Source organism: Chelonia mydas, chromosome 25 (assembly GCF_015237465.2).
Source record: "Chelonia mydas isolate rCheMyd1 chromosome 25, rCheMyd1.pri.v2, whole genome shotgun sequence".
In the NCBI taxonomy this organism is placed as follows: domain Eukaryota; kingdom Metazoa; phylum Chordata; order Testudines; family Cheloniidae; genus Chelonia; species Chelonia mydas.
In genome coordinates, this window is record NC_057858.1 from 10,247,207 (window position 1) to 10,385,645 (window position 138,439).

Below are 138,439 nucleotides of genomic sequence, written 5' to 3' on the forward strand. Positions count from 1 at the left end.
TCTAAGCGATCACACTTTTAGGTGCTTATTCATCTCCAACATATCCCACTAACCCTCTTCGTTACTCCTTCCCAAACTGATTTGGATTACACAGATGGAGGCAGAATAACCCTGGCAGAGGCAGGCCTATTGTGAAGCAATTAATCCCTTTTAAAAAAGGAAAAAAAAAAACCTCTCTCAAGCATCAGATCACAGCATCCCTAGAAGTCGAAAGGTCCGTGCTGCTCAGACCCAGCAGTAATTGGTGTAAGACAGAGGCTTTCTTTCCAGCGGTAACAGAAGAAAGTGCGTCTCTAGCAGCCTTTTCATGCCTCTGCTATAGAGGGACGATGCAATTATCTCCGCAGACGCATTACAATACTGCAAAAAATAGAACCCAAGATGGAAACGGCTCGTCCCCGCTTGTATTCAGCGATCGATGGAAAATGACCTGTTCGTTAGTTTATTCATCGACTCTTATAACGTCTAGCTCTGCTGAGCACCGGACGCTTCCCCAAAGGGTGTTTTATTGACTCAGCGCCCCCGGCCTGGGGGAGTCCCTCCTCTCCCCACCCATGGTAAAACAAAGCGAGGGATTTCTTCAGCAGCAGCTTGCGATTCTGCATTCAGGTAGCTATTGTTGTTATTATTATATTTTTTTATTAAAGGGAGTATTATTAACCCCCTTTGATCACTGAGGCACAGAGAGAGAAAGTGGCATGGCCAAGGCCTTAAAGGGGGTCAGTAGCAGAGCCAAGCATAGAACTCAGCTCTCCTGAGCCTTCGCTAAGTCCATCCTTCCTCTCATCAGCTAATTGGCCTGGTGCTCCAAATGCTGCCTGCAGTTTGCAATGAACTAGACTCATGAGACTGGGAGCCGGATCAAAACCTTTGAAAATCAGGGCCTAAAAGTTCATCTGGAAGGTGCAACAGATGAGGTGGAGTGGAGGGAGGGGGATTCAGACATACTCACGTGGCTTTGGAAGCGCACACACACACCCCTCCCAATTTCCCTGAACAACAGCCACCTGGCACTACCCGCTTTTAGGAGCGTTGGGCTGTGCAAGATCCACTGGGCTTTTTCTGCTTCTGTTCCTTTGAGCTACGCTCCTTTTGTGGGGTCATTCTGCTTAGCAAAGAGCCTCAAGTCGGGCACACCTGCTGGTTTTTCATTCCCATTTGAATGTGAGTGTTCGTTAACTAGTGATGGATGGTAGCTCGGAGCCTGCAAAAACAGCACATGGCTGCTCAGACGCCAGGCGCAACACAATGAGAGGGAGAGAGACCCGGTCTAGGAAGCACCATTCACTTGTGTCCAAGCCCCACCTTTGGGCTACACCCGGGTGGCAGATCTTGAACCCAGATCCTGGTAGTTCTCCCCTCTCCCGTTCCCCCCCCTTCCCCCCCCCCCCCGGCAAGAAGGCAGCAGGAATAAAAATAAAAGAGCCGTAACATGCTGGAGGAGGAAGAAAGTAATCGGCTGAGGCGGCTTAGTGAGGGAACATCCAGATTTCCCCCCACCCAGCCAGGGGCTGTGCCCGCAACTGGCAAAGAACAGCTGCAGACAACAGGTGAAACCCAGCTAATTGGAGTCGCCTCCCATTGGCTTTGGATCAGGCCCTTAATTTCCAACGATTCAGCCAAAGTCAGGGAAGTGCAACCCTGGAGGAGGTGAGGGCAGCCCCTTGAGAGGCTCCACCTTGACCCCTCTGAGATCAACAGGATGGGCCCAGTACAGGGAATGGTAGTGCAATCTTCCCCTTCCTGCCCATGGATCCCGCCCCCCAATCCCGGGGCAAGAGGGTGGATTGCTCTCTATGGCTTAGCCAATCTCTGGGTGCCTCGCCGAGGCTGCCCTGGCACCCCAGGAGTGCCAGTAGCAATGTGGGGCGTGGGCAGGTGGACGCAGCTGTAATAATGGTGCTGTGTGTTCGGCAGCAGAGGCATCTCCCAAGGGGAGGAGTAGAAGCCCCGGGAACTGAGTCATTTAAATCTAGACCAGCTCTAGAGACTGGATAATATATAGCGGGGACCAATCCTGCCTGCAAGCTCTGTGGGGCAGGAATTGTCTTATTGTTTGTACAGCGCCTAGCGCAACGGGATCCCGCTCCAGGCCCGGGGCTACCACAATACAAAGATTAGCAAATGCATGTGACGTGACCAAGCTCCCATGTCCCTGAGCTAACTCCCTCCATCTTGGATCCAAACACTCCTACGTTGTCAATGGGGGTGTGTGTCTGAGAATCTGAGCCCGGGTTGGGGTCTGAAATCCACAGCGCCTCCCCATTCTCTGTCCTGGGCTGAGCTCAAACCCTGGCTCCAGCTGCAGATGTCACAGCTGAGCTCTCTCTAATGGGTCCGAACCCCCTCCATAGGTCTAGGCAACCCCAGCTCCAGTGAGAATTCAGAATCCAAACCTGGATTCCAATTTGAGGGGAGGGTTGGGGGGGGCTCCCTCTTAATGTCAGCGATGCCCAGTGTGGATCGCAGGATGCAGTGGGGACACATCAAGCAGGCGAGGACAGGTGCTGGGCTCAATCTGCCGGAAGCCCCTTTGGAAATCAGGTGTTTGGGAGCATGTAGGGGGATGCGGTGGGGGAGCAGAATTCTGGGGGGCACTAGAAATGGAGTGTCTGCTTGGCTAGGTTGTCTGGAGGACGTAGCACGTGAAACCCGTGGGTTGTGCGTACCCCTCGGTGCCTGATCTGCAGTGGATATGATTCTCTTACAGCCCCCGCTGGGGCAGCTTGGCTCGTTAGTTCAAGCTGTAGCTACTCATGCCTTTAGTTCTGGAGGACCCCAGTTCAATCCCTGGTACGGCAGCCTTCAGGGATGCGCCTCGCAACCCCCTGTTGGCAAGGAGGCCAAGGACAGAATGGGCCAAAGGGACCAACCACTCGGGAGCTTACGCTGCCAATAGGTAACTTCAGTGTCTGGACCAGATGGAGGCTCATGGGACAGTATGTGAAAGCTGCCCCACGGGAGCCAGGGGTGGACCTGTCATGGCCTGCTTTCACCTGAGCGGCTCTTTGCAAGGAGCAGCAGCTGTCCTACGCCAGAGCAGAGGCAGATGGCTCTGTTCATCTCTTTCCCCCAGGGCACAGGCTGCACTGGGGCCTGCCAAGCGGCGTCAAGAACACGTTCAGGCCGTTTGATCATTTCCACATTTAATTAGAAACGTATTCAAACCAGCGAACCCCTCGCTGCGTGTCAGACGCTTCCCCGAACGCCGGCGCGTTGGCAAGGCAATCGCTGGATGGCGTTTAAAAGGCTGCCACCGTTCAGTGGAATTCTCACCGTGGGTCCCAGCTGATGGATGCTCAGCGCCGGGTAGCCTGTAAAATCCCGCTACAATGTGACACGGACCCGGGTGCCTGAGAGGAGCAAGTCCCACCTTGCTGGACAAAGTACCTTTCCATTGTCCTCTCTTGTAATGCCAGCTGGGGTGGGCCTGGAGGAGGTGGGAGCTTCCAAAGAGCAGGGACCCCTGCTGGAAGATGACACCTCTTGGGAGCAGCTGGGCTTGGAGGAGCTGTGAGCATCGCATAGCAGGTGCTTGGTGAGCCTCCAAAGCTTAGGCTCTGGGGAAGGTCTCATCTTCCACCATCCAAAGGAAGCAGGCACCTGGGCTACCCCACCCAGAGTGGAAGGGCAGTGCCGCGACCCAGGCTTGGTACTAGAAGCCTGGCTGAGGCTCTGAAGCGGGGCAGAAGCCGAGTGGACACCAAGTCACCTCCTGGGCAGCTGTGCAGGAGGAGAGATGCGTCCCAGCGGTGGGTCGGCCACACCCTCGCTTGTGTCGCTCTTTGTCCTCTCTCCCAAGGTCCAAAAAGCCTGTCTTCAGGTCCTGATTCAATAAGCAGAGTGCTGATAAGATCTGAAGTCGTTTTCCTAATGATGGGCCATCTCGGCCAGATAACGTAATTACAAGATTGTCCCCTCACGGCTGCAAAGTGGAGTCTAAGCAGCTATTACGGTAATGGGTTGGCTTGGGAGGTTTCGGGAGATGGGGAAGAGGCTCCTGTTCCCTTTGCAGATGGGACTGGGGCCTTGTGCTTCTGACACCTCCTGCCGCATCCAATTATACCTCCAAAGGGGGTTCCCTACCCCTCTGATGGTCTCTAGCAGCGACTAAACCTAACAGCTACGCTGGATGCTATTTAGCCCTCAGAAGGCCATACCAGCTTTAGCTAACTCCTCTCCACAGCACCCCCTGCGAGGTAGGTAGGTCAACATCATCCTCCCCATTTTACAGATGGGGAAAACTGAGGCACAGAGCGGCAAAGCAACTTGCCCAAGGTCACCCAGCAAGTCAGCAGCAGAGGTGAAGGCAAAGAACGCTGGTGTCCTGGCCCCCAGCGCTGCGCTTAGGCCACTAGACCACAGTCCGTGCCCAGCCGTGGCTACAAGCGGCTCTCCGAGCAAGGCTCCCTGCTCGCAATTCGTTTGTTTTAATTAACTACTAGTCTAAGAAGCCGGGGCAGGTTTGATCTGTTGTGTGTGTGCTCCTGGTGGGATGTACGCGGCACAGAGCTGAGCTCCGTTTGTGTCCTCCAGGCTCCGCGGCGGGTAGGTGGGGGAGAGCCATGCTAACACTCCAGGTGGAGTTTTGTCAGCACAGGTAGAATAAATACGTCCCAGGATAGAAGGAAGAATGAAAAAGTCGGCGTGGATTGTGGCAGCAGCTAGGAGGGAAAGAGAGCATGGAGCAACAGTCTGTAGGGGAGAGAGAGAGAGAAGGAAGATGGCACAAGGCTGGGGGGGGGGACGTGACAGCAGTCCGCCGGCGGAGGTGGGAGAGAGAACATGAATGGGCAGGGGTCCACTGAAGAGACACCAATGGCCGCCTGTAGGCGTGGAGACAGCAGCAGCAACCTGTAGGCGAGTGACAGCCATCCATAGGCAAGAGGGAAGGGGGCGCGAGCCCAGAGGAGGGGGAAAGAAGGGGGGAGCGTGGCCGCAAGTGGAGGGGAGAGGGAAAGAGGCAGCTGTTTGGGGAGGGGAGGGAAAACAGTCCCCTGGGGAAAGAGAAAGGGTGACTGTGGGCACTGGGTGGTGGAGGAGGAGCAGAAGGGGATGTGGGTGCTGCTTAGGGAAGTGGGGAGGGGGGTTTCTGTCTGTGGCATCCCCTTGTCTTTTTCACCTGGCTCCCCTCTCCTCCGTGGGCAGGTGCTCCGAGCACAGAGCCAGCCCCCCGGAGGGCTCTGGGCCAGAGAGAAAGGAGATTGCTGTCAGGGGTCAGAGAGGCAGGGACCCAGCACGCTCAGGGGGCGTCTCGCTCCCAGCGACCCCCGTTAGCCCAGCCCAAGAGGCAGTGGGTACCGGCCTGACCCCGCCGGGGCGCCCGCACAGAGGAGAGAGGGTGCGGGCCAATTCCCCACTGCCCCGCTGCTCTGACTGGGGCGAATGCAGGAGAGAATCAGGCCCCCTGGTCTCCTGCCCGCCCCCTGCCGAGGGGACGCACCCAGCCATCACTGCTTCCTCTTCACCACCTGCCTCAGGTGCAGCTCGCTCTCCGCCGCCACAATGGGCTGCTCGTTCTGCAGGTGATAGTTAATCAGGTGGCTGATGCTCTCGAACCGGATGTCCTTGGTCCTCACCTGGAGCAACAGAACGGGGAGGGGGGTGGGCGTGAGGCGGGGAGCGGGCAGGTCACGCTCCACCCAGAGAGGAGGCTGATGGGGCTAAGCGGGGCGGGGGGGCCCGTCAAGGACATGCGGGCTGAGTTCGGGGAGCCCGGCCCGCTCCTTACCACACCCTCAGGATCCACCAGCAGCAGATGCTTGGGCTGCCCGCCGTTCATGCCCGTCAGGACGTACTGCCCGGGGTTGGTGATGCTGTCCCTCACCAGGAAGTCCCCGTCCATCTGCAGCAGCTTCTCCGCCTCTCGCCGGCTCATCTTCCCGTGGTACCAGGGCTCCCGCTTCAGCTGCTCTTCCGTGGGGGCGATGGGAGCCTTCCGGGTGGGCGGGCTGGGCCACTGGTCCTCTAGGGGCGGGCTGGCCCCGCCAACCACCGTGGATTCATGCAGCTTTAGGGCGTCTTCGAAAGGCCCTGCAAGAAGCCAAGACTATAAAGCAAGGAGGGGACAGGCCCTGGCAGCTACCCTAGCCAGGATCACACCACAGGGCTCCCAGTCCCCAGGCCTCCTGCCAGCCAGGTTTGGGAAGAATTCTCCCGTTGCTGGACCTTGGGCTGGCTCTTTTAAAGGCCTTGAGCCAAAGACCAAAAGCAACTCCCACTATTCTGTTCTAGTGAGGTTCCTTCACTCCAAGAGCCGCTGTCTTACTCATGTCAAAGAGATCCTTGGGGGGGCTCTCCTCGTGCTCCCAGCCGTCCAGGCACTGCGTGTTGACGTACATGTGCTCTTCGTAGTCGCGGCATCCCAGGGGCTGGCTGTCTGCCTGGAGGTAGCCATCGCAGGACTGGCCTGGAAGACACAGTGAGGGACAGTGAGCGCCGGCAGGCTCTGCGCAAAGGAACCACAGGAGCTGGGCCTGCCACACCGGGATCCATGGGTGGCGCGAGAACTGTCGGCTGAGGGAGGCTAGCCCCCCACCCCTTCTGCCTGAGGCCCTGCCTCTTCTGTGACCCCCTGGCGGAGCCCAAAGCCGCCGTCACTGCGGCCACTGGCCTCCACCCCAGGCTAGCCTCCCGGAGCAGCAGGAAGGTGGGCGGCATGGCCCCAGCCTCACCCAGGGCCAGAACTGGGGGACTGGAGCCGCACGCAGAATGGAAAGTAGGAGGGGAGAGCTGGGGGCGAAGCACGAGTGGGGCCATGCCTGGATGTTTTGGGGAGGCACAGCCTCCCCCAGCCTATGATACCCGCCGCCCATGCTAGGATCGCTCCCTATGATCTACCCTCTGGGGTTTTGTCCAGTTCAGTTGTACCAATGGGGGCCCCCACCGCTTCCCTGGGGAGGTGATTTCCACCTACCCTCCTCCCTGCTAGGAAGTTCTCCTGCTCCATGCAGCCTGAACTTCCCTCTGCTGAGTTTCACCCCATTGCTCCTCCCTTTAGGATTGTCCTCTCCTTGGCCACACACTCCTACACTGATCTCATCTTCCCCTGGGTCCTTTCCCCTCCCCCTATTTGGCCCTTTCACCCTGACTCGCTAGGAGAGGAGCAGGAGACCAAGCTTCTTAAATTCATCTCTGATGGGAGCAGCTGCTGTAACATCCAGGGGAGACTCGGGGACAAGCTCATTGGTGGCCAGAAACACCCCCACCCCTGACAGTTCCCCCTGGAGTCCATGGGGTGATGGTGCGGAAGGATCAGCTGACGTGCCAGGCTGTGTGACTCATGCCAAAGAATTGGGTTTGCAAAAGGGGCATCACTCCAAGCAGCTGCCCTGTGCATTGTTCTCAGCTAGTTTTCTCGTAGCCGGGCAGCTAGGGACAGTGATGCCCATCTCCGAGGGTTCTACCACAGGAATTTGCGAGTCCTGGGCCATGCATTCCCGTGCCCACAGGGACGTGAGTCCCTGGGTTAAATGACGCCTTCGAGCTGCAGCACGTACCAGGAGCGTCGCCGTCCCAGTGGGAGCCCGGGTGGCTGTTCTGGTCTCTTATGGCAGGAAATCCAACCTGTGAAGCAGAAGAATCAGAACTCGGTCCATGCAGCCAGCACACATGATGCAGGAGGTTTGTTTCCCCTCCACACGTGGCGAAGGGGTGGGCATGTGATATGGAGACCCAGGCAGTGGACAGGGAGATGCGTTAGGTGGAGGCGGAAAAGGACCTAGGGGTGACAGTGGACGAGAAGCTGGATATGAGTCAGCAGTGTGCCCTTGTTGCCAAGAAGGCCAATGGCATTTTGGGATGTATAAGTAGGGGCATAACGAGCAGATCGAGGGACGTGATCGTTCCCCTCTATTCGACATTGGTGAGGCCTCATCTGGAGTACTGTGTCCAGTTTCGGGCCCCACACTACAAGAAGGATGTGGATAAATTGGAGAGAGTCCAGCGAAGGGCAACAAAAATGATTAGGGGTCTGGAACACATGGCTTATGAGGAGAGGCTGGGGGAACTGGGATTGTTTAGTCTGCAGAAGAGAAGAATGAGGGGGGATTTGATAGCTACTTTCAACTACCTGAGAGGTGGTTCCAGAGAGGATGGTTCTAGACTATTCTCAGTGGTAGAAGAGGACAGGACAAGGAGTAATGGTCTCAAGTTGCAGTGGGGGAGGTTTAGGTTGGATATTAGGAAAAACTTTTTCACCAAGAGGGTGGTGAAACACTGGAATGTGTTACCTAGGGAGGTGGTAGAATCTCCTTCCTTAGAAGTTTTTAAGGTCAGGCTTGACAAAGCCCTAGCTGGGATGATTTAATTGGGGATTGGTCCTGCTTTGAGCAGGGGGTTGGACTAGATGACCTCCTGAGGTCCCTTCCAACCCTGATATTCTGTGATATTCTATGAGGCGTGAGGACAGCTCAATACCCCGGCTTTGCTCGCTGCCTCCTCAGGGCCTCCATCCCTTTCTGGCAAATGGAAACGGGTGCTAGGCCCAGAAACACAGCCTGGAGGTCACAGCTCGTGGTCACATGGAAGTGTGCAGCAGGTCCCCCCCATGACCCCCAGGAGCTCCTTCACCCCTGCACGCTTCAGCTCCCTCCTCTGTATAATGGGGTGATGCGGCCCGTGTAGGGTGACACAGCCTGTGAGAGATCGAGGGGGTTAGTGACTGCCAGTGCAGGGACCGTGGGATTGGCGCGCCTCCGTCCCTCCTGTTCTTTGCCTGTTGCACACCATTGCTTTGTCTCCTGACGGCTGTAACAGGTTCATCTGGGGTTTAGTGTCCTGTGATGTGCAGAGGATCGAACGCTCCCTTCTGGCCTTAAACGCGATGAACCGATGACTCGAGGGCTAGAGCTTTTGGTAAAATCCCACGCAGCCTTCAGAGGCTGTGACAGTCTTTACTGCTGGACAACAGACCCCTCAAGCCACAGAGGAGGCCATAGAGCTGTTTGGGGCTCTCCCTGATGGACCCACCTCCATCCCTGACCCCAGAAGCTATTCCAGAGACACTCCAGGCCTGACCCCGCACCAGGCACTCACTGGGGGAGTCCTCGATGGGGACAAGAACGAGGTTTGGTTTCCAGCTTTCAGCATCAGGGGAAAAGGCTCAGTTCAACACAGGAGGTTCTGGGTGCAACCGTGGGGTGGGGAGGTTGTGAGGCTGGGGGGAATCGGGGAAGCTGCACAGCCAAGCGTGCTGACTGCAGGATTCACCTGGCTGAAGTGACCGGCACAGGAGGGCTGGGAGTGCGCGTGGCCCAGCAACGTTCCATGCCTGAGCCGAGAGTCGACGAGTCCCCCCAGGGGAGGCTCCTTCCCCGGGATGCTGTTGTAGTAATCGTGTTCAGCCATCTCCTCTTCGTCGCCCCACGCGGATTCCTCAGTCCCCATTACCCTGCGCAACAGAGAACACGGGAGTTAGGGAATGTGGTTAGTTTCCAGAGCTGGAGCATCAGAGCACCCAGAGACTGGCAACCCACCACCCAGGCCCAGAGCATCCCCAGATCTAACACCCAGGGCATCAAGAGCCAGTGCATCTCATGATCTAGCACCCAGGGCATGGTAGCACCTAGTACTGAGAGCACCCTGGACCTAGCACCCCTAGCTGTGACAAAACCCACAGACAGGGTCACCGTCGTATGGAGCATGCTGCAGGGCCCTGTATCTTGTGATGCAGAGAATGGTAACACCCCAATGCACCGGGCAGAGGACGGTCCCGTTCTTCCACCAACAGCCCTGCTGGGGGCTTGAAGTAGCTCAGGTCCTGCTCAGGTGGTGACTGCAAAGCAGTTCCATGAAGGCTTGGCAGTGTGAACGCCACCTTGTCCCCGAGTCTGGAGAGCACCTGGTGGGGCCGGTAGGAAGTGGCTGGGATGCCAGGTCACTTGCCAGCGTAAGGGATGGATGAACGTGGGGGTAGAAGGCTGCAAGGCCTCATTCACCTGGACCAGCTTTGGGAATATGCCTCGGAATTGCTGCCCAGGATAAGGTGAGAAGGTGCAGACCTGCATAAAAGCAGGCCCAGTCTGGCCAGGGCGACCCCAGAGCAGGGATCTGGGTTCCCAGCAGCACCAGCAGGCCCCGTGTCTCTCACCCCCCCTACCTGTCCGGCGGCACCACCACCTTGGGGGGGCTGTGCAGATACTGCTTGAAGCGCAGCTCGAAGGCCTGTCCCACCGTGTTGATGATGCTCTGAGCCAGCCCGTCACAGCACTCCAGGATGTGGCATGCTGCCCGGCAGGGAGGGAGACACAGACACATCAGGCGGGGCATCTGGGACCTTTATCCCATGGCAGGACTGGGCACGAGGCCCCCCGGGTGACATATGGCATGGGACACCCATCGCTTTAAGGTGAAATGGGGCCAGTCTTGCCTGGGTCATAGTTAACTGCCCCCTTGCCTTGCCTGAGGAGGTGGGACTAATGGGGTCAGGTGTCTGCATGGCGAACACCTGGGCCTCACCAAAAGGCTTGAGAGAGAAGGGGTGGGGAAGGAAGCTGTAGACCAGGCTGCTGTTGGAAGCAGGGATGTCCCTGAGAGAAGCGGTAGCAGATCCAGGGGAAAGGAGCCTCCAGAGTGGAAGAATCCCTGCAAGGCCACGTGCTGGCAGGAGGGGCGCTCCGGTGGTGAGTTCCTCAGTTACACTCCGCACAATAAATGCACAAGAGGTCGTGCGGGGAGCCCTTCTCCATACTTTTGGCCAACATGGGTCTCCTGGTTAGCCTTGATCCTTCCTTGCTTATCACCCTTCTTTGTTACCCCCCTGTGTCCTCTCACCCCTGCCCTGCTCACCTCTTTGGTTAATGGGATCCTTTGCCACATAGGCCACATAGTCTGTCATGTCCTGGAGAGAAAGGGAGAGTCAGGGAAGGAAGGGTTTTGTGGCTATCGTTCCTGGGGCCCGGGATCTGGCCTGCAGGCTAAGGGTCGGAGGGGCTTGAGGCAGGGCTATGAATCTGGGTGTGAAGGGGAATGAGCCACAATCCTCCGGCTGGCAGATCCCCCTTCCCCAGGCAACGTGGGTGTAGGTCCCTGCTCTGATACACTCCCTCCTTGGCTGGTGAGGGCCAGGGAGTGCTGCAGAGACAGCGAGGGTTACCCGGTGCTGGGCCTCACCCCATTGCCCCAGGGCAATCTGCCCTCCGTAGTGCCCACTGGGCGGCCTGTGCTGTAATGAACCAGCTCCCTGGGGCTGACTGAGGGAGGACTGCCCTCTCGTGGCTGCAGCCCAAAGAGGAGATAAAGGACATACTACCCCTGGTAGCTGCAGGAGCTTATGTAGGGGATGGCTAGGCTTTAGGGGTGAAAGAAGCAGGGGTCCAGGCCTCAATCCTTGAAGGAGGGAGAGAGGGACGGGGGGAGCAAATTGCCTGTTGCCTGCAGGGATGGAATCTCATTGCACTGTCAGGCTCTGCGAAGGGGGTTTGCTCTGGCGGACAAGTGCGCTCGGGGCATGGGGGCCAGGAAGCGGCGTGTGTCCCTCTGCAGCGCCCCCCTCTGGTCAGTGCAAGTATGGCATGGCAGGTCACTGCTTTGTGGATAGGGGTAGACACTCCTCTGTGGGAGAGCCCTGGACCAACCAACCGGCCCGACAGGCGTTTCTCTGGCTATCCTGGCCTTTCCCTGCTTCTTTGTTGTCTCCTCAGGGCTTAGGAACTGTTACAAGGCCCAGCTGGAGAGGGAGAGAGGCCAGGCAGGACCCCTGAGCTCTCAGAGTAGGAAACAAGTTGAGGAGGAGGGGACTTGCCTTCCCCCCATCCCGGGTTACCACCGTTGAAATCAAAATACTGGCAACCCCCCCATCCACAAAGCAGGCCTGTCACAACCCCAGCCACAAGGCAACTCCACAGCGCCCCCCCCCCCCCCCAACAGCCACTGATAGTATCTAGAGAGAGGACACCTGTAGACAAGACCGATAATCATCGCGGGTCTCCTCACTGTCCCATCACTCAAACCCTGTCTCACACACCCATGCGCAGGGCGGACGGCTGCTGTATTTACAACGGTTTTGCTCTGTTGTCACTTACACCATGGAAGTGGGAACACGGCAGCATCTTTCGCTGGCCGCAGACACTTTGAACATGAGCTGTCCCAGCGTCGTGCGAGAATACTGCAAAGCTTTAGACCCATGTTTAAAAAAAAAAAAAAAAAAAACCCACAAAAAATCTGGCCGTTTAAATTATTTTTCTGGCAAAACCATAAAAAAACCCAGAGAGGCCGGTCAAATACCAGCCAGCTGGGAGCCCTCCCGCACCCAGCCGTCGGTGCCCAGGACTGAGGCTGCAGCAGGCAGAAGCTGGTCCACTGGCAGTGTGATTGTTGCTGCCCGTTGATCACCGCCAGAGGCAAAAGAAACTGAGGCAGGGGGAAGAGAAGAGAGGGATGCAAAGGGGGCGAGGAAGAAGGAGGGGGAGGAGGAGATGCAGAAGGGAGCGGGGCCGTGAGGAGCTGGTGACTCCTCTAATCTCCACGCACCGAGGGCGGCCCTTACCGTGTCTCCTCCCGAGGCGAAGGAGATGGACTGCATGTGGTGGTTGGCAATGATCTGCAGGGGACAGAGGCAGGTGTTAAAGATCTTTGGAAAGGTCGCTGGGAGGCTCTGGAATCGCTCAGCGCAGCGGCTCGGTAGAGCGGGGGGAGGGTGGGGATGGACCCGCCGCCAGCCCATGCCGAAAGTCGATGCTCTGGGAACCGTCCTGGCTTTCCTCTGCCGCTGGGGGGAGGCGGGAGCTAGGCCGGCTGTATCCACCCCACCCGGCCTAGGGCATGTAGGCTGTGGCTCATCGAATGGACACGCCTGCCTCCTGCTGGCGAGCGTGGTTGGTTCTGAAACGCCAGCTTCCCCTCCCTGCTCGGATCGCAGCCGGGAATCCCCCTCTCCCATCATATCGCCACCCTGTGGAGCCTCACCGGCTTGCCTGACTGTTTAAAGGGGATAAAACAACATGGGGGCTTGCAAGAGCAAAGGGTGGCCTAGTGGTTGGAGCACAGGACGGGCAGCTGGGCCCACCTGAGTTCTAATCCCTGCCATGACGCTAGCTCCCCATCCTGTGTAACCCTGAGTTGTTCTATCCTTGTGCTCTGAGGATAAGCAAGGTGCTGCTCACCTGCCCTCTAGAGCTAGAGACGCTGATCCCCAAATTGGGTGGGGCCCAGCTCCGGGGGTTGGGCTCACCCCTTATAGGGACAGGTGTTCGGGTGCCTCTCTGTCACCCCGGAGTGGATCCTTTGCATTGGGCGAATGATGCTGGATTTACAGCGGTGAAGCTGAGAGCAGAATTTAGCCCCAGATCTGAATGTTGGAGCTGGCCTCTCACTTTCCCAGTGTCTGGGGGTTCACCATGGAGGGGGTGGAGTTGCAGAGGACGCTCAGAGGGGGAATACCCAGGAATGACGAGATGAAATTGAGCAAAAGGAAGTGTAAATGGAGGCTGAATGGCCAAAGGATGTTCCTAGCAGTCGGCGTGGAATCATCTCTGCCAGGGGGCACCCCATCGCTTGGGATACGGAAAGCTCGACTGGCCAGAGCACTAGAGAAGGACCCTATACGGGGTGGGGTGGACTTGGCAATTCTGTGCCTGTGCAAAGCCCCAGAAGCAGTGGCACAACTTAGAGCAGCCTCAAGGCTGCTCTAACCTGCGCTAGGGGCTGCACAAGTCCCACTGGATAGGGGAGGTGCAAGCAGCCTCCCCTCTGTCCCTGCCCCAACTGGTCCTAGATCTCCATGCCCCAGGGGAGCGATCGGAGCACTTGGGTGGGCACTAACCTGCCGGGTGGTGGGGATCATGAGGTTGAGCCCGTCGATGGAGATGTTGACAGTGATGCTCATCCCAGCAAAGTGCAGATTGTTCTTGCCCAGGATGGAGAAGAGGGCTTTGTTAGGCGCCTGGGGAGGGAGACAAGGGCTGGAGGGTCATCGCCTCATCCGGGGTAACACTGGGTGCTGCGCTCAGCTAACCAGACAGGGCGATGGCGGGGGGACAGTGCAGGAAGCTTCTGCAACTCTGCTGAGCTGAACCAGCCCCGGCGCAGTCAGCGAAGTGTCCAGCTTCCTGCCTGCAGACAACCGCTCTGCGCAGGCCAACAGTGCTGGGAAGGGGATCCCAGGGGAGAGTGCTCCGAGGATGCTGGGGGAGAGATCCCAGAACCTGAACCTGCCTTAATAACCCTTAACCACGTCCACCCAGGGTCTGCAAAGCCAAGTCGGCATCATCAGCCCTGTTTTACAGATGGGGAAACTGAGGCACGGTTACCCACCTTCTTCTTCCAGGCCCCTTTGACCCCAGGCACTGCCTCGTACAGTCTGTTGATGGCTTCCCTGCAAGCAAAGAATCAAGCAGTCTGCGGTTAATCCTCCAGCCCCCGTGGCGAGACTGGGTCACTGGGACCTGACCTAGCCCACCCCACCCCTGCTGCTAAAATGCTACCATCTGCATTGTCTGGAGGGGTGCACCGGGGACCCTTGCAATGACTGTTGGGGCGGGGACAGCTGGTCCACGTCACCTGTGGCTGGGGGCACTTCCCCAGGCGTCCTTTGTTAGCGAGCTGGGAGAGAGCCCCCCCCCCCCGCCTCAGGCTGGGATCCTTCCCTCCAGGATCCCAGCCCCCGGACCATGGGGAAGCTGTGCTCGGGCAGCTTTCAAGGGGCCCAGTTCAGCCTCGGTCAGCGCCTGCAGCGTTTGTCCTGCTTGCCGGACACCCGGCCCCGATGTGGGGTAAATATGGAGGTCTCCCCACATGCAGAAGCTACATGGAGCCAGCGGGTCCCTGAGTCCCAGCTAGCAGCTCGGCCTGCTCCCCAAGCCCACGGAGTCCACGCGCCCGAGGGAGACGTCTCCCAGGGACCTCGTCCCCATCCCCAGGACTTGGATGGAGGCTGCCTCCATGCGTGTCCCCCGGCGCCTTCACCCTCCGCCTGCTCCGTGCTCCTGCTGCTCCCACGGCGCTGGGGGACAGGACCATCAATACGCCGTGGCTGGCAATCTGCTCTGGAGGCTCCTTCCCTCTCCCCCGCCTCCTGTCGATCCACCTGGGGCTGCCCAACGCTGCATCGGCAGGCAGGAGACTCTGCCGTTCTGCGCCCCCCCCCCCTCCACCCCGAGCTTCTCTTGCTACCTGTCTGGTTTGCAGACGGAGCTGCTGCAGCAGAACCTGCCCCCCATGTCCCTTCCCTGCGCCCTCCGGGCCGGTGGCTTTATTTGAAATGCACATGGGGATTTCTCAGCTGGGCTGTTTGGGGTGGAGCTGAGGGGTGGGGAAGGGGAGCCAACCCTGAAGACTGGAGGCCTGCGATCTCCCCCAGACCAGGACAACAGAGTCAGTTTCCACGCCCGCCCCACCTTCCATGGTGTCTGGCACCCATAACCCACCCCTGCCCACGCTGTGTGCCATGGCATGGTGTGGATGCCAGGAGTCAGCCAGGGGGGCCCTTAGGGCCCGCGCTGTGTGTCATGGCATGGTGTGGACGCCAGGAGTCAGACAGAGGGTCTCTTAGGGCCCGTGCTGTGTGCCATGGCATGGTGTGGGTGCCAGGTGTCAGCCAGGGGGTCCCTTAGGGCCCGCGCTGTGTGCCATGGCATGGTGTGGATGCCAGGAGTCAGACAGAGGGTCCCTTAGGGCCCGCGCTGTGTGCCATGGCATGGTGTAGACGCCAGGAGTCAGCCAGGGGGTCCCTTAGGGCCCGCGCTGTGTGCCATGGCATGGTATGGTTGCCAGGAGTCAGCCAGGGGGTCCCTTAGGGCCCGCGCTGTGTGCCATGGCATGGTGTGGACGCCAGGAGTCAGCCAGGGGGTCCCTTAGGGCCCGCACTGTGTGCCATGGCATGGTGTGGACGCCAGGAGTCAGACAGAGGGTCTCTTAGGGCCCGTGCTGTGTGCCATGGCATGGTGTGGGTGCCAGGTGTCAGCCAGGGGGTCCCTTAGGGCCCGCGCTGTGTGCCATGGCATGGTGTGGGTGCCAGGAGTCAGCCAGGGGGTCCCTTAGGGCCCGCGCTGTGTGCCATGGCATGGTGTGGACGCCAGGAGTCAGCCAGGGGGTCCCTTAGGGCCCGCACTGTGTGCCATGGCATGATGTGGACGCCAGGAGTCAGACAGAGGGTCTCTTAGGGCCCGTGCTGTGTGCCATGGCATGGTGTGGGTGCCAGGTGTCAGCCAGGGGGTCCCTTAGGGCCCGCGCTGTGTGCCATGGCATGGTGTGGATGCCAGGAGTCAGACAGAGGATCCCTTAGGGCCCGCGCTGTGTGCCATGGCATGATGTGGACGCCAGGAGTCAGCCAGGGGGTCCCTTAGGGTCCGCGCTGTGTGCCATGGCATGGTGTGGACGCCAGGAGTCAGACAGAGGGTCCCTTAGGGCCCGCGCTGTGTGCCATGGCATGGTGTGGATGCCTGGGGTCAGACAGGGGGTCCCTTAGGGCCCACGCTGTGTGCCATGGCATGGTGTGGGTGCCAGGAGTCAGCCAGGGGGTCCCTTAGGGCCCGCGCTGTGTGCCATGGCATAGTGTGGATGCCTGGGGTCAGACAGGGGGTCCCTTAGGGCCCGCGCTGTGTGCCATGGCATGGTGTGGGTGCCAGGGGTCAGCCAGGCAGGTTGGTTGGACTGCAAGCTCTATGGAGCACCTGCAGTGCTAGGTGGAGACGAACCCGTCCCACAGGCTTTCTCAGCCCTGAATCTCCGGAAAGCTGGTGCATTCATTTGGAAGTAGGGGAAAGCCCGGGGCAGGGGGCCCGGAGGGGCTTACCTGGTAACCTGCGTCCGGGTGTTAAAGTCAAGAGATCTCATGGAGCGCAGCACTTCAATGCAGCCCATGTACTGGAAGAGAAAGGGGTTGAAATCAGCCAGGCTGCAGTGCCCTGCTCAGATCCCCAGCTCACGAGAGGGCAACAGGAGACCCAGCCAGGCGGGAGCAACAGGTTAGGGGGGAGCAGGAGCTAGCACACCCCAAAGAGCTTACGGAATTCACACACCCAGTTCAATGGACTCGGGCTGACAGGCTAAAAATAGCAGGGCAGACAGTCGGGCTTGGGCTGGAGCCCGGGCTCTGGAATCCAGCGAGGGGTGCAAAGAGAGGGCATCCCCGAGGCTTTATCTGTGAGCACATTTCATGTACTGACTCCCACCCTTTTGCCCTGTTGGGGGGCACATCAGAACTCTCCTTGGGAGGCCAGAAAAGCAGCCCCTGGCTGGCATCAAGCGGAGCAAGGGTAAGCCACACCCGCTCAGTGCCCCGTGCTGCCCCCCACTAGCGTTGGCTGGGCACTGTTCTAGAGTCCAAGAGCCTCCTGCAGCCTTGGCTAACAGAGCTGGGGTGTAACCGGGCAGGTGACCTGCCCCTTTGAAGGCCAGGAGGCCGGGGCCGCTCACCCCTATCCTGCTACCCATGTGCAGGTGTCGTCCTTCAGGGCAGGAAAGCCCAGCAGATGACAGCTGGCTGGGGAGTAGAAGCTGCTCCTACGTGGAACCAAAGAGCCTGACTGGGGACCGGGGGTTGGCAAAGGACTGTGGCTGGCTGGGCCAGAGGGTTGGGTTGGCCATAGCCCGGTACCCACCGGCGGGCATCAGGAGAGGCTGTTGCAGCTGGGGCCAGCCTGGGAGGAAGGAGGTGGGATGCTGAGCCTGGCTGGTGCAAAGGTCTCTTTGTTTTGTGCTTTCCTGGACTTTGTCTACGGGACTCCATTCCTGGGCAGGGCTGGGCAGGGCTGACCTGTCTAGTGACGTGGCTGGGAGGGGCAGGTCATACCGGCGACTGGACTAGGCCGAAGAGTGCGGCGGGGGGAAGCTGAGCCAGAACAAGTGAGAGGCCACGCTACCCCGAGTCCGGCCTGGTACGCTGCTAATCCTGCCCCGCCTCGGCAGGCCGCGCTCATAACTCACGCTCCTGATCGAGCGGGCCCCTCGAATGGTTTGAGGATGTCGGTGCCAGGGTGAAGGGGGCCAGGCTGACAGCTCTGCAGCCTGGAGCCTTCTGTCTGCACCGAGCAGGGACAGAGCAGACAGCGTGTGGGCAAACTGCCCACGCACCACCCACTTGGCAGGCCTCAGCCCCGAGCTGGAAGGGAGCCTGTCTCCAAGAGCAAGCTCCGTCTCCATTGCTGTCAGGCCGTGGCTTCTCCGCTGAGGCGGCTAGCAAGGGGGCCAATTAGTGCCAGTTGCCATGGGGCTTTGTGCAGCGTCAACACCTTCCCTCTGGGCACCGGACTGATATCCACGAAATTCGTCTCTCGCCAGCTGCTAAACAGCCACCGTGTAGCCATGATTTCCAGCTCCATCTGTCTGCATGCGGGGCCAACCCCACGTCGCTGTGCCCCCCTCCCAGCCCCTACCCCTCTTCAGTGGTGCATTAGCTGCCTTTCCAGCAGGCACTGCCAACGAGGTCAGTTTAATGGGTTTGGCAGGGCTCCAGGAGAAAAGGCTGGAGGCGAAATGCATGGCGGCTGATTAGGGCCACAGCAAGCTTAGGGCTGGAAAGAAATTCACTTGGATCATCCCTCCAGGTGCTCGCCTCCTGCAGCGCTCACCTGCTTATCCCTTGCTAGCAGTGATTAAAATGTACAACCTCTCCTGAGGGGGAAAAGGAGGGGGGGGAGCCTAAGAGGTTCTGAGCAACCCCAGCGCTCCTTGGTCTCAGGATCAGGACCTTTATCCTGGCCTCTCTCTGAGGGGTGGATACCTAGGGCCAGATCCTCAGCTGGCGTAAACTGGGAGAGCTGCCTTGACCTGTGCTGATTTGCCCCTTAGACCGGGGGCAGTCTTTGCCAACTCTAGTTACTTTCATTTCAAGGGCCAAGCAGCAGCTTGCTCCCCATCAAAGTCCTGCCTTATGGGGAGGTTGGGGAAGGGGGGAGACAGGATAGTGCCCTACTGATGGTCCTGCCTTCTGCCGTGCAGCTACTGTAAGCTCTGGGGGGTGGGACCGATGCAGGAGGATACACCAATGTTTTTGTGCTGGGGATAATGGGACTTTGCCCTTGGATGGCTCCCTCCAGCACAGGACCCCCCCAAAGCCTTTTCAGATAAGTCTGAGTCTCCCAAGGCCCCTGTAAATAAGTGTCTTTATCCCCATTTTGCAGAAGAGGGAAGCTGAGGCAAAGAGACAGTGTCCTAAGTGACTTGCCTTAGGTTGCCTGGCAAGGCAGTGGCAGAGCGAGCACTGCCAGCTGAATTATGGTCCAGGGGCAGGTGTTCCGGCCTGTGTTAGACAGGAGTCAGGCGCGATTATCCTGATTTCAAGGCCGGTGCTTTACCCACTGGACCATGCCCCCTTCTTTCCTCCCCTGAGCTTTGACTCCTGCCCTGTGCTCTCCCCGACTGGCATTCCAGCTGCTGCGGAGATGGAAATCTGCTGCCAGCCTACAGCCTCCCCTGCAGCCTCAAGCCTTCACTTTATTGGGAGTTCGGGGTATCCCCTTTCGACTTCTTTGCTCCCTGTTCTACACTGCAGTGTAGTGGCTAAATTCCACCCCAGCAATGGCTGCATTTCAGTGCTGGGCAAAGAGAGCTGTACAGCAAGTTGCTTTGGGATCCTTTGGTAAGGAAAGACGCTGTTATCAATGCACCTCTTCTCTCTCTGTCCCCAACACCATGCCCCTCTCTCTGCCTTCTGCCAGCCTCCTCCTATGGCTCCTGTAGAAACAGCCCGCACTGAAGGAGTTAACCTCTGCGCATTTCCTTTTAAATCAGGTTAGCTCTCAACCACTGTCCCACACGTCAAACATCTGATGATCTATGATGGGGCAGGGGGAGGAGAGAGACAGAGGCTAACCGGAGACATGCTGCCCTGCTCCTCCATCTCGCCTGCAGTTGTAAATTACCACAAGTTAATTGAGAGTAAGACAAGGAGCCAAATGCCATCAGCAAATTCAATTACAAGTGTCTCACCCTTTCAGTCCCAAAAGCAGCAACCCTGGAGCTCATAGCACTGTGGTTGAGACTGACCTCCATAGCACCTTGCACCCCCAGAATCTCAGAGGGCTTTCACCAGTGAACCCTCACAACTCCTTTGGGAAGCAGGTACTTGTTATTACTATCCCCATTTTGCAGATGGGGAAACTGAGGCACATTGATGTGATTTTTTTCCCCCCCAACATCAGGCAGCAAATCAGGGGTAGAGATCTGAATTGAACCCCAGAGTCCTGGCTCCACGTCCTGTGCTGTGACCACTAGACCCCACTCCCCTCCCAGAACTGGGGCTAGAACCCAGGAGTCCTACCTCCCATCTTCATGCACTAACCCCTGGAGCATCTGGAGAGCTGGGCCACACTAAACCCACTCCACAAAATGTCCCACTAGGCTAGGGTGTGTGTGTAACCCTGGAGATAGGCCTAAACCAAAGCCCTAGATCCAAACTTCACAGCTGGCCCTATTTCTACGATGGGCCCAGATTCATCCCCTGTGAAGCCTGGGGGATTTGAACTCAGATCCTAATCTCAGTGCTGGAGCAGAGGCCCCATTGTGAAGGAGTTTGTTAAACTTCCCCCTCCTTTATTGTCTCTTGCTATTCAGCTACCTCTGGGGTAAGGGGCGAGACTGCACTGGTGGGTCCAGGCCAGCTGCAGGGCCAGTCAGTATCCCCAGAGGCACTGGGAAACAGGAGGGTCTTCTGAACCTTCCCCATCCTGTTTAGGACCCTCATCTGCCACAAGGCCTTTTCAGGAAGACCCCTCCAGTGCCGTGGCAGCAGACTCTCCCCTGCTGGAAACCAGCCTTTCCAGCCCCCGGCTTTCTGGTGTATCAATGCGTCTACACGGTCTAGCTATTCCAGCCCCGATCCTGCATGCTTAGCTGTGTGGACGGACCAGAGATCAGGACCTTGGGCCCAGGTTCTCAGAGGTATTTAGGCACCTAACTCCCATGGGGTTTGTGTGCACTTCAGCTGGGCACGAGCGGACAGAAGCACACGAGCTCTGTGTGGAAGCTCGGGCGGAGACTTCGGCTGGCCACGGGAGCTCAGGTGAGGGGGGCTCAAGAGCCCGAGCTGCCTAAATACCTTTGAGAGTCTGGGCCGGGGTTCGTAAACCCCTGGGTCGAGGAGCACGAGCCTGCTTCGAAGCTGCGTCTTTCTGGGCGTGCTGCGGGCCCGGGGCTGTGGGAGGCCTTTGGGGAATAGACACGCCGAGGGAGGGAGGCAAGCAAGGCTGGACGGAGAGTGAATGGGGCCCAGCCAGAATGTGCCACGGCCACCTCGCACCCTGCTGGGGAGGCTGGCTCATGCTTTTCTGGGAGCGGGGAGGTAAATCTCTCTCCTTTCTCAACTAACCCCTAGGGGCTGATTCTCCCTGACCTTGTGTCAGCAGTTACACCCGTGCAAAGCAGCGGGGAGAGCTGGCTACTCGCCCAGCCAGCACACGTGGGCCCAAGGGGGCCTCCTATGGCCTGCAGGCTGGGTAGGTTTCCTCTGGTGGCTCTCAGAGCCCAGGGGCAACGAAATCAGTGGAGTTGTGTTGGGTCCAGACCACAGCAGCAGGCCCAGCGGCATTTGCATGGGAGACAAAGACTGGGACACACGCACCCCCAGCAAAGCCATTTCCATGGTCAAGCGTAAGCCCCAGCTTTAAGAATTGGAGTCGGGGGGGGTGGGGGGGGGAATCTTGCTGTTGTGTCCACGCCACGGTGGCTTCCTCTGGGGGGAGCGGGCAGGGGGTTGTATGTTAGAGTGCACAGTGCACCAGGCCCAACCGAGCCCTTTGGAAACCAAAGCTCAAACCAGCCCATCACCAGAGTAACTGAGCCCCTCCCAACCTTTGATGCATTTATCCTCACCCCCTGCGAGGTGGGGCAGGACTATTATCCCCAATGTATAGACAGGGAAACTGAGGCAAAGCTTAGACTAAGTAACTCACCCAAGGAGTCTATAGCAGAGCAGGGAATTTAACCCAATTTTCCCAAGTCCTAGCCTAGCACCCTAACCACTGGGCCCTCCTTCCTCAGCCCAGCTGTACACAGAAACTTAGGGGATGTTTAAGGGGTGGCTTAAGCAGGGCTGAGTCTGCCCTCACTGACACTGGCACAAGTCAGGAGTAACTCCACCGAAGTCAATGACAGTGGTGTCAAACGGGGGTAAAGGAGAGCAGTAGGCCATGGGTCTTTGGTGGTGCTCTTAGGGTTGACACACTGAGCTGGGAGTCAGGAGAGCTGGATTCTGCTCCTTGCTTCACCACAGAGTCACCGTGTGACTGTCCCCACTTTGTGCCTCAGTTTCCCATTTCTGGTATGGGGGAGGAGTAACAATACCCCCCGCCATCCCAGGGCTCAGGTCATCAACAAGTGGCCGGAGATCCTTGCCCAGTGAAGGACGAGGTCTCAGTGCAGCTGGCAGCTGAGTACAGGTTTCACGCTGGCTAAGCAGCAGTGGGCTTGTTTTAAACCATGTGCAATTGCCCGGGCAAGGCCAGGTTGCCCCAAAGGGCCCAAGTCATAATTAAGTCCCAGCTACCGTGGTGTGATGGTGACAGCCTTTGGCTTTGCAACACCAACCCCTCCCAGGGCAGGGTGACACCTGGGCTTTGAGGCCTTGAACAGACGGAACTTGAATGAGGAAGCCTTGAAAACTGGGGAATTTGGGTGGTGTCGGGGGAGAACCATCCCAAACTTCCCTCTACCCATGGCTGGGGGCTCCCCTTCCCGGCTGCCAGCCCCGAATGACAGAGGAGCCCAGGGATCCGAGTGCCAAGGCAGTGGACTCCCAATTCAATCCCAGCTGCGGAGATGCAGTCAGCATGGGAGTTCGTTCAGCCCTGGACAGGGGTGGGCAGCGAGGGGAGGGGAGGCCAGAGAAACGGGCTTACCCTGACAATGTAGGAGACCCCTGGTCCCAGGACCCGTTCGTCCGGATGGAGCCAGCCCTGCGCCGGTTTATTGATGAAGCTACCTTTCCGGTTCCATTCCTCGCCGGCCAGTTTGACTCCCTCGACCCGAGCCGCCTTCCTCCCTCCCACTCCTCGGAACCGGTTCATCACCTGCAGGGAACAAGGAGAGTGGCAGACAGGCTCGCAGGCGCTCAGGACAGCAGCCAGGCCGGAGGAGGAACCTCCTGCCTCTCCGGGGCCCCCGGGCTTGGCCGGGGACGACAGGTCCTTGCTGGCGCTGGAAGGGCTGCGGCTCAGGAAGCCGGAGGGGCTGGAGAACTTCCACTGGGGAATCTTGGGGATCAGCATGCAGAAGGTGGTCACGGCCTCCTGCTCCTCCGGCAAGCGGGCTTCGCCCAGCGCGGGGCACGGGTGGGCCAGGGAGGCGGGCGGCGAGGGGGCCGGGGTGGCTGCCGCGACCTTGCTGCTCATGGCTGGGTCCTCCGAGGGCGTCACTGAGCCATTGCGAAAGCGACCATACTTGGGTTCTGTTAGCATGCCCTGCCGCTGCGTGTCTGGCTAAGTGCTTTTAGAGTGCTCGCCGGGCACGCTCTGCGCTCCTCTCTCCCGCTCGCCGGCCCCCCACCCCCCGCTCCTCTCTGGGGAGGCTCAGCTCACACAATGATGTCATGGTGTTATTGCTCATCCGCCAGGAGCCTGGCTGCCGCAGACCTGGCCTGCACTGCTCCACAGCCACAAAAACAGCCGTCTGCCAGCACTGGACAGAGGCAGAGAGATGAGTCCGGCCGTGGGCCTGCTCACCCCAGTGCAAGGGGCAAGGGAGGCCCTGGTCCACACAGCACCTCTTGGGGTGGGTTTGCCTAGCGCAGCAAGCCCCGGGGTGAAAGGCCAGCGGGGGGAGTTGGCTGATTTTCCACCTTCCTGCTTTCCGCCCGCACAAAGCCAGCTGGGGCTGGGCCTGAAGGGCCATGGGCACTAGGAAAGTAGGCTGATCGCTTTCACGTGCCCTCGCTGCCGCTCTCCTGCTCCTTGTCTCTGCCAAGCAATGGTGCCAGACTCCCTGAGATGGGGGGGGAAGGAATAGGGGACCCTTACACGGGGATTATAGATCCGTGGATTATAAAATCCATTTTGGGACCATTATGATCGTCGACTCTAATCTGACCCCCTACAGATCACTGGGCAGAGGAGTTCACCTGGTGATTCGTGCGTCAAGCCCAACAGCTTGTGGGTGAGCTAGAGAGCACATCACCAACCAGTGGGGATTGGACCGGGGCTGGCTCACCAACCATCCCGGGCTTGGTTATGGAATGGATCACCAACCAGCCAGGGACTTGGATAGAAACTGGATCACCAGCCAACCTAAGACTTGATTAGGGACTGGTTCACCAACAATCCGGAACTTGGATAGGGACTGGAACATCTAGCAATCCGGGGCTTGTTTAGGGACTGGAAAACCAATTAGTCAGAGACTTGGATAGGGACCACCAACCAGTCCAGACCTGAATGGGGACTGGTTCACCAACCAAGGAGAGAACTGAATAGAGATTGCATCATCCTGAAGCACCCTGCCATGTTCCTGATGCTTCCTTTCCACTGATGTCATTTTGTAGCAATTGACTATATAATGTGTGGGCCAGATTCTGCCCTCAGTTACATCCTATGCAACCGAAACACAGTGGCTGAATGAGTCACATCACCTTATAGAATCTAGTCCACATAGAGGATAAGAGTCCACTACTCCTGCCAGCTAATGGATTAATCCTTTGGCTCAAGTGGCAGAGGCCTGGATTCTGGCCTGAAGGATGACCTGTAGCTGGAGATCATGATACAGGTCCCTCCTGCCAGGGCCTATGTGCACCACGCAGTATTGTCAGTGGGGCATCCCTGGAGAATTCAGCCCTGCACATCTCCCTTTAAAACGACTCTTCCCCACGGGAGCCTTAAACCCTATGGGTTGATTCGCACTAGAATGAAGACGGCCACCTCATCTGTGTGGCATCATGTAGACATGCCCTTTGCACGCTGCTCCTATCCAGCCATTGCAGGGTTAATGGGCTGTAAGTGGCAGGCACACAGGCGAAGGTGGAGCCAGGGTAGGCTACTGCCTTCCTACTGGGAGCCATTAAAAGTGCGGCAGGAGTCTTCACTTGCACTAGTCTGCAGCTTAGGCCGCATAATTGGCTTGAGTGGAGACAGGGCCACTTCTGGAGCCCGGCTGCTTGGCTCACTACGCTCCTTGGAATTTGTTCTCTCTCTGCATTTACATCGAAGTCAGCGTTTGTTTCGGGGTTTGGAGTGAGAGCTCCGGGATGCCCTGCTGCACAACATGGGCTGCCTTCTTTCTTTGCTTCGGAAACCAGGGCTCTTGTTTGCTCTGCTTTATCCTGCACCTGGAGAAGAGCCCAGCGCCTGCATGTTCATTTGTTTTGAGGGTTTGTGCAGTAAGGAGCGGAGTAACTCCCCCACCTCTTTGCCAGAATCTACAGCGAAGGGGAAACCCTTAAAGGGAATCTCACCGCTCAAAATAATACATGTAACCTCCCCCCAACCAAACTTGCGCCCGATGCTCAGAGGTCGGAGAACCCACAACTCCAGTCAAAGTCCAGTTCTCAGCACTTCTGAAAACCAGCCCAAACTGTCCTACCTGTGTTCTTAGCATTAGCTGAGACTTAAAACCCTAAGGGCCTTACCCTCAGCTCGTGTCTTCGAACATAGCTCCACTGATCCCACCCTACGGGGTTCTGTCTATGATTTTAACGGCTTCCCACCGCTGGAGTCTTTGCGCATCTTAAATATACTGATGAATTTAGCTTCACCCCACCCCTGCGACGTGGGGAAGTGATATCCCCATGGTACAGATGGGGAGCCAAGATACAGAGAGATTCAGTAACTTGCCCAAGGTCATGCAAGACTTCTGTGGCAGAGCTGGGACCTGAACCTAGAGTTCCCAAGCATCTTAATCACAAGTCCATCCTGCTAAATGTTCTTTTCAGTCTTTGCACTTTGCAGGGGTTGGGAAGGGAAAACAGACTAGTCAGTTTTATTCCTAGTGGCTTTCACCTTCCAGCCATGGTGCATTGATGCCCCATGCTGCCCTGTTTGCCTTGCAGGGGGGTGTTTACCTCTTTATCAAAGCTGTTTCCAGCTGGATCTCTTCTCTTTAAAGTCACGCACACATTCCCATGGCTCTGGGGCTTTGTGAAGTGGTAGGTGTCACAGAACAGATGTTTTGGTTCCAATTTGACCATATGGTGCCGCCCCTTGAACAAATTGAAATGTAATTACCTTCCTGATCCACATAGGATCTTCCTCTGCAGATGATGATGAAAGGAAGGTAGGTAACCTGATATCTTAGCTAACCCCCCATCAAGAAAGAACCCGCATAAGGCGTGGGGGGTTCGTACAGATGATAGCTACTAATGACATATGAATTAAAAATCAAAGCCTTCCCCACGGGGCTCTTGTTTTCAAACTCCAGAATGCATGTGTGACCGACTCTTTGTTTTCTCCTTACTGTCTCTTTCTCTCTCTCTTTTACTGGCAGGTGACTGGGCGAAAGCCAGTAATTGCTCTGAGTGCGATCAATAAAGCAAGGTAATAGAATTACATGCGCTGTTGCCATATTAAGAAGTGCTTCTCTCTCTTTTGGTCTAGTTGTTTTCTTTTCTTAAACAGCCTTAAGAACCTGGAAGGGAGAAGGGGCTCTGATTTCTTTAAAGCTGCTCCAGAAGATGTTCAGACCCTGGGTTCCAATGTGCTTTGAAGGATAGACCTTGGTTGCAGGGGAGGTTGTCATGTGCTCCCTGCTAGATGCAATTTCAGATCTGTTCAGGCATTTGCTATCAAGCTGTCTGTATGCATCTGACTAGGCTTTCCTCATCATCTATTAGCTAAGCAAGATTTAGGTCTGGCCAGGACTTGGATGGAAGACCTCCACTTAAAGCCCAGGGTTATTGGGGAGGCACTGCCTCATTTGGAGCTGGTTCTTCTATTTAACTTCCTCTCTCAAACTGTTGGGCAGTGCTGCCATGCTCCCATTCAATAGCTGCCGATTCCACCCCAGAGGCCGCTGCATTGCAGGGCTGCGTGAAGCAATTCTCAGACAGTTTGTTATAGGCTTTGGGCAGAGGCAGCGGTGCCGAGAGGCGGGTGTCTGGCGAGGCCTAGCGATCTGTGATTAGCAAGGACAGGGCACGCAGGGGCCTTTACCAAATAGGGGCCTGATTCTCCACTTTCCTACAGCCCTCGGTCCCAGTTCGTGGTGGGAACGAAATGCTCCCGATCAGAATGGTAGCATGGGATGTCGGCTTTGCACACGATTGTCCGGGAGTCTCCAGGAATTACAGATGAATCTCGAATGAAAGATGATGTCATGTAATGAAACCTTCAGGAATACGTCCAACCAAAATTGGCAACTCTATGCACAGGCGTAAATGACAACGTGAGGGGCAAGGCAATGGGGCACCTGCCCAAGGTGTCCAGAGGTGCCTGTATGCAGCGGGCCAGGCATCATGGGGCCTAGTTCTGTGTGCTTTCTTTATCACCCGTAGGCTGGATGAATGATCTGACCACTCCTGCAACAGAGATCCATCAGCCCTGCAGGATAATTCATGGCTCTCCCTGAGCCAGTGCTCTCTGCCTTCGCCACGCTGGCACCTCCTGGGCCAGGAAGAGACTAGAATAGAAGCTCCTTTTCCTGGAGTAATCCCTGGAGATGCGGGCTGCTCTCCTCAGCAGAACTCCCTGGCGGCTGGGAGATTATTTCCATCTCATCTGCCATCAGCCTTGGGCCCTGGAGAGGTATCAATCAAGCAGCTGGGGCTTTCCCAGCCTCCTCTGCAGCCTCAGCTTCTTTAGCGGAGCCTTGAAGAATAAGGTCTGATCTCAGCCTCCCGCGGTCTCCTAGAGCAAAGCAGCCCAGCAGAGTCCATGCAGTACCCCTCTCCTCCTGGAACCCCAAACCTATGGCTCCGATCCCCCGGATCCATCCCTGCACCAGCTCTGGGACAGGTGGAAGCTGCTTGTCCCTCCCCTATTCTGCCACTGCTGGGGGCCGAGGTGCCGGCTACAGCAGCTCTGGAGACGCTCTAACTTGAGCCTTCTGCTGCCAGTGTCTCTCTGGAGCTTGCGGTGGTTGCAGGCTGACACTGCCTTTGTCTCTTGCTGGCTGACCCACCCAAGAGCGCGGCCTGGGCCAGAATTTCCTTGAGCAAGGGGTTGTTCTGCACTGCTGGGAATTGACTGCAGGGGGAGATGCAGTCCCTTTGCACCAGCAGCAAAGGGATTAATTCCTCCTTTCCCCTCTCTCCTCCCCACTTAGCCTCTATCATTGCACCCTTGCTCTGTCCTCCATTGGGATCTGATGCCTTGCCCTCCAGCCTGGGCCCCAGGTCACGGTGCCAATCCCCTTCCCCTGGGGTGGAGCTGGGACCTCAGTCCAGCCCTGCTTTGGAAGGGAGCTCCAATCCTTGATGTAGAACTCCAGCCTTTGGCTTGAAGGCCCGTTCCCGGGTCCTCAGTGCAGAACTCCGCTCTCCATCCCTGGCTGTTGCGGAGACAATCCAAAGACCAAGGGGAAAGGTGAGATGGGATGGGGAGGGGACCTTCAGAGGAGGCTATTGTTAGAAGCCGAACATGAAAACAAAAGTCTGGCAGCAAACAATTCATCCATCAAAGAGCCATCCAAGGAGGAACACCAGGTCCCTCTGATCTGGCTGCACGTCATGGCAGCTGGGTTCTGCCTGCAGGGGGCCCCCGGAATGAAAGCTAAATCACCCCGCCCGCTGGGCAGAAGGGAGCGATTTGCTGGCAGCGGCGTTTCAAAGGGGAGCCAGGAGGCAGCGCCAGCCAATCCAAGGGAAATGCAATTTACATTTTCTTACACGCTCAGATGCAAGGAGGAGAGAAGAAAAATCGCAGCCGAATGGCTTCATGCACAGCCCTGGGTTTGCCGGCAGTTGTTGGGCAGAGAAGCCCTGGGGACCGGAACAGCCACCTCCATGGGACAGGGGATGGAGAGCAGCAATTGTAGCAATGTGGCTCTGCCCCGGTCTGCAATCCCAAGGGCAGTGTGGCCACTCAGCGGCCCCAGGGATCCGGCAGATGCCGATTCTCACCAAGCCTGACTGAGGAGGAAGGATGGTCTAGTGGGCAGGGGCATGGCAGAGGTACTCTGGAGAGCTGGGTTTAATTCCTGGCTTATGAACGACTCGAGTCTCACCTTGGGTGACTCACTTAACCCTGACCTGGGTGCAGGTTTTGTACCAGTATTAATATGTCAGTTCAGGGTGTGACATTTCACCGATAGTCTTAGATAGCTACAGCCCCTAGCATGGGCACAGGGATAAGGTATAAAGGTGCCTTACACCACTAGAGCTTACTCCCCTTCCCACAGAGGAATGAATAACTATACTGGTATGAAACACTTTTATCCCGGTATCAGTGCGTCCACACTAGCTGGGTTGGCATCCCTTTAATTACCCCAGCAGCGTTAAAGCCGTAAAACTTTTGTGTGCAGACGAGGCCTTAATCTGCTCTCTGCCTCAGTCCGTCTCTATCCATCAGGGCACTTCTGGGGCCCTGGTCACCGGAGTGCTGGAGCTGCCTGCGAGCTTTGTCCTTGCAGTGCCCCGTAAGGCAGGGAATTGTTATCGCCGTGGTACAGCCGGGGAAACGCTAGGCTGACTGCCTCTAAGCTGAGCTGTGCTTCAGGGATGCTGTCAGAACGTGTATCGCCCGGGGCTGAGAGGAGCGCCGACAAATCGGCAGGGGTCGTGCCATTCTCTTCTCTTAGCTTCTTATCCCTGGCTCCTTCCTGGCCTGGGAGCACAAGGGTCAGGTATTCACCCGGATTGTACCAAGTTAAGGATGCTGTGTAATGGACGCGTCTGCTGCAAGGGACAGCCCTGGGCCAGAGCAGGGGAACTGGACAATCTCGTTTCCTTGTGTCCAGCTTTGCTGAGTTGCACCCCAGAAGCCCCAAGGGAGTTCGTAGCATTGTCTGAGTGTGGCTGAGAGCAGGTCTTAGCCCAGGGGTCTGTTCTTGACAATGGCCCCTTTGTCCTGCCCACTGTTGCTTGGCTTCATCTGTGCACCAAGCCCTGCATCAGCTGCTCCCACCTGGGGACTTTGTCTTTGATTCTTCCTCCACTGGCAGCGGCTTTGCCCTTGCACAGCTGGTTGCTGTGCCTGTCGTGGGGGAGTGTGAACACACAGAGCCATGTCCACGCATACGCTCACCCGTACGTGCATGGCACACAAGCGTTCTGGGGGCCGATGGGGTCTGACGTGAGGCGAATGGACGCAGGGCCTGGCAGCACCGACAGCCACCTACACTCCCCCACGCACTATACCCAGATGCACACAAGTCTGTGTGTTACACACACACAAGCCCATGCACGACGTGCACAAACATGTTTGCCACCCGTGTTTTGGCACGCAATGGTGCACTGTCCTTGACACCCCCCAAAAAGGTATTTTACACACGTACCTTACACACATGCGCAACACACGCACTAGGTTAGGATGAGGTTTACAAACCCCACACCAGAAGTGCCCCTCCCTGACCCCCCTATGTACCCCCAGAAGTGCCCCTCCCTGACCTTCCTGAATGCCCCGCCCTGATTGCCTCTTAATGCTTCTCCCTGACCTTCTCTGCCTTCCTAGACATGCCCTCGGCCTAAGAACGTGGGATTTGGAGGTACCAGGCTGCATGCTCCAAGGAGGGAATGTGACAGAAAGGGGAGAAGAGGAGATGGTATCAGGCAGCAACTGAGGGAGCTGGGAACTGCCAGGGGCTCTGGGACGGGGAGTGAGAAATCTCTGCCCAAACCGGAACTCCTCAGACAAACGTAGGGTCTGGAGCGGCTCTGCAGGCCCGGTCTGAAGTTGGCCCAGTTGGCTGAGGTGCATGGCCCCTGTAGGAACCCCAGGAGACGGAAGAGCATGATCTGACCATCCCCTCTGATGGCTTCATGGCTGTCGGTGCTGCCAGGCCCTGCTTCAGTTCGCCTCACGTCAGACCCTGTTGGTAGGGTTGCCAGGCGTCTGGATTTTTACCGGAACGCTTGGTCGAAAAGGGACCCCGGTGGCTCCGGTCGGAACTGCCATTAAAAGTTTGGTCGGCGGCACAGTGGGGACCCTGGGCTAAGGCAGGCTCCCTCCGTGCCCTGGCTCTGCACCGCTCCTGGAAGCGGCTGCCAGATCCCTGCGGCCCCTCGGCGCTGGGATGGCCAGGGACTGGGAGGCTCTGCACGCTGCCCCCGCCCCGAGTACAGGCTCCGCAGCTCCCATTGGTCGGGAACAGCAACCAATGGGAACAGCAGGGGGCGGTGCCTGCCGGCACGAAGGCAGCACACACCGCACAGAGCCGCCTGGCCGCCTATGCGCCTAGAGGCCACAGGGACCTGGTGGCTGCTTCCTTGGTGCTGCGGTAAGAGCTGCCGGGATCCCGCAACCCCCCCGCAACTCCCTGGCCCAGCCCAGAGCCCCCGCCCTCACCCCTTTCCCCCACACCTCAACCCCCTGGCCCAGCCTGGAGTCCCCACCTGCACCCCAAACCCCTCATCCCTGGCCCCACCCCCAGCCGGAACCCTTACCCCCCCGTGCCCCAATCCCCTGGGCCAGCTCAGAGTCCCCTCCCACACCCCAAACCCCTCATCCCCGACCCCACCCCCAGCCAGAGCCCTCCCCCCCCACATACCCCATACCCCTGCCCCAGCCTGGAGTCCCATCTCTCACCCCAAACCCCTCACACCCAGCCCCACCCCAGAGCCCACAGCCCCAGCTGGAGCCCTCACCCCCTGCAACCCAACCCCATGGCCCAGCCCGGTAAAAGTGAGTGACGGTGGGGAAGAGTGAGCAACGGGGGGGGATGGAGCAAGCGAGGGGCGGGGCCTCAGAGAAGGGGCGGGGCATGGGCAGGGCCTCAAGAAGGAACGGGGCAAGGGAGTTCGGTTTGGTGTGATTAGAAAGTTGGCAACCCTACTTCGCCCCCAGGAACAACTGTCTCCCCTTTGCTGCTCTGTGGCTCAGCTCTGCACATGAAAGGGCCTCTCTGTCCCTCCATCTCCCGTCCTTAATGCAATCACTGCTCCCACCGGCCTGGGGCCCTGGGCCCTGCTCTCTTTCCAGGAAAGAGAGTAGGGTGGGGTGAGAGGCCTAGCAGAGGATGTGGCCAGGGGGGTTTGTTTTACACCTGCGGAGACCCAACATTGTCGTTTTCACTTGGACAAGGCTGGTCGAGGTCAACCCCAGATGTGGACCGGTTTGACCTGGACTAGCTACAGTGAGGTGAAAACTACCTGCATGGAAAGAGCTGCCTCAGTGTAAACGCCCACCTCTTTCTGCAGTGCAGATAAAGCCGCAGAAAGGAAGGGGGGAGCCTGGTGTGCTGTCGGGGGGGCCAGACAGCTCATGGGGAAAGGTCACAGGCATCGCCTGTGTTCTCAAAGGGGCTCAACCGTTTCCCTCATTTTGGTCTCTGTGCGGGTCGGGGAGGAGTATGGGGCCTGTGTAGCGATGAGGGCGTGTGTGTATGGCTGTGTCAGCGGGAGCGTATGGTGGGCATGTCCAGTATTGTGTCAGTGTGAGGATGTATTTCAGAGAGGCTCTGTGTGTGTGTGTGTGTGTGTGTATGGATGTGGTGCCGTGTCAGTTCGGGTAGCTGCGTGAATGGATAAGGGGCCAGAGAGATGCACATTCTGGTGTATTAATACGTTCTTGCATCTCTGTAGGCTCTTTGAGCCACTTCACGCACTACCAAAATGCACCCAGCTCTGGGGTGGAACACAGCCGGCGCTCAACAGCGCGCATTGCTCCAGAACAGTCTAGCTAATCTTTGGTCTTTCTAGAGAACCAACCACCGTAGGATCTGGTTGTTAAAATACAATAGAAGAATAGCAGAAGTGGCTAGTCCTAGTGGCTGAGCATTTATATACAGGTTTGTTGTTTGTTCTGCCTCCCTTCCTTTTAGCATTTAGACCTGGGGGTGGAGAGTCCCAAACGCCTCAGTGGGTGGGCGGGGTGTCAGATGGGCACAGTGCAATTCTCCCCGAACTGGAACGGGGCCAAGACACCAAGGCTAAGCACAGCTCTCTCTACGGCCTTGCTGAAACTGGGGGTCATTGCCTAGCTACATGGCAGAACCCCGCTCTCCGTTATGAAATCAACACAACCCACTTCGTAGCAGAGTCCTCCCGTGTGAGGAGTGACTGGACCTGACTCTGCTTCATTTGTGAACAGGACCGCAGCTTGAAGTGGAGAGCCTCCAACCCCGATAACTACACACACACACACACACAATTCATAGAGGACTTACCTGTTGCCAGCAACCGGTCTCCCTCTTACAGCACCCACTGCGCTCTGGGAGGAAGGGCGGCTGAAAGCCCGTGCTGGCACGTTCTCCGTCAGCCCACTGCCTTGAGTTCAGCTGCAGTGTGTCCGCTGCTCTCACCACTTCCTCTGGGCTCTCCGCTCAGAGAGTGGCCCCCTTGCTTGCTGCCTGGTTGTTGTTTCCCTCTGTGGGCCAGCAGATGCAGGCGGGAGGTTAATGTTTATTGATCAAGGGGAAAATAAACAAGCGAGAGGGCCGAGTGAGGCGGTATCTATTTATTTATTTATTTCAAGTCACCCAGGGTGAAACCGGGGGCCCCCCTCGCCAGACAGAGGCCCAGTGGAAACTCAGCAGATGTAACTTATTAGAAAGAAATCAGCAAATGATTAATTAGCCAGGGCTGGTAGTAAAATCCAGGCCACGGAAAGCGTGACTGCGTGAGGCTCCCATCATCTTCAGCCACCCTAGGGAAAAAGTAGGGGATACAGTGGGGGAAGGCCGAAGGTCTCGCTACAGCCACTCTCTCTGGAGAGGTTTTGGAGCTGAAGGAAAAAGAAGGAGCCACCCACTCCATCCCCATCCTCAGGATGCTGGCTTCTCAGGAGCCCGGTTTCAGCTGTCATTAGTGTGCGGAAGTGCCATTCCCAGCTTGTTCTTGGAGTACAACCTCTCCCCTTCCTTGGTTTGGGCTTTATTGATACAGCTACCATAAAGTTCAGCTCAGATCTTCTCCCCAGACCAGGCTGCTCCTCCCTCTGCACAGCCCAGCCCACACCCTAGATCCTTTCTCCCCAGAGCACCACTCCCACCTCCCCTGTTTCCAGGTGGGGTAACAAACCGCCTGCCTCGGCCAATCAGCACAGCCCACTTAACTCTTTCCCAGCAGCATCAACGCTGGCTATGGGATAGGGCATTTTCAGGCAAAGCCTGCCTGCCTCTTACATTCATAGATCTGAAACCTGGGCCAGGTTCACTGAGGTTGGTAGACCTGGGGCTAGTCCACACCTGGTTGTACACGGGTGACACATGGTCCAAAGCAGGGGAGAATCAGACCCAGGCTTTGGGTTTGACTCTTCACACAGAGAATGGTATCTCTAGAATGTGGCATCATTATTGTTATTAATCTGACAGTAACACCTCCCGGCCCTGATGTGCTAAGCCTTGCATGTACAAATAAGTAACCCTGAATACCCCCTTAGCGTACGGCACTTGGGCACCGAGCACTTTTACAGCATTTAATAGGGGTGAGACCAACCAGATTCTAGAGCAGTCACTTGGAATACCAAGAGAATGAAACAAAAGGGTGAGGTCCCGGCTGTTGCATCCCACAGGTCATTTTATAGGAAGATTATCCCTCCCGGATCAGTTCTCTAGGACTTTCCCATAAAGAAGACTCCATGCGTAGGGCTAGCTCCTGAGCTGATACCAGTTGGCACAGCTCCGTTGATGTGTTAGCAGGTCCACCAGACCTTGGCAGTCTCCTCGGAACTATGTCGATTGATCCCAGCTGGGGATCTGGCCCTCCGCCGCCTATTATTTATTAATGGCGTGGGGCACCATAGGTGCACATGGGCCATTCTAGAGAGAAGAAGGGTTCGAGCTCTGTCCCCAGCAGCTCACAATAATGGAAGCTTTCCCGCCTTCGGTCTCCCCATTTGTGAGCAGTGGGACATGAAGAGGCTCTGGGTACTCGTGCCCAGGAGACGCTCACCCTTGGTCTCGCGGTGCAAAGGCAGACATAGGTGGGAGGATAGAGGGTGTATCCCCTGCAGCAACCAACAGGGTGTAAGATGTCTCTGCTGTGTTGCATGGGGGTTAAAATGGTGAGGTGCATCAGTCGTGTCATGGCATAACCCAGTGCAAGGCAGCCTGATCACTCAGACCTTGAGGAGAAAGGCGACTCTTTTCCCCTTGGGGTGCTGCTTCACACCACAGATACCCAGCCTGTCCCTGAAGGTAGGTGGAAGATCTTTCACACACGTGGAGGGAGCCCATCCATTCCCTCCTCATTGCTGCGCAGAAGGAACTGGAACAGTTTGCCACATGGGATCTGCCGGTAAGTTATAACCCACATCAGACCTGCCTTCCAAATTCATACAGCCCCGCCTCCTAGCACAGGACAGAACCGGTGTCTGGGGCCAGTGACCAAGTTCTCTAGGATGCTATCAAGATGGCTAGTCATGTTGTCGTCCCCTCCTCCCCTTCCCATCCAGCGAGGTGGATCCTCTACTGATTTAAATCCATATAACTCAGGCTATAAAACAAATAAAAGGAAGTATTCCTTCACACAATGCACAGTCAACCTGTGGAACTACTTGCCAGAGGATGTTGTGAAGGCCAAGACCATAACAGGGTTCAAAAAAGAACTAGATAGATTCTCTGAGACAGGGACTGTTTTTTTCTGTATCTGTACAGCGCCTAGCACCATGGGGGTCCTGGTCCATGATGGGCGCTCCTATGTGCCACAATAATTGATGGAGGATAGGTCCATCAATGGCTATTAGCCAGGATGGGCAGCGATGATGTCCCTAGCCTCTGTTTGCCAGAAGCTGGGAATGAGCGACAGGGGATGGATCACTTGATGATGACCTGTTCTGTTCATTCCCTCTGGGGCACCTGGCACTGGCCACTGTTGGAAGACAGGACACTGGGCTCGATGGACCCTTGGTCTGACCCCTTAGGGCCGTTCTTAGGTTCTATACCCCTTGACACCAGTGAGGGGTCTGTGCTGCATGCGGTCCTTCACGGGCATCAGTGGCTGAGCAGGAAGGAACAGGGAAGGAGGTTACAAGGAGGTGCCTTTGCCAGGGGTGTCGACACTTGACAGCTCTGTGTGAGGGCTAGCAGGGTGGTGTGGTTTAGTGCAGAAATGTCAAGAAACATGGGGGTGGAGAGCTGCGATGCAGCGGGGAGGCAGCATTTCAACACAGTGTCTTTCGTTGGTTAGTAAATTTATTCTGAATCTGAAGAACATCTGTCACCCTTGGAAACTTTTTTGTATGTTACAAATGATGCTAGTGAATAGCTCAGCCCAAACGTTGTTCAAAATACACAGGGGAAAGGTGGGGTTTAAAACCTATTACAACAGAAATAATTTCATTCCTCGGGGCCAAGGGGGGGGAATTGCTATGGTCCCCCCTGCAGGGCTGTACACCCAAACGCAAAGGTCTGGTACTGCTTAGAACCTGAAAGGGAACTGACTAGATACAGCAAGTGAAACTCACCAGCCTAGTTTCACTGCCTGAGGCAGGAAAAGAGCAAAAAGAAGCAGCTGTAATAAATGGTGGGAAAGTAAATGTGACAATCGAACCCGGAGAAATGCCAGGGATGGGGCTAGAAAGCAGCACCTCTTCCCTTTCCCCCTCTCCCTATCCCCTGCCTGCCCTGAAAATATCTTTAGAGAGACAAGGTGGGGGAGGTAATATCGTTTATTGGACCAACTTCTGTGGCTGAGAGAGACAAGCTTGCGAGCCACTCAGAGCTCTGCGTCAAGTCCACACTGCATACAAACACAGTCTTTGAAATTCTTCTCTGTTGACCTGTTTATTAAAGAAACTTTGGGTCTCCAAGTGGGAAGATCAGCACCCAGTTTGTGGGGGCTGTTAGAGAATCAAAGCATCACAGAGGCCAGAGGTGGAAAACTTAGGGTTGCCAAATTTGGTTGTGTTCCTGGAGATTTCATCACATGAGGACATAATATTTAATTAAAGATTAATCTTTAATCCCTGGAGACTCCAGGCTAATCCTGGAGGGTTGGCAACCCTAGGAAAACTCCTCCCACTGCAGAGCAGTGCAGGATCGTTCCCTACAGTGCCACAGGGTTTGGACTGGCCCGGTTTTAAATGTCTCAGGTGCTGGTGCATCCACTGCTTGGAAGCTCTCCCAGGACTGCTTGGCATGAATGGGCTGGGGGCAAAGCGAAGAGCTTCCAGTCTGAGGCCCTGGAAATCCAGTAGATCAAGGCAGGGAAGGTAAATCAAGGCCAGTTGGCGTGATGCCAGGGAATTGCTGCCCCACTGCTCTGTCACTGGGAAACATCCACAATGAGAGGAGTGACAAATTCGGAGTGCCGGACACCCAGGGAGTAGGCCGGGGCTCTTGTCCTGTGGGCAGTCACATTTTCTGGGCTGTGTGTTCCAGGTCCCGGTGTCCGGAAGGCAGCCCTGGGCGCACTGCATCGTCCCCGAATGGAGAAGGCAGGTGGTCGGGGCAAGTAGGTGTTGGGATCCATCCTGTTGTAATGGCCTGGGCCAGGTGTTTGGGACAAGTCCTCAGAAAACCCACCGTGTTTGTTCCGCCCTGAGATGGTGACACTAGGGCTGGACGGTTTGCTGGGGACCCGGGAGCCCAGCAGCAAGGGGAGAGTGTAGCTGTTTGGGGCAGGGACGGGATCCACCCGCCGGTACTTGGTACGAGATCCCATGGTGAAAGACGGCGGCCTGCGCTGGGTGACAGGTGGGGCTTTCTCTGGACTGTACCTGCCTGGCCCGGGGGTCTGTGGCTGCGCTGAAGGAGACGCAGTGTTAAACGCTAAAGCTGGACGCACCAAAGCCGACCCCAGTGTTGGTACTGACTCACCCCTGGAAGTGCCCTCAGCCCAGGGCTGAATGGGCCATTCTCACCCTAGGGGGGCCCACCAGGCTTGAGCGAGGAACAATGGCGGAGGAGTAGCCTGCCCTGAGGATAAAGAGAGGCCCAAGGGCTGCTAAACCAGCCCCTTTCCACAGCACTACATTCAATTTAAAAGCAACCCAAAATGAGCTGCTGACGCGACCAAACCAGGCACACCAACTCCTAGCCCGATGGAGGCTTTTGATGCTCTTCTACTCACCCACGGTCTTTGATCTCGCCAGCATGGAATAGGACGGGCCTCCGCTCCTGCCAAAGCGAGTGAGTTGCGGGTCCACGTAATAGCAGGGACCTGGACTTGAATCTTTAAAGTACACTGACAACAAAAGGAAAAAGCATAGAGCAATGGGGCAGCTGGGAAGATAGGACCGCGCTTTCTCCTATGGAGTGGGCCAAATTCATGCCTGATATAACTTCAGTGGGATTTTACCAGGGATGAATTTGGACACGGGCCTGTCGGTCACATCTCAATTTGATGGTGCATCCACACCGGGCCAGACTCTGATCTGTTACACTGTTATAATCCTGCTGATTTCCATGGAGTCATTCTGGATTTACACTGCCCTGAGATCAGACTCCGGCTCATCCTGGGGAATGAATCTGGAGTAAATAAAGGACTTTGATTTCCACTCACGTAACCGGTGTAAATCAAGCCCTCCACTCCAGTCAACGGAATCACATCCCGTGTAAAAGCCACAGCTATGAGATCACATCTAGGCCTTTGATCATTTGTAAGCAACATCAAGAGCTTGACAGGGCTGCAGGGGAGGGCAGGTCTCTAGCCCTAGTTCTTCTGCTGATGATCTTAGGAAAATCCGTTTCCTCAGCTGTGCAATGGGGATAACAGGTTTCAGAGTAGCAGCTGTGTTAGTCTGTATTCGCAAAAAGAAAAGGAGGACTTATGGCACCTTAGATGAAGTGAGCTGTAGCTCACGAAAGCTTATGCTCAAATAAATTGGTTAGTCTCTAAGGTGCCACAAGTCCTCCTTTTCTTAATGGGGATAACGTTACTCCCCTGTTCGTTGAGATCGACAGCTGAAGAGTGCCTGTTACAACTCGCGGTCACAACACTCCTGGGCACATACAGGCGTAACCTCCACTAATCAGGCACGCTACTGTCATGTTTAGTCGCGACAGGTTTTCAAAATGACAGGCCATTGGAAGGGGCCAGTGGGGCTCGCTGCTCTGAGGCTAAGGTCTGGACAGCATGACCGCTGCATTCAGAGACGAGTGGCAGCAGCCCCTGATGGTCATGGGCCTGCATTTCAATGACCCCTCTGAAGCCGAAGCAGGGAGGGGATGCAGTTTGGCCAGGAGGGGTATGGTGCAGGGAGGAAAGGTGTATTGGTTTTCATTACAAATCCTATTGAGCTTGAGAATAATGCATGTTTGGCCTCTCAGCTCTGGCTCCCTGCTTCACCCTGTGCATTCTTGTTTTGGAAATAAAGAGCGGTCAGGTGTCCTGCGGTGTCTGTGCTCTCAGCCTGCTCAGCTGAGATAATGCAGTTTCAAAGTTACCCTGTCCCAGCAAGCTCGTGGTAACAGCAACACTGTACACAATGGCAAAGCACAAAAGATCCATGTGCAAGAAGTTCTCCTAGACACACACACACAGAGAACACAAACCCACGCATGGGCGATACACACACAGACAGGACACAAACCCACATATGGGCAACACACACACAGAAAGCACACACACCCACACACGGGTGATACACACACATAGAACACACAGACATAGGTGATACACAGACACACAGGTGATACACACACACACACATGGGCGATACACACACAGACAGGACACAAACCCATATATGGGCGACACACACACAGAGAACATACACCCACACACGGGTGATACATACATACGTGAGTGATACACCCACCCACACATGGGTGATGCACACACACACAGAACACACACACACACGGGTGATACATACACACACACGTGAGTGATAGACAGAACACACACCCACACATGGGTGATACACACACAGAGAGAAAACACACATACACAGATGGGTGATAAACACACACAGACAGGACACAAACCCACACATGGGTGATACAAACACACACAGATAGTGACAGGACACAAACCCACACTTGCAAGGGGCACACCCACACTGGGGTACACACACAGAGACAGGACCCGAACACATATGGGCCATATGGAGGGGAGGTATACACACACGGGTGCGGTATACACACATTTGGACTCAGTGCCTGAGAAGATGCTCTGAGGAAGGGCCGGGAGGTGGGCGAAGTGACACTGGATACGGAGTGGAGGGAATTCTGTGTGAGGGGGGCACTGGGAAGAATATGAGACTGACGTTGTTCGGCCCCAGGCTGTTTCAGAGAGAGTGGTTCACAGAGACTTACTGTCCTTGTTGAGTCTCCTGTGAAAGGAATAAGCTGGGCTGGTTAACCTGGTGTAGTCGTGGTTGACAAATCCGACAGTCGGAGGCAGACGGTACTGTCCCGGCCCGGGGCCTGCCACAAACCAACAAAATGCACATGAGTTCATAATATGTCAGAAAACCAGGCTGCCGTCAGCAGTGTAGCTTAGTGGCTAGAGCAGAAGAAGCCCCGACTGCTGCGTTCTGTCTCTCGCTCTGGAAAGGAGTGTTAGCTACTGATCTGAAGCCAGGACTGAGTGCTAGGATGCCTGGGTTCTGTGCCCAACTCTTGGAAAAAGTCCGAGCTGGTGATTAGAAGAAAAAAGCTAGGAATTCCTGCGTACTACCCCAGACTCGGCCACTGACGCCAAGGATGACCTTGGGCAAGTTGCTCAATCGCTCCATGCCTCAGTTTCCCCACCTCTAATGCAGACACAGTGAGCGTTCTCCATCCTCCAAGGGGGACTTGACAATTAAACTATTTTGTATTTGCGAAGCTCTCTGAGATGCTCAGATTCAAAGGCACCAGAGAAACATTATTATGTTGCTTCAGCCCAGTGGAGTTTCCATATAGGAAGCTGCTGATTGATGCCCGCACAGAATCCCTGGTGCTGTCACATCAGAAGAGAGACTGATGACACAGTTCTCTGAGACAGGGACTGTCTTTTCCTGTATCTGTACAGCGCCCTGCACCGTGGGGGTCCTGGTCTATAATGGGCGCTCCTACGCGCTACAATAATACAAATAATTCATACGAATCTATTAATTTGCATATGTTGTTAGAGCAATCACCTTCGATTTGAAGCTGTTGCAGCATCAGGGTTTGGGGGTCTGTATTTTAAGTGCAGGGCTCACAGCTGAAGTTCCTGTTTGATGCACTTTGAGCAGGGGATGTACTGGCACAAAGGGCATGTCTAGCCTCCAATCACAGGGTGTAACTGCAGCTCACACAGACGTACCTGAGCTCGCTTCGATCTAGCTAGCTCAGGCACTGGAACAGTGGTGCCGTATTAGCATGGACGCGTACAAGCCCACCTGGAATCCCGGGTAATTACTTGCAGGGCTAGCAAGCTAGCTCAGGGCGACGTGCCCTCTAAGAGGTAGTGGGTCCGTGTGACTCATTACCTGCTGCCCAAATTGGTCTTACGGAAGGCACCTGGACCTTATAAAGGGGGAAACAGGAAGAGGAAATGGGGGTGAAAATATCATGGAAATGGGGTAGTATTAGAAAGGTGTTGTACCATTGCCTGCTGGAAGACCCAGGGCAGAAAGAGAATATAAACCACTAAGTAGTTAGCAATTATAGTTAGTGGTGGATATAGATCATTCAGCCAAGTCTCCTTTGCCACTGAAAGAAAGAAAGAGAGAAAGAAGCTGGGGAAGCAAAGCTATAGAGACTTAGACGATGCCTGCAGGGTTCAGAGAGGGGAAAGCTGCCAGAGAGCCCCTGGTTGCAGGGAACAAAAAGCAGGCAAGAGCCAGGGTGGAGTTGAAAGGCTCGGAGCCTCTCCGGGGAAAAGAGGGAGGGTGGAGTGGAGTGGAGACAGCAGGGGGGGTGGAAAGACTCCAGCTGGGGAATGGCCCAGGGAAGAGGAGGGTTCTCTTCTGGGTGAAGAGGGGGAAGCCCTACAGGACTGTGTGTTGTTGTGAATTGTAAATTAGACCCAGAAGGGGAATGTTTTAACGACTCTGGACTGGTGGAGGTGATTTAAGGAGCCCCTGAAGAGGGTAAACTGAGGGCAGGGCCTGCGGCACCATGCTTTGCCAGAAGGGGGTGCTACAGGGCAGGCATGCCCAATGATGTATGTGCTGAAACTCACTGCTGCCAGCTAAATTAAAGCTAGCTCAGGTACATTGACAGGAGAGGCAGCCATGCCCTAAGAAAATGAGTTTCTCTGCTGTCCAAGGATGCAGTGTTGGGGTACCATTGTGAGAAGGTAGCAGATAGAATTCCAGCAGCGGATACACACGCGCTTACAGAAGTAACGATGGAACGAAAGCATCTTTCACAAGCCATTCATCGAAACGCCTGCAGCTCCGACTTTGAGAGGAGGGAAGTGACAGCACTAAGGAAAGTGCTGCCTGAATCCAGAGCACTGTAATGAACAGAAATGTCACAGAGCCAAGACCAGCTACCTCCCACCAGCTCCTGTTTCCAGCCGTGATTTCTAACGATTTGGCATTTATGGGACACTTGACATCTTGACAGCAGCTCTGAACAGACATTTCAGCTTTACCACATCCCCTCTGTCCCTGCTGTGAGGCAGGTCAATTTTACAATCCCTCCTCACAAATGGGGAAACCGAGGCACCAAGCAGTTCAGGGATTTGCCCCAGGCCAGTTGCACTGTGGTGGGGTTGGGATGGGCAGGGTTTTATTTTGGGCCCATCTCAGAAATAAACATATCCAGACATTTCCAGATCCTTAAAACAGAAACAAAAAAAAACCCTCTCAAAATCTGATTCTCTAAAGGAGCAATTTTCAGGTAGGTTTCATAAAGTTCCTTTGCTGGGCTGCCCTCCCAGAATCAAGAGAGTGATTGCTATCGGTCACTATTTTTATTATGTATATTGCAGTCATAACACTAATAATCCCTCACTTTTATACAGCCCTGTTCATCAGCAGATCTCAAAATGCTTGGCAAGGGAAGTCAAAATTATTATCCCTGTTTTACAGATGGGGAAACTGAGGCAGAGTAGCACCTCTAGGTCAGTTAGATCAGCTTCCCATTTTGCTAAGGGCCGTACAAATGTACAGGAAATGACAGTCTCTCGGAGGTTATTTATTAATTTATTTACAGTAGCACCTAAAGATTGAGGCCCCACGGTGCTAGGCACTGTACAGACACCTCATAAAAAGACAGACCTGCCTCCAGTTGCTTACGCTCTTGCCCCATGCCAAAGGGAGCTGGGGCTTCACAGCAAGCGTACCGGTCTCATGAGCAGCAATGGCAGGTGTCTTTCTCCGCCCCACCTCTGCCATCCCAGACACGTCTTGGATGCACAAACGGAACCAATCCTTTATCGGGCCGTGCTCTCTTCCCTGCTTCTTGCTCCAGAATTATGGCTGATCCTCAGCGCGAATGCTGACAGGCGGGGATTTCTGTCTGCTCTGATCAAACCGCCCTGCCGGGATGCAAGAGAGAAAAGGCCCTGGCCCTGGGGTGTTCCCAGAGGAGCCCAGCACGAGACGCTTGCTGGATCCCTGCTGCGGTGAAGCATTAGTCGATCAGCACTGGTGACAGCGACTGGACGCTTGACACAGAGCACTCACTGAAAGCAGACACCCATGGAGGAGGGACCGGGGGTGACATTGTAAACTTATCCCCCACACACACTCGACCGTGGCCCCAGCAAAGTGATGCAAGATTAATGCCCACTTAGAAACCCTGCAGGCCAATGGCGAGACAGCTGCTTTGCCCTGCTCCTTGGAGCATGACGCCTTCTGTTCCCCAGCTGCTCTCCGAGGGGGTCAGGAGGGCGACTTAGATTCTGATGAGCGCAGCCAGCATGGGGCAGGATTGCCTGGTGTGCCGAGAAATCCACACCATGCTTGGCGGGTTTAGGTTGCTGCCTGTCCGCTTGATGCTTCTGGGACTTGCCAGGTGTCCGAGAGGCTGGTGCTTGGGGTGAAGGCTGGTCCTTTTCCTTTGTAAGGTGTGGGGTGGGTGCTGGACCCCTTGCCTGCACAGGATTGCTGAGAATCAGCAGCCAGGGATTCCCTTGGAAATGGCAAGCGGGGAGCCCCAGCTCCTGGCCTGTATCGTGAAGGCTCAGAGGAGTAGAGTGCAAAACCAGTGAAGCAGATGGGAGAGTTCATGCAGGTACAATAACACTCCTGGGCGCTTGTGGATTTTTGGTGTTGCTGTCAGCTGAAACTACGGCAATGAAACACCCTGCCAAGGAAAAGACCTGGGGCCAAGTTCCCCACTGCCCTCTCCTGGGCGTGGTCATTCACACCGGGGTAGAGTGGCTGTAAAATGCTGATTTGGTTTGCGCCAATGATGCAGTGGTGTAAACGACAGCAAAGAGAATCGGCAACCAGGCCTGGAGAAGGAGAGGGGGGCTGGCAGGAAGCAAAGCACAACGAAGGGTACATCTATCTACACTGCAATGAAAGGCCTGCAGCGCGGCCACGGCTGGCCTAGAGCAGCTGCCTCAGGCTCATGGAGCTCGGACTGTGAGGCTATAAAATTACCATGTAGACGTCCAGGCTTGGGCTGGAGCCTGAGCTCTGAGACCCCGCCAGGCGGGAGGGTCCCAGAACCTGGGGTCCAGCTTGAGCCCTGCTAGCCGGAGCCAGAGGACCTGGGCTCTGAGACTCAGTGCTGGGTATGTTTTATTGCCACATGGACATAATCAAAAGGTCTGATCCAGCCCTGGGTCTGGGCTCAGTGCTTGACGCCAGCTGTTCGACATGCCAGGGTGGTTCATTATTTTAGAAGCTCTGAAACATCCCCAAGTTGAGTGTCACGTAGACTGTGAGGTGCTCAGATACTACAGGTAATAAGTAGTTGGGACAGATACAGTAGTATCCTGGCCGAACCTTATGGAACCATGTGAAACCTTATGGAATGAAGGTTAAGGATTTGGGGAGTCCGTTCCCGTGAAAACGCAAATGCTCATGGACTAGCGTGGGATTGCATGGAACCTCTTGAGGAGAGGGGACATGATTAATGAAATCTCTGGAAGATATTAGGGACTTCAGAGGACTTTGTGGCGGGGGGGGGGGGGGGGGGGGGGGGCAATATGAGCAAAGTGTATTTCCTAGGAAATACTTGCAGGAAAGGAAATACAAATGACCCCCCTCGAATCCAGCCTTTGGAAGCAGAGACTTATTGTTGCCTCTTCATGGTCAGCTCAAAGACCACCAAAGGGTATAAAGGGTGGATGAAACGTTTCCGGGCTGTGCTGGTTCTCATCTGAGGGTGTGATGAACTTGCAACCAGAGGAAAATCCCTGGGTGGGGTTTGCAAGCACTGCTCCTGCCAGCGCCCATGTTGGAGAGGCAGGATCTCGGACCAGCTTAGTAGCACGAGGGTAGGTTCTTCTCTTGTTTTTAATATGTTTTCTCCGTAGTGCTTTTACCTTGAGAATAAAATACGGCTGTTTATTAAGAACTGTGTGATAGCTGTTAGATACCGTTGGCAATTGCTGGGCTGTTAGTCTCTGAAGAGAAAGCAAGAGAAGCCTGCTTCAGTAGCCTGTCTTTTGCTGAGAAGAACACAGGGAAGGCAGGGAACGGTTCAGGCTGGAGATACCCTGCTCACAAGGGAGAGAGACACGTGTCTCGGCAGCCATGACAGCCCAAAGCCTGCGAGGGGGAGTCCTTGCTGGACCAAGGAGGAACACAGGAGCAGCTGCCCTGAACTGTGCCAGTGGTACTGTAAGTAAGTACCATAGATAGATAGAGAGATGCCATTGCTGGGATGTTCTGACTGGCTTCCTCAGGCAGCGCAGTGACAATGGTGAAGCCCTACACAGCTGTGGAATAGTTGCAAATGCTTCCATCTTGCAGCGGGTCTGCCTTCACCGTGGAGAGCTTTGAAATCTGCGGTGGAGGAACAGGACTGTTACAGCAGCTCTCCCTTTACCCTGACCGCAAAAATACCGAATAACCATAGCAACAACGTCCCACTTTTAGCAGGCCCATCAAGGGGGCAAGTACCCTGGGTTCCCCCAATGAATGGGTTTTCCCATCTGCCGGGGTGGGGGGCAAAGGAGCTGCAGCTGGAGCACTCGCCTGCCTGCACCATTAGCACCCCGCGTTGCCAGGGCTCGGACTCTGGGGTGGGGAGACAAGACGCAAAGCAGCAGGTAAGGTACATCCATCATTATGTCTGACTCACCACTTGGAGCAGGTTCCCAGCGGCAGGCTTAATTGTCAGCTGCTAATTTTAATGCAGCGCATTTAGTCACTCCAGGCAGACAGCCGGTGGGAATGCAGCTAACAAGCTGCTGTGACCCTGTGACCCATCCCCACAGATATAGCTTTCCCGAACAACAGCCAACAAAACAACCCCACTCGCCTGGAGTTTCTGGGCAGAAAGGCAGCTGCAGCTCGGAAGAGCATCGCTGTCCTGCAGGGAATCTGCCCTTTCTCCCCTATTGAAGTAAAGGCTGGGCCCAATCCTCAGCTGATCCTGGGGTGGCCAGCAGCCAAACCTAAGAGCTGTTCTAATTTGGGGGGTCATTTTGTACTGTCCCCTACGGTTTTATACCAGGGAAGGATCCCCCCACCCTGCTCCAAGGCCAACGGCTTAACGGCTAATTTTCATTGCTCCAGGAGTGCAAAATGACCTACGAATAGGTCAAGATCTGTTGCATCTCCTCTAGAACATGCTTTGTAAGGACCTGGCTGTCTCCACCGCCCTGTGCTAGAACAAAATCACAGCTTCTCCGCTGTGTGCCGCTAAGAGCCAATGAAGAGCCTCCGTTAGCCCTCTGATCCTCCTGCTCCTAGTGCTATCTTCATGGCTGGGTTCTGGGTGGTCATGAGGACCCAGACCCGGAGAGGTGAAGTGACTTGCCCAGACAATCGCAGCAAGGTGTTATAACCTCTTTCGCTGCCCAGTGTTGAAACAGTCGTGCAAAGGTGCTGGGGGAGGATGGGTTCTCCAGAGACCTTGGTTTACTCAGGTTTTTGGCAAACACCTAAAAGCCTTCATCCTGCAGTTGGAAGTTTATTGATCAAACACAAGAAATCAAAGCAAGGATTTACGCGGAAACTGCACAATTATGCAAAACAAACTTAATTAAAACCTATTAAAGTCTTTCTCCTTTTGGGGGCAAAATCTCAGTCTCTTATTTTCGCCAACAGTTTTTCTCTCAGGAAAAGGGAAGGGTTAATTTTGCTCTCAGTCCTGATGTTTGAAGGAGATTTGATTCTCCTGTTCCAAGGGACGGAAGGACACAAAGTGGAGGAGAGACAAGCTAGAAAAGTGGCGGGGGCGGGGGGGGGGGGAGAGATTCGGCTTTTGTTGATGATCTTGGAGCCTTGGGAGGCTGGTCAGTTACGAATGGATGCTTCAGGCTGGCTACGAAACCTGTTGCTTGGACCCTGGCTCACATTCTGGACAGGGATGTCATCTAGTCAGGTCCTTTCTCCTCAGACAAGGCAGGGCAGGATCATCTCACTGTTCTGAGGCCTATGTACAGCTGATTTTAGGATCTGATGAAAAGCTGTGAGAATGAGAGAGGGAATAGGAGGACAAATAGCTGGGCAGAAAGTAACACACAAAGGGAAGGGAAATGGAGCAGGATCTAACCTGCCTCTGACTGGTACCCCTGCGGTGCTGACAGTTAGGTGTCCTCCCTGATGGGCTGAGGAGTGGTTGGCATGATGTTATAATGACTTTCAGGATTCACAGATGAAAAACAAAGGCCCTTAAGCAAGAGCCAGGCCTGGTGGCCTTCCTCTTGGGAAGAAACTCCTTCGGACGGGTCCCCTCCTTCTGTCACGGGGTCAGGGAAGATGAGATGAGCTGGCGCGAGGTGAACTGAGGTGAGATGATTTTAAAAGTCTCCTTTTAAGGCCCCCCAAAAGGTGCGGGGGGGGGAGGGGGGGGGAGTGGGTGGCCTAGTTCATCTCCTCGTTATTTTGCACAGCAATTAAACCATTTCTATAAGGCCATATTTAACTTCCTATTTGACTTCATTTCCACATTTTCTTAAGTCCAACGTCAATGCAGTCCTTGAACCATAGCAGTAGGCAGTTTTGTTTGGACTAATTTAGTCTCTCTCTGGTTTCCTTGCACCGTTTATAACGTTCATTATTGAAAATAACTTGACCTACTTTTCATGGTTAATTCCTAAGCGGGCAAAAGTTATAGACTTAATTGTTACAACACCACGGGGCACCCGCCCTCCTTTCATTTGATGGCACCTTTTAGGTAAGGATTTGGAGGCTTAATGCTGGTGTCCAGGCCAAATTCCAGCATTGGGTCATTTCATCCTGCCTCCTTACGCGTCCCCTGTGGTTTCGACATACAAGTTATTCTTTATTTCCCCTATCTAAAACTGCATCTGTGGGTCTGAACTGCTGGCACAGAACAGCTCCCCTGGTAGCTTGTGCTAATGGGTGACATCCTGCCGCATGATAAATGGAAAGGGCTGTTAATGTTTTCTGTATTGAAGTGGGGGGCTACCTTATATGGAGAAATGGGTCTAGAACTCAGACACAGAGGGCCACCTTCTGCCCCCTCATTACTTCTATGTAACCCCACTAAAGTCACGGTGGAAGACAGACCCACGTAACAGAAAGAGCTGAGCAGACCCTGTTTCAGCGCAAGAAACCAAGTCGCGTGCACGCAGTTAAAACAACCAAGGGCCAGATGGTCAAAATGATGATGATGTCTATGACAGTAGCACCAAAAGACCCTCCCTGAGATCGGGGCCCCATTGTGCCAGGTGCTGCATAGACACAGAACGAGAGAGAGTTCCTGCTTGGAACAGTCAGCAGTTTTAACAGACAAAGGGAAAACAGTTGCAGAGAGGTGGAGTGACTTGTTTGCAGAGCTGGGGAAAGAACCAAGGGTTCCTGATTCCCAGGGCAATGCCCTACCCAGTAGACCGTGCTACCTCGCCACCAAAAGCACAAATGCTCCAGGCCAGATTTTCAAGTGCTCAGCGCCCACAGCCAGAACCGCAAAAGAGCTCAGCTCCCGGTTAGGCACCTAAATAAGAGCTGGGTTTTCGAAACAGCTCAGCCTCCAGCCGGCTTGGGAACATGTGGCCCACGAGATGGGAGCTGAGCCCGGCTGAACATGTGGCCTTCGGCGTGGGGGCTGGCTGAGCGCTTCTGTTTTCTCTACAAATCCAGACCAAAGGGCTCCCCCTAGAGGTAGAAGGCAGGCTCTGTCACCAGCTTTCACGTCTCCTGAAAAACAGCAAGCCGCTGGGGGTGAGCGTGAGAAGGAGCTAAGGAATAAATGAGAGTTCCTTAAACACAAGGTTTTCTCCTCAGAATGCCAAGCAGCTTCCATTTTTAAGTCATCAGCTACTTTCTCTTCCTAACCTTTGTCGGTCTTGTCTATTTAGATGGTAAGCTCTTCTGGGCAGGGACTGTCTCTCACTCTGTGTCTGTGCAGCGCCTCCCACAATGGGGCCCTGATCCCAGTTAGGTCTCTAGGTGTCAGTTCCCACCAATTTGCATGCAGACGCCAAGCATACAACTTGGTATGTACATAGTGGTATTTGTACTTGGTAATACATACTGGTATTTGAGAGACCCGCAGCAGGACTCCGAAAGGCAGATTTCCGGCTCAAAGCACAGTGCTACCATGAAAAGTGACCAGGGTGCATTCTTATGCAACAGACCTGCCCGCTGCGTGTGTCTTCCCACAGTCCTCTCTACTGGCCAGTGACAAAAATGCCTTTTTACTGAATGCAGAAGTAGCATCACACTAGACCAAGAATGACAAATGGACAAATTTCAGAGTAACAGCCGTGTTAGTCTGTATTCGCAAAAAGAAAAGGAGTACTTGTGGCACCTTAGAGACTAACCAATTTATTTGAGCATAAGCTTTGGACAAATGGACAAAGGGGCTCAAACCCCACCCACTGTATAGCTCAATCTCTGGGTGGAGCTTACTTACCTCTAACAGAGACCTGAAGGGCCTGTCGCATTTACACTTTGGCAACACTTGAAGAGCTCGTCATGCCATAAATCCTCATTGAATTGAACCAAATACTGATTTTTGTTCCTTCCTGCCCTGCAGAATCAACACGGCAAAGAGAGAGTGAAAGGGGTTGTACATCTTCAACAGAAGTGTTTACTTAGGCCATTCTATCTGAGCAAAGGTACTGATGACTGCGGGGTTGCATAGGCTCAATGATTTGGCCTGCAGAACCTTTATTACAGGTGATGATGCAAGAGGAGGAAAGACCCCAGCTGGACTCACAGATCCCAGGTTGAGTTTGCAGTGCTGACAGTGAGAAACACCATCTTGTTCCTTGCAAAACCGAACACATTTGAGACAAGAATCATTGCAAGACACTTGTCAAGGAATCCCAGGATGCACAAAGTTCAGCCTAAGGTTGGCTGTTTCCTACTGGAACTTTCTATCCATGCCACTAGTTCCCTTTGTCTTTGATTATTAATTAATTATTATTATTATTAACTATTTGTATTGGTAGCAACTATGGCCCACAACTGAGATCAAGTCCCCGTTGTGCTATGCACTCTACATACACATAGTAAGAGACAATCCATACCCTGTGGAGCTGACACTGTAAATAAGAAGAAAGACAAAGTGCAAGAGGGGAAACAGACCTGAGAGGTTTCAGAGTAACAGCCGTGTTAGTCTGTATTCGCAAAAAGAAAAGGAGTACTTGTGGCACCTTAGAGACTAACCAATTTATTTGAGCATAAGCTTTCGTGAGCTACAGCTCAAATAAACTGGTTAGTCTCTAAGGTGCCACAAGACCTGAGAGGTGAAGTGACTTGCCACATATTACCCAGCAGTTTAGTAGCCTAGCCAGGAATTGAACCCAGGTCCCCGCAGTCCACTTTAATGCCCTATCCACTAGCCTTCACTGCCTCAGAGGCATGCCAGCCCCTTTATACTCCTGGGTTGGAACTAATCGGACCCCACCAGTTCTGCCTGCCAAGATGAGTCAGCAGAATTTCTCTGCCTCTTTATCTAGGGTCCTAGATCCTGATACTCTGTTTACAAAACCCTGCATTTTGAGTATAAAATTGATCTTTAACCTCTGCAAACCCTTCTCAATGGGTAAGACCTTTTACAGGAAGACAGAACCTTTCAGACCCAATGCTTCATTGCTTATTTCAGTGCACCAGAGAACAAAGTGCCAAAGCTGAAAAGCTGCCCTGCTTATTGGGTTTCCTTTTCAGCCTTCACCATTTACAGTATGAGTAGCCTTGGCAGGATTCCCTTTTTATTTCTTATAATATTGATGAACAATATCAATGTTTATTTTTAAACATCTTACTTTTATCAGTTTAAATGTTCATAGTTGCAGGAAACTATGGGAGGAGGGGTCAGACAATTATTCAATGACAACAGATGCTGAGAATCAAAGTTAAAGCCTCAGAACCATTAAAACCCAAACTGTCAACATCACAAGTCAAAATATACAAAGCAAATGTCCTTAAATCAAACTCTAATAAGTTCTCAAGCCATAGTTTTCTTACCCTGCCACTCTGTACATTTTTGTTTTCATCAAAGGAAATATTTTTGTCGTTTGCATGTGTATCGTGAAATTGACATTTACCAACACTAACTGATAAGAATCTAATCCCTCCAAGCCTAAACCTGAGAGAGCGACCTAGGGCCAAATCAGATTTACATCAGCTGAGCATCTGGCCCTTAAGATTTGGTTTCTAGTACTGTATCTATCTCACCTTGGCACAGCTGCTTCCACCATAGCCAGATTGGATACTCATTCATTATTGGAGCAAATCACCATCGGTTTCAGTTGGAAGTTGGTGATTTTCACAGAAAGTACAACTACACTCTGGACTATACAGAGCTGAAGGCCCTGGCTTTTCAGGTAAGTGGTGACCCAGTGTCCACATTCAAACAGCAAGGATAATGTGCTAACAACTGATGTCTGCACCCTGTGCCTGCGTCACCTTTCACTCCTATGAACGTGGTGGTCTCTCTGATGTTTATCACCCTAAAAGGTGAAAGGATGAACATATCTGAGGACAGTTTCTTTCCAACTAACAATTCAAACATTGTTAATAATTAATAATATTAAATTATTAACGATTATTTCTCTTCTTTTGCTTGGAATGTTAGCCACCCCATTTTAAATGCTGCCAGGTACCGCGGTGATGGGGGCCTTAGCAATGTGAGTATAATAATCATTAATGGTAAAGGGCTAGATTGTGATGCCTTTAACTGATCGCAGTCACAAGCCACCTACACAGGGAACAACTATTTGATAATGGGCTCCTTGGTCTAGCAGACAAAGATTCAATGGCTAGAAGTTGAGGCTAGACAAATTCTTGCTAGAGACAAGGTGTAAATTTTTAACAGTGAGGGAAATTAACCATTGGAATAATTTACCAAGGTTATGGTGGGTTCTCCATCACTGGCAATTTTTAACAAAGAATAGATTTTTGTTTGTTTGTTTTTAGTATATGCTCTAAGAGTTATTTTGGGAAAGTTCTATGCCTTTGTTATTTATACAGGAGGTCAGACTAAATGATCACAATGGTTCCTTCTGGCCTTGGAATCTCTGACTCTGATGACCGCTTTCTCACGAGTCCCACTGAAGTTACACGGAGGTTGAGAAGGTTTCCTTGTGGTGCTTCATTCTAAGTAAACCAGGACTCGGTATGCAGATTTAACTGCTCTCCCTACTTGAAGATCTTAATCCTCCACCATTGCCAGCTTTTCTGCACTACATTCCCTTCTTTTGTGACATGCATATCTCCCTTTTGTCCCGCTGGCTCATTGCCCATTCTCTTCGTATCACGAGGCCTGTTGATGATTTGTTTGTTTGGGCTGAAGGGCAGAGAGGACCTGCTGTTGATTATTACTTGAGATCATTTCGAGCACAGTGTTTGTGCTTTACAAAAGGCAGAGTGCTGCACATTTCCCTGTCCCAAGGAGCTTATGTAACCCACTCTAGGACAGTGGGGGTCTTTGTCCCACTCTACCAGCTGGTGTAGAAGTTAAGAGCCCATTACAGCTGTCAGCTATTACAGTTACTCCTTTAGCTCCAGCTTATGCTTTTTAGTGCTGAAAATCACAAGTGAAACACCCTGCTGTCAGCTCAAACAGGTCACTATACTCCCAGGCTGAGGCCAACAGCTTCAGGTAGGGGAAGGCCTGGAGAACCAGTAAGAACTGAGGAAGGATTTGGGGGAGCAAGTCGAGAGAGAGGGGGCTTGGTGGGCAACAACTGGGAGACTTTGGGATGTACAGAACTGGCCTCAAAGCAGGCAAGGGATTTTGTACAGCCCACACATATCGCCTTGCAGAGGAATTCAAGCCATTTCTTGATAGAAAAAAATCACATGGAAGGGGCTTCACACAGTGACACTGTCGTGCAAAGGAAAGAGAGGAGATCGGAACTAGCCAAAGCCAGGAGGGATCAGGTGGAGCTTTGGTGGCAGAAAGAGGAGGTCGCCGTCTGGAAGAAGCCATCTCAGCTACTCTGGGGGAGCTCTAGAGGAGAAAAGACACAGCTCAGCAGCTCCCTAACTCCTGCTCCGATGGGGGATTCACTGTGGTACCCACCAGAACCCAGATGCTATAACTAAACTGTGGCCAGTGGAGCCGACTACAGCGGAGACGACTGTTCCTGGGATGCAATGCTTCATCTCGACCCACGTGGGCTGGAGGGGCAGCCTAGGAGGAGGATGGCCTCCCCAGCATGCACTGCTCCATCATGAGCTCCATACACAGCTCCCAGCATGCACTGCTCCGTCTTGCGCCTCATGCATGGCCCATGGGGATTAGGGCTCCCAGCATGCACTGCTCCATCATGATCTCCATGCACAGCTCCCAGCATGCACTGCTCCATCTTGCACCTCATGCATGGCCCATGGGGATTAGGGCTCCCAGCATGCACTGCTCCATCATGATCTCCATCTTGCGCCTCATGCATGGCCCATGGGGATTAGGGCTCCCAGCATGCACCTCTCCCTCAGTCCAGTCCACTTGTGCAGCCCATGATCAGGTCCTCGTATGCACGCCTCCATTTACCTCTCCCTCCCCAATCGGTTCAGTGGCACCATCACGTCCCCCCACCATCCAGGTCATGGCACAGCACCATTCCCTCATTTAGGTCAGTGGCACAATTGATCAATGGTACAGCCTGTAACACCCCCCGTTGGTGGTACGGTCTTGCCATTATTGACAGCGGTATCAGTGGTACAATCCTTCCCCTCCAGACACACACACACCCCGTAGGTTAGTGGAACAGCCCGATAAAGCTGTACAATCTGAGCGACCGTTTGTGACCGTTATCCAATAGTTCCACCTTTCCCCTGTCAATCTACAGTCTAGTCCAATCGGAGGGCCAGTCTCCTTGATGCCCAGGTGCGGATGAGCCAATCCCGAGGAAGGGTAGAGAAAACGAGGCTGTGCTGGGGAGCCCGCCGCAGGGTCTTTTCCTCGACCAGAGCAGAGCGAAAGGTGGCGCGGATCTCCGCGATAGGGAGTCAGAAATGATTGACGGCCACGGCAGTCAATAGCACGCTTTATTTGTGGTGGTGACGCGAGAACGTGGGCGAGGCTTTGAGTCTAGAGTGGGCGGGGGCCTGCGGCCTGGTGGGCGTGGCGCACGGTGGAACAGCCGGATCCGGATCCGGAAGGCAGTCGTGGGGGCGTGGTCGCGGTCGCGGCGGCGATGGGGTGAGGGAAGGGGCGGGCGGAGCCTGTTCCGGCTGCGCGCGCAGCGGGCGGAAGCGGCTTGAGGAGGCGCTGACTGACTGACTGACGGGCGGGCAGGTTGCCCTGAGGAGCGGGCCGCGCCAGGGAGGAGGCAGCCGGACGGAGCGGGCCGCCGCCGCCGGGGATGGTGTCGGCGCCTCCGGCGTGAGGCGGTCCCGGTGGTCCTGAGTCCTTCCCCCCTCCCCCCCGGGCTCAGTCTGGCCCGGCCCCCGGGGGGAGGATGGGGCCGCAGCGGAACCCGGGCAGCAGCGGCGGCAGGGCCCCGGCCTCACCATGACCGGCGAGAAGAAGAAAAAGAAGCGGCTCAACCGCAGCGTCCTGCTGGCCAAGAAAATCATCATCCGGGACGGAGCCAGCGTGAGTCCGCCCGGGCGGGGCGGGGCCCGGGTGGAGGGAATGGGGCAGGAAGCTGGAGGGGTCTGGCGTGAGGGGCGCCGGGTGTGGGCGGGGGGACTTTGCTCCAGCCGATTTTCCCGGCCCATCGCCCATGCGCTAGGCCTTCGCTTTGCTGGCTGGTGCAGTATCTTCCCCCGCCCTGGGTGCCGCTGATGGATCCCTAGGTGGTGGGTGGGCAGCACCGGCCTGGTGTGGGAATCCCGCCTGGCAGGTGGGAGCCCAGAGCACTTGGGCTGTTTGCACCAGGCTGGGGCCGCCTTCAAGGTGGGGAAAACACAGCTGTGATCTCCTTTGGAGCCATCCGATGAAGATCTGAAGCTTGGATCTCACCGGTGTGGTGGGTCCAGTGGAATGAAACCCGCTGGACCAAGCTATCACATAAGTTGTGTGTATGTATTTGGGGCTTGCATGCCTCACTGTGTAGGCTGACCCTTAGGTTTGGATTTGCAGGTGGTCTGATGTATTTTGGGCCTTCTGTTGACAAGTGTTTTTGGAGTAGGGAGAGACCAGCACTGCAACATCACCAGATGCTACCAGTATATGCCTATAATGCAGATTATTACACTCTGCTGTAGATACATTTTAGCACCGTGCTTTGTATTTTAGACTACTAGTGTACTAGGTACACCAGAGTATAAGATACTGAATGGTAAGCGCTTTCCCATCATGCTGGCTCTCATGGAAGCCAAGATATTAAGTTGTGGTCTCCTCCCACCATGCTGGTTCTCATGGGACCCAAGAAGTCATATCTGTAAAGTAAATGCCTGTTTCTGAGGCTAATATAGCACCCATTAAACTTTTCATATGGCAGTTATAGCACTGCCCTGGGGGACGATCTATTTCGGTACAGTGATCTCTCAATATATTTTGAAGCTGATTGACCATCTTCCTATTTCATCAAACTTGCTAAACTGGTTTGGATTAGTCAAAATGGAAAATACTTATTTAGGTTGGAAACAATTCAAACCTGAACTTTACCTCTATTCTTTCGTGTAAAGTAAGAGATTACTGTAAACTAGCTTGATTTGTGATACTTAACACTGAAACAAGCTTGGAGCCATGGGACTCAAAGGGTTACAAATAGATGGGGTTTTGCTAAATCCCTGCCATTAACAGAACAAATATAAAATGTCTGAACATCTGTTTGATTAGTGGAGTGTTCTCTAGGCAAACTACAAACAGTGGGAACTGAACAGCTTGCAGTAAACAATATGAGGGACAAGATGAGGGTGGGTGGGGTGGCACTAAGCAATGTTAAAAGCCAGTGAAATGTTAATTATTGTGCTATGTCCAGGAGTGGCTACAAGCACAACCAAAGTGGGTCATTCAGAACAGTAAAACATGCATGTGAGGTCAGCCCTGGAAGTAAATTTCACCTGGTGCTTAGTGACCAATGTCCCTCCACAGTGTAACCTTTAGTTCTTTATTCAGAGTTTGGGATGCTGGTTTAGGCACTGAAAGATGAATCATATAAATAGGTGGAAGATGCAAAAAGCTGTAAAACAGGAATGAAGGTTTTCTATTTGTGTAACTGTATTTCAGTGCTAACAAGTTGTTATGGAATTGTTCAGATTCCCGACACAGTTCAAATACTGTGACTAACCGTTAGCAGGCATGGTGGGTGAAATCATTTTCCAAATATTCTTCTGCCTGACATTTCATCCACATGTAGCATAACTGCAAACCATGTTAATGAACCACATTAAATTGGTTTAAAAGGTTATATTTAGGCCATTGTCTGGCCTAATGTAGTACACTGATTTACTACATTTGATCATGTTTCCTTCTATTGACTGGCTCCACTGACTTTTACAGCCTGCTACTTACAGCTAAAGAACTTATGGCGTTAGCCCGGATGTTGGGGTTTGTGCTTTTGGTGCTGAATGTCCCGAGTTCAGTGCCCACTGGCAACAGATTTGGCCACAATTCGTTCCATTAGTGTGGTTCTAAAATAAAATCTCTATTAATGCTAGACAGGAAAAGGGGGCTTGCAATAACCAATAGCTAATTGTGGTTAATGCTCATTTTCTCCAACATGGTAATTGCTTGCACAGTCCATGCTGTATTATAAACTGGGCCCTCCGCAAGTTCTTGTTGCCAGTTCTGCTGTGATCCAGGCTGCTTAAATAGTTCTATACTGTCTGAAGGGGCTTACCTGTTTCCCAGAGTTCATAACCTCTGCTGCTCTGTTGAGGTATCTTTGTTTTGTCCGAGTGACAAAAAGATCTAACTGCAGAGTTTTGACTGAAAGGGTGTAATGGAAGGATGTGATGGGGGAAGAAGAGAGAGAACTTCTTTCTGTGAGGGGAAGTATCTCTCCTTCTACCAAGACAGTGTAATGGGATGCGGGAATTAAATACCCATGCAACTTGCAGTTTTCTCCAGCGTTGCTGGCATAATGCCACCTTCACATTTTGTAGCAACAGAGAAAGGGTTTGTCCAGTTGTTTGTGTAGAATAAAAATAACTTTGTTTAATGACCATATTTCCCTTGGGTTTTCCCTGTTTTGAAGGTGTTTATTTGTCTGTGAATCAGATTTACAACCTGTTTAAAGGAAGCATCTTTAATAGAAACCATTAATACGACCAGGATCTCAGAATCTTGTTTTCTCTTGCTCTGTTAACAGTTACTCTAATCTGTAGCTCCCCCAGAATAATTCTGCTAATATTTGAGGTAACAGCAGGCTGTAAATTCCAGCATACCTTTCACACTGTGCCACAAATAAACTAAATGGGAAGCTCATTCATCCACTCTAGAAAAAACACACACAAGGGCTGAGGTTTTCCACAGCTGACAGGAGATTCTGACATTCAATTTCCATTCAAATTCATGGGAGTTGTCTTAATTCCTTAGTTGGCTTTGAAAATTTTAAACAGCTTGGTTGAACAACAGATGTACTTTATAATGTATCAGCACTTGTCTTGGTGCTATCTGTGCTTTCTGGTGTGTTTAAAGTCATGTAGGTCAGTTGCACTAAAATCCCCTCTTGTGAAAGGCACGCTATGCTTCTGAGTGTTTGATCTGTGCAATTCCCTGACACAGCTGAGTTCAACCCTGTTTGCTTTCTACACTGCCTTGTGACTCCTGTTCTCCATAAGCCTGTGACCTTCCAGGTACACCTACACAGCAATGGAAAACCTGGGCCAGTAGCTGAGATTCAGCACTTGGGGAAATGTTTTCTGTAGCTAACTCCTCTATCAGCATTTGAGGGAAATTCAAGTGCCTCCCTTCGGTTGTCCCCCCAGGAGCTAAGGGGAAGACTTTCAAAGGCACAAAGGGCAATTAGCTGCCCCATTCCCATTGGAAGTCAGTGGGAGTTGAGCACCTACCTGTCCTTTATGCCTTTGAAACTCTCCCCCTGTATGGCTATGAATTGTGCACCAAGCCACTTTTCAGATTTCAGGGCATTAACATGTTTTTTCTTTCAGCGACAGGGGATTGGAGAGCCCAGTGTGTACCATGCGGTGGTGGTTATTTTCCTGGAATTTTTTGCCTGGGGGTTACTCACCACCCCTATGTTAACGGTGAGTAACTGACTCTTGCTGATGGTAGCATGGTGGCAATGCTGAGGTTGAGGATTTCAGTGAAGATCTGGGTACAGTTTGGGTTTGAAGCATGAGAGGCAAAATCTAGGATACTGTACCTTAGATCTGTATAACTCATTCTGAAAAGTACTTTACACATGGGAATTGCTGCAGCCATCTTTTGAGTGGAACATGGCAATTGTTTAAAAGCACATAAGAACACTGCTTAGTAATTTAGGACAGAGAGTGAAGAATACATTATTTGAAATGGAATGGGGGATTTAGTGAGGCAGAACTTAAGAACCCAAGCTGGAATTTGGCCAGAATTTCTCATTTAAAGCTCGGGTACTGATGAAAAGTGCCATGGGAGATCTTTAATGATTGAGCAAGGGTGTGATGTTTTATAACTCGTCCAATGACTGCAACTTTCACACGGGTGCTAGGACATTGATTTAGTACTGATGCAGAGATAGGGTTGTCTCTTTCTGAATTACCAGCACCACTCCCTGCACTGTCAAGTTCTGTCCAATTACTGAGCCTACACAACCTTGCCAAGATCTCAGCTGGGGGTGACAGACTGTCATGTCAGACTGCACTGTTTGCAGTGGTGTTGTAGCAATGTTGGTCCCAGGATATTAAAGAGATAAGGTGGGTGAGGTAATAAAATGTTTTATTGGACCAACTTCTGTTGGTGAAAGAGACAAGCTTTCAAGCTTACATAGAGTTGTTCTTCACATCTGCGCTAGGTGACCCTGTGATGAACAATATAGGTAACAAAGGAAATGCTACAATAAAACCAAGAACAAAGGGTTAGCTTTATCAAAAGAACCAGAATTCCCAACTCTGATATTTGTCTTGAATTAGAGTTAAGTGACTGGAAACTTTCAAGTTGGCAGCTTCAAGAGGGATTCTCAGCTTTCAGAACTCATTTTCGGCAGCTGGTATGACAAGTCATATTAGAGTTTAATATACCATAAAGATCTGTGAGCTGATTTCTGGGATGTAGATAATTTCCGTACAAAGAAGGTCTTGTTCACAAAGGCCCTTAAAAGTACATTCACTAGTATAAAATATAAGTCAAGTAGGTAGGGGGTACAAAAACAAGAAGGGTGTGATCAGGAAACACTGAGTTAAATGAAGCCGAAATAGGGATTAGGCAGATGGGGCAAAGATGGGTAAACGTTTGTCTGAAATGGCCTCATAGTGTTAGAGAAACTTGGAAACGAGTTCACCCCTACCCAAATCCAACACAGTCACACGTCTCCCTGTGACATACCTGGGAGAAGTGGCTGCCTATGGCACTGATGAGGAAACAAAAGGGCTCCATATATTTTGTTAGCAGAGCATGTGTGTACGATGACTGTGGCATGGGAATAGGAATGTCAATGCTGTGGGCAAACATGGACTGCAGGCTTTAGTCTCTTGTTTGATGTGATCCTCCTGGCCTTTAACAGCAGAACTTAGTGGGGGATCTGTAAAATTGTTGACTTGGTCTCCACAGGTGTTACACCGGACTTTTCCTCAGCACACATTCCTGATGAATGGCCTGATCCATGGGGTTAAGGTAAGGAATTCTTTCCTTCCATATTAAAGAACCAATGCTGTTGAAGCACGATGGGCCAGACTACCTTACAGTCTGGGCTTTGTTCCAATCTGAGAACAGGGTCAGTAGCAATGGAAAGTCCTTATAATCAGAGTGCTGTTTGTGATTAGTCCAATCTATAGTGCGTAAGTCGCCACCTTATTGGCAAGCTCAGCAGAAGGGCAGTTCTGTTTTCATGCCCAGTTGATTCTCTGTGTGCTAACCCATTTAGGTATTTTCTTCCAGAATAGCACTGACAGTCTGCTGGATAGTCCAGGAAGCCTGAACCCCGTGCCGTAGGGTCTGACTCCAGTCCTGGAGCACCCATGGAAAAAATTAGTGAATGCTTAACACCTTTCGGCAGCCAGCTTACCACCCCCGCAGTGCCTCTTGTCTGCCAGTGGCCCCACTGATCAACTCCTCTCCCTCCCTCCAAGCACCTCCAGCCTGCTGCAATCAGCTGTTCCGCAGCATGCAGGAGGCACTGGGAGTGAGGAGCGGGGATAGGGCAGGCTGGGGGGAAGGGGTGGAACTGGGCGGGAAGAGGCAAAGGTGGAAAGAGGCAGGTGGAGCTTGGGAGAAGGGGACGGGGCCTGGGGCAGAGCAGGGGGTTGAGCAACCCTAGGGCCTGGAGGTTGCCAGCCCATGTGTCCCATGCTGTGCTTGCTGCTAAGAACACTCCAAAACAGCATGAGAACAGCCTAGTGACCAGATCCTAGATAAGAAAACAAAAAACTGGTATTGTCATAGCTCTTGAGTAACAGAATTAAAAACAATGGAACCATGATCTAGAAACTCAGCCATCCCACAGTAGATTAGTGATTACAGAGCCACGTAGCAACTGGTGAAATGGTTTGAGAGTAGTCCAACATCTGTGGGAGAATTACAGAAGCTGGCAAGCACTAAAACAATCATTTTCTAATTTGCTTGGTAACATGGTAGAATTGGTTTTTGGGATGGGCATCAGTATTAGCAGGAGCACCCCAGTGAAAGGAGCATGACTATCATGAAGGATGATTTTTCTCAGGCGTGGGGCAGCTCAAACAATCTCATGTATATCTTAGAGCTTATTCCCCCCATTTTGTCATGATATGGGGAACTTTTACAGAGGCTGAATGGACTTGGTCTCCCTTCACATCCAACAGGTCTCAATCTAGAGCCAGAGCTTTCCCTGAACTGCAACAAATATTGACATTTTGGAGCTTTGCCAGCATCTCCAGGCAGTGTCAACTCTCTGCTGCATAAATAGGCATGGGAAGACCACAGCTGCAGACTGAGTACTTAGGAAAATAATTTCTGAGCATTTAGCAGTTTTTCCAGTATAGAGATTTCAGCTATCTAATGATTTGTCATGTTTTGGTAACCTTGTCACCTCCTAGAAATCCCAGACAGTGGATTGCCAGCTCCTGTTTGTATTGGTGACATTACAGCTCTTACTCCCCTATTGTCAGCCAGAGAAAGTGGCTGTGGGATCTGTTTCTGGTGTGAACCCCTCTCCCTTCTCCTAGGGCCTGCTGTCCTTTCTAAGTGCCCCACTGATTGGTGCTCTCTCTGATGTCTGGGGCAGGAAGTCCTTCCTTCTCCTCACTGTGTTCTTCACGTGTGCACCAATACCTCTCATGAAGATCAGCCCATGGTGAGTCTATGCTTGGAATGGAGATGATGTGAAGGCGCAGTGATATGGGAGGGATCAGTCCAGAAGATGAGTGAGAGTGTCAAAAGAGGAATTTGGAGGTGTAGTCACTTGAGATGGTGGAGTTAGGAGGATCTGGAGGTGCTTGTATGATGAAGAGAAAAGAGCCTGAAGAGGCAGCCTTTCCTTGATCCAGAGGTTCCTTCACACACCATTAGATTCCAACTCCAGTCAGAAAGAAATGCCTTCTCCTAGTGTTTGCTTCCCACTACTAAAAACTGCATTGGAACTGAGTTGCATTAATGTTTCCTTCGTGTGTGGGATGGGTCTGGACTGGATTTTTAAGCCATGAAGTATTAACCGGAATGGAAGCCCAACGGCATTTCTGAGCAGTTCAGGATGAAGTGAAATCAAATGAATTGAAGCAGGGGTGTGGAGAAGAGACTGTAGTTCAGCAGCATTAGGCTCCTGTGTTTGTCAGATGGTTTCCTCTAACTCTGCCCCTGGGAACATCTCTTTCAGGTGGTATTTTGCTGTCATTTCCATGTCTGGAGTCTTTGCTGTCACCTTCTCTGTGATTTTTGCCTATGTTGCTGATATCACACAGGAACATGAACGCAGTACAGCTTATGGCTTGGTAAGGATTCACATCACTGATTCCTCAGAGAAATACTCCAGCGCTCCAGAATTCAGAGCGGTGCGGTGCGGGACCATTTTAAGAGTGACCTCCCCGTGGGTATTGCACACAGGACTTCTGCATTCCTCACAATCCACTGTGTCCATTGCTGGTCCATTCCTGACTCCAAATGGAGCAACGTGTTTAGAAACCAACCCCAGAGCTTGGTGCTGTGAGATCTGGAATCCAGCTGTATTGTCACTTACCGTCCTTTCTCCATGCTGTGACACTACACCGTGCTGGCTTCCATGCAAACACAAATAGAACCGTGGCTGGGCACCTGTGACTTCTGCTGAACTATTCTCGCATAGTGTTATAATAGGGTTACTGAAAACACCTTTAAGTATTGGTTGAGATACCTCTGGTTATCGGTCATGACCTAGCCTGAACTCTACCGGGGGGGAAATGCTACATTTCTGTATTCCACAGTTCTGGAAAACCTGTCCCTATAGTTTGGCTACTCCATAGGTGGTGGAGCTGATGGTCTTGGATGACTCTGGGAAAGAGGGTAGGCTCTGACCAGAAGATACTACTACTAACATTTGTATTACGCTGCAGGTGTCAGCCACTTTTGCAGCCAGCCTGGTCACAAGTCCAGCAATTGGCGCATACCTGTCCCAAGCCTATGGTGATACACTGGTGGTGGTGCTGGCTTCAGGGGTTGCTCTGCTGGATATTGGCTTCATTCTGCTGGCTGTACCAGAATCTCTGCCGGAGGAGATGCGCCCTGTGTCCTGGGGAGCTCCCATCTCTTGGGAACAGGCAGATCCATTTGCTGTAAGTAGTTTGCTACTGGCAATTGTTCACTGCAGTTTAACTTCTAGATCTGTTTCCCCAAGTTCCATGTTAATTCTTCAAACAGGAGGGTGAAGATAAAAAGGGACTCATTTTGCAAGAGGCAGAGGATATGAATTTAGACATGGTTGAATCAGGTGCAAGGAGGATGATGTCTGGCTGGTTCTTTATTCAGTGATGGGTAATGGGTTGTGAGTGTATATGGCTACATAGTGTCTAAAAACAGCTTCCAGTGTCCCTGAAGAAAATTAATCCTTTGGTGGGAATAACTGATGGTGTGAGTGCAATGCCTATTGCTTTGCAGTTGCACTCTGTATAGCCATGCGAAAGACCTAGCATGTTGTTGCTTCTATTAGCCTGGGGGAGTGCTGGTTGGGTCCCTGAAAAAGATTGTCTTGCTCATTTGCTCCTCACCTTGGTCTCACGTAGGAGTCACTGCTCATATTAATGTTCCAAGGAGAGCCAGAGTTACAGAATTCTAGCTGGATTCTCTGTGATGCTCAGCATTAGCAGGGTGAAGTTTCCCACAGCCGGGAAGCTCTTCAAGGCAGAAACAATTTGGTGCCAGACAGATCTGTCATACAGATATGTCCCACTGATGTGCAGAAATGCTGTGGCAGAACAAGCTCTTCCAGGGTGCTCAGTGTACTAAGTAACCCTTTGTGTTGGGTTTGTATCAGAGGGAGCCTAATGGTCCTGTTTGTTTCTCCAGTCTCTCCGCAAAGTGGGCCAGGATTCTACTGTGCTTCTTATCTGCATTACTGTCTTTCTCTCCTACCTTCCTGAAGCCGGCCAGTACTCCAGCTTCTTTTTGTACCTACGACAGGTCAGTCATTGGGGTTAGACTAGGATACAGGTTTGGAAATCAAAGGTTTGTAGTGCGTGTTGTAGTCTCATGCGTTTGTTTTATTTCCTTCCTGACTATGCAGTATGGGGCGGCAGCTTCTGCCCAGTGATCCTGGGCTGGGGGAATTGGCAGCTTGGTGGCACACCAGCAGCCCTGGTTTGCCACTGCTGACCAGAAGCTATTTCTTAATGAGGGTGAAACAGTACCAGTAACCTGATTGAAAATGGAGGATCCCCATGAATGCTGGTTAACTGTGCAGCCCTTCTGTGCCTTGCGAATGCAGTCCCCAGGCTAATCACTAGCTACCTGCGCTGGACTCGGTGCTTACCCCACCTTGTCTTCTTCAGGCAGTTGGGACAGCGTATCCACTCACTTAGTTACCTCGTTAGCCCATGGAAACATCTTCCATCTTGTCACTGGGGAGGCTTTAATGCTCTCTTTCCCGTGAGGCGGTAGAGGGTGAAGTTGTGTAATGCTCATGCTACTGACAAGTAGTATCAGTAAGCACTAGAGATAGCTCTCATGGCGTGGCTTTTCTCTGGCACAACACGAAGCCCTTTGCCTGAAATCGTGTCCCTTCTGATGTCTTTGCAGGTCATTGGATTTTCCTCAGAGACTGTGGCAGCCTTTATTGGTGTGGTTGGAATTCTCTCCATATTGGCTCAGGTGAGAACCCATTCTCTGGGTACTACTCTCAAACCCCTCGATTATGAGAATACACCAAAATTTGTGACGTTGAGGATTGGATTGGCAACTGTCAGAATTCTTTTGTGAAGCCTTATCAATGCATGTTACTAGCTGCAGGACAGCCCAGGGCCTGACAAACCTGACAGTGAGGAGAGTTGCCTCCTCTTTCTTCGTCACTTTCTTGTCCAGTGTAGTTGCTTCCTTTCTCCCCACTGTAGTTTGATAACATAATCTCATTTCTCTTCTCAGACAGTAGTGCTGGGGATTCTCATGCGTTCAATAGGAAATAAAAATACCATCCTCTTGGGCTTAGGCTTCCAGATTCTACAGCTTGCCTGGTACGGCTTTGGATCGCAGCCTTGGTAAGAGTGGGTCTGCATTATTAAATAAACAATTGACACATTTCTCATCCCTCCCCTCTTTAGCCAGTTGCTTGTGCCCAGTGCAGTTGTGCAGTGTTCTCCATTTGGCCACCAGAGGGAGATGTTTGTCTGCTCTTCCAGCCTTAGTTTGCAGTACTCTTTTTTTTGTATGGAAAACTCTCCTCCTTTCTGCTTTATGCGGTGGTTTTCAGCCTGTGGTCCACAGGCCCCTGGGGGGTCTGCAGACTTGTCTAAGATTTCCAAAAGGCATTGCACCTCCATTTGAAATTTTTTAGAGATCCGCAAATGAAAAAAGGTTAAACTGCATTTAATGGGCTGATTTCTCTTTCTCTTGTAGGATGATGTGGGCAGCAGGAGCTGTGGCTGCCATGTCCAGTATCACTTTCCCAGCCATCAGTGCCATGGTGTCCAGGAACGCAGATCCAGACCAGCAGGGTACGTCACACTTGATTAAAATTCATCCAGCAGTTATCCTGACAAGTTTTCTACTACTTTTACATGGGTAGGGAGAGAGCGCTACTGATACTGTAGGGAGGATAGGTATTTCTTTAACCTTTTGAAATCCAGTGAAAATCTGGACACACTGTGCAGCATCTCTGTATGGCTTCAAAGCTGTATGCCAACCACCCTCCATGTTAATTCTCTGGTGTGTACAGCCCGAGTACTCTTAATGGGTACCTGTATGCACAAAAGAATATAGGATTGAGAATCTAGTTTATTAGGTGTACTAGTTTCTAGGAACTAATTTACACCATCAGCCTATCAAGACTGGTATCTGCCTTTTTAACAATACCTGATCCTTGAGGAAGGGTCTCATAAAACACCCCATAGTGCTTTTGTGCAACATTGAACTACTACTCATTTGAGATAGGGAGGAAGTTCCTACTTGACCATCCACCTACCTTGAGTTTGTTCCCTGAATCCTGAGGTTAGATTGCCTCTAATTCAACCTCCTGTGTTCATCAGTAAGTTGTGGCATGACTTGCCTGTGCCCATGCTCTGGGAAATGGCAAGCTCACTGTTAATGTGTGTGTAGGGAGGTACAGCTATCTAGGAGCTGAGATCTGTCAAGACAGTCATTGGTTTACATTTGTTCTGGATGTGGACTTAATCCTGTTCTTGTGCAGCACAGATGTCTTGCCTCTCCTTTAGAAAGCGGGAGGCTTATGACTTCCCGATCTTTACTTTTTCTCTCAGGTGTGGTTCAGGGGATGATCACTGGAATTCGGGGACTCTGTAATGGGCTGGGGCCAGCTCTCTATGGCTTCGTCTTTTACCTGTTCCATGTGGAATTGAATGAAATGGCTGAAGTGGAAACCATGGGAAAGGCCACGAAGGTCATGGTCAACCCTACTGATGAGGTATCCTATCCAGTTTCATCACTAGCTTTGACTGTCTTCCCACTTCACTGCATTAATCATTCCTGTACTTTGCTTTACAGAGTAGCATTATCCCGGGGCCCCCTTTCCTCTTTGGAGCATGCTCGGTCCTGCTGTCGCTCCTAGTGGCCTTGTTCATTCCGGAACACAATCTTGCATTGAGATCGGGCAGCCATAAGAAACACAGCAATGGAGCCCAGACCCACACCCACAGCCCACAGTCTGGAGGATCAGATGGCAAGGAGCCCCTGCTGGAGGACAGTAGTGTATGAGGGGAGAACTTGAATCTCTTGCTTTTCAACTCCAAGCCAAGGATGGACTGTACCAACTGGAGTTGGGGTGAGAGTCAGGGGAGGTAATGGACTGTACCACTAACAGCTAATGAGGGAGGGAAAAACTGTCCTTCAAAGCCAAATACATCCAGCTGGTGCAAAAAATGAGATTGTACCATCTGGTGGTGAAGGAAGAAGTTCGACTGCACCATGTGAAGGGATAGTTCTTAAGGAAAACCTGCTTTTGTATGTGAATGGTGAACTTCACAGTGTCGCCTGCCATATATTCACCTTGCCAATGAGAGTGAGGAGCCAGAATTCTTTCCCTGCTCTTTAATATAAACTAAATGATCTGACAGCGAGAGAAAACCAAGGCTTCAGTTACATGTCCCTTCCCCCAATATAATCAGTACTAGCCTCTGGCCCATTCTGCTTGATGGGCTAGCCTACTTCAGGCTGAGGACTGGGGGAGCATAGAAATCACAGTCCAAGCCTCCATCCCCAGCTCATGCTGAGAGTACAAGATGGTCTGATACACTAAATACAGAGCGATGTATGTGTAGAATAGACCAGTCAGTCTCCAGCTGAGTAGATCTTTACTTCTTGAGGATTTGATGAATTTGCCAATTCCAGCCCATGTGATAAATTCAGACCAAAAAGAAATTCTATTTCAGTAATGTTCTGAAAGAGGTGACAAAGGCAGGAAGTAAAGGTACAGCTGTCACTGCCCTTAGCTCACTTGGGAGTGAGTGACTGGGTGGTGAAAAGGCAGTCGTGAGTTACAGATTTCTTGTTTTGGAACAACTACACAGTTACTTAAATGTAGCATTTTGTCTGCGCTTCCGTCTTCTGGAAGTGGATTGAGTGGTTCAAAAATTCTTTCGTGGAACTGGAACATTAGGAAACACGCTTCTCAGAGAGTTCGGAGAAATGGCTTAATTCATGTTACGCACTTTTATAAAGCATATTCCTTCCCCCAAACTGCTGCTATCTGATATAGGAAACACCTGATGATGGCTCTCTGGGAGTTACAGCTCATATGGGGCTGCAGTCATTCTGCTCAGTCCATCAGTCTGAAAGGCTGCAGCACAAAATTTACATTATAACTGAATATATAGATTTGAATTCCACTTGGCATTTCTGAACCTCCTGCAGGGGACAGCCATCTTGCTGAAAAATGTCTTAGTGACCTCAGCTGTAGGGTTGAGCTCTGCTTAGAATTAGAGCAGCAGAGTAAAGCAAAGGCTCAAAACCTGATGTGGGAAAAGTTAAGAGACGTGCATGTTTGGTGTGTCAGGGATGCTTAGCTATTTACAAATACGTAAAGGGGCATTCAGAGAGGAGAGAAATTAATTATTCTTATCAGTGTGTGGAATCAGAATCCGAAGTAATAGGCTTGAGCAGTTACAGGGAAAGTATAAGTAAAATATTAGGAGAAGCTGTAAGCCAATTGACACACAAGCAGTAGAACTAGTTAAGGGAGCTGTGGATTCATCCACTGGAAATAGTCAAGGCTTGGACTAGAGCAGATGTGATTTCAGTAGCTCTCTCTTGTTATTGGGAAAGTCTTCTGTCCTGTGGTTGTGCTTTGGGTCAGTTTCCTGCTGGCACAGATTTGTGGTAGGTATCTTAACCTCTCAATTCATTGGGAACAGGAAATCACAGCTAACCTGACTGAGCACAGCTGCATAGATGAGCTCCTAGAATGTTAGTGTCACAAATACCCACTTGCAGCAAGGCTCAGGAATGCCGTTGGCTTCTAAATGAATTTTAGAGCTGGTGAGATGCCAGATGGACAGCCCTAGCGACTGAAGTCCTCTAACCACACAACAGGTACGGTACGGGGACCAGCACTGCAAGCTTCCTCATTCCGCCCTGCTAGTATACCTCAACCTGTCCTGGAGGGACTGCTTTGGGGAATGTGGGGAGTTCAGGCTCCAGGGCTCATTCAATTTATAGCCTCTTGTGAGGCTACCAATGTGGGACCAGTTAATGTCAATGTTGTCAGCAGTTTTTGTGATGTGGACAGCCGTCCAGCAGGAAGTGGACTGAGATCTACAAAATGAATTTCATGTAGGCTATTGAATAGCTGATGGGTAGTAACAGCTCACTGTTCCCCTAGATAGAGTTTGAACTATTGACCTAATATCCATTCACCCAGTCCCCTGAGTCAGCCAGTTATAAGAAACGGTAATATTAATTAAAACAAATATAATTCATGATTTAACAATTTAGAAACAATCTTTATCACCCAAGGCCCCAATCCTGTAGTTGGATCCATCGTCTTATGCTTCTGCAAAGGCCAGGGAACTTCAGGGGAACAGTATGTGAGTGCAAGAGTTTGCCTGCATGGATCCGATTGCAGGGTTAGGGAATAAGTTAGCAGAAAGCGTCACTGAACACAGTAGCTCCAGTTTTCTCAAGGCTTGTCCTTGATCGTTATCAGGAACATCTGGTATTGTCCATGCACAGCAAAACCAGATCCTAAAGGAAATCACGTTTAAATTCCTTTTCCCCGTCCAAAAATCCTTGCTCTGTAGAATAGTATACCTACTACAGGGTTGTTTTTTGTGTGTGGTTTTTGTGTTTTGTGGTTTTTTTAAAAGCCATTTTGTGAGTACAACAAAGTAAAACTGCCAATTCTTACTCTTACGTTTTGTATTAAAATTGGCTGATGTGCTTTTCTCCTTCCCCCCAGCCATGAAAGTAATAAATACAATTACCCTGGTCACACTGAGGCAATCAGAACTGCAAGGTAAAATATAACTGAAACACCACAAAATAGACTGTAAACTTAATATATAATATATTATAAATTATATATATTTTTTAAAAAAATCCTTCCCTTTATTTAATACCTTAGCTTATTAAAACTGACATGTTCTGAATCTAATTTCCTTTTCACCCCTGATGCTGCCTGTGGCTTTCTATTGGTCCTTCACCCTGCTTGGATAGGGAAACTAGTCTGGTTAGTTTCACTTCTTGGTCCTTAGTAGCACAATGTTGTGATGTTTGGCATTTCCAGCACGGCTGCAAAGCACTTAAATTCCTCCAAAATCTATTCTGACAAACTCAATACAACAGTTTTTATAATAGATTATGTAACACCACATAATCCTAAATCTTAGGCCCAAATGACATGTTACTCTAAGTAAAATAACTAAACTATATTTCTTGGCTAAGGCTGTCTGTTTACAAGCAAATCCTTGAAGAAACTAGTTTCTAAGGCTTGAACTACACTTGAAAGTCATACCGGTATAATTATGGTCATGAAGGGTGTGACTTTTTTTTCACATATGCAGTTATACCAGTAAAAGCCCTAGTGTGGATGCAGCTATACTAGTATAAAAGTGCTGTACAGTTTAATTATTTCCCTTTTTGTACAGGAAAAACTACTTTCGTATAGTTAAATTGGGTCTTGTCTACACTAGAAAATTGTACTAAGTGGCAATACTGCTGAATTATTCACTCTGGAAGCTTGAATGCAACTTAATGGCAGGGATATTTGCATTCCATGGGAGATTCCACTAATTATCAGTAGTGAAGCGGACAGAGGAATTTGTTTGCAAATCCTTGAAATGACACCTACCTTCTCAGGAAACTGGGGAGGGTCTTCCAACCCCGCCCACAGACTCATTCCCCCTGTACGTGAAGGGGTATGATCCACCATTCTGCCTTTTGACTGAGAAGTATTTTGGCCAGGCCGTAAAGGAGCTAGAATTACAGGACCTGAATGAAGAATGTCATTATTCTGAAGGGCCGATAATTCTGTAGCACTCCCCGTAGAAACTGGAAACATCTGTACAGAACATTCAACTACTGTGGTCAATTTTTGTTACTTTATATGAAAAGCTGCATATTTTTTTAAAGTACCTTTTTTTAAAAACCCCTGCAGCATGATGCCAAACATTGGCTGTCCAACATCAATATTATTTCCCCAAGTTTGTATGCTCAGTATCATAAAACAGATGAGTAGCAGCGATGAAACTCAATTGTGGCTAAAAGCCTTTCACTTCAGTGCCCCCTGCTGGTTGAGGTGAAGATGGCCTTTCCTCTGCAGCTCCAGTGCTGATACAGGAGTTCAAGTTTAAATCTGATCTTGTTGGATTAAAAATGCATTAAAACCCGCACTTTCTCACTCTGCTTTAGTTTTGCAAATTAGAAACAATTCAGTGACAAACTCCTGTTTCGTTCTGTCTTTCTCTGCACCTGGGTGGCTGCAAATGTTCTTGGTGGTCTTTGAATGGTGCAGGCATGTGGAAAGGCTGCAAGTTTTAATGAAGAATGGCAGCAATGCCCCTCTTTTTAAATTAATGGAGTTTGCTCTTTGTGACGTTGATTTGTGTTCTTAGCTTATGATGAAATGTATTTAGTTTATTTCAATTGTGTTTAGAACTGGCTGATCTTTCCCACTGATGGGTTATTTATTAAACTGCTACTTTCCTGTTGCAGTAAAATCCTCTTTGCGATCTCACTCTTCTCCTAAACCATGTGCAACGAGATGGCCTTTGCAAGTCTGTGCCTGTGATGCTTGAAGGGAATCTTTGCAAGGATCCTAAACGTCTCTCGAGCCGTGGGTGAGGTATGCCCTACGGATTAGTCTCCTGACGTCTGGTCTCCAGATCGCTTTTTCTCCCAGCTCTTACCGAAGGCTGGTTGACACACAAACTTGCACCCATTGAACTCTATGAGCTTCCTAAAACAGATTATTTCCCAGCGAGTTTGTGTAGATACTTATTTTAGATAACTGGCTGGTTAGCTTTGATCCTGAAATAAGTGTCCAGACAGACTTGAATCACAATAATTAAAACTGTATTCGTACCTTTTTGCATGTAAATCTGCCCTGAGCTGCCGTCCTCTTGAGTGAATGTGCTCTTTCTTCTACCCATTTCCTACGTCGCCAGGACTGTAGGGAGGCTTAAATAAAAATTGGAAAGTGCTTGTACTATCCTTGGATGAAAGGTGCTACCTTACTCAGTGCAGAAGTACTATTAATCACTAGGATTCACATTACAAGAAACCCCTCTGGGTGTGATACAGCAACAGTAGCCCAGATCCTGTGTGTTGCGTGACCCAGGCATCAGTGCACTAATACTGTGATGGTCAAATGCCCTACCATAACTAGCGTGACTTGTGGATTGTCTTGGATTTGTCTGCATTCAATAAGGATTCTCACATGCTTACCAGGACTCATTGACAGTCAACTATGATCTATATACAAGCATCCATCATTCCTGCCTTTGCATACACTAGATCCACCTACCACTAGCTTGTTTTTGGGACCAGGTGGTCAACACACATGACATAACCAGCTTTCCAATCTCCCATATTCTGTTCGTTTCCAGGCAGGCTTAATTTAGATCCCTTCAAAGAATTTTTTTTTTTTCCAGAATAGTTGCAAACAATATAATCATGAGAAATAGAAACAGATGTAACAGATGCTCTTACATGGAATCTGTGATTTATGACTAGAGTTGTCTAATGGGCTGGAGAGGGAGGTCACCTTTTACAGGATGCACTGCTATTTGCACTTGTTTGGACCAATCGTCTGGAATTACTTTGCAGTACCCACAGAGTGAGAACCAGATGCTTCACGTGAATCTGATTGGACTGGGGAAACCCCCCTTCACACAAATGGCAGTCCAGAGAGTTTGGACTGGGATTTCAAAACATCATGAGGTATTTGGGTACCTAAATCCCTTTGACTTCATGGGAGTTTGGTACCTGACTTCCTTATTTTCCTGTGAAAATTCTGACCTTAACCGAAAGGCTTCCACCCTTTTACCCTTCTTGTTGAAAATGGCAGGTTGCCTTCCCTTGACCCAAAATCTGTTTTCATAGGGGTGGCTCAGTGGTGGGCTGATATGCTGCCAGATGGCCCCCTTTTGTGAGTAGATCCTTGCTCATTCCTGGACAGGAACGGCTTGTCTTTGCTAGAACACTGCTTTGAGTTAGAGCCCTTCTGTAAGGAGTTGTGTTAACATGACGTCGTGCTCGCTGCAAAATCCCAGTCAATAAGATCTGTTAATATAACCCCTCAAGGTAGAGTTCTAACTCCCAAGTAATTCAGTAGTGAGGATGAGACCTAAGGGCTGGTAGTTTGGCAGAGGCAATGGGGTGAGAGACATAGGACCTTATGTTGTCTAGCCTCTTATTTGGCTGACATAAGAGCTACAGGGATGGATGCTGGAGGGCAGGTTGGTTAGTCTGCCTCCGGGCTTAAGGGAGGCAATGGTTACAGAAGTTAAAAGGAAGTGTGATCAGGCCTGAATGTAACCACGTACAATTATTGGGGAGGGTGAACTTTGTTTCCTCAAGAGGAAACACCTTTCCACCCCCAAATCAAACCTTATTAAGAAAAGCTGGGAGTGGTTTCACATCCAGCAGCCTCATTGTTCTGAAGCTGGAACATTAACAATCCTAACGCCCTTACTGCAACTTCAGCCCTTGTCTTTCCTTCCAGAGGGGATTTACGCAGACCCTTGTCTTTTCTCCGAGCAAGTCTTTTCATATCTGTGCTGTTCCTCAGTGAGGTAGAATTAAAGGAGAAATCAAACCCTTAAATGACCACCATTACAATGGCAACTCTGTGCTGCTTTAGAGAAAGCAGATTCAGTAACATAACAGCGCCTCTTAAAACCCTTTTCTGGCAGAATGTGAGGTGCGGCTGAGTGAGCGCTACCAGGCTGTTTTATGGCAGGAACAGACACATTCTATCCTGGCAGGAAAGCGGGGGGGTCCAGCTCTGTCTAAGCTGAGAACACAAGTCTGTTGCAAAACCAGCATTGAAGCTGTTTTGTCGCTACCAGTAAATGTGTGTGAAATCCCAGGCTGTCTGGAAGACTTAAACTAAAATAACCGTTCATCTCCCCACCTACAGCTGTGCAAGTAGTTCCCCGAGCAATTAGAAAACACAGGTTTGGATGCTCAGCCCAGATTGATCTGTTGGGATAACCTGGTCTAGTAGGTGGCTTCCACTGAAACCAGATACCACATGGCCGTTTCCACTGTCATATTTTCAAGTCTTAGGTTGCTGGGGGAAATAAAAAGCAAAATGGTGGTGGGCAAGGTGGGGGCAATAAACGCAGTACGACCTGAATCCAAAGAAAGGGATGTGAGAACCCCAACAAAAGAAAACGGCATCCAATGGCAAATGGGCCTGAGTACTGAGCAGCCTCAGCCCTGTTTTGGTTTCCAATCAAAGGATCTTGTGATGCTGCTCCCCACAACTTCACTTTTAATCTTGTACCCAGTCTGGCTGTTCCTCATTATTAAGGGGCTGCATGGGAATCGTGAACACCCTTTGCTATTCTGCTGCTAAGCCCTTTTCCATGCAAACCTTCACAAAGAGACTGGCCACAGCTGAGGCAGTAACAGTCCTGCCAGCATTCCAGTCCCTTAGGGACAGTCAACACCCCAATGTCTTCTGAGCATCACAGACTGCAATCTAACCTCTTCACTGTGTGGATTTGCCTGTCTTCCCGTCTGGATTGTCTTGAGTTTTGTTTCCCGCAAGAGCCCTTCTGCTCCGGACTGTTGGGAAGAAGAGTGTTATCGGTTTCCAAGAAAAGAAGCTTTGAACAGAATTTTTTTTTTTTTTTTAATCGCCACTCCCTTGGTTCTAACCCAAAGAGTCTCTTGCTCCTTGGAGGCTATATCGGTAGTGCCTGACTCTCTCCTGACCGTCACCCTCCTTGTAAGCTCCCTCTTTCTCCTCTGTGCCCTCTTCTGCTCCCCTGATACCCACACGCTACCCTTTGTGGCATGGAGATCACTAATCCCCCTGCTCCCCTGGATTAGATTGCAAGAGCACAAGCAACTCTGCTTGCTTCTGTGTGATGCTCTGCATTTAGCTGAACAACCGCTGAATCACAGGGCCGTAGCAGGGACTCCATAATTGCATAATATCTCGGCATGGGGGAGCTTTGGGAAGGAGCATTGTGCCAAAGGGTGACCCAGGGCTCTTGGACTGGAAGAGAAATGACAAATATGGGGCTCCTGTACAGCAGACAGGAGGGGAAGTTTAAGACTTTGTCATCTGGGCAAGCAACAAAGAGGCAACGGTCCAGCAGCATTGCATAACATCAAGAACTAAGATACCGGCGTGGAGAAAGGGACCAATACAAGCAGCAGGGTTAAATGACCTCTCACCCCATCCCCCATGGGCTAGCATGGAAGAGGGGAAAGGGAGGTCAGGCTACAGTGCACAGATGAATGTCGAGAGGGGGGCCTATTAATGGCTCTGCCACTGACTCACAGCTTGGACAAGTCACTTCATCTCTTTGCCACTGCTCCTTCCTTGTTCTAGAGGCAGTGATTCCAGCCCGTAATTCTGGAGTTAGCAATTCCCTAGTTCCTTCTGGTAATTCCAGCTCCGTCTAACTTCCCCTCCCTGCCCTTTAAGGGAATCCTAGAATGGAGATTCACGTACCAGGTTTCCTGGAGTCAGTTATCCTTCATTTCAACTACAATATAATTCCCAGATCAGAGAGAAGATACCATTAAGCATTTGAGCTTCTGCATCCCTGAAGTGATGATTAGAAGTTTAAAATACCGTCTGTTCGGTGTTTGTTTGTTTTTTTCATCCTGCTTGATTTTGATTTGTGTTCAAGCTGACATTTCAGCTAATTGGAGCTGCAGGTTTAGGTCGCTGGGTTTCTCTGGAGTTTTGGGACTCCACATACGCAGCACAGGCCAGCTGGGGCACTGAGCTGCGCTCTTACAGACTGTTTCTCCTGCTCTTGTGGCGGGTAATCAACAAAGAATGCCCTGGAGTGAGTTGCAGCTTGAGCATCCTCCCTTGTGAATTCCATCTGTGCATGAAACCTGAAGCCATGGATCAGGAGAATTGCAAATGCCCAGTGTGCTTCTAGCTGTTAAACTACTCTCTCTAACCAAGACTTGCAGCTGTTCAAACAAGGTGGTACTTTTAGTTTAGTAGCACCAAGCGTGCTCAGTGGGGTTCAGGGCCACATTGTGCTACAAACACAGAGGAAGAGGTAGCCCATTCCCTGAACCATGTGCAGTTAAGATGACAAACACAGGAAGGACTTGTGGCACCTTAGAGACTAACAAATTAATTTGAGCATAAGCTTTTGTGGGCTAAAACCCACTTCATCAGATGCATGGTTTTTAGCCCACAAAAGCTTATGCTCAAATAAATTTTAGTCTCTAAGGTGCCACACGTACTCCTCGTTCTTTTTGCTGATACAGACTAACACAGCTACCACTCTGAAACATAGGAAGGGTTGTAGAAAGGAGAGATTGAAATATGTGCCCTTGCTATGTACGCTGATTGAGATCCCTAGTTGTCCCTCTGTAAGAAATCAGCCAATAATGGCCAGGCAGGTATCCCAGTAGAAGTGAGACTTTGGGAGTGGTTTTGAAGATGGCAGTTCAGGAAGAGTTTCTCTTGCCCAAGGGGTAGCATGGATGACGTGAGGAAAGCTGACAAACTAGTGAACTATGCTGGTGTCACTAAGCAGAGGGGATGAGCTGATGACTGGATGAGCAGAGGTATGAAGGGCCTTGAAAATGAGGGCAAGCAGCTCGGATATGAAGGGGAGCCAGTGGAGGTATTCAAAGCGGGGCAGCGAGGCTGCCACAGCGCTCTATGGAAGGTGATCTTAGCAGCTGTTTTGCATGGACTGGAAAAGGGTGAAGTGGATGTCAGGCTAACGAAGAGGCGCTTACGGTAATGGGAAGGAGACGATATGAGGCTTGGGTGAGTTGTTTTTTGGAGCGGGGGTTTGACCCTCTAGACTGAAAATTAAAACTGGGTCTCAGGAACGTGAAGGAAGAAAAGGCAGCGACAAAGCTGAGATGTGCTGAGCAAGGGAAAGAGCAGTCAGAAATGGCCTTGAGCTTATAGGCGTGAGTTTCCTCCTCCATCTCCAGTGCTGTGGAGGATATGCCCTGGGTGAGGGCGACAGGCATTCCAAAGGGCTCCGGGCAGCTTCCTGTGTGAGAGAGACTGTGGGGGAGGCAGTGGACAAACCGAACCGCTTTGTAGTTAACAAAACAAATAGGAATCTGTCCATGCAACTCCCAGAAGTAACAGTGGAGAGTCGGGAAATGGATTTGCTAACACAGGACTAAAGGGACCAAAAAACCCCAAAAGCTGTTAATCATTCTGACTGGGGCTGTTCACACACAATCTAATTCCAGGAAGCTTACGTTAGGACTTCCTTTGCCATCAGACAAAAGTAAACTGTCAAAGATCCATTAATCATCCAGTCTTCTGGAGAAAAGAATACGCCATCTACCAGCAGCCCCCTGCATAGAGAGTGCTCTGCTGGGAAGTCACAGGCTCTACACAGACCTCTCCAGTCTCTGTAAGAATATCCAGGGGCCAGGTCTTCCTCTTCTATAGACCTTTGTCATGGGAAACTGGAGAGGCCTCCATAGAGAGCCAAACCAGCTGGTGCCTGTTGCTTCCTGAAGCTGCTGCAGTTCCCAGATAGCCCAGGTCCCACAGTGGGTGAAGCGACCCCCCTGAGTGGGATGTTGGCAGCAGTGATCCCCCTGTGTCTCATTGGAGAGGCAGATTGTTAAGGTAGAAGCAGGAGCTGCGAATATATAGCAGTCACAAGACCAAGCACCAGCACTGAGGCTAGGAACCATCTCTGTGGCATATGTGTGAGAGGATGTCAGGAGAAATTCTTCATAATGTTACCGACTCCATTGCAAGAGACACCCACCTCTTCACCCATCGCATGTTACTGACCTTCACAGAAACCGCCATCTGCTAACCCCTCCTTTGTCCATGATCAGCTACTGTCCTGTGTATAAATACTGTTTGCTTACCTAAGGGGACCTGGCATCCTGTTATGGGTCACCTTCCCTTCCTGCCTTAACGATGTATCTGTGCAGCCTCAGCACTTCTGGAGAGTTGTATCCTCAACTAACGAGACCAGTTCTTCCTCTACATCCCACGGCCGCCACTTAGCCTCTGCAATGGGGAGGTCACCTCCAGGTTCCTTAACTCCTTTCTATAGCCAGACTCTGGGAGGTACAGGAACTGAGCACTCAGGGGAGAAACCCACATTGGTTTGTTTGTGAGATGCATTGACAGACGTTTCAGCTGGTACCTCTCACTGTCATTCAGGCCTAGGCTCCGCCTTTATTGTTCCACCAAAGCCCCCTCACCCTCGCCAGGGTGGGATGCAACCATCATCTTTGGCAGGGGTCAGGAGAGTGTCTCCATGTTGGTATGGCTTTCCTCTCGCAGCTCCCCAGGAATGTCAGCCCCTAGATCAGTGGTTCTCAATCTATTGACCATTGTGGGTTGCATATGCCGCTCTCTGTGTTGTGTGGGCCGTATCCACACTATATATATATATATATATATACACATACATACATACATACACTGCCTGTATGGCCCTGAAGATGTCACGTAGGCCACAGCTGGGTGCTGATTAGGCCATAAGTAGGCCGCAGGTTGGGAACCACTGCCCTAAATGGAACCACTTCCTAGGCTGGAATGGAGTCTTGTTACCAGATTTGCCTGTTACTTTGGGATATGCTCATGTCTTAGGGTTACTCTTCCTGGGTGTGTAGGGGCGGGGTGGGGGAGTCTGTACTTCTATCAATGTCCTGCTTGTGTCACTTGTGTTCTCATACGGAGCTCTACTTCTCCCTGCTGCAAGTTCCCTCCCAATAGAGCTATCCTGCAGGACCTAGATTCCCCAGGGCTGGGTTCTTCCAGCCCCAGAATCAGACAAACGCACATACACGTTAACTGAGCGCATCTGAGAGGAGCGGGTTAACCAGCACTTCCAAGCTGCCACCCTCCTATGTCCCAGGTGCAGCGCATCCCTATCCCCACTTTCATGTTACAATTGTTCTGGTGGTAACCCACTTGATGAGCGTAACCCCCAGGATTTTTGGGTGCTGCAGGGATCTTTAGCTTAGGTATGAGGAGAGTTGCTGCAGAGCGAATGGGGAAGCCAAAAAAACACCAACGGGGGGAGGGGGAGAGACAGAGAAGCAACCAGCTTAACCATGGAAGTTATTTATCGCCAGGTAATAACCATAGGGAAGCCAAACAAAATAGTTATAACATTAAATCTAACTTAAATTTGATTATGTCAGGTTTAGAAAACTCTAACTGCTCACACAAGTCAGGGTCAGAAGGCTACACCTAGAAAGAGAGCTGGGTTCTCACCACTCCATGAAGCTTGAATCATTGGGGGGTCCCAGGTGGTGGTGGTAACTGAGGGTCCGGAGTGCTGGAGACAGGCAGAGCCCCCAGCACAATCCGTCAGGAGAAGATGACATCCCCATGGAACTGATACAGATGTTGGATACACTTACTTGAGCATGGGTAGGGGTTTTTGTAGGGAAAGAACAATGGTTCAAGGGAGAACACTAGCTTTGTTTATAGGTAAACTGATGGCTCAAGGGAGGATACCAAAGTTGTTTTGTTCAGGCTAGACCATGGGAACTGATCATTCCTGGCTATGGGGGGTGTTCCTTGGAGGGAGCTCACAATGCAATTAGGGAGCTTCAGTATTTTGGATACCAGTAATGGATTTATTACTAGAATTGGTCTGATAACTGCTGAGCTGGGTGTGTGCAGGCGGGGGTTCATTAACATTGGGAGCAGAGATCCCCATCATGCACTGCTTCCCTGCTTTTCTGGTCCCAGAGTTCCGTGCGGTTCTTGCCTTGGAGTCTCTGTTCTCCATTCTGTGCGCTAATGGTGATCCCTCCCTGTCCCATCTTCAATGCAAATGAGGCTAGGGGAGCTCCCTTAATCCTGTCACCCGTGTCCAGAGGGGTTTACGTGTCTCCCACGGCCTTTTCTTTGCTTTTTGTAAGTCTTTCTTCTGATGGGTTTTGGTTCAAGCAGAGGCTGGGGGGGAAGGTCTTTTGTGAGTCAGACAGGCTGGGTACTGTGCCCTGTTTCCCCAAGAACACAGAGCTGACAGGTAACAGTCTCCCTGTTCATTCTGATCTGTATACAGTGGTGGTCAAGCCGTGTTGGTCCCAGAATATTAGAGACACAAGGTGGGTGAGGTAATACGTTCTGTGGGTGAAAAAGACAAGTTTTCAAGGGTACACAGATCTCTTTTTCAGTAGCTCGGTGTGAGCTCAAAAGCTTGTCTCACCAACAGAAGTGGATCCAATAAAAGATATTCCCTCCCCTGACTTGTCATTCTGATCTGTGTCAATTAAGTCCAACCCTGGCCTGGAACCTTCCCACCTCTGCTTGACGTGAGCTGTAGGCTTCCCTTTGCTGTTCCTTTCCTTGGAGAAATTCACTAAAGGATCCTGGTCCTTTCTTTCTGCTAAACAGGTACCAGGAACTTCCCCATCATCCTCTTAATTCTTCAGCGTCAGGAAGAGGATCCTTTTTGGGGGTGATAATGGAGATGATCATTATCTCCCTCCTGGGACTGTTGTAAGACTTACAAGACACATAGGTGTACCCTATGAATCCCGCTGTAGTTACTGGCTGTAACTACAATTGTTACCAGGCCAAACAAACTCACTACACCTAACATGCTGTTATAATGTTTATCCAAAGAGTGTCTTGTAAGGTATCATATGAAAGTTGGTGACCTCTGGTCATTGATATTCTTGGGTGATGTATGCATGGTTAGCGTCTAAAGAGTTTTATGTAGGTGTGCTCAAAATATTCCTAAAATATGTTTAGACCAAGTAATCCATGTAAAACTAATAACCAGGTTTCTCCTAGACAAAGCCATGTATATTAGATGGTCTGCAGGGGTCCAGCTTTGTAAACCAGAGACTGTGGCTTATACATGTGGTAAACAGCTTGATCACTCTGACAGACAAAGGGCAAAACAGCATGGGTTGATTACAGACAAAAGACAATGAAAGTACATTTGCATATAAGGTAAACAGAGTGATCAAAGCAGCAGGAAGAAGCCCCCAGCATGCTAGAAAACAAACAGCAGGATCAGAGTCTGAGGCCCCAGGGGTCATCCTGACTCTGGGGACAAAACAATGAGTCTGGGGAAATATAAGGAGAAGCTAAAAGCCATTTTGGCATCCCTCACTCAGGGGACAAAATGGTCAGCACCCTCTGATTCTAAGAATGGGAGAACCTCCTGCCTGCTGGGCTGGAGATGTAAGTGAGAGATGTGTAGGCAAAGATCTTAGCTTGCTAGAGCTAAGCTTTCGCCGCTAGAAATTGCAGTTATACTTGTTTGATTTGTAACTATTTTCTGTTTCTGTTATCTCTGTGTAGCATCACTTAAATCTGTTTTTATTAGCGGATTTATTCTTGTTTTATTATAAATTCCTCTCAGTGCTGCTCTACTAAAGGCAGGTGAGTGTCCTCAGTTGAACCAACAGGCTGGTTTGCATTCCGTCTCTTTGGAGACCACAGCATTGATAATTTCGGAACGTGTCCAGTGCTAGGGACTGACAGCTGAAGAGGAACGCTCTTCCAGGGGGTTCTGGGACCGGTGCTAACTGAATGTTACCTGCAAGGCAAGGGTTGGACTGGCAGAGTCTCAAGGCGTTCACTGGTTAGGCTGACAGATTAGCATGGCAGGGAGCTGACGCACAATTCAAGCTCCAGCAAAGCTCCCTCTTGCTGAGGAGTAAGGCAATGGCTTATGGTTCTGGGTGCCCCGAGAGCGTGTCACAACAGGTACCAAGGCCCGGAACCTCTTACTCGATTTAGCTTCCTCCTCTGCCTAACTGCGACGGTCGGTTAGGATTTTGGGGTGGGTACTGTGAGCTTTTAGGGAATCTCATAACCTGGTCCAAATCCTGAGTGTGCATGCAGTGGGATAAAAGTGAGCTTTGGTCAGTGTGATTTACACGCACACCCCGCCCAAGCCTTCAGGTCAGATCTGTAAGTTGCTCTGAAGGGGCGATAGACATGAGCACACTGTTGTTGCTGGGAAACACCTCTGGCTCTGTTTTTGATCTCTGGCCCGTCTGCTCTGCACCATTCTTTGTTTCCCAGCTCTCCTTTCTGGAAGCGCTTTGTGATAAAGCTGCATTGTGCCACCGCTAATCAAAGCCAGATCCATGGGCTGCCTCTCCCGGGCAGAGGACACTCAGGGTGGGGTCCGTTAAACCACCACGCGCCATCTAAACAGAACTGGGTTTGTCGTGAGATCGAAGACCATTGTCTAAAGCAGACGATTTTCCCCCAGAGACAATTGCGTCTTTGGTAAAAGCTTCCATAGGCTTCTTTTGAAGTTCCTGTGCTGTAAACCGAGCCAAGTTCCCGTTGGATTATGGAAGGCGGGTAGAATTTCAGTCACGATCCAGGGGTCAGCAAGGAGGCAGGAGCGGGGAATACCGGGTGGCCCCTGAAGGACGGTCTGGACAGCCAGTTAGGATCTTACAGGCGTGATCCTGAAGGCCATGTGGGGAAAGCTCTCTGAGTCCCGCAGTGGCCATAGCTGGGAATTGCACTTTTATCACACTGAATAACTATTTCTCTCACCTACACAGGGTCCTCATCAGCCTACGTCTGTCATGTATTTATCCTCCCACCACCCCTGTGGGATTGGGGATTTTACAGAGGGGGAATTGAGGCACAGAGAGAGGAGGTAACTCACCCAAGAAGACTGTGGCAGACAGGGTCTCCCGAAGCCCGTGCTAATGCCCAAACCTCTGAACACCCTTCCAATGAACGTGAGCTTGGACAGGGCAAATTGTAGCGCTAAGGGCTTGCTGGTGAGCTGAACACCCCTGCAGGGCCCTGAGATATCTGCCAGGGAACTAGATTTGAGGAGCTGGCCGTTTAGTGGACCCAGGCCCCATTCAGCCTTATCTCCCCCTGGCCATGAGCAACTCCTTGAAGAAACCTCATGTACCAAGAGTGTTGGAGCAAAGGGTGCTCTCCTTTGACTATCCATTCCACATCTCTGGGTGAAGATCAAAGGGGAAAGAAACGGGGATCTTGTGATAGGGGGGTCTACTATAGACCACCAAATCAGGAGGGCAGAGATGGATGAGGCATTTCTGGAACAAATAACAGAAATATCCCAAAGCCTGGTAGCAATGGGGGACATTAACCACCCAGACAGCTCTTGGAAAAGGTAACAGAGCAAAACACAAAATCTCTAATAACTGCTTCTTTCAGAAGGTGGAGGAAGGAACTGGAGGACAGAAATTTTAGACTTGATTCTCACGCAGGAGTTTGTTCATCTGAAGGTCAGAAACAGTTTGGGTGAATGCGATCATGAAATGATCGATTACTCAATTCTCAGGAGAGGAAGTTCTCAAGTTGCAGTGTGGGAGATTTAGGTTGGATATTAGGAAAAACTTTTTCACTAGGAGGGTGGTGAAGCACTGGAATGCGTTACCTAGGGAGGTGGTGGAATCTCCTTCCTTAAAAGTTTTTAAGGTCAGGCTTGACAAAGCCCTGGCTGGGATGATTTAATTGGGGATCGGTCCTGCTTTGAGTAGGGGGTTGGACTAGATGACCTCCTGAGGTCCCTTCCAACCCTGATATTCTATGATTCTATGAAGGAGTGAGAGCAGCAGAATAAAAACAATGGACTTCAGAAAAGCAGAATTGGTACATTTTCTTCCCATGGGCCCTACCTAAGGGATAAAGGAGTTCAGGAGAGCTGGCAGTTTCTCGAAGAGACAATATTAAAAGTGCAACAGCAAACTATCCCGCTGCAAAGGAAAGATCAGAATAGTAAAGGACTCATCTGGCTCCATCAGGAGCTCTTTAATAACCTGGAAATCAAAAAGGAATCCTACAAAAAGTGGAAACATGGACGAATTGCTAAGGAGGAGTACAAAAGCGTAGCACAAGCATGTAGGAACAAAATCAGAAAGGCTAAGGCACAAAATGAGTTACACCTAGCAAGGGACATAAAAGGTAACAAGAAGAGGGTCTTTAACTACATTAGGGGCATAAGAAAGACAAAGGAAAGTGTAGGTCCTCCTCTTATCAAGGAAGGAGATCTAATAATGGACAACATCAAGAAGGCTGAGATGTTTAATGCCTATTTTGCTTCAGTTTTCACTAAAAAGATAAATGGCGACCAGATACTTAACACAATTAATATTAACGACAAGGGAAAAGGAACACAAGCCCGTTGTGCCCGGCGCTGTACAAGGAGAACAAAAAGGGAGTCCCTGCCGTTAAGAAGAAAGACAGATGAAAACTGCTGGCTCTTAGGGAAGGCCTGAGCTTCTGGCATGCTGATCTGAGCTATTTCTTCCATAGATCTTCAAATAAAAACACAATTTTTGATCTAAATTAGAATCCTGGTTGGCCTCCGTTCTTCTTCCCGGCAAAGCGGTAAGGAGTCCCACACCAAGGGTGCCCACACCACACTTGTGTAGTGCCAATGACCACAAGCAATGAGGGCCTTGGTTAAAAGGCAGCACTGGCTCAGGATAAAGAGCACTCTGGAGCATTGCGGTCGTTTCCTGGGTGTAAATGAAAACGTTGTTAATGGGATTACATTATCGCTGGCTGCGAATATTAAAAGTCATGAGTCTGGAACCAAAAAAACCATGAGAGTGGCTTAAAAAATAAATGTGAGGGTATTTTTATTTGCCCTCTAGTTTCTGAGCCTTTAGGTCACACTCAGATCACGTCTTCAAGCTTTTGTCCGCAACCCTGAGATCTAGAAACTCAACGATTTATTATGATGGTTCAGACCCTATCATGACTCCAGGAATTGGGGTTTTACGTAAAAAAGCCAAATATTGCAAGACTTGTGATTAAACCCATGAGAGTTGGCAACCCTGGAACAATAGATTGGCTGAAAGTAGCTCCCACTTCAGAAGGTCTGGGGGACCTTTAAGGTGCATCGGAATCTTGTGAGCACCCCTGCTTCCAGTTCTGGGCCCATTTAAAACTAGAACGAGCAAAGATGGTGAAAGACAGAACGTCAGGTTGGCCGGGGAGACGGACTTGATGGGACCTACCAGACCTTTGGACTCTTGTTTTCAGCCTAAGAGGAAGAGATCTTTCTGAATCGGGCCTGTAGGCCCGTCCCTCACAATGCTGCTCTGTGGGAGTGAATCTTCAGGTTCGCTTGATGATTTCTGCATCAGTTGGACGGTACAGCCTCCCTACAAATATTAATCCTTCCTCTGTGTTTAGAATTCTTCTGTAGGTCACAAAGACCAGTTAGTTATTTGACAGACGGGGACACACAGGCACGGGAAAGGGAACGTGATTGGCCTACGGTCACGCAGCACATCCGTGAAAGAGCTGGGAATGGAACTCAGGTGTCCTTGCTCCTACTCTGGTGCCCTAGCCGCAGGACCAGCCCCCATAAGAACTATTATTTAATTTGACTCTCACCGCTGTTCTGTGCTAGTAGCTTCTCTGTCAGGATTTAGATGGATGCCAGGAGCAGGAGCAGGAGGCGCTGGCTTGCATTGGGGGAGGGTGTGACCGTCTGAAGGTGCCAAGAGCAGCTCCTTAATTTAAGGCTGCATCAAGCAGATTACTTTACTTTCGTGGAACCTTATCTCTGACCCCCAGTTTTCTTCATATAAAAAATTACAGTGTTGCAGGGCCTAGGCAGTCTCAGAACCTGCTCTGTGAAACTGACAAGGAAACATTTGCTGGGAACCGGGACCTTATTTGGAAGACTTTGCAGATCACATTCTTCCCAGGGTCTGGGACAAGCTGGTACAAGTTAACTCTGGAGAACATAGGGAGGGTAGCTGTGTAAACTCCCACTGACTGAACTGCTCTTTGCCTTGCTGCTTTAACCCTTGCTGAGCCACAGGACTCAAACCCCAGCTTGTTACTGGCAGATGCTTTTTGAGTGCCACTTAAAATGCACGCTCTCTTGCAAAGAGTTAACACGTGGCCTTGTGCTTCCTCCTAGGCATATCTGGCTCTCCTTCCCTTCCTGGCTAATACCCGTTCTCTGAAGCCCCCCGATTTCACTCCTTTCACCTGGTCCTCCTCACTTGGTGAGAAATTCTATCCTCACTGAAGGCCATGGCAAAACCCCTATTGACTTCAGTGGAGCCAGGCTTCCATCCCTGGGCTCTCCCTTCCATCTCTTTACTGCGGGGATAGGATTGGCTGGGGGAGATTCTGGGTCTCCCTTTCTTATGTTGCTGAGAATTGATTGAAAACCGGAAAAGCAACCAGTCTGTTTCCTGCTGTCCCCTGGCACTCCTGGAACAACGGGGGCGCTTCTGAGTCCTTGGAGGATCTCTTCCCCAGACACATCACCTGGGCTCAGAACTGGGAGCAACCGTGAACATGGCTTCCAGATACTGAGACAAAGGGGTTTCATCCCCCAGGGTCTTGGGCTGAATTCCTACATCCTGCCTCCCCAAACACCTCCTGCAGAAGGAGCTTACGGGTGACCTGCTGTCCCTTGTTTTAAGGGCTCACCCCTTATCCCATTGATTTGTAATGAGCTGGACGTGTTCTCTACAGTCTGTCCATAACTGGTTTATGCAGTACTGATGTATTCTTCCCCAGAGGTATCTGCATTTCAGGGCTGGGCAAAGCAATTCCTGGGTGTACCGTCTGTAACCCGTTTATGAGCGCCCATGGCTCTTTGGGTGGCTGGGTTTCAATAAATGTCTGGTTTCAGAGTAACAGCCGTGTTAGTCTGTATTCGCAAAAAGAAAAGGAGTACTTGTGGCACCTTAGAGACTAACCAATTTATTTGAGCATAAGCTTTCGTGAGCTACAGCATCCGATGAAGTGAGCTGTAGCTCACGAAAGCTTATGCTCAAATAAATTGGTTAGTCTCTAAGGTGCCACAAGTACTCCTTTTCTTTTTGCGAATAAATGTCTGGTTATTGATTATAGGTACACCTCAGCGTCACTGAAGTCTTGAGGATCCCAGTGCTCTTGTGAAATTGAGGTAGGTGGGGGAAAGGGGACTGTCTGCTTTTTGGACACACGAGCATTTCATATCAGAGAATTTATTAATAATTCTGAGGGCTTTTCATCTATAGATTTCAAAGAGCTTTACCATTGTCCCCATTTTACAGATGGAGAAACTGAGGCACAGTGAGGGGACGTGACTCGCCTGCGGTCACTGGCAAAGCAGGGCATAGGCCCTAGGTCTCCTGACTCCCAGCACTGGGCCCAGTCCACTGCATGGCCAGGATTTTCATCCCCTCAGTGTACGCCCATGTCTCTGTACGCAGGGGTGTAAATGTCTGTGGCAGGAGGGGGTGGAAGAGAGCATATAGGACGGTGTGTTAGGGAGTGGGGTGAAACACTGAGTAAATGCATAGACGTGTATCTAATGTGGAGGGGAATAACATAGTTGTGGGAGGAGTGGGTGTCACATAGGGGGTTCAGTGCGTGGACGGGGTTTGTATGGAGATGTTTATAGGGTCTAGGTGCTTATTTGGGAGACACAAGGCATCTTCCCGTGTCCTGTAATTCCCCTGTCCAACCCAGGCAGGTTCGCATTTGTGTCCCTTGTAGGAGGCGGTTGTGATTTTGGGGGTGTCTGTGCAGAACAGGATCCTTAGCCTGTGGAGCCAGGTATTTAGGGGTTAAAGCCATTTTTACTAAAATTAAGGCTAAAATTCCCCACTGGAAATTCCCAGCTGACCAGCAGGGTCATGACGGATGGTGCTTACTATCAGGGGGCGGTTCCTACCTAAGTCTTTAAGAGGTGCGTGAGGATGGGACTTCTAGGCAGAAACAGATCAGCCCCAGGCAGAGTCCATCCAGCTGATTGGTGTTTTTTAAGAAACAGCTGCCCCTGCAGATCCCTGTCAGAGAAGAGATTAGCTGGAGCGAAAACACTTCCCTGTAGCCACAGCAATGGAGCCAACTCCTCTCCTCCTGCTCCTCAGCCTGGGTTGGACTTGCAGCGGTAAGTTCCCTGGAGACCACAGCAGACCTGAGGCTCTCTCTGGGCTGGAGGGATTGGGGGTTCCCTGCCTTCGCAAAGGGCTGAGCTATTCTTTTCAGCTATTTCTCCATGCTGGTCCTGGCTGCTGCTTTGAAGTTTTCCCTCTTTGCTGTACGCTACACAACTGCTCTGCCAACGTATCAGTCTGCTGCCTGGTGCGTCTGGGTGAGCAGCTGTGGCTCTGTCTAGATGTGATCCGTGTGCGATGCTCTGTGCCCAGTTTGGATTGGCTGTGCTAGCCTTGGGGTGCTCAGGAGGGGACTCTGTTAACAGAGCTGTCTCCATCCTTGGGTACACATGGGTCTGTGTTTTCTTCTGTAGTTATACAGTGCCGGGCACAGTGGGGTCCTGGTTCGTTACCAGGGGTCCTGGGCACTCTGGTAATATAAACAATAATCCCACTTCCTTTCTGATGCCCCCTCTCCACGAACCTCCATTGCACGTGGATCTGTAAGTCACTGATTCATTTTTTCTCCAAGCTTAAACATTGTTAAAACTGGCTCAGAACGGGAGGGAAAAAATACATCAGTTCGTCCCCCAGACTTTGACTCCGTCTCGAATGAAATTAACAGGGTTATCAAATGTCGACACATCTGAATCTCAGAGAACGTTTATTTTAGCTCTTAAAACAATACAAATAGCTCAGAGCCTAATTTCTACATCAGCGGATGTATACTGGCCCATAGACAGGTCTACGCAGCATCAGTGGCATGAGACGTGAGAACACAAGGCTGCCAAGCGCTCTTGGAAATAAATACTCTCGTAATGGTGCCAATGGCGACCAGAGTGTCGCTGCCACATTCGGGGCCAGTACTGGCGTACTTTTAGAAAGAGGCAATGAGATGGCTTTATTGCACAGCTTTCCGTTGGAGACAATCCTTCATACAAACCGCATCCCAGAGTGCTGTAGCGCAGGGGCGCTCATATTTTCACAGGGTGGACCATGTTGTAATAGATAGCTGGTCTCATGGGCCCTCTTCCTTCCCATGTGCCGTTGCCCGCACCGCCTCTCCCATTCATGATCACCTGCGGTCCTGCCTCCCCCCGTTCTTCATCACTGAGTTGGCACAGGGACACTGCAGCAATTACCTGCATTGAAAATGAATGTTAGGGAAGCATTTAGGAGCTGACTTAGGGTGCTGAGTACCCACCCCTTCAACTGAAGTTGTGGGAGCTGCTAGCTATCAGCACCTCTGACCATCATGCCTTGGGGGTATTTTAGTTGACTTGCAGTGCCATCGAGCAGCTGGAAATCAGAGCCATGTAACCAGCAAGTGCGCCACAGACCACCAGTACTGCACGGACAGAAATTTGGGAACTGCCTTTGCAGAGAGTTAAAGCCAGATCCCCAGCTGGTATAAATCACTGTCACTCCATTGGCTTCAAGGAGCTGGGTCAATTTACTCCAGCTGAGGGACTGGCCCCGACAGTACATGAGTTGACAGCCTGCTGGGGAAAATGGGAAACGATGAGCTTATGCTCAAATAAATTTGTTAGTCTCTAAGGTGCCACAAGTACTCCTGTTCTTTTTTGGGCCACTCCAGTGAGTCATTAAAAAGCAAGCTGCTGCCCTCTGGGTCTTTGCGCAGACACTACAGATCCTTGGGTCGTTTTCAGAACAGTCGCGATTTGTGGTTTGTCAAAATTTCCACGCTGTTTGCTATGCACCCCAGAGGTGGCTGCATTTCAGCAGTGTTGTCGGCAGGGAACCTTGAGATGAAAGTCTCTAGTGTGATGTATAAATTCAATCCAAGTCAGTCACGCAAGCTCCTGTTTCTGTAGGTATCCCTCCTCATTCTCTTCTTTAATATTTGCAGTGGTTTTGTAACAAAAAACATTTTTAAATGCATGTGTCATTTTCTTACTTTGACAAACCAAAGTTAAAATAATCTGGATTGAATTAAAATAAAGTATTTAGTGCTTTGTCTTTAAACACAGTAACCAGAATGTGGGATTTGTATGGCTCACCTCTGATTGGCAGCCTGTTCCTACTTCCTGCTGGCTGCCTGGCTCCCAGGAGAGCAGCGCCAGCAGCAGGGGTTAACCAGTGGAGGATGACCGGCGTTTGGCCTTATTTTTTTAAGAACCACTTGTAAAATCTTTGTGGGAAGTAGAGACTCAGATGAAGTTAAACCCAGGCTGTGTTACAGGGAAAATCTCACCCCTTGGAAACGTCTGCAGTTAAATAACAGTCCTTCCACTATAGTGGCATCTTTCCTCCCTGAAGGATCCCGTGGATCGGCACTGAAATGCTGCCACCTCTGAATTGGAAGAAACCTGCCACTGCATTGCATGACAGTTGTGGGGAGGGGGAATCTGAGCCAATAACCCAGGAACAAACACTTGCTGTTCTGGAAGGTCTGAGGGGATGTTTGAATGTTTGCGTGCAGTTTTGTTTTTGAGGTCTCGACGCAAAGAGGAGAAGTGGAGTGAAAGGGAGACATTCTGCCTCTTTTGAAGATCATGGCAAAATTACTCTTAACTTCACTAGGGCCAGAATTTCACCTCAGATCTGCTACATCTGCAGTGTTACCAACCCTTTTATGGCAAGTCACGTGATATTGGGTGTTTTTGAAAAAGCCCCAGTTCCATGAGTCCTGTGATTATGGGAGCATCTCCGCTTTAAAAGCGAAACAAGAAAAGTTGCCAGTCCTCTTGATTGTGGAGGTGACCTGAGTGCACCCTAGCGGCTCAGAAACCAGAACACTGAACTCAAAATCTCACCATGTCTGTGCTGCCCTTTCCATTGGGAACAGCTGCCTTAGCTAGCGCTGGGTATTTACTGCACTTCTCTGAATGACCCTTGTTTTCTCCACTTGCTGCTTTCCCCCTTCCCTCCCCTCCACCCAGGCCAGCTGACCGTGCTGCCCCAGGAGCCGCTGGTCGAGATTGGAGGATCCATTCAGTTGAACTGCTCCTTGGACTGTCCAGATGGGAAGCCCCAGTGGAAGGGGCTGGACACCAACCTGGGGAACATCATCTCCACCCCCACCTATACCCTCCTGCTCATCACCAATGCTGCCACAGCCATGGAGGGCACAAAGTTCTGCATTGGGAACTGCCAAGGGAAGTCCTACCAGGGGTCAACCAATCTGCAAGTGTACTGTAAGTGCCCTAGGTCAATACAGTTACCCACCAGCTGCATGGCAGTCTAGACTCCAAACACATTGTAGCCCAAAGGGGACATAGTCCAATTGAAACCTAGAGGTTTTACCGTCACATTGGCCTGGTGTTTTTCTGACCCAGGCAAACAAGAGGAACTGACCAACCGTGCTGGGGAACCAGCCAAACCAACCCTGCGCGAAAAGTACTGCCAAATCACAAAGACTTCAGAATGAAAGAAAACCACTTCCCCCTGCATCCCTTTCAGTTCCTGTTGCCTCCAGAGCTATTCGCAACAAACGTCAGATAAGGGGCACTTGAATGGCTGTCCCTTTGCAGATGATATAGGATCAGGCCCCCAATCTCCCACCCTCCCCACTTCACAGAATCCAGCTAACGTTGGAACCGCCACACTAGAACAGCCCAATGGTCCATCTCAGCTGGTCTCACGACACTGACCAAGGCAGAATGTTTTGAGGAAGGTACCAAGCCTTCATGACACCTCTCATTATGCCATCCTGTACCTTAGGATTCTTCCTGGCCCAGCTGATGATCAGTTTATGTCCAGAAGCATGAGGATTAATCACTAAAATGCAGCCCCTTCTGGGGTGGAGGATGGCCACAAACCAGGGCAAGGAAGCAGTTAAGATCAGGAGGCCCGGTTCTCAGAGGTGAGGGGCACCCACAGCAGCCACTGGAGGCAATGGGAGCTGCTGGTACCCAGCCCCTCTGAAAATCAGGCCCTGGGGTTCAAGGTCTGACTTGAAGGGCCCTCCCCACTGCATGGACGTCCTCTGGCAGATGTGGCCATGGTATAAATGGGCCAGGAATGTAGTTTTGTGGCTCCTAGAGTGGATCAGAAATTGGCAACTGTTCCCAGGACTGATCTCTGTGATGAATCATTAGGGGAAGAGGGCAGGAATTGATTGCATCCCACTCACTCCCCTCTACATGGAGTCTCTGCAGACGCCACACCTGACAGTACGAGCACTTCACACCTGACGTCAGCGGGTGGGATCCTCAGAAGGGGCAAGTTTCTTACAAGCATTGGCCACTCCCGGCCCTGATCCCCCTGTTCCATGGTAGGTGATGTAGCTAGGAAGCCCGTTCCTCACGTGCCATTCTTTTCTCAGCTCTTCCAGATACATTGCAGCTGGAAACCCAACCAAAGGAGCTGGTGGCTGGGCAGCCAGCCCATCTCCGCTGCTCTATTAGCAAGGTGTACCCGCCTGGCTCCTTGACTCTGAGCTGGTATCGGGGGGACCAGAGACTGGAGAGCCCAGACCCTGAAGAAGTGGGTGATGACGAGGAGCTGTTCAGTTATGACTCTGAGCTGGAGGTCCCAGGGGAGAAGGTGACGGAGGGCACGGAGTTCAGGTGTGAGGTGGTGCTCCTCTTGCCGTCAGAAAGGCGTTTCCACCAGGACACAACGGTGACTGTCAGCACAAAAGGTAAGTCTTGGAGACCTGAGCTAGGAATCTTAGCATGGTGGGTGTGCAACTTCTCCTGCCACAGCCATTTCCCCATGTCACTTGCAATACTTGTCTGCTGGGGGTGACAAAAGCTCCTGCTTCCATGCTGCTAATATGAACTCTGTGTGGTCTGTGATGCCCTAGGCAGCATGGGAACCAGGGTAGCGCCAAGCTGAATGGGCCTGAATCCACCCATGTGAGGACCTTTTGCTAAACGCTTTCAGCTCTCCAGGAGAGATGCACTGCTTCCTCTCAGATCCTGGCACCTCCCCTTTACCCCACCAGATCTTCTTGATTCATTCTGTTATCCCACCCCATGCATCCTTCCTCCTAGCCCAGGGGTGGGCAACCTTTTTGGCTCAAGGGCCACATCGGGGTGAGAAACTGTATGGAAGGCCAGGTAGGGAAGGCTGTGCCCCCCAAAGAGCCTGGGCCCCAGGACCCCACCCCCATCTAAACCCCCCTGCCCCCTGAGAGGCCCCCTGGAACTCCCATGCTCTATCCAACCCTCTCCGTTCCCTGACCCCTGACCACCCCCCCACCCAGAACCTCTGCCCCATCCAACCGCACCCTGTCCCCTGACTGCCCCCCGGGACCCGCTACCCAGCCGCCCCCTTACCATGCCACTCAGAGCAGCAGGAGCTCGCAGTCCTGCTGCCTGCACGGCGGCGTAACTGCGGGGGAGGGGGAACAGCAGGGGCAGGGCCATGGGGCTAGCCTCCCTGGCCAGGAGCTCAAGGGCCGAACAGGACGGCCCCGCGGGCCAGATTTGGTCCCCGGGCCGTAGTTTGCCCACCTCTGTCCTAGCCCCAGATACTCTTCTCCTGAGTCCTCTTTCTAGCCCACACTGTGAAGTTAGGGATCAAGGGAAGGGCCCCATGTGTGCTAGTCCTCTTCCCTGTCTAGGGCCCTAATCCCAAGGATCCCGCCTTAGCCCACACACAGCTGGCATACAAGATGCCTGTGTGGGGTCTGAGGCATATATGAAGGGGAGAGCAAAGCAGGGGATAGGGCTTGAGGTTTCTGACACAGCCATATCTCTGGAGCTGGGCTCAGAGGGGTGGAGGGAGCCAGCAACCACTTCAATCCCCTCCCAGGGGATGGAGGATTATTTGGTGACAGCCGTGGTCAGAGGGCCACCTACCTGGCTTGCATGATCACAGCACCTTAAGGACAAGGGCACGGTGTATTTGTAGCCAAGCATCAAGAGACTAATCGAAACCTTCTATTTACAGCTGTAGCAGAGAAGCCCACAACTGAGTCAGTCACTGGCCAAGAGAATCCCAGAACTGAGTCTCTGGCTACTACAGAGAAGCCCCCTGCTACTGATTGCAGCCCCACAACTGGGCTTTTGGCTACTACAGGGAACTCCGCCACAGAACTGACTTCTGCAGAGAGCCCTACCCCAGAGTTCATTGTCACATCGCACAAGCCCAGTGGCAAAGCCACCTCTGTCCACTGGCTGGCGACCACAGAGACCCTGGCCACCGAGTCCAGGGCGGCTTCACAGAACCCCAGTGCAGGCTCAGCCACAACAGACTGGAGCCCCAGCAGTGGCTTGAGTTCTGCGCCAGAGAGCCCCACCGCAGGGGATGTGGCTAGCACAGAGAGTGCCCTGACCAGGAAAGCCACTAGTGGCCGGAGCCCCAGAACAGAGTCTGTCTGCAACCTTCTGATCCGGCCTGTCCCTCCTAAAGGGACCACCGGGGAAGCCCTGAAGATCATATGCGAGGCAGAGTGTGGTGAGAATGTTACCATTAAGTGGGTGAAAACCCCTGTGGCGCTGTCTCAGTACCAGGAGGAGGCGTCCGAGGGCAAATCCACCCTGACAGTTGACCGTGTAGGTCTCGACTACCAAGGGATCTATCAATGCGTCATGCTGAGCAGGAGACTCCAGGTGGCAAGCCTGAATGTCGCTGTGTCTGCTGGTGAGTGACTGCCAAGGGCTTTGCAGTCAGGCGTGGTTGGTCCCTGTGGGGAGGTGCAGGCCAGCCCAGGGAGGAGGCGTCGGCGTCCCTGTGATTGTGTTTGTTTCCTCCCCCGATCTGTACTCCCACAGGGAACACTAGAACACAAACTACAGCTTCTGGTTAGCATGACCCTCTGACCAAAACCAGTGGTGGGGGGAGAGGCGGCGCGCGTGCGTTCAAGGGCCAAGCATTACACGGGTCTTAGCCACACGTTCTTCTTGGTTGTTGAACGCAACAGTGAATAATGGCTGGGGAAAGTTGCTGGGTTGCCCTGAAATTCCATCCACAGGCACTAGGACAACACGGGCAGCGGCAGTGCAAGCTTCCCTGCCCATGTGCCTTAACCCGGGGCTGGAGAGATCAATCTCTGGGCACGAGCCTGTTAGCCTAGACAGCCCATTAAATCCTCTCTGCTGAGGCTGCTGATCAGTGCCACTGGCCCTGGGGGCCCATGTGATGTGAAGATGCAGCTGTTGGTGGCTGGCTGGAGAACCACCCGCTGGTGTCAAAGGAAGCTTAAGACACCGGGACCCATGCTGTGATGTTTATACTTGCTGATTGTTGAGATGGAGCCCTGCTAAAGGCTCAGGCACGGCAACTGACAATTTCTCTTGTCTCTTCTTTGCAGCTACCTTCAGCATTGACTCTGCCATCGCGGTCGGGACGGCAGGCTCTCTCCTTGGCCTGATAGTCACAGCGTTTGCATATCGCCTGCGGAGACGACTCCACCCACCGGGCATGAAGAGCCCTAAGGGGAACAGTGTTTAGGTGCCTGTGGCCCCATCGCGACTCGTTTTGAACATTCATCCTCTTTCCACTGACAAGGGTGCCCGTTGTTACAGAAAGCTTGGTATTAGACCCAGCTAGGCCTCTTGGACTGCACCTGTCCAGAGACGGGAGTGGAGGAGCTGTCTGATGCTTGGGCCACTGCTGGGAGAGCTGGGTAAATGGCCAAGTTGGAAGCTGCCCAGCAGAGCTGAGCAGAACTGTAGGTTGACCAGTCTCTTTCCTTTCCTCCACTTCACTCCTTGGCATCTTGGTTCCCTCTGGTTTCAAGTGCAATGGGAGCATTTTGGTCCAAAGTGCAGGCAGTTGCTGAGACTTGGCTCCTACAGACACACCTGGGTGACTAACACATGACTCAGACAAGAGCTTCTCAATGGAGATGAACAGGTCACAGGTATCAGGGTACAGCAGTTTCTAAAACAGACCACTGGATTTCCTCTTCACGGTATATTGAAAACTCTTGCCTTGGTTGAGGCCTCCGGCTGAGGAGATGCCAGTAACATGTCCTGTGGGATTGGTTTGAAATCCCTTTCTGGATCTGCCTCGTTCGTTTTGATGTTGGCTTCTTATTTCAAACTCTCTGGGGTCAGTTGCTCCTGTTTTTGTTCCTAAGTATGTTATGTTTTTCCAGTGCGGGTGAGGAAGAGAAGTGTGTGTGGGGCGGGGGGGGATTCCAGGTGCATCGAGGGTTGGCTAGGGAGGGACTAGGTGAGAATATGCTCAGCCTTAGCCCCTTGGAACTGAGTGGAGACTTTAAGCAAATGCACAACAGTGATGAACTATCAGCTCTGTACCGCTCCTACAGCTCTAGGCCCTGGGTTTCTTTGCGCTGATACTTTGCAGCCTCAGCCTCTTGCTCTGAGACGGGGCGGCAACTCCTTCTGGAGAGGGCTGTGGGGCAGCTGCCTGGGTTCCTTCCACACCAAGATCGTACATGCGCCAGCCCCCGTACTGACTTCAGTTTCCATCCCATCCTTATCTGTGTATTTAAAACGTCCTAAGAAACCCCTCCCAACTGCTGTAATCTATCCAAGCTGGCTGCTTGTAAATAACCTGTATTAAATGTTGATAATGCAGTAGACCTGCTGTGTTCACTGAGTTTCTGTTATATAGTAAGATCTGCTGCTCTAATAAAGATCTGTTTTTACATATTCCCTGTAGTGGTTTCCTTGGCAAGTATTGCTTCTCTTTACCCTGGCTCTACTGTTTGCCTGCAGCAGCAGGGCCACGTGTATGCTTTTATTCCCCACAGATGGGGGCAGGGAGGGCACAGAGCTGCTCGCAGAATCGCCCCATGAGTATATTCCTGTGGGCATTTTGACTTCAGCCGGATTTAATGGGTGCCATCAAAATTTGCAAGAGGCACCAAATTGCAGTTTGCTGATTAGCTGCTGCCTTGATGGCTCTAAAACGGCACACCTGGCTCTCCTGGCTGAAGCAGAGGCATGCTTCCCTTGATCCGAGAGAGATGGGAATCCCAGAAACACCTTACCGAGAAAAACCAGCTCTCCCTGAGTCCAACAAACAGAACCACGCCACCTGTGCCCCACACACTCCCGGCCTCTCCCATCAGCCTGAGGTCTCAGTTCCTTATGACACAGCAGCACGTCTCTCTCCACTAGTTCACATGTAACCATCTCAGCAAGGAAATCCCCAAGGCTGGGGCTTGGGCTGCCATTGATGGCCCCTGGGGAAACTTCCCAGAGCAAACGCTGCTGTTGTGAACTTGGGTTCCTGCTTGCTGGGCTCAAGCCCTGTCAGGGCACGGGAAGCAAGGGCAGAGATAAAGGAGCAATCACAGAAACAAACCCATTTAGTCCTAATCAGTCAATAGGTGCTTTAGTCCTCCTCCTGCCCGGCAGGGTGGAACAGCCCTGGGCCTAGTAGGGTCAGTACTCCCACATTCCTACTCCTGCAGGAGGCCTAGCGTTTGTGCTCAGCCAGGGATGACTGTGGCCGAAGCAGCTGCCGAGCGAGGAAGTGAGCGTGGCTTTGTCCATGCAGGGAAAGCTGTGGTGTTGTATGAAGCCCCGTAGGTCACCTTGGGGAAGCACAGAAAGCCCAGCTGGGTCGTTGGCCATGGCAGAGCTGGTCCAGTTTCTCCTTGCAGCTGCAGCACTCAGAGCTGTCACTCAGGCTACAGGCCACACATCTGGTGGCTGGGGCCAGGACTTCAGGAAGGGGCCAGAGAGGGAGCCAGAACAGAGAGCTGCTCCCCTCCCTGGTAAGGTTAGGGCAGGTTGGGGACACAGGAGAAAGGGACAAGATCCCTTTGCAAAGAACTTGGCTACAGCCCATCTCAAAGTTCTCTGTAGTGCAGGAAAAGTGACAGCTTGGGGCTTGCATGTCTGGAATTAAGCACTCCATTCCTGCCTCTGTTCCTTGTGCCTGAGAGAACTCCTCTCTCCGGGCCCTGCTCTCGGAAAAGTATCACTGCTCTGTGGCAACTTGTGTGTGTGTCGGAAGTCAGACGTCCCAGCAAGGGCGGGTGGAGTCTCCTTCTGCTCTCTGACCTCCCAGCTCCACTGAACAAATACCAGACTCAGAACTTGCTCAGGAACCCACCACCTGCAGCAACCACAGACCCCCACTTAAAGGAAAGGAGATCTCCCGCACATCCAGCTGGAAGGGGATGTTAATGCAGCAGAATATAGTTACCCCGGTTGGAATCAAAGCTAGGTTACTGGGGTTAACAAAGGCCTCACAGCTTGTGTACTCAGCAACCAGAATGGGTACAGTTAAAAAAAAAAAAATCCCTAGCGATCTGTAGTCCCTCTGATTGTGAGCCGTAGCAGCCGCAGTGGGGTACAGCGGGAAGTGCTCTTCCCTCCTAAAATCAGCACCAGTTCCCGCGTGTTACCTAAAGGTCTCCCCTCCAAACACTGCCCTGGCCCAGCCCTGTGTAGCACAAGAGCAGATGAAGTCCTAGCTAAGGTGGAAGGACTGCAGGCTGCTGCCATGTTCCCAGTTATTAGCAGCCAAGGTTTGTTGCTTTGAGTTCAGAATGTACAAGCAAAAAAACAAACCACCTTTATTTAAAAACGAAACACAAATCCCTGCACATTCTCAAAGAGCCCCTCCTCCGGCTCCTGCACAAACTGCTGTTTTAAAGCGGCAACCAAGGGTAGCCTCATGTTCGGTAACAGGCTTCTTGTTAAAGCACAGCCTGCCTGCCGCTGACCCGTTCTGCTGCCACAGAGCAGATTAAAGGGCAACACCATCCAGTCGCCAGCTGCTCCATTTAAGTTTTCTTTCAATACGAGGAGACTTTTGATCCCTGCCCCTGGGAGGGAGACTGATCGGAGATGTTTGCTGGGCTGCTGTTTCAAGTGAACAGCGCTGGACAATGAAACCTCTAGTCAGAGAACAGGCAGCCGAAAAGCTTCCCTAGCACCAGCCTCCCAACATACCCCAACTCCACCTCAAGACCCACTTCTCACAGGTAGAGGGCAGCTCACTCAACCCATGGCATGTTGTGGGGCAGTCTCTGTGTGAGCCATTTGGAACTGGACTAGGACTATTGCACAGTTATGACCGGCACTGTTGCCCTGAACAGCTGAGCTGAAAGGCCAGTGTTTGGCCTATCCTGACTGTGGCTGAAAAGTCCCATGCCTTCTGGGAACCCCCTGCCAGTCTGAAGACTGTTTTACACCAAAATTACAAATTTCAGGGTTTACAGAGGTAACACCCCACTTTTCTGCCATGATTAACGGAGGGATGGCTACACCACTGGAAGGGCAATCCAGTAGTGGCGTACGCCGCTCCCATGGGGAAATTTCCTTCCCTGACCTCAGTGCTTTTGGTGAAGCCAAAAAGCCCCTTTGTCTCTGCACTGATGCAATTTGGTTCAGAGCAGTGCTTTTGGTTCCAGAAGAACGGACCACTTCCCTCCCTGGTAAAGTCCTAACTCTGGCATCCAAATGCACACCTCAACAGAAACCAGCTGCACGTCTGTGCTTACAAGCTAGGCCCCCGTGCTAGCACAGAGGGGCTGTGTTGTAGCTGTCATCAGACCCCCGCATTGCTCTAGCTTTGGGTAGGAATCAAGCAATCCTTTGTCCTCCTTTGATGCTTTTGTTTAAAACCCCCTTTAGTAGCCCTCACGTCCCTGACTATTTGCAAGCAGAATGAGTTATGCTGGCCCAATTCTGTAGAACTAACTTTATGAGCTTGTTTATTAGTGACCATGAGAAAATACTCAGTTAAACGCTGTCATTGGGCTGGAGCCCATCCCTCCTTGGGAGCTGTGCGTGTTGGGGGAAAAGCTCCAGCGGTTCACATACACTCCTCCCCTCTCAAGTTTGCTCTCCAGCCCTTCTTCTGTCAGGAAGTAGAGGTCCAACGCCCGCTCCCTGGAGAATAAAGCTTTAGATCAAAGATTCTTGGAGGTGGGGACCTTCTTTACTTGCAAGGTCTGGCCATCACTGCAGAACACAGTAAGGTGGATGAGTTTAACTGAACTACAGTGACAGATTACAGTGAAAGCCTCTAAGGGACATGGTACAGAATTCCACCCAGAAGACGCTGCTGCCACATTGAGGTAGGTGCGTGATAAGAAACATGACGTTGACAGGCTCATGATTTAAAGCAGCTGCAGGCAGCATTTACAGTAACTGAGTGGCCACAAGAACACTCTTTCCATCAAGCAGACTATGCAGCTGCTTCCTGGAAACCATTCTATTTGGGATTTGTCTCAAGAGTGCATGGAACAATGATAATGAAGATGCATCCAGTCAGAAACAAGCCCCCCCCCCTCCCCCCCAGGAGGTGGAACACCAGGCCCTATCAGCCCTTTTTCCCTTCACCCAAACCTCAGGTGCACTAGACACATTCCTACAGCATTGAAACCAAAATGAGGGGGATGGGGGGATAAACAGAGGCAGCAGAAGCAAAGACGCCTGCTGCAGTTTGTAGTGTAGGGTATGAAAGACCAGCTGCATCTGTGGGACAGATGGCAGCATCGCTTAGCAGCGCTCTGCTCAGATCTGAGCTTGGAACACGGAAGATCTCTGTCCTGGATTAAATTGGCAAGTGTCACCGTCCTGAAGGGTGTTTAAGAAGCGGGATCACAAGGGAACCTTTGGTCAGACTGTAAGCCAGAGTCCAGCCATCTGATAGCAGCTCCTGCACCAGTACCGCTGCACCAATATCATCTGTGCACAGCCACTGCCCGCAGCTTCCCAGTCATCGGGAACCATTATAACCAGCATGGCGCTGGAGCTGCTCCAAACCCCAGGCTCCTTATCACACATACTCAAGGTTCTGCCTCCCTTCCATAAGGCCCAGCTTTTGTGCTGGGTTTCAGCACATTCCCAGCCTCGCACAGAGTATGGGCAGACTCCAAGACTGGGGCAGCCTAAGCAAGTTAGACTGATCACAGCTGCACGGAAGCAGGACCCGGGACTGTGCACGCTCCTAGCCATGGACCGTGCGCTGGTGCTTCAGTAGGTTGGACTTGTGGTTAAAGGACTTGGAGCAGCATTTGCAGCTGAACTGCTTCTGGTTCTGGTGAGTTCTCTTGTGCTGCAGGAAGGTGGAGAAGTGGGTGAAGCTCTTGGGGCAGCGCTCGCACTTGAAAGGCCTCTCGCCTGTGTGGATGCGCTGATGCTCCTTGACGGAGGCTTCCCATTTGAACCTCTTGCTGCACTGGGAACACTTGAAAGGCTTCTCCTCGGTGTGGATGCGGAGATGCTTGATGAGGCAGGATGTGCGCTTGAAGCGCTTGGCGCACACGTCGCACTGGAAGGGCGCCTCGTCCGAATGGACCTTGCTGTGCTTGGCCAGGTCCCCAGCCAGCTTGAAGTGCTTGCCACAGGCATCGCAGCAGTGGGGCCGACTGTCCGAGTGGACCAGGCGGTGCTTAATGAGGTCAGCGCAGCGGATAAACTTCTTCTGGCAGGTCTCACAGTGGTAGGGCCGCTCGCCTGTGTGGATGCGCTGGTGCTCCTGGAAGTTGGAGAGGTGCTTGATGTCCTTCTTGCAGATGTTGCAGCGGTAGAACTCCAGGGGAACAGCCGCACGGCTGAGGAGCCGCTGAGATCGCTTCCGCTTTCTCCTGACTGGGGACTTTGGAGAGCTTTTCCCTGCTTCCATGATGTTGGAGATCACACCTGGCAAAGCAAGGATTTATATAACACTGTATGCGCTTGCTCTGTACTTTACGGAGCATGAAAGAAGGCAAGGTCCCCACTTGGAGGGCCTTCCAGTCTAACGCAGGCAATTACGGGGCATCATTTCAGGCTGTTAGAAACTCCAGTGATCAGTGCTAGAGATTTAATGACAGAAGCAGCTCTGAAGGAGGGCACAGGAATAGCGAGTTGGTCCAAAGGCAGGAGGCATCATGAAAGAAGGGGGGAGTGGGAGAATCAAAGGAACAGCTGAGAAAGAGGATGCAGAACATAGGGAGGAGAAGGAAGTGTGAGCACATGCTTTCTCATTAACCGCACGCTGCCCTTTCCCTGGTACCCTTCCCTCTCACGGCACCGGTTAGCTCAGATTACCCCATTATACACACGGGGCAAGAGAGCTCAAGAAAGGTCAGACAGGGCCCGAGCTGGGACAACAACCCAGGCCTCCTGCTTCCATCGCTTGCTCTACCTGCTAGGCCCAGCCACCTGGGGGAAGGGCTTTGTCTGGGCGGGCCACATGGCGGGAAGGAGTAACCGGCAACCTCCCCTCACACCCCCGCCCCAAGCACGCAACTGTTGGAGGGATTCAGCCCCCCATTAGCCCAGCCCCCTCCCTCCCACAGCTCCCGCCGCAGGGGGCCGAGCCCAGGCCCGTTACACACCCTCCCAAACCGCAGGGGGACCCTAGAACCTGCAGCCCCGCCCAGAGCACGGGGGGGTCCCCCACCCCCCCCGCCATACAGGACCCGCATTACCTGCGCACGCCAGGCCGGGAGCAGGAACCGCGCTAACCCAGGAGATCGTCAGCACACGCCCACACCCGACTTCCTTCGTGAGGGAAGAGGTCAAAGGGCACCGGATAGAGAAACCAGGTCAGAGGTCAGCGTCCTTAGATACCGGTTGCTAGGCAAGGGGCATTTGCCCACACTAACTATGGTACCCGAGGCTGTTCCGGGGTGTGGCCGGATGTAGACCCGGGGGTGCGGGGCCAAGGTTCACCGCAGTCCCAGGGACATAGGGACGGAAGGTACCAGAAGTAAAATGGAGGCGACCACGCTTCATTGCCCATAGTCAAGATGGCCACCCCCAGCGCTTTCTCTGATTGGCTTAGAATTGAGCAAGATGGCGGCCACCAGCTTCCCTCGCCGGTTGATTGGCTGCAGGGGAGCGAGATGGCGACCAACGGTCTTCTTCACCCACTGATTGGCTGAGAGCAAGTAATATGTCGGACAGACGGGTCGTCACCAACTGATTGGTGGCCCGCAGTCAAGATGGCGGTAGAGTGGCCTCACGGCCCACAAGCAAGATGGCGGCCTGCGAGAAGCGGCGCTCAGCTCCGGCCCCGGCCCCGGCCCCGGCGACTGGGAGCGGGCTCGTGGAGCCGGTTCGGGCGGGAGTTGGAGGCCGGGAGCCGGAGAGCGAGGCCGAGTTCCTGCTCCAAGCCGGGGTGACGTCCATGGTGCGGGAGGCGCTGCTGAAGGTGCTGGAGGCCCGGCCCGAGGAGCCCGTCTCCTTCCTGGCCAGTTACTTCGAAAAGCTGGTGCTGAGCGGCCCCCAGGGCGGTGCCGCCGGGGACCGGCACGGGCAGCAGCAGCGCCTCGTCCGGGCCCTGTGGTACGTGCGCCTGGCCCACCATTCACACAGGTGCGGAGCGTGAGCTGGGGGACGGGGGTGCGGGGCGAGACTACAACTCCCGGCATGCCTCAAGCCAGGCCCGGTATAACTTTCTCTGGGCCGGCGAGTAGAGCATTCTGGGAGTTGTCGTCTTTGAGTCTGCTGTTCTGAAGGGTAAGCAATGCATGATGCGACTTGTAGTCTTCATGGCTGTATTAATACTGGGCTTTTCCTGCCCTCTTGTTAGTTAAGGGGGTCCGCACATGCCAGGGGTGGTAGTCTCTACAGTCTGCTGAGAGAGCAGGGCCAATGGGGGTTGGCAGTGCCTTTGGCCCACTCATCCTTGACTATTCTGTCCTTGGTGCCACAGCCTTGCACAGCAGGTGCGGGGCAGGGGACTGTTGCTCTGCAAATCAGGTGTGAGGGGAAACTATCCCTGGGCCCAGATAAGCTTAAGTGCTATTCATATCATACAATCTGAAGAGTAAGCAAACCTGCTTGCCTTGCTTTGCTGTCCAGAGCACTGGATTAAAGGGGATGGAGCGTTGGCAGACAGTGGGTGTGGGGCTCAATGTTGTTCAGTATAATTCATCTTGCATGACTGGAAAAATGTATCCAGAACTCTGGATGGACTGGGCTGTTGCAAGCTTCACCCAGTTATATTTTGGTAGCTGTTGCTTTAGCTATGGATCTGTAACTTGGAACTTCCCCCTCTGCACCAGACCCAACCTTGCCTGCTAACAAATTATTTGATTGTGTGTCATGGCAGGACTGCCTTTAACAACAACGTCAGCATGGCTTACGAGTGCCTAAGTGCTAGGGGCAGGAGGAAGAAGCCAGGTGTCAATGGCAAAATCTACAGTGAGTTGCTCAAGAAGATCTGCCAAGCTGGGGAAGCCCCTGAAGAGGTTGTTTCTTCTTTGCTGAGGAAGATCCAGTGCCGGGACCATGAGGCAGTGCCTTTCGATGTCTTCCGCTATGGGGTGCTCAGCTGCTTCGTGCTTCTTGAGTTTGTGGCCAAGGCTGATACTTTGTATGATGTACTTGATGATGGTTCTGGCGTGGCGGATAAAAGGGTTTGCCAGGCAGTCCTGGGCACTCTGGAAGATGCTCTTGGAGCCAGCGACTTCTCTGTGCCCATCCGTTACTTGGAGGCCGGCTCCAAGCTGGGACCAGACTGTTTGGCTTTGGCCATGGACAAAGCATTGCTAGAGAGGAAGATTTGCTCCTCCATGAACAGGGAAGAGTTTCTAACGAAAGCCACAGCCCTATTCATTGCAAAAGTAAAACCCATTGACTGACACTCTCAAGTGGGGACAACACTCCCTGTGTTCTCCTAGTGCTTCAAATGGAGCAGATTATTCTGGGGAAACACCAAATCCTGGGAATTCAGTAGGCCACAGGAGGAGCAAGGTGGGCCTGCCAGGTCCTGGCCTGGCCTGAAGAGCTCTGGATCTACTTGACTAGAGAATGCTTGTCTTAAATTTCCTATTCACCTCCTAACTCCATCCTGAACACTTTAAATGTCAGCCACCTGTAGCATTTGATCTGCTGGCTTGTATATCCAGAATTGAGACCCTCCCTTTTTAAAATGCCTGTTTATTTTCAATAACTATTATAAACCTCTGCTTATAGCTTGGGGAACATCCAGGGAAGCCCAGGAATTACAGGGCAGTGCTAGAAACTAAAAATGAGCCAGTATGGCCTGAGCACAGGACTGGGAGTTAGGGACTTCTGAGCTGTGGTCCTGGCTCTGCCACTGATATATTTTGTAACTTTGGGCAAGTCACTTAAGTTCTGTTTTTCCTGTCTATAAAATGGGGGTAATACCTTCCTCAGAGGGCTGTGGTGAGGCATAACAAGTAAGTGCAGCACTTGGAGGCTCTAAAGTGCTATTTCAGTGTTATTAATTAAGTGATGTAATTTTGTTAAATAGGTAAGATGACAAATATCTGTCAAGAAATGAGATTTCATCAAAAGCAGAGGCTAGTTCTGTGTTGGCCAGTGGCTGAATTTCAGAACCCTATATTAGCATTAAACTATTCAGAGTATTTCATCATATTGCAATTTACTAAACTGCATCCTGTAATCTGGACCCTCAAAAACAGAGATCATACCTGACTGGTAATCTATAAAGCAAAACTGCCGTATATTACAGATTTGCTAGTAAGTTTGGAATTTAAACACCAAATAATGAAGCAAAAACAGGATAAGTTCTAATTCCCTTATGGGCTAATACACCTTGCTACGTTTACTTCAACAGACGATGCTGGTTGGACCACACCTTATTTATTTGTGAGTTTAGATCTGATTATTCATGCAATTGTTTGTTAGAGGACATTAAACTGTTTAAACTTTTAGTTTGGCTGTAAACATCTTTCTTTATTGCATGGTAGCCTTTACTGTCAGCAACGCTGCATTTTATAGCACCCTTTCTATGAGGATTTCAAAGCACTGGCAGCCCCTGTGAATTTAAGAAACGTCCCCATTTTGTAGAAAGGGGCAGCAGGGGGAGAAACAGAGGGGGAGACTTTGAAAGGTGGCCTCTAATTTTGGATGCCCAGTGTTTAACATCTAGGGCTCAGGGGTGCTGGAACAGTTTTTATAGTGGGGGTGCTGAGAGTCATTGAACTAAACTGTAAACCTATATATAATGGAAACCACTTCAAGCCAGGGGGTAAGGAAGCACCCTTAGTTCCAGTACTTATGCTAGGGCTTCATTTTGTTCAGAGATGCTAAGCACCCACAATTCTAACAGGAACTCTGCCAGTCAGGTCCCTGAGGTTAGAATTTGATCACCCAAAATTAGAGCCACCTTTCTTGACTTGCATGGGGTGCCTTAGTGAGTGAGGCAGAGCAGGGAATACAACCCATGGGTCCTGGTTCTGTGCTCTAAGCAGCTAACTCATAGATTTTAAGGTGAGAGAAAGGACCATGGTGATAATCTAGTCTGACTCCTGTATAACAGATCACACTGCAGCTGAGCTCGTTCTCAACTCATTTACAGCAGCAAATGCTGATGTTAGCTTCCTTGTGTTCCCTTCCTGGGCAAGGCGGTTGAGGGGTTTCAAGAACACTTCATGTGTAGGCTATTCCGGACGCAGACTCAGTGGCTGTATAAGGGCCCCTTTCCTCTGTTCTCTGCTGCCCAGCTGTGGCTGTAACAGGAGTAAACTAGAAGTCTTGTTACTGCGGAGCATGTGATGGACGTAATACTATCCAGCTCAAAGCCCAGTGCCAAATTATATTGGGAAATACACCCTGATTCTTTCCTAGAACATGTGCCGTACTAAGGGGCTGTGCCAAGCCGCTCAGCCCTGTTGTATTCTCAGCAAAGCCAGTTGCTGCAGCATTTCCTGTTTACGCATCAGCCATACCCTACTTTCCGGTTGAAACAGAACCCCAGCCCAATCCCATCTCAGACCCTGCCCCTCTAAATCCCCCACAGTCCCCACTGCTCCTGACCCCGTCTTCCTCCCCACCCCCATCCTGTTCTTGCTCTGATTCCCCATCCCTTCTCCCCCCCCTTCCCGGGCCCAAATCCCCTTCACACACTACCCCTCCCCACGCCTCTCTCCCTAGTGTCTGTCTCCCCGCCTCCCCTAGGGGGCGGTATCTCCTCCTCTACCCCCGCCCTCCGTGAAGTCACAAATCCCTGCCTCCCTCGCAAAAGCTGCTGGGAGCTGGAGTCCCTCAGCGTCCGGCCCCGCCCCCACGGCCAGGGCCTGAGCCTCCCATAGGTTGGCGCGAGCGCGGTGGGCGGGGTCGCTCCCCCCCACCCCTCTCAGTGAACTACAGGTCCCGTCGTGCCCCGCGCGCGCGAGAGGCTCAGTCCGGCCGCGGCAGGAGGAAGCGGTTCGCAAGGCGCCATCCCGCTCGCCCGGCCGCCGCGCTCAGGCGAGTCCCCGGCTTCTCCGCGGCCTACCTCGGTTGTCGGCATGGCCCGGCCGCTGGTGCCCAGCTCGCAGAAGGCGCTGCTGCTGGAGCTGAAGGGGCTGCAGGAGGAGCCCGTGGAGGGGTTCCGGGTCACCCTGGTGGACGAGGGCGACCTGTACAACTGGGAGGTGGCGATCTTCGGGCCCCCCAACACCCACTACGAGGGCGGGTACTTCAAGGTGAGGGGGGCGCCTGGCTTGGGGGGGCCTGGCCTGTGGGGGGGGATCCCGTGGCGGGGGGGTCCCGTGGGGATTGCAGGAGGGGGCCGTGGGGGGGAACATTGCCCAGAGGGATTGGGGGAGGGGGTGTCGTCCTGTGGGGCTTCGGGGGCCCTGTGGGGGGGGCATGGGGGGGGGGGCTTGACCAGAAGGATTGGGGATGTCGTCCCATGGGGATTCGGGGGTCCTGGCCTGGGGGGAGGGGTATTGCCCGTGGGGTTGGGGGGGTCGTCCCGTGGGGCTGGAAGGGGCCCAGTGAGCAGCGACTAAGAGGGCTCCTGTTCTCTGCCCCTTAGCGGGGTGACATCAAAGGATGCCAGAGAAGCTTGAGGGGCTTTTCCAATGAGAGTGATGCGGGGGGTCCTCTGGTTCTTTTGGGTGGGGTACTGGGGTGGCTGCCCTGGGAGCTGGAGGGGGCTGAGGGATCCAGTTGGGGTGGGGATTGCTTTTCCTGGTAATTTCTCCTGGGGCGGGGGGGTTAATTCCCAGTAGTTTTGGGGACCTGCTCCCCACCTGGTCCATGGGTAGAGGAGAGACCACTGGAGGAACACCTTTTTGCATCCCCTAGGAGCTGCTTCCCCTCTGTCTAGCATTTGGAGGGCTGCTGCTGTCCTGTAGGGGGTGTGAGGGTCTCCTAGCATTGTCACAGCCCCTCATACCCTATTCCAAGATGGAGACAAAGGACTCAGGCCTTGCGTATGGAGAAGAGTAGTTCAGGCCTAGTGAGCTGTTCCTTGGTGATGCAGTGTCGGTCCTTCTTCTGGGGAAGAAGGGTGGGAGGGTACTGTTTTAACGGTGGCCCCTGGAGATATGGTGGGGGTGTCTGTGTGTGTGTGTGTGTGTGTATGTTGGGTGACATGTAGAGGAGGTGTGTATGTAAATATTGAGTCTGTGCAATCCGGGAAGTTGCACAGTCTCCTTCCTTCCCCTTTTCTCAAGCCCGGGGATGACTGAGTGGAAATGAGCCCAGGGAGTGAGTCAGCCTAAGGTCAGCTGGGCCCAAGAACCTGAGAGGCTCCTCTTCCCTGTGCCTGGGCAGGCAAATCTGCCACTGCGATTCCAGGTTTGCAATCTAAACTGTAGATGAGTCTCCTGCCTGACCCCTCTCAGTGTGAGGCTCTGATGGCTCCCCTAGGAATTGCTGAATTCTTACACATACCCCCTAAACAGCTCTTGCCTTCCCCTTTGTAGCTGTCTTCTAATCCAATACCTTGATCCACAGACAATAGACTAGGCTCCCTGCATGTGGGGGGGAGGGAGCGGACTTCTCCTTGAACTTGTGTTAATGTCAGCATGCACAGTTCATAGCAAAGTGCTGCTGTTTTCAAGGATCCCATTCTTGGGAACTCTGCCTCTGGAAGGTTTTGTTCTGATCCTCGATAGCACAACAAAGGGGATTATTCTGAGAATTTCTGCTGTTTCTGACCAGAGCTCACTGCACAGCCTTGTCCATGTGGAGAGGAGGGAGCCTGAACAATATGAAGCTATGCAAAAAATCTTGTTTCTAAGTCCCAGCTCCTTATTTTCACCCCTCTTTCTGTGTCCCGGAGAACAGGATAGTCAAACAAAGGACTGTGATTGAATGCAAGATGGTAATGTATTTAAAGAGACAGTAGACCCAGTAATAATCCCCCTTCCTCCTCACAGTTGTGCGGAGTTCTTTGACCCAAGACCTAACTTGTGACTGAGGATTGAGTTTAGCAGGGAAAAGTGATGGGGAGAAGAGGAGGAAGCCATTTGAACTGTGGATCAAATTCAGGCCCATTTTGGGGAGGGTGGGGCAACAAAGGCCGTCTGAATCAGGTGTGACAAAGCAGATATCTCTGTGTTTTACGCTAATCTATTAATATCTGTTACCTGATGGCCAAGTAAGGCAGCATCCTGTGTTGTTCAGGTGGTAATTACAGACAAGGTTTAGGACACTTTTCTGATTACCTTCCTGAATGAGGCCTGTGTTGGGATGATGGGTCTGGGACCACAGAGGTGGGATGAGGTGAGAATATGCTATCCAGTGAAAGAAGATTATTTTACTGAGCCAGAAGCATTTTTAGTTGGCGCTGTTTCTTAACAGGCTTTACCTTTCAACTCTCACGTACAGGACCCCAGGGACTCTGCTGAAAAGCACTTCAGAAAGTTACAACACATTTTAAACCTTAATCTTGCCATTTCCATTTCATCTGTCAGTGATTTTGCTGTCCTTTCTGAGAGCTGCATGCTCTGTCGCTGTGTGCAGCCTACTGCTGGCACTCCTCTACCTGCCTCTGGAAATCCCCACAGAGCTGGCGCATCACCCCTAGGCTACACAGTGACATCGCTGAAGCTGTGTGTCTTTTTTCATGGCTCTAATGTACATGGAAAGTCTGTGTGCCAACAGACTGAAGTCCTGGCTCTACAGGGAAGGGTACGGCACTTGGCAGGGATGTTGCTGGCTTCCCACACACCATCCTGCATGTGATTTCATCCGTGACTCAGAAGGCTGAGTGAAAGTCTGTCTCCATGGCCCACTTTAATCCTTGGATTCCCTGTTGCTACTGCCTGCAAGAGGACCCCATTGTGATGGCTCTGTTTGCTAGAGAGCTGGACTGATGTGCAAAATTCATAGGGATTTATTTTTAGCAACTGAAGTATGCTCCCCTGCCAATTTTTGCTTGGTCTTTCTCAGTGGGGACCAGCTATTCTTAGGGATTAAATCAACCTGCATTAATCACAAAGCCCCAGTTCTCCACAACAGCTGGGGATCTACAAGTAGCTTACAGACAGCTAAGCCATACTGGAGGAAAGTACTATTCCCATTCTGCAGATCAGGGGACTGAGGCACAGAAGTTGAGCAAGTTTCTTAAAGTCACATAGGAAGTCTGACAGTTAATACTTAACCTCAGCTCTTCCAGCTGCAGCTTTGACCAACAGACCTAACAGATTTCTGGGTCTCAAAACCAGTGGTGGTTTTGTGCAGACGTGCTGTAGCTGCTCACTTGGTTTTAATGCTTTGAGCTATTTCTGTCTGAGCACTAGCACCATGGGAGTAAGGCTGTGTTCTTTGTTTCATGTTAATAAATTGGACTGGGAGCAAGCGCCTTAATTTCAGAATGTTCTGTGAGATGTAGCTGATTGTGCTCAGGTGTAAAGTGGTGTCTGAGACCAGCATCATGTTTCACATATCCACTGTCTCTCTGCAATTCCCTTTTTGGGGAATGGGGGCAGGGGGGAATGGCAAGTGCAAGGAACATGGAATAACAATCTGTAACCACTAGCAAACACCCCCCCCCCCAACCCCCAGCTGCTTTTCCCCCTTCCTTTCTCCCTATTATTAGAGGGCTGTTAATGGGCCACTTCACTTTGAGTGGTCCCTTGGAATGTGTTAATTTATGCTAAACTATCTGTTCCATCTTTTATTTAGCTGTGACAATCTGTGAAAGTTTCCCAGACCTGAAATAAAGCTCTGTGGAAGCTCAAAGCTTCCCTCTCTTACAACAGAAGTTGGTCCAATAAAAGATACCACCTGGTCTCTCTAATATCTTGGGACAGACCCAGCAACACTGCAGGAACACCAAGTCTGTCCCAGGATGAACCAACATTCATGGGATTGGATCAGGCTAAGATCTTATTTCATGGCAGCTCTTAGCCTGTCTGGCTCCTTGGCTTCTGCATTTATCCTCTGCTGAATAAACTGCTGATCCTTTTCAACAAAACTTGTCACCACCCTATAAAATTGTCAGCTCTTTTCTTTATGTTGTTACTAGCATTTGGGAAGGAATGCGGTTGGAGACCATGACTGGGATCAGGATTCCTCAGTTATACTCCTGACTCTGTCACAGTCCATTAACGTGGCAGGTTATTTAACCTATCAGTACCTTGACTGTTCCATCTGTAAAATGGTGACATTTACCTGCTGCCTGACGTGAGGCTTAATCTTTGTAAATCGCTTTTCAGGTCCGAACGTGAAACTGCTCAGGAAGAGCAAAGTGCTTGATCTAGGAATGGTTCTTGAAGTTCTGTAAAGGGCAAACAAAACTCTTGTAACTATAGCAGTTGAAAGAAAAGGAGTACTTGTGGCACCTTAGAGACTAACCAGTTTATTTGAGCATGAGCTTTCGTGAGCTACAGCTCACTTCATCGGATGCATCCGATGAAGTGAGCTGTAGCTCACGAAAGCTCATGCTCAAATAAACTGGTTAGTCTCTAAGGTGCCACAAGTACTCCTTTTCTTTTTACGAATACAGACTAACACGGCTGTTACTCTGAAACCTGTCATATAGCAGTTGAAAGTTTTAGACAGGGTCTAGGTTTATGGTGTTCCTTTAAATGTTATCCAGTCCTGGCTAGATCTGCCTCCAGGCCCCAGACTGAATTTATCTTTTGAAATAAAACAACTTCTGTAACCACCTCTGTATTCCTGTCAACCAAGAAAAAGCCCGGCTTGTTTTCGTTGTGCTGGCTCTGCTGATCTCTTGTTTGTTTGTATGTGTGCTAATCTGGTTTCACTTCAGAGCGTGGAACAAGAAGACCCAGAGCTGCAAATTCTCATCCAAACTTCAACAGGGTTTTTGAGGGGCTGCCTTGATCTAGGATGGTGAAGTCCATCTTTCTAGATACAGGGGAGAGGCTGAACCCATTTTAGCTATTTCCTATTTCTAAAGGAATTAACCCTGAAGAACTTGTTAGGCAGAAAGCCTGAAGTTCTTGCCTTAAGAGCTATTATTATATCACAGGAACAAAGTTTGTCACTCACTGTCTCTCCGGTAAACATAGTGACTGTCAGCAAATCTGACCTAGTTACCAGGCTGCATGGCTGTCTGAAGATTCCCCTCCATAGATCTGAGGAGAAAATAATTTGATCCATGGGCAGTGCCCTAGTGCCTGTATGACAAGAGTACTGTCTGAAGGGTAATTTTCTGGTACCATCTTGGCATTTCCTCCTGTTGCCACAAGAGTCTTGTGGTTTGGTTTGTTTTTTTTCTGCCATACCTGGCTGGCCTCTTGAGCAGTGACTCATCCCTCACCTGGGAGGAAACAATAGGTGTTAGAGGGAATTGTGTGCGCTTGGGAAATGGTAGAAACCTGGTACTCTGCTGGATCTCCTGAAGCGGGAAGGGGAAGCTTGGTGATGGGATGGGGAATACAAGGAAGCAGATTTGATAAGGAGGCAAGACTGCCATGATCTCTTGAAAGTCCCCTCCAAAAAGTGCCATAAATCCAGCCTGGGAGGTCTCCCTGTTCTCCACTCTGAATCTTTGCCAAAGTTCAGACCACCAGTGTTCTTGTCAATATCTTCCTGGACGCCTCAACACTATAGGGATGCCTCTTTCATCAGCCAGGATTGCTGAGTAGCAAGGCACTCCCCTTCCTAAGGGATAAGGCTTGGGTATGGGATTACATGGCTTCTGTCCAGCAATGCAAAGCTGTTCCACTAGAGCTGGAGGGATTGACCTCCACTTCTCCAAGGGGAGGGATTTCAGGGGGCCTGCTAACACCCGAGACAGTTGAAAGTGCCTAAAATCCTCTGAGCTGGTTTACATCTGACCTTCCGTACCACTGTCTACTTAAAGATCTGAAAGTGCTTATTATGAGCAGTGGTCATATCCTTCCAATTACACACCCCATCCCCAGGGAAGCTATCATCCTCACTTCCCAGGTAGGGAAAGAGGCACAGGGTTAGTGACTTGCCCCAGGTCCCAGTCTAACTCAGCTGTGAGTAGTACTCTAATTTTCTGGGCCTGTGCTCAACCATGCTTCCTCCCCGGCTCAGCTGTAGTAAAGAGAAGCTGGGAGCTTTGGACTTAACTGCATGGGAAGTGGTACTGGTGCTCCCGCTGGATGAGGCCTGATGGTCACTTCTTGTTGGAGGTGCAGGGGAAGGGGTCTGTCTCCTCTCTGGGTGCAGAGTGCCAGCGGGGGCGTACATGGGCTGCATGCCTGCACAACTCATCTGGGTTTCTGTACAGACTTGGCTGGGGCCCCACAGCTCCCCCACAAGCATCAGCATGGCCATGACACCCCACCACTGCCACTAACGAATCTTTTGTTTCTTCACAGGCTCGTCTCAGGTTTCCTATCGATTATCCCTATTCGCCCCCTGCCTTTAGGTTCCTGACCAAAATGTGGCACCCTAACATCTATGAGGTACGTCGCATGGACTATCTTCTCATCTGTCCCCCAGGACAGGTTGGGTTTCTAGTCAATTGCTGCAGTGACACCAAGCCCTATGGATCGTACTTGAGTATTATCCTCGGTGCTGTGTCGAACATGAGTCTGTGTTGACATGTCCTGGGGTTTGTAATGGAGGAGGGTTTTAAGCAAAAACGTTGGGGTTCTCCTGGAAGTGTCTTGTACCTTTCTCAGTTTGTGCTGGAAACACAGCAGCTAGCCCAGGCTTATCCTGGTCTCAGACAGTTCATCTCCTTTCTTGGAATCAGTTCCAGAACTAGTCTGTCTATCCAGTCTTGCAGCCTTCCATGTTTACTGTATTTGTCCACAGCTCCTGGCTGGAATGTGGTCATGCCCTGTAAGATCCATGGGGGGATAGTGAGCGAGCGACTTGCAGAACTCTCAATGCACACCTGCTGTGGCTGGCTGCAGAAAGTGTTTAGGGTATTCAGTGCTCTGTGTGTACTTGTGCCTTATTCAGAACACTGGGGGATGCAGCCCATGCAGGCAGGGAGGGCTTCTCTCCAAGTGTCCCAGGACAGAGATCAGTGCTTTGTGCAAATGACTCATGGGGGTTTCATTGCTAAGTCCGTTACCTGTCCTGCAGTAACTGGCCATCTCCAGTACTCTTAAGGGCTGGCAGGCGGGTAGTGGGTGTGATTTAGATCAGTGCTCTAAATCTTCCCTGTAGGGGTGATCAGAGTGAACCTCTCCCTAAAGAGCCTTGCCAGGGCGTCATATCTGTACTGGCTCAGCCCATAGGCACATCTCAGTACAGTTCAGCTTGGGGAGGTTCTTTGCTGGACCTGTCATAGCAAGACGCCTCACTCCCTGCTCTGTGAGGTCTTTCAGGCTAACTGAAATCTGCTTGAGCTGCTGGATAAGGGGAGGCCAGGAGAGCCTTGAGGTCCCATAAGCTGACCTATCTTCAGCCACAATATGTGGCTGAAGATAGGACAGCTAAACTGATCCTAGCTCTTCTCTGGGCATTGGCAACAGTGGTTGGTTGTCCGTTCCCAGGTACTTGTAAGCCACTGGGTGGCATTTTCCTCACATCTGCCCTGGAAGCAAAAGGGGAGGCGAGCAAACAGGGCAACAGGCAGAATAAATCAACCACCTTGTAGAGCAGTTTGGAGTGTCGGGGGTTGGGACATCAGTGCCTGTGTAAGCAGAAACAATGAGGAGCATCTGAAGAAGTGGGTTTTTTACCCACGAAAGCTTATGCCCAAATAAATCTGTTGGTCTTTAAGGTGCCACCGGACTCCTCATTGTTTTTGTGGCTACAGACTAACATGGCTACCCCTCTGATACTTGAGTAAGCAGACTCTCTGTGTGCTTTCAGACAGGCGATGTCTGTATTTCAATTCTCCACCCTCCAGTGGATGACCCGCAGAGCGGGGAGCTGCCTTCCGAGCGATGGAACCCCACCCAGAATGTACGGTAAGGCCTCGAGGAGAGAGGGGAGGAATGCATTGGATGTGAGATGCTTAGCAGATCTGATGCAGAGGGTGGAGAAGGTGCCCAAAGGAAACAGCTGGGAAAAGCCCTTCTAATCCTAGAGGTTGCAGGAAATACCTGGATTTAATTTCTTTTGAAATTCAAAGGCAAATCAGTTTCTTACAGGATGGATGTCAGCACTGTTGAAAGGCAGCATGAGCTGGCAAAGGAATTCAGGTCTTTCATGCACCAGAGACCAGCTTGCCTTCTCACTGGCATTCACTTTCTCCTTCAGCTTAAGAAGGTCATGGCGTCTGACCTGCTCGTGGGAGTTAGGAAGTGGTCACTGTTGTGACATGCAGTGTAATGTTAAACTCTTGCAAGTGGCTGCTCTAGCAAACTGACTGGGTTCTATTAAACTCCTTGCCATGCAGAAGATACTGTGATTTCTGGTCCCTGTCAGATCTGGGTGGTGCAGGTTGGCCGATCTCCTCTCTTGACTCTTACCGCTCGTTAACTGTTTTTCAGGACTATCCTTCTGAGTGTGATCTCGCTGCTCAATGAGCCCAACACCTTCTCACCCGCAAATGTGGATGCCTCTGTGATGTACAGGAAGTGGAAGGACAGCAAAGGGAAGGATCGGGAGTACACAGATATCATCAGGTGCGTGGCAAGCTGAGCTCCAGCTTGTCATAACTTGCATTCAAACAAGAGGGGGGAAGCATCTTGCTTAGACTACCTTGCTTGGGAGTGTTTATCTAAATAGTCCCACATAGACTTTGGGGTTGTCACGGAGTCCCTGGGCAATGCTCTGGAACTGCTCCCCATGAAGCCAGTCAGGACTCTGGAGAAGTCTCCTTTCTGTGAGCAGCCTGGACACACAGCTCACACAACTTCCACCTTCCTGGGTCTGACCTCGGAGCATTCAGCCTCCTCTGCCCCTCCGTGCGCTTCCCACAGCGAGTCCGCCCAGGCGGGGTCCTGGGGAAGCCAGAGGGTCCTGCCCCTCAACTCCGCAGTCAGACGGGACTCTCAGCCAGCCAGTAAAACAGAGGTTTATTAGATGACAGGAACATGGTCTAAACCAGAGCTTGTAGATACAGAGAACAGGACCCCTCAGCCGGGTCCATTTTGGGGGGCAGTGAGCCAGACAACCACGTCTGCACTTCACTCCATGTCCCCAGCCAGCCCCAATTGAAACTCTCTCCAGCCCCCCCTCCTCTGGGCTTTGTCCCTTTCCCGGGCCAGGTCACCTGATTCCTTTGTTCTCCAACCCTTTAGCTCTCACCTTGCAGGGGGGAAGGGCTCAGGCCATCAGTTGCCAGGAAACAGGGTGTCGGCCATTCTCTGCGTCCAGACCCCTGCACACACCTGCACTCTGGGCTCTGCAACGATCATACACCCTTATCCCACCGCCTAGATACTTAAGAACTGCATAGGGGAAACTGAGGCACCCCCACAATATTCAGAGGAAACATTAAGAACAGTCCCGCTTCTTCACAGGGGTGAACACCTGTGAGGTGACTGAACGCAGGAGGGATTCTTGTTCCACTGTTGCTGTAGCCCTGTACGCCCCATTTGGTTAACATTGTGAAAGCTCACTGCTACCAGGAAGGTTGGGGACTACTTAACATAAGATGTGGATTTTTGCAGAGAACAAAGCATACAAAGGTCTCAAAATGCAGATCCTACTCTGCATGCAGCCTAGCGAAGGCATGGCAAAGGACCTGGGCTGGGTGTGAAGTGGTGGTCTAGAGAGGAAACTCTGCTGTGTTTGTCTGCAAACCTGGGTTCTAGGCCCTGCTCTACCCTTTTGACTTAGTGTGGGGCCCGGAGCAGGTCTCTTACCCTTCCCTGTACCTCAGGTTAAAATGGGAGGGGCGTTGTGAGGCATAAATGTTTAACGGAATTGGCCTCTGAAAGGTGCTAGGGAAGCATCAATACATGGCTCAAGACCTGGAGGGTTTTGGGGGTGGAATAGTAATGGAAAGATTTTCACCTTAGTCACACAACGTAGTGCCTGGGCTCGGCTGGTTTTGTTGTGGCATTACATAAAGACGTGGACCAGATCTCAGTGCAGACACACAGGCCCTGCTCTGGAGAGCTCACACAGTGGATCACAGTGGATCAGCAACTCTGACTCCAGCAGCCTGCGTGTTACCCCACAGCCTCAGTCTCATCCCCACCAGCCTTGGTTACAACTACTAGCCAAGTGACCCCAAAATACCCAGAGTCCTGAACTTGCCCAAAACCATCTGCCCTGAAATGTCCAGCCCTTTCCTGGACTGCTCAGAAGTAATAGGGTCAGTTTGTTCCTTTAAAGAAACAGTACCCAGCAGCTTGCCACATTAACTGGAGTTAACAATCCCTTCAGTTCAAATTCAGCACTAGGTTGGTTTAGATTAAAATAAAACCAGTTTACTAACAGGACATGGGTTAAATGATGCCAAGTAAAAGAAATGAAGGTAGAGATGGTTACAAGCAAAGAAAAAAGAAAAAAGCTTTCTAGTGACTAAGACTTAACAAATCAGTCTCGCTTCAAGGTGGATTTCTTTCCAGCAATGGCTGACTCCCAGTCAGGATCTTCCACAGGCGCTGGTTTCCCTTGTCTTCCTAGGTGGAAGATCTTTGCCTAAGTAGGTATCTCACTTAGATTCAGTTCCCGGAGACTTCATCTGCCTTTATCAGCTTGCAAGAGCTCTGGGCTGGCCCCTTGTGTCTGTCCAGTGATGGATAACAAGATGGCTTCTTCTCTCTTTCTGTTTTCCCAAACTCAGTGCTTGTTCCCGAGACTCAGGATAACTTCATGTTGGTCTTCCTTGATGGTGGACTACCTATCCCCTTACTGATTCGTATGTAAATTGAGCTTCCATTTTTTTGGTCACACCTTTCTTAATTTCATTAGAGACAGGTAAATAGCTGTCTTCTCTTTAAGGCATGATATCATTGAGTATCGATATTTCCTCATATAGTGTTACTTCATAGATTTCACAATGATCTTAATCACCAGTGTCATTAGCTTTCATAAAAGACCTTACAGTAATATTGTATACAACATGGGTCAAGTATTATAAATCAGTTGATTCAATTACTTATCATGTGACGTTTAGACCTCAGGGTCAGCCTCTGGAGCCTATCTCCCTAGGTTGGTGGCTTTACCTTTTATGTAAATATGCCTTTGTCTCAACCTGACAACCAGGCTGGTCAGACAAACAAATACACGTTCCTTTGTCTAAGGCAGATTGAGCTTATAGTATTGCTTGCCAAACATAATTCTAGCACATATTCATGACTCTTCGTATGATCCCTGAATATACACCATGCAAGAATATTAATGATCAGTGAGCTACTCATTTTCCAACGATATCTTACCAGAGACAGTTTAGATGCAGACTATGACAATGTGTTTGGCATAGTGAGTATGTCAGACCTGACAAGAGCTGCTGACGCAGAATAGTGAATGACCAATGGGCCTCTGTCACACTCATCTCATGCCTGAGTAGACCCTGGAGACCAACCTGCCCTTTTTATCCCTAGAGGTGTGGGCATGCATCAGTGCCCATTGGCAGGCCAGAACGAGAGAAGTATGTCCAGCTCAGAGGAAGACTTCAGCCTTCAGGGCTGGCACCTCTCTTAGCCTTCATACCTTGAGTGAATAACTGCTCCATGTTTCTGCCCTGTTCTCATCTGCTCCTTGCCCCTTTCAGGAAGCAAGTCCTGGGAACCAAGGTGGATGCTGAACGGGATGGTGTGAAGGTCCCCACCACGTTGGCAGAGTACTGTGTGAAGACCAAGACTCCAGCCCCGGATGAAGGCTCAGACCTTTTCTATGATGACTACTACGAGGATGATGAGATGGAGGAGGAGGCAGACAGTTGCTATGGAGATGAGGATGATTCTGGCAATGAGGAATCCTGACGCCCTTCTGGCAATCGCAAAACTTATCATAAACTATTGAATTTTACCTCAACTAGGACACACAAACTGGCTTGAATTTAGGATCTGTCAGCCCTGAAATTAACTCTCTACCTCACAGGGAGACTGTTCTGCTGTAAAGGAAAAAACACAACTGTCTTTGTAAAAACCCTGTTTTATAAACTTCCATGGCGTGGGGGGGGCCGAATACATGGAGCGTTTAGAAATCCACCTTGAGCTGGGAACCTAGCAAGCCCAGTTACACTAAGGAGACAGTGACAGACAACCTGGCAAATCATGTGTGGCGCTTGGGGATGTGTGTCTTTGTCTTAAATCCTGCACAGGAGAAATGGTTTCCGAGAAGTTGCAGTGTTGGTGAAAGGTTACTTGCAGGAGGTGGAGAGGTTGGGGAAATGTGTGTGCTTATGACTAGTTCACTGCAGTCTATGAACCAGTCGATATGGGATAGATCATAGCAGTAACTGGTCCCTCCCCGGCACTTCAAAGATTCAGCTTTTTCATCCTGGTGTGGCTCTGCAGAACCAATCCAGGCCATCAGAGGGCAGTATGCTCAAAAGGCTGCCCGGCCAGCATTGGGGTCTTAGGCCCTAGAGAGTAGGTTAGCTGCTTTCTGCCACTGTACATGGGAGCCTCTCTTTTGCAATTGCCTAGCTTTGGGCAGTGGAGCCTAGTGTGACGCTAGCAGGGATGGGGAGAAGTGAAGAGTGTTCCAGGGCAGAACATCAGGGCTGCGCTGACAAGCCTGGGGGGGCAGTTTTTAGTTCTTAACTGGGGGAGGGGTCGGGGGGAGGGGCGTGGCGTTAATTTTCAATCTTTTGGCTTCTGTTTTTTGCGAAGTATTTAATAAAGTACTTTCAGGGAATAGCCGTGTGGCATGTGAACACTAGGGAATGCTGCCTCAGCATGGTGTGCTGCTCTGCCTCTGAGGTTTGGGGACTTGCCTGTGGGACTTGAATATTTATCTCAAGTCTTCCAAGGCTCCAACAGCAATTGGGGGTGGGGTGGGGGGAGAGTGATCTCTGCGGTACACAGTGCAAGCTGCCCTGAGTGAACTGGAAAAGGGTCTAGGTAACAGAGCAAGGCCAATAAGCATCTGCTCCATGTGTTGGGGGTGACAAGTGGGAGCCGTGGAATAGGTTCCTGCTGTCTGTAACGACTACGTACTAACTCTGCTGACAGACAAGTGATAAACTGTATCCCCAACCACTGCCCCCTTTGAGGGCCAAGGATTGTTCAGCCAAGGACTTTGTCATCCCCCCAGCAGGATCTGGTCTGTAGGGCACTCAGGCTGCTGCCCAGGCAGGTAGGCTGTCAATCTCTGCTGTTCAGCAGGGGTTGCAGGTGTAGTCCAGCATCCGCTGGGATGTTGCAGTCTCTGACTGTCTACGCTACGGAGCCTCTGCCACCATAGCGATGTTGACACAGCTGTGACTGCATAGTCCTGGGTGTAGGTGCAGCTTGTAGGAAAACCACTTCCACAAATGTTAGCCATGCTGACCGAAGCCCTTTTCTGGCAGCATAGCTGCATCGCATGGGTCATCGTCCTCCAGACAACTGGAGGATCGCTAACGCAACATCCGTTTTTTTTTTTAAAAGGCTACAGGAGCCATCCTCGCAATTGCAGGCTGGTAAGTCTAACTTCAGTACCAGGCAAATTGGGTGAACAGAATCGTCACACCATGTGGAACCCATTGTTAGGGAAGAGTCAACTCCTCTTTTGGAAAGGGAAATCCTAATCTATCTGAATTCTTTGTGGATGCCAACAAGCATGTGGACAAGGGTGATCGTGTTAATACTGTGCCTAGGCTTTCAGAAAGCCTTTGACAAGTTCCCTCCGTAAAGGAACGTAGGAACCTCAGAACGCCCACACTGGGTCAAACCAAAGGTCCAGCTAGCCCAGTGTGCTGTCCTCCAACAGTGGCCAGCGCCAGATGCCCAGAGGAAATGAACAGAACAGGGAATCATCAAATGATCCATCCCCTGCACCCCATTCCCAGCTTCTGGCTCTTAAGTACAATCATGGGACGAGGGAAAGTCCTCTCATGGATCAGTAACTTTCCTATTTTTTAACCAAAGTATAGAAATAAATGGACAGTTTTCACAATGGAGAGAGGTGAAGGGAAGGCGTTTGACTGGGACCTCTGCTGTTCAGCATATTCCTAAATGACCTGGAAAGGGGGAGGTGAATAGTGAGGTGGCAAAATTTGCAATGCTATAGAATTTGTCAAGGCAGTTAGGATCAAAGCTGCCTGCAAAGAGTTACAAAAAGGGATCTCACAAACCAGGGTGACTAGGCAGCAACATTCAATATTGGTAAGTGCAAAGTAACGCACACTGGAAACCATAATCCCAATTATATATCCAAAATGATGAGTTTTAAATTAGCGGTTACCACGCAAGAAGGAGATCTTGGAGTTGCTGTGGATGGTTCTCTGAAAATAGCAGCAGTCATAATTGCTAACAATGTTAGGAGCCATTAGGAAAGCGATAGATAAGGCACAAAATATTATAATGGCACTTTATACATTCTTAGTATTCCCACACCTTGAATACTGCGTCCACTTGTGGTTGCCCCGTCTCCAAAAAGAGCTATTAGAATTGGAAAAGGTACAGAGAAGGGCTGCAAAAACGATGAGGGGGATGGAACAGTTTCCATATGAGAAGAGATTTACAAAAACGGACTATTCAGTTTAGAAGAAGAGATACCTAAGGGTGGGCCTGTGATCTATAAAATCATGAGTGGTGTTGAGAAAGTGACTAGGAAAGTGTTGTTTATCCCTTCACCTAAAACAAGAGCCAGGGGTCACCCATTTAAATTAACAGTCACCAGGTTTAAAACTAACCTAGGGCAGTACTCCACACAATGCGTGGTCAACCTGTGGAATTTGTTGCCAGGATATTGTGAAGGTCAAAAGTATAAACGGGTTCAAAAAAGAATTTGATGAGTTCATGGAGGATGGGTCTATCAATGGCTGTCAGCCAGGATGGTCAGGGATACAACCAGTGCTTAATTTTGCCAGGGTTGACCCCTGGCACCTCTAAGCTTGGCAGTTCAGAGCCCCAGCACCTCTGGGCTTGCCATGTCAGTTATGAAAGTGAAAAAATTGCTTGAGCCCCGGCACCTCGTTCATTACAAATTAAATGCTGGCTGCAACCCCATGGTGACTGCAGCACTGTTTCCCCCGCAATACTTGGAGCCAGAGTTTGAGCTGCCCTGCAGGCTTTTGGGGTTGCAGCCTCTACACCTGACTCTGCTCCCTTCTGCCTGCAGCTGGACAGGGAGACCTCGAGTAAAGGGATAGTTCATTTAACTCCCCAGGGGCCTGGGAGCAACTCCTTGGAAACTGTAGCTTGGCTAAAGCTCCTGTACTCTTCATGGAAGTGACGGCTGGTGGGCTCAGGCTGTGAGAACAATTGAAGGCCATGGTCTGCGTGAAAAGGACTATGGAGGAATCTTGCTTCTGTCAGGTTAGAACGTAACTAATAGTGTGGCCAGGAGAGCAGCTTCTGGACTCATGGATGTCGGTTGAGGGCTTGTTGTATTATGGCGTCTGAGGCGAGATAATGGGTGTCTCTTGGGCTGATGGGGAACCCTCAGGCACTGAGCATTCCCTGCATTGCACTTTGCTTTTTACTTGTCACCCGCTAACTTTCCGTGGCTGAATCCAACAGTGCGTGGCACTTGTGGAAAATCCAAGGCCACCTGACACAACTGCTGCCCTTGTGAGCAGAAGTGGTAGAGAGCTTCCCCCAGCCTAGAAGTGGTACCCCCAGGTGAGGGGCTGGGGTGGGGGGAGGCCAGAAGCCTGCACTGCCGCTGCTCAGATCAGGGATCGCCTGTGGGTGGCTAGGGCAATCCGGGGGGCAGGGCCACTTTCACCTTCCCGCTAGTGGCAGGGGGGTGGGGGGGGTCTGTCAATGTCAAATTTCTACACTAGAGAAGGAGATGGTTCTTGAAATGCAATACCTGCTGATCTGGATTTGGGGGATCCTGGATTATCCCAGGATAAGAACCTTCATTTCTTGGAGCTCCAGACCTGCAGAGTTGTGCCCTGTCAGGCCTGTCTAGTTCCATTCCCGAGCTTTCCTCTGTGTGCCCACCAACGCTTCCAGGAGCTGAGGGGGTAACCAGGGGAACCACTCCGGGTAGCCTTAGCCTCTAGGGGCATGGGGGCCTCAAGCTCTAAGATGGCACGTCATCTCCCCCACCTCCAGATGGTCCCGCTGGCGGAGCAGCGTGGCTGGCAGGGGGCCCCTCCTATTTGCAGCCTTGGTGTGGGGAGATTCTTGGGGGCCTGCATGTGCTGAGGAGGGAGCAGTGGAGACGGGGAAGTGACTGGCCTGATAAAGCTCACTGCATGGGGGACTGTAATGTGCTATCTGATTGCCCCTAGCTGTTAATCCACAGAGGGGGCTTGAGATCTGGCTCAAGGGTTTGGGGAAAGGCTCTGTGTCCCAGTCCTTTTGGTGGTGGTGGTGCTAGTTCAGACCCAGCTCATGCCACTGGTGACTAAACGCTGCTGTGCGATAGCCAGCAGCGAGGTAGGTGTAGAAAGGGCTTGGGTCTCTGTGCCAGTTGTGGCTAATGGAGCTGGGGTGGGAGTCTGAGCCCAAGAACTGAGTGGGCCCTAGACTGACCTCCCACCGACGGGGGCAGGGGGGGCATTGCTGGTGTGACTGAGTAAATAGGAGGCAGTGAGTCTGAAGGACTAAATTCACTTCAGTGTCTCTCTTAGGTACTTACCTGGCCCCCAGCATTAGTATCTGAGCACCTCACAATCTTTAACATTTCTCCTCGTAACTTCCCAGTGCGACTGTTCCCATTGTACAGAGGGGGAACTGAGGCCCAGAAGGGCCAAGTGACTCACCCACGGTCACCAGATGGAGCTGAAGCTGGGTCTCTCAAGTCCTTGTCTAGTGCCCTAACCATTGGACCATCCTTCCTCTTCCCCCTTTCAATCTCTCCTCCATCTCGCTTTCCCACTTTCTCTTCCCCCTTCTGGGACCCCACTTAACACTGATCAGCACAAGCCACGATCTACAATCAACATGATAGGCTTGAGAGGGGAGCTGCTGATGCTTGCAGCGAGGTCTTGCCGCTGTCCCTGCCCTGCTGTTCCTCTTTTGACTTCTCTTTTTTGGTTTACAGATATTCGCTTTGTAGCTTTGGTGCTCCAACATGATTGTAATGATGGATTCTTGCCACAGGGCTGGGAGCTGAGTCACTAGGGTTCAATTATTGACTGCCAAGTTTCACTGGGTGACTACCCACTGCTTCCCTGTGTGTAAACAGGGGATCAGAGCTGTTCCAGCATGGGCATGTGAGGTTTATTCGCAAAGCACTGAGTCACTTCTATAGCAGCTTCTCTCAAAATGTGTGGTTGTATGATGGGCTTATGGTGAATACACACCACTTGCCACGTGGCCAATACATCCTACATCATAACTAAGAACCCAGAAATCTTTCCCTAAGCATAGGTTTTACCACTTCGCTCCTGCTATTGATTTTACAATGCAAAGTGCTCTGATGGGCAGCACGATGAAACCTGAAGGATACAGTGTAGACTCTGTCTACATTGTGGAACTTAAAATGGGGCGTGTTACAGCTAGGCGGTATATAAATGTTTGTTCCTGCTCAGCCCTGTTTTCTGTATGGTTGGGTCAGATCCGCTGATTGCCGTGACCTAAACAAACTTCACCTCCTGTTAAGAAAGGATCATCCTAGTTAGGATTCCTGCACCAACTTGAACTCAGCTGTGCTTTCCTCAACTTCACTTGGTTCCAATTCCATGAATGTGTCTGCAGCTGAGTAATTCTAGCCAGCAGGACAAGGCATGTGCAGAAGTATTTGCTGAGCAGGGCCTTAAGTTACAAATTCTTCAGTGCTGGGATTGTCTTGTGCTGGGTGCTGAAAACGGCTGAGCCCTAAGCTTGATTATGGAGCAAACTGGATTCTGTAGTGCCCCCTGAGCCTGTTCTGAATGCAGCACCTTAATTGCTGGGGACGATAGGCAGAAAGATTTCAACATCTCTCGGCTCCCAGACTGAGTTTGCAGCATGAGCAGCTGGGGAAGTGTCTGGATGTGAAAACGTAGGCACTGGAATTGAGAATTAAATGCAAGTCCTGGCTCAGTGTTTGTGTTCAAAGTCACGTCTCTGATGGCAGATGCACCAGCAATCCCTTCAACATGGGGCAAGAGTTCAGAACTCAAACCACCTTGGGATCCGGTGCTGTCCTGCAGGTGGTAGGCTTTGCCAGTCTCTCTCTAGTATCTGAGCTGCTGAGACTCGAGAGGCCGGAAGTTTCTTCCTCTCAGCCATTATGATCAAGCTTGGTGTGTGGTCCAGAGTGTGTTGGCTGAACAAAAGGGACGCCCCTTGGGATAATGGCAGTGCTTGTTTTAGCAGTGAGCTGGCTCTAGAAATGGATGGGGCCCTATTGCATTCTCCCTTAGTGCAGAACCTGTCTGCTCCTGGTGCTGTTGCTAGGCTAATCAAGCCCCCTTAGCTCTGGCTAATGGGTCTACACTGATTTGTTTTCCTTCCAAGCTTGGTCCAATTGATTTTTGTCTCTAGCGCTCAGGTGTCATGGACCTGACCCATGCCTGCCTTGACATGTGTGCCTTGAGCCACTGAACTTGGGCAGGGGGAGACAGTGGGGTTGCTTTAGAAGGCCCAGTACATGCATTAGACAGTCCATCCCCCAAAGAGCTTACACACTAAATAGAGAAGGCAGGTAAATGCTGGGAGGAAGGCAGGATTATCTCCATTTTCCAAATGGAGAAACTGAGGCACAGTGAGTGATTTGCCAAAGTTCACACAGGGAGGCTCTGGCAGAGCTGGGAGTTGGACCCAGGTCTCCTGGCTCTCTGTCCTTTGCCTTCACCACAAAACTCCACCCTTCCTTTGCAAGCTAGATGTCCTAATCGGTCTGTGTGTGTGAGTGACACAATGGGGTCCCAGCCCTTAACTAGAGGAACAAATAATTTGTTCCCCCTCCCAGGAGTCTCTCGAGTTTCTCTTCTCTGGATAGCCTCACTGAAAACTCCCCTCCCTCTGTCCCTGACTCCACCTGATGCTGGAACTAAAATGCCTCCTCCAAGGTAATCATGGAGAGGGAGAGCCAGCAAGCGGTGGATGAGCGATGCTTCCCAGGGAGAACACAAGCAAACTCATCTATGGCCCTGCACAAAGGGGCCTGTTCATTGTCACTTGTTGCTGCGTGAGTGGGGACAGTTCTGGCCTCTTGCCCGTTCTGCGGGGCGGCCCTGAGGGGAGGCCAAAGGGGGGGTGTGGCTAAGAGAGAAATAGAAAAAACAAAGATCAAGGAGACGCTGCCTCTCTGGGCTCTTCTGGTGTTTTGAGCCAAGAGGGTTGCTTAGGCTGAGTGTTCTACCAGCTCTGGGACAGACAGTCTTCCTGGGAACATGGATGAGGTCCAATCTCAGCTGGGTCCGCTCAGCCCCACCTGCCTCCCTAGATAAAAATGCCTCTCAAGAAGGTTACTGCTTGCGTCTATTATCTTAGTACCTAGGAGCCGTGGCTCATGGATCACAACCTCACTGTGCTAGGGGCTCCACAGAAGAAAAAGACAGTCCTGCTCTTAGTTTTTCAGAGAAGATCCTTCAAAAAATGCAAGGTCCTGTCTGCTCTGAAGGAGCTGATGAAGTGGGTTCTAGCCCATGAAGGCTTATGCGCAAATAAATGTGTTAGTCTCTAAGGTGCCACAAGGACTCCTCGTTGTTTTTACTCATACAGACTAACACGGCTACCACTCTGAAACCAGACCCTGGCAGGGGGCTTGACTAGGAACTCTACAACTGGTTCCTGCTTGCCACCCCAGAGGTGGCTGCATTTCAGCATTGTGCTGCATGTGTATGGTTCACGAAGCACTTTAGAATCATTCCAGAGGGACAGCCAGACAGTGGCATGTCCTGAGAGCCTTTAGGCTGGAGAGAAATGGATAATGCAATTCCTAAATGCTCGAGTGGGATGTTCAGAAAGCCATGCAACAAAAGCATAACGTGCAGGAAATAAAAGGGCTTTGAACAAGCCAACATGCTAAAAATAGCAGCAAAGAAATGGTAAACTGCAGCACTCAAACAGTTTGGGTGTAAAATGCTTGGAGATCTGCCAATGAAATGCTCTAAAATTACCTTATTTCTCTCTTCCTTGGTCAGTCTTTCTTATGGGCTGTGGATCAAAGCTGGGATGCCTCTCTCTTCTGAGCTTTATTTTTACAGACACTATCTTAGGAATTTTTAAAAACTTCTTTCCTGTATCTTTGCAACTATCCAGGTTTCTAGACATATTACTACTTTTCCCCCCTCTCTCTCCACATCTTGTTCAGACACAGTTCTGCAGACACTGGGTTGCTCACTCTCATGATTTTACAGTGGGCCTCACTAGATGTGTTGTGGGTTTTTTCTTAAAGCTTCAGCTCCTGGAGTCATGTGACTCAGTGAGAATCTTGGCTTTCCTTTTTTGAAAAGTACGTTTCGAATAGAGCTGGTCAGATTTTTCAGTGGACAATGTTTCTGTTGGCAAAAGCTGATTTGATTAAATCAAAACATGGTGGGAACATACTGGGATTTTTTTTGTAGTTGAAAGTCCTGATAGGAAATGATCAAAGCATTACTTTTGATGAGTTTGAAATGTTTCATTTAGTCTTCTAATTTAAATATATAAGTCAAAACAAATGTTTTGACCTCAGCTAAATGTTCTAGAATGCTTTGTTTCATGAAAAAGTCAGCACTTCTTCTTTGGACCCATGCTGGGTGAAATTAAATGGCAAAATCTCAGAATTTCACATGGGATGCAACCTTTTAAAAAAGAAAAAAAAAAACAAACCAGCTCCAGTTTCTAAACCTCATGGTAGCAGAGAAAAGCCTGAAAACGTGACCTGAGTACACGCCAAAGCCTGAAGGCAAAGTAGAAGAACCCACAAGTATTCCTTTTCTTCCAGCTTCTATTATTTTTTAAAATCTCATGATTTTACTGGGGCTTGACTCATGATAGTCAAACCCGTGGGACTTGGCGATAGGGCAGAACACTGTAGCTTGCTCCTTTCAAATCCAGCGAGTTGAGTCTCAGGAAATGCAACCATGGAACAGACCAACGCTTCATGTATCCTACCCCCTACAGGGGCCTGCTTCAGCGAAAAGTCAATGCACCTAGCCATTTGCTTGGTGTGATAACCACGCTGAAAGGGGTGGACACATCCTTCCTGATCCTGCCCTCTGCCTGATAATCATCTTCAGCTTGAGGCATGATCCTAGTGGCTTGAGAAACACTGCGAGCTTCCCAAGCTTTCTATAGTGGTGGGTGTGACCTAAACCCAAGGGATGTCCTTTGCCTTTGAAGTCAATTTGCCCCTGGCTTTGACTTTGTTATGCTACCAGTGCATTGTTCTCTTCCATGGCCCCCCAGGGCCTCCCCTCCTGTTTAAATATTCTCTTCTGGGCTGACAGATGATGCCAAGACCAAAGCAGCTCTGAGGACCAATGAAAGGGCTGATGGGGGAAGTAGAGGAATGAGAGGCACTATGTGAGAACCAAGCATCCTTCACTGCAGCTGGAAGCCCTTAGATCCTCTGGCTAACGAGCACATCATCACACTGTTATAATTAGCTTATCTGAGCTCGTTTCTTCCCTTCCCCTTCCTTCCAATTAAATTTAATGTTGCAAATTGCTTTCTGTAAACAACAATCCACTGTGCGGGGCATTAGGGGAAGGGATAGAGTTCTCAAGAAGGGCTGGCCATCTCTGCTGTCTGACTCCCGTCCTGTGTGGTTGCCGTTCAGGCTGTGCTCAGGTGCCATTGGAAGGCTTGGTACTGCCGTTTGCTAATGAAATGGCCTAGTGTGGTTAAAGGGCAATGCGCTGATACTTCTAGAAGTGCCCCAGGTGAAAAGACACAGCATTTAGTGTGGGTGAGAAACTTGCTCAGGGCCACAGCCATCTCTTAAAACCCTTTACAAGAAGAGGCACCTGCTGACCTAGGTTCCTTCCATAAAAATTAAAGTTTAACACGTGTCTATAAGAGAAATGGTTGGAGGTGGCATATGAAGGAGTCAGGCTTGTTATTGACCTGGGATACAAAGTCCCCAGGCATGAGACTTGCGGGAGAAGGGGTGATAATCATTAATGGGAGTCTTTTGCTGCTGGAACAAACCAGCCTTCCCCAGAACTTGTATTCCAACAGTATTGCCTTTAATCCTGCATGACTGGTCCTTGTCCTGCACGAGCCACTCCCATTGACAACATTCGGGCCTGCAGGATCCAGACTGCTATATACAGGAATCTCATCTCTCCCTTCCCCCACTAAAATGCAGCCACTTCTGGGGTGGAACACAGCAGCTATTGAAGCGCTCACAGCAAGACCAAGCTTGTCTTAACAACCGTGTGTTTAAAGACAAGTGTGGCTATTCGGAGGGGCTTACAGACGGACGATGGATGGGATGGGATGAAAAGCAAAGTGCTAGGGCAGCTATGTTCAGGATCCAACATGCTGTTTCCATAGTTCTTGCTCTGCCTTTTTAGCTGTTCTTTTTCTAATTAATGTTCAGCATCAACATGTGGAGGACAGTTTAAGCTGGCAGTGACGAATGGAAAACCTGGGAGGAGGGGCAAAAAGTTTAGATGGGGAGAATGTAACGATCTGAGCTGGAATTTGGCCAGGATGTTCATCTGTAGGGGGCCCTAGGAAGAGTGTAGTGATCTGCAAATACAGACCTGGCCAAAGTGCGGGGGGGGGGGGCGGGGCGGGGCGGGAGAGTTTGTTTTTAAGGCCGTTTCTAAAGCAGCCTCTCACCATCCAGCCCTGGCAAGTGAGGGCCCTGGCTGCTGCAGAGAAGACACTGTCACCGTGGAGGTCATATCTCTCTAAGCTTGTTCACAAAGCCCCCGAGAAGCTATGCGGTTGCCCATGTGACTTCTATGGTAACAGGCACTGCTGAGGCAACCCCCAATAAGAACCCACCCTGGCCTGCGACAAGCAACAGACTAGCCGTGGATCATGTGGCTTTTTCCTGCAGCAGCCAGCAATTAAAGCGGCCCTGCGTTCCAGACTTCTGTAGCCAGGTCTCTCTGAAAGTTGGTATGTGATCTTTACAAACAGAACAAAGCAGGGTGATAGCGGGATCCCTAGTATATACAGGGTACAGAGGAAATATATCTGCTCCTAGATGTTTGTATCTAACTGGCAAAATGTACAATCTCCGGTGCTACTTTGGGGCATCTGAAATGCTTTGTCACTAAGCTTAAGACGTTTGCAATTTTTGGCACTGAGGCTGCTGGAGTAGGTGAGGTTAGTCACAGCCAGATTCCGTCCCTGGATCTCTCACTGTGTTATCCATCAGCTTACACTTTAAGCTGCCCTACAAAATGGACTGTCTCGTCTGTCATGTCTTGTACAGCTCCAAGTACACTGGCAACAATTAATAGTATAAATGCTATAGTGGATGCTGTTAGTGCAGCTTAGAAAGTGACCTGCATCGCGGCTGGAAATCTTTAACCACACACAAGTCCTTCTTGTGCCTTTAATTCAAAGCTGATTTTTTGGGTTGGAACAAACTGAAAATAGCAAGTGCCCCACTTCAGCTGTTCTTGTTCAACCGAAACTAGACTAGGCTGGTCGATTTCGCTGTCCTCCTGAGGTGTTTTCACTCTCTGATTATTACCAGTTACATAGCACCAAGAATGTGCTGGGAGCTTGACAGCAAATGGTTTGTCCAGAAGAATGTACAGTCTCAGATCCCGATCCTGCCGGCTGTTAAACTAGTGAGGGAATTTGGGCCTGCATGAGTCATCCCATTAAACGTTGTGGGATTCATTCACATGTATAGAGCCTTCCAGGTGCCTAAGTGCTTGTCTACATTTGAAATGACACAGCTGAAGCTGCACTGCAGTGTAGACACTATCTACGCCAACAGCAGGGGTGCTCCTGTAGGCAAAGGTCATCCACCTCCCCATGAGGCAGTAGCTAGGTCAACAGAAAAATTCTTTGTCAACTTAGTGCAGTCCACACTGGGGGTTAGACTGTTACAGCTGCGCCTCTCAGGGGTGTGGGCTTTTCACACCCTGATACACAAACGTAGCTACGCTGATGTAAGTTTTCAGGGTAGACCAAGCCTTAAGTGAGTGCAGATTTGGGGCCCAATCTGCAAAGGGATATAGCTGGGTGGATACTTATGCCCATTTGCAATCCCAATTAAGCCAATGCAGTTCCAGATAAGATGAAATTCAGGCTACGTCTACACTACAGCCTCTGTTGGCAAAACTTACGTTGCTCAGGGGTGTGAATATTCAACCTCCTTGAGCAACATAAGTTACACAGACATCAGCGTTTGTATGCACAGCGTTATGTCGGCAGGAGAGCTTCTCCCACCAGCATAGCTTATGCCGCTCACAGAGGTGGGGTTTTTCATGCGAATGGGAGAGCTCTCGCCTGCTGGCATAGAGCATCTTCACCAGACGTGCTGCAGTTGTACCGGGACAGCTGCACCGCTGTATGGATAGACATGGCCTCAATGAAGACATGTGCAAAGTACTTCACTTCAGAAGTTAAAATCAGATGCGTAACTACAAAATGGGGAATAACTGGCAAAGTGGTAAGACTGCTCTAAAGGATCTGGGAGTTAAAGTGGATCACAAATTGAATATGAGTCAACAATGTGATGCAGCTGCAAAAAAGGCTTATGTTCTGGGGAGCATTAACAGGAGTCTTGGATGTGAGATGGGAAGTAACTGTTCAGCTTTACTCAACAGGGGTGAGTTCTTTTTGCTGATACAGACTAACCCGGCTACCACTCTGAAACCTGTCAACAGTGGTGAGGCCTTTGCTGGAGTATAATGTGCAGCCTTGGCTGCCCCACTTCAGGAAAGACGTGGCCAAATTGGAGAGAGTCCAGAGCAGAGCAACAACAATGATCAAAGGTTTAGAAAACCTGACATGTGAAGATAGGTTAAAAAACTGGGCATGTTTACTCTTGAGAAGAGAAGACTGAGAGGGGATCCGATAACAGTCTGCACGTATGTTAAGGATCGTTACAAAGAGGACAGGATCAATTGTTCTCCATGTCCATGGAAGGTAGGACAAGAAGTAATCAGTTAAAGTTGCAGCAAGGGAGCGTTAGGTTAGATATTAGGAAAAACTTTCGAACTATAAGGATAGTTAAGCACTGGAATGGGTTACCAAGAGAGGCTGTGGAATCCCCATCAGTGGAGGTTTTTAAGAACAGCTTAATAAAAATCTGTCAGGGGTTAAGTATACCTGGGGGGCTCGACTAGGTGGCCTTTTCCAGCCCCACATTTCTGTGAATCTGTAACAGCACCCGGTACTATTGCCCTAGGTACTACCGTGGTGCAGAGGATGTTCCAGCTGGTAGGACTTTCTGCACTTCCCTTCGGATGAAAGGAGCTAGGTATCAAAGCACTTTGTGCAGGCGGGCAATGTTATTGTACCCCCTGTAAAAGGCTAGCAGGCTCTGGCCCTGTATGGGAATGTACAGCTCCTCCATTAAATCAGCCAAGGCTTGTATGGTAAAAGAGGCAGGATAAGTACTGCTGAGCCATAGTGACAAATAGGTCCAATTAGGTGGGACCTGGATATAAAGGCGGGTTAGAGGGTGTTCCTGGAGAGAGCCCCAACCTTGCTTCTTCATGTAGTGCTGGTGTCATTGACGAAGCCCAATGGAAGTGAGGGAAGGGGGAAAACAGAGAGCGGAGGCGGGGCCTTGTGGAAAGGGGCGGGGCTAGGATGTTTGGTTTTGTGGGATTAGAAAGTTCGCAATCCTAAACCCCTGTCCTGGGGCAAGTGACCAGCCACTTGGCCAGTGATGGAGACAAGCCTGGACATAAGTGTCTGCTCCCTCTGTCCTTCCTCCACCCCCCGCCTGCCTCCCTCATCCCCCTGCCCCCATTCCCTTTGCCCTTCCCCCATCCTACCTCAACCCCCTCACGCCCTTCCCCCACCTCTGCCTCCCTCCCTCACCCCCTGCCCCCATTCCCTTTGCCCTTCCCCCGTCCTACCTTAACCCCCTCCCCCACGCCTTTCCCTCACCTCTGCCTCCCTCCCTCACCCCCTGCCCCCATTCCCTTTGCCCTTCCCCCGTCCTACCTTAACCCCCTCCCCCACGCCTTTCCCTCACCTCTGCCTCCCTCCTTCCCTCCCTCACCCCCTGCCCCCATTCCCTTTGCCCTTCCCCCGTCCTACCTTAACCCCCTCCCCCACGCCTTTCCCTCACCTCTGCCTCCCTCCCTCACCCCCTGCCCCCATTCCCTTTGCCCTTCCCCCGTCCTACCTTAACCCCCTCCCCCACGCCTTTCCCTCACCTCTGCCTCCCTCCCTCCCTCCCTCCCTCCCTCACCCCCTGCCCCCATTCCCTTTGCCCTTCCCCCCTTCGACTGCCCCCTTTCCCTTTGCCCTCGCCCCCCTCCCGCCTCAACCGCCGCCCGCCCTTCCCCCACCCTGTCTGCCTCAACCCCTCCCCCGCAGCAGCCCTTCCTCCCCCCTCATTTGCACCGCACCCTCTCCCTCGCCCCACAGGCGCACGTGACTCTCCTCATGCAGCCCCGCCCCGCCCTGCTCCTTGAGGACAGGGCCCGGAGGGTCACATGTCCCCTCCCGGATTCCGTCCTTCGCTGTTGTCGAAGGTCAGTGGGCGGAGCGGTGCTGGGCGAGTGGGCGGGGCGCCCCCTCCCCCCCACTTCTGCTGCGCGGTGATTGGCCGCCTGGGCGGCGGAGGGGCGGGGCTGCCTGCCGGGGAGTGAGGTGACTTGGCGCGCGCCCGGCGCGGCTTTTGGCGGGGCCGTGGAGCGGCGAGCGGCGTCGGCGATGGGGGCGGCCGGGGCCACGGGGCTGGTGCTGCTGGGAGCGCTGCTGTGCGCCGGGAGAGGCGCCTCCGGGGCAGGTAGGGGCCGACTGGGACCCCTCGGGGGGGAGGACTGTGGGGGACCCCGCGGTGGGAGGGGGCGGGACCGGGACCCCTGCGTGGGGAGATCGGGGGGGGGACCCCGCGGAGGGGGGGACTGAGACCCCCGCGTGGGGAGATCGGGGGGGGGACCCCCGCGTGGGGAGATCGGGGGGGGGACCCCCGCGTGGGGAGATCGGGGGGGGACTGGGACACCATGGTTGAAGCCCATGGCAGACCCTGCGGTGGGAGGGGGGACCCCCTGTAAGGGGGAGGGGAGACTGGGACCCCCTGGTGGGTGGCTCATGGGGGACCCTACAGCGGAAGGGGAGGGGGGGAGACTGAGACCCAGAAGGGCAGGAGTGAGATCCAGAGGAAAGGGAGGCTTGTGGGGGGACCTTGCCGGGGTTGGGGGGGAAGCAGACTCGTGGGGTGGTTGTGGGTGAGGAGGAGGCCACCAGGACTCTGATGAGGGGGACCCCGCTGGTGAGGGGAGACTGGGACTCCTCTGGGGGGAGCTCTTGTGGGTGGTGGCAGGGGTTGGAGGGGGAGGCTGGGAACAGAGGGACTGTGGTGAGGAAGTTGGGTATGAGGGGCAGACTGGCTTAAGGCAATTCCCCCACCCTTGCTAAAATCAGGTGGGAACTTCCTGAGTTGGAATACAGAAACCCTGAAGGAGTGGGAGCTTGTCTGGGGCACATGTGAACAGGGGGAGTCCCCCTTGGGGCATGGCACATATGGTCCTTGGGTGAGGGACCTGGCATCCTGGGGGAGGAGACTGGGGGAGCTGCAGCTGGGACTGTTGTGTGTGTCGAGGGCCTATCCCACTCTGGGGTGGGGGCCAGCCAGGAGATGGTATATGGGACTGTTCCTTACTTTCACCCCAAGATAGGATGTGCCCAAACGCAGGGAGATCTGGGATGATTACCCTCTTTCCCTAGGGACATGTACCACCATTTCCCATGATAAGAGGGTGGGGGTGGGATTAGGATTAGGGGTGTGGCGGAGACTGCTGTCCCAGGTTGGCATCTGAGCTGAGGGAGTGTTGGGAAGCAGGTGTGCATAGTCTCCCCAGGGTGGTCCCCAGAGTAAGGCTGTCAAGGAAATGGTGGATGGGATGAGTGGGCTATGTGTAAGACAGTTCCACTCCCCCCAGAAGTGCTGTGAGCTGCCATTTCTCAGCCCATCATCTCCCCTTGGGAGCATGAGTGTACTTGTTGATGGAAACTCTCCCTTAAAATGTTAATCTATAATTAGCATTTTCTGTTTTTAATGGGAAGCTGGTTTCATGCTCTCTCATTTCTCTGTTTTGTTCATTTTGAAATAAAGCAAAAAATAGAGAGAAAACGAAGGAGGCTCCTTGTTGCCAGTCTAGTTACTGTCAGAGCATGAGTTCATCAACTCAAAAGGTTTTTCAATAGTAACTGATCTTCAGACTTTAAAACCCTGTAAATGTGTACATGGGACTTCAATTGGTAATCTGCTAATGGACCAATAATTCTGCCATTCTGACATGAATCCGATGAAGTGAGTTGTAGCTCACGAAAGCTTATGCTCAAATAAATTTGTTAGTCTCTAAGGTGCCACAAGTCCTCCTTCTCTTTTTGCGGATAGAGACTAACACGGCTGCTACTCTGAAACCTGTAATTCTGCCATATGTATCTCTTAAGTGTTTATAATGTACCAGTAGTACCTAGGAATGCCTGTGTGGTGGCCATGTTAAAGATGTGCACTAGCGTGATGTTGGGCATGGCTAGAAATATGACTGTAAATGAGCCAGGCTTTGGCATTTCCTGCTGCTTTGTGACATTTCAGTTTCCCACCTCTTGTGCTGTTATCAAAGAAGTTTGCTGGATTTATTTACACAGAGCCATGGGTGTGCCTTAGGCCATAGTGGGTTTTAGAGAACAAATAAGACCCAGGACTCTAATTCAAGCCTAACACTGCACAGAGTGATGGGAAATGCTTTGTCCTTCAGGGATTGCTGGGTTGGCTTGCAGTTATGGTGTCTTGCCTATTTCACACTTGTGTGGCTGTGGGATCTTTGGTCTGTGTGTGGTTTGTCTAAATCATAAATACATTTGGTACCTCATGAAAACTCAGAGGAGGCAAATATATGGGGGAGAGAAATGCATGGATAGTAATATAATGGCTTTGCTCTCACATTGCCCCACAGCAAAACTGCACCTTGTTTACGCAGCAGGATTAAAGACAGAAAATTGTGTGTGTTTATCTCCCCCCCCACCCCCGCAAGCCTTCCATCCCCTAAGGCTTGGGACACAGTGTCCAACAAAGTAAACTAGCTGATGTTCTGGACTACATATGGGTCATTTGCATTCCTCCCTCCCCATGTTGTATGCATCTGTAGTGAGCTTGAATTCTTCTGTAAAGGACTGACACTAACCCTACACTTTAATACCTAGCACTGCTTTTCAAAATTAAGGTAGTCTGTGGCTCACATGTAGTATGTGACCGGCTAATGTTTGTGCTGCTGTATGTAAAGGTCTCATTTCCCATGAGATGCTTCAGAAATCAGAGTTAGGACACTAACACCTCTCTGTTTCGGCCCCTTCTCTTCCTCCTCCTGCCCTGGCAAAGCAGTAAGCTTTGGCTAGCATATATCCTCTCTCCTGCAGATTAATTTGTTCTCTTTCAGGTGCGTCAGAGTACAATGGCCTGGCGAGCAACTGGCGCTTCTAGGCAACCTGTCAGTAGTATCAAACTTTCCTAGCTGGTCTTCTGTAGTCACATGTCTATCCCTTTGGTCAGTTTACATCTGATTTTTTTTATGCCAATGTCTTTCTGTGATGTGATTTGTCAAGTATTGGTCTTGCTGTGTAATTGTTCTTTTGCTATTGGGCTTTGTCTGTGCAGCTGTTTTTTTTTGTTTTTGTTTTTTTGCTTAAATAGAGGGGTCTCTGTACAGGAAACTTCTTTCCTTCCCTACTCTCCATCAAAACCGCATGCTATAGCTAACATCTTAACGTCAAGAAGGCTTTGAGGGAGATTCCAATAAACCAGTCCGTTCTGCAGTGTGCCCTTAACTATAGTGGGTTTCTGCAATGATATGGATTTTCCTGAGCTTTGTGTTTCCAGCTTCTTCTTTCCCAAGGAATGAGACCATGGGCCACAGTGTCTGATGTCAGCTAGGGTGCCAGTGCTAGGCAAAGCCCTGGAAAAAATAGTTTAGTAGGATAATTCAGGCCACTATTTGGGCAGCTCAGTAGCTTGTTGCTCTGAGAACTGTGTGGTGTGTCAGTATAGTTACATCCTGGCTTCTTTTATTAGAACTTTAAAGGTTACAGAGTGAGTCTGGCTCAAAACAGAACCTTTAAATGGAGCTCAGTAACCTTCCATTTATAGCTTGGTTCTGTTAATGGGACTGGGATGAAAAAAATCATTAAAACTTGAAAGCAGCAAATATAGAAATGTCTGACAGGCTGGTTTGCTGGTCTGTAGTGATGAGTGTGTAGATGAGAGAAATGACTCGAAATTCTCAGATCTAACTCATTGATTCGCACAAAAAGTTGTCAAAAACTATCTTGACTGCATCGAGGACATGGATTTAGCTGCTCTTACAAATTCCAGTAGTACATCTGGGCAAATGCTTACAAGTTTTTTTTCTTCCCATTCAGTTCCTTTATGATTCTGTATGAGGAACTTTCCCTCTTTCCTTATTGAACAAAATTAAGCTCCAAACATTTTATAAGTATGTTAACTTTTTTTAAGAAGTATTGATACTGTACTGAGCCCCCTTGACAATGCCTGGCTGTCCAACCACACTTTATCTTTTCCTTCCTTTGTTGCTGTGTGAGACCCACACAAATAGGAAAATTAAGGGCTATCAATAAACAAAATGAGAGTGGAAGGGGAAGCAAATATTTTTCCTCTATAATCCCTTAATCATGTGTAATGATAGGTTTAAAAGAAAACAGATTTAGACAAATGAGATTTCTGTATGTTAATGGTGACTCTTCTTAGAACTTTGCAGTGCCAAGAAATAATTTTTTGGCTATTCTTATTGGAAAGAACAATTGGTGGTCCGCTCCTAAAATCTGGGCCATGCTAATCCCACACAAAGGTATCTTGTATGCATGCTTGGAACCTGCTGTTCTCTGCCAGATTCATGGGGAAGACTGAGGAATTCTGACTCCCGGAAGTTCTCTCACCTCTCACTTGGGTTACTCATTGGCGCACCCTGAGGTTCTATAAAACATTCCACTTGGCTTTGGGGGTGTGGAGGCTGTATCCAGAGCCTCCATCAGTAGCTGGAACATTCACATATCATTTCCTGGACTGTGGAACAAGCGTCAACCCTATAAGCAAAGGGGTTTTCAGTGCTGAAAAGACAATATTCTGCTCTGGGAGAGGATGGCTGCTAGGCTAGCAGATGGCTGCTAGGCTTAGCCAAAGGGCGACGGACAGTCAGCTACATGTGCCAGACTGTTATAATGCAGCAGCTCCTCCCTCCGCTCAGAGGGAGTGACTGTTTTTAGATGAAGGTGACTTTCATGTAGAGAACATTATTTAGCATGTCATGTGTGGTTTTTTCCTGTGGGGCACAGCAGAGTTTGAACAGGCTATAAAATGGCAGAGTCTCATACACTCGTGAGTTCTCCGTTGTCAGAGAATGTCCTGTCCTTTTGCTTGCTTGTTAGCCCTCCTAGTCCAGGGCCAATGGAAACCAAGCAGTTGACGTTGCTATTCCAGTGAGTTGATGCTAGTTGTACCTGTATGTTCTACAACAGCAGGAACTCTCATCAGCTCCAGGGAATGCCATATGCTCTCTTGGTGGCTGTCTTATGTTCTAACTCATCCAGTTTGCCCCAGTTAATGCTTGGAGTTTTTGTTACTTCCATAAGCAATAGGGGCGATACTTGGTTACTGCAAGTAGTGAAGGCTGTCACATGAGCAGTGCAGACCTGCTGAGCTTCTAGCCTGTTTCAGTTGTGAATGAGGGGCCCTGTAACTTAAAGAACAATAGTCGTGGAACAACTTATTTTGTCGAGCACTCTGTAGTCAACTTGGATGTGTAGCAGTAACCTTTATTTTAATGGCCCCCATTAAACCAGGCTGTAGTTAAAATGGGACAGGCTCTCACAGGAATGGTGTTCGCTTCCTTGACTCTTCAAAATTAGGTAGTTAAGACTGTTTAATCACAGGCTTGTGATTCAAAGTCAAGCAGTCTTGCAAAATCAAGAGAGATTGCCAGTCACAACACACGAACGTACTTGCCCCTTGTGATCAGG

At 51.3% G+C, this 138,439-nt stretch overlaps 7 protein-coding genes and 1 long non-coding RNA gene across 21 annotated transcripts; 4 read left to right on the top strand and 4 right to left on the bottom strand.

The window, feature by feature from the left end:
* Window positions 1-3,131: 3,131 nt before the first annotated feature.
* On the bottom strand, window positions 3,132-33,344 carry SHC2 (SHC adaptor protein 2). Of its 4 annotated transcripts, none has more exons than XM_043535983.1 (13): window positions 33,118-33,344; window positions 22,776-22,946; window positions 16,733-16,803; window positions 14,254-14,314; window positions 13,763-13,882; window positions 12,488-12,541; window positions 10,789-10,840; window positions 10,100-10,226; window positions 9,211-9,391; window positions 7,500-7,566; window positions 6,269-6,409; window positions 5,732-6,033; window positions 3,138-5,579 (listed from the first exon to the last, which is right to left on the bottom strand). In XM_043535983.1, exons 2-13 carry the CDS (start codon window positions 22,941-22,943, stop codon window positions 5,451-5,453), a joined length of 1,473 nt encoding a protein of 490 aa, XP_043391918.1. In that variant the 5' UTR covers window positions 22,944-22,946; window positions 33,118-33,344; the 3' UTR covers window positions 3,138-5,450. The 4 variants fall into 4 exon arrangements, with proteins under 4 accessions (XP_043391917.1, XP_043391918.1, XP_037741917.2 ...); XM_037885989.2 differs by lacking the exon at window positions 33,118-33,344 and having other exon boundaries at window positions 3,138-3,314; window positions 5,444-5,579; window positions 22,776-23,984; XM_037885988.2 differs by lacking the exon at window positions 33,118-33,344 and having other exon boundaries at window positions 3,138-3,826; window positions 5,444-5,579; window positions 22,776-23,984.
* Window positions 33,345-37,123: 3,779 nt separating this feature from the next.
* ODF3L2 (outer dense fiber of sperm tails 3 like 2) lies at window positions 37,124-43,151 on the bottom strand. The gene is made up of 4 exons (XM_007072200.3): window positions 43,100-43,151; window positions 40,153-40,263; window positions 37,964-38,077; window positions 37,124-37,638 (listed from the first exon to the last, which is right to left on the bottom strand). Exons 1-4 carry the CDS (start codon window positions 43,149-43,151, stop codon window positions 37,157-37,159), a joined length of 759 nt encoding a protein of 252 aa, XP_007072262.2. The 3' UTR covers window positions 37,124-37,156.
* Window positions 43,152-46,980: 3,829 nt separating this feature from the next.
* Window positions 46,981-54,334, bottom strand: LOC122463834. The gene is made up of 3 exons (XR_006287468.1): window positions 53,383-54,334; window positions 49,765-49,881; window positions 46,981-47,350 (listed from the first exon to the last, which is right to left on the bottom strand). It is a non-coding gene; the product is annotated as an uncharacterized LOC122463834 (long non-coding RNA).
* A 212-nt stretch (window positions 54,335-54,546) lies between these two features.
* Window positions 54,547-82,928, top strand: LOC102944930 (hippocampus abundant transcript 1 protein). Of its 10 annotated transcripts, none has more exons than XR_005223333.2 (14): window positions 54,547-54,897; window positions 58,365-58,460; window positions 59,962-60,024; window positions 61,551-61,678; window positions 62,198-62,312; window positions 62,910-63,128; window positions 63,859-63,972; window positions 64,588-64,659; window positions 64,930-65,042; window positions 65,401-65,498; window positions 66,261-66,424; window positions 66,505-66,797; window positions 69,413-69,469; window positions 71,167-71,662. XR_005223333.2 is itself a non-coding variant. In XM_037885486.2 (12 exons), exons 1-12 carry the CDS (start codon window positions 54,814-54,816, stop codon window positions 66,712-66,714), a joined length of 1,476 nt encoding a protein of 491 aa, XP_037741414.1. In that variant the 5' UTR covers window positions 54,548-54,813; the 3' UTR covers window positions 66,715-71,171. The 10 variants fall into 10 exon arrangements, 1 of the variants encoding a protein (XP_037741414.1); XR_005223335.2 differs by having other exon boundaries at window positions 66,505-66,781; XR_006287490.1 differs by lacking the exons at window positions 69,413-69,469; window positions 71,167-71,662 and adding an exon at window positions 82,162-82,928 and having other exon boundaries at window positions 66,505-66,781.
* A 4,077-nt stretch (window positions 82,929-87,005) lies between these two features.
* On the top strand, window positions 87,006-96,017 carry MADCAM1 (mucosal vascular addressin cell adhesion molecule 1). The gene is made up of 5 exons (XM_027834317.3): window positions 87,006-87,497; window positions 90,387-90,641; window positions 91,772-92,089; window positions 93,346-94,038; window positions 94,709-96,017. Exons 1-5 carry the CDS (start codon window positions 87,446-87,448, stop codon window positions 94,846-94,848), a joined length of 1,458 nt encoding a protein of 485 aa, XP_027690118.2. The 5' UTR covers window positions 87,006-87,445; the 3' UTR covers window positions 94,849-96,017.
* Window positions 96,018-99,015: 2,998 nt separating this feature from the next.
* LOC102933298 (zinc finger protein 391) lies at window positions 99,016-102,123 on the bottom strand. Its single transcript, XM_007072199.4, has 2 exons — window positions 101,750-102,123; window positions 99,016-100,976 (listed from the first exon to the last, which is right to left on the bottom strand). Exon 2 carries the CDS (start codon window positions 100,957-100,959, stop codon window positions 100,282-100,284), a length of 678 nt encoding a protein of 225 aa, XP_007072261.1. The 5' UTR covers window positions 100,960-100,976; window positions 101,750-102,123; the 3' UTR covers window positions 99,016-100,281.
* A 122-nt stretch (window positions 102,124-102,245) lies between these two features.
* Window positions 102,246-104,968, top strand: TPGS1 (tubulin polyglutamylase complex subunit 1). 2 transcript variants are annotated; one of them, XM_027834318.3, is made up of 2 exons: window positions 102,246-102,638; window positions 103,378-104,968. In XM_027834318.3, the coding sequence occupies exons 1-2, from the start codon at window positions 102,301-102,303 to the stop codon at window positions 103,907-103,909; spliced, it is 870 nt and encodes a 289-aa protein (XP_027690119.2). In that variant the 5' UTR covers window positions 102,246-102,300; the 3' UTR covers window positions 103,910-104,968. The 2 variants fall into 2 exon arrangements, with proteins under 2 accessions (XP_027690119.2, XP_043392054.1); XM_043536119.1 differs by having other exon boundaries at window positions 102,246-102,608.
* Window positions 104,969-106,368: 1,400 nt separating this feature from the next.
* Window positions 106,369-118,400, top strand: CDC34 (cell division cycle 34, ubiqiutin conjugating enzyme). Its single transcript, XM_037885863.2, has 5 exons — window positions 106,369-106,723; window positions 112,796-112,882; window positions 114,249-114,346; window positions 114,872-115,006; window positions 118,051-118,400. Exons 1-5 carry the CDS (start codon window positions 106,547-106,549, stop codon window positions 118,259-118,261), a joined length of 708 nt encoding a protein of 235 aa, XP_037741791.1. The 5' UTR covers window positions 106,369-106,546; the 3' UTR covers window positions 118,262-118,400.
* Window positions 118,401-138,439: the final 20,039 nt, after the last annotated feature.

Bases quoted from the DNA above. Each gene is read 5' to 3' on its own strand.
- SHC2 (XM_043535982.1), bottom strand. From the start codon at position 23,333: ATGCTAACAGAACCCAAGTATGGTCGCTTTCGCAATGGCTCAGTGACG. The intron at 14,315-16,732 runs GTAAGCCCCTCC...CTTTGCTTGCAG, and splicing joins ACCCGGACGCAGGTTACCAG to GGAAGCCATCAACAGACTGT. The intron at 7,567-9,210 runs GTGAATCCTGCA...TCTGCTTCACAG, and splicing joins GTGCCGGTCACTTCAGCCAG to GTTGGATTTCCTGCCATAAG.
- ODF3L2 (XM_007072200.3), bottom strand. From the start codon at position 43,151: ATGGCAGAGGTGGGGCGGAGAAAGACACCTGCCATTGCTGCTCATGAG. The intron at 38,078-40,152 runs GTAAGTCTCTGT...TTTTGTTGTCAG, and splicing joins CAGGAGACTCAACAAGGACA to TGTACTTTAAAGATTCAAGT. The intron at 37,639-37,963 runs GTGAGTAGAAGA...CGTCTCCTTCAG, and splicing joins GGCGAGATCAAAGACCGTGG to CGCAGCCACAGACCCCCGGG.
- LOC102944930 (XM_037885486.2), top strand. From the start codon at position 54,814: ATGACCGGCGAGAAGAAGAAAAAGAAGCGGCTCAACCGCAGCGTCCTG. The intron at 54,898-58,364 runs GTGAGTCCGCCC...TTTTTCTTTCAG, and splicing joins TCATCCGGGACGGAGCCAGC to CGACAGGGGATTGGAGAGCC. The intron at 58,461-59,961 runs GTGAGTAACTGA...TGGTCTCCACAG, and splicing joins TCACCACCCCTATGTTAACG to GTGTTACACCGGACTTTTCC.
- MADCAM1 (XM_027834317.3), top strand. From the start codon at position 87,446: ATGGAGCCAACTCCTCTCCTCCTGCTCCTCAGCCTGGGTTGGACTTGC. The intron at 87,498-90,386 runs GTAAGTTCCCTG...CCCTCCACCCAG, and splicing joins CCTGGGTTGGACTTGCAGCG to GCCAGCTGACCGTGCTGCCC. The intron at 92,090-93,345 runs GTAAGTCTTGGA...TTCTATTTACAG, and splicing joins GGTGACTGTCAGCACAAAAG to CTGTAGCAGAGAAGCCCACA.
- LOC102933298 (XM_007072199.4), bottom strand. From the start codon at position 100,959: ATGGAAGCAGGGAAAAGCTCTCCAAAGTCCCCAGTCAGGAGAAAGCGG.
- TPGS1 (XM_027834318.3), top strand. From the start codon at position 102,301: ATGGCGGCCTGCGAGAAGCGGCGCTCAGCTCCGGCCCCGGCCCCGGCC. The intron at 102,639-103,377 runs GTGCGGAGCGTG...GTGTCATGGCAG, and splicing joins CTGGCCCACCATTCACACAG to GACTGCCTTTAACAACAACG.
- CDC34 (XM_037885863.2), top strand. From the start codon at position 106,547: ATGGCCCGGCCGCTGGTGCCCAGCTCGCAGAAGGCGCTGCTGCTGGAG. The intron at 106,724-112,795 runs GTGAGGGGGGCG...GTTTCTTCACAG, and splicing joins ACGAGGGCGGGTACTTCAAG to GCTCGTCTCAGGTTTCCTAT. The intron at 115,007-118,050 runs GTGCGTGGCAAG...TGCCCCTTTCAG, and splicing joins GAGTACACAGATATCATCAG to GAAGCAAGTCCTGGGAACCA.